The sequence below is a fragment of the Anthonomus grandis genome, chromosome 12, assembly GCF_022605725.1.
Source record: "Anthonomus grandis grandis chromosome 12, icAntGran1.3, whole genome shotgun sequence".
Lineage (NCBI taxonomy): Eukaryota > Metazoa > Arthropoda > Insecta > Coleoptera > Curculionidae > Anthonomus > Anthonomus grandis.
The window spans coordinates 28,702,563-28,846,741 of NC_065557.1; the positions used below are offsets into that span (position 1 = coordinate 28,702,563).

Below are 144,179 nucleotides of genomic sequence, written 5' to 3' on the forward strand. Positions count from 1 at the left end.
ACATAATATAAATTTTTAATTAGAATAATAATAAACAAAGGAGGGAGAAAGTAAACTCAAAGTCTAAGTCTCATAAATCAAGCGTCCATTTTAGGTTACGCGTTTCGCCGTATTCGGGCATCATCAGACCTAAATCAAATTATCAAAATTAAATGATACAGGACAGAACGCCAATTAACAGAAAAGACATACCTATCTAAATACAAAAGCCACACACTGACTCACACTAACATCAATAAAAAATATAAAATAAAATGAGTTTACACCATCGTGTATCGTTATTGACTAAACTATGGACTTAAAAACGCCAAATATCACATCCAGTACATATTATACGTAATATTATCTTAAAACAAATGAAAACAAATACAATTATGAAAGGACAAAAAATATAAAAAAGCTTTTTCAAAAAAATGATTTAATTTAATAGGGATCGAACCAGAGACCACTGGGATCCGAAGTCCGAAGCATATACCTTGTCGCCAAATCGGGGTAATGATTTAGTATGCGAATAATTATATTATATGCGATAAGATTAAAATCTTATTGGAGATTATTGAAAATGAGTTTAGGTTCGAAATTAAAGATATCATTGACACAATTTAATACTGGGCTTCTCTTAGCTCTTGTAATCTCCAGCTTTTCAAGGAGATCTAGTTTTTTACCTTTTCCACACTCATGTAATATAGTTACATCATCCGACACCGAAAAGTTATGACCAGTCGATAAAAGATGATTTGCAAAGGCTGACTTTGTTTCTTTAATATCGGTGTCCTTATAATTGTTGAAAAGACTCATATGTTCCTTCACCCTAGTGGAAATTCTTCTACCAGACTGACCAACATACACAGCGGAACATTCACCAAAATTCAAAAAATACACCCCAGATTTTAAAGTTTGTTCCATTTTATACTTTGTGTATCAAGTGTTTTTTCAAAGTGTTTGCAGTTTTAAAAGTTATTGAAAGATTTAGATTTTTAAAAAGTTTTGCGAGTTGGAGAGATATTGAATCAAAAAATGTTAATGATCTGAATTTGTTAAGATTTAAAGAATTGGAGTGTAAGATGTGGTAGGAGAATTTACATTTATTCATGTATGAGAAACAAAGTTTATTTATGGTAGAAAGTGGAAATCCATTATTAACTGCAAGCTGCTTTATTATGTTAAATTCTTTATAAAAAGATTCCTTGGGTAGAGGAAGGGTGAACATCCTATATAACAAAGAGTTAAATGAAGCAAACTTGTGGGTATGTGGTGACTTAGAAGTGAATTGTATGATGTTGTCAGTTGTGGATGGTTTCCTGTATATATCGAATTCGATTTTATTATTATTCCTGATTAACAAAAGATCTAAGAAAGGCAAACTTTTGATGTGCTTCTTTTCTAAGGTAAATGAAGTTCTACTATGTAGACTGTTTGTTAAATTTAAGAAGGTGGATAATTGATCGTCATTGCCTCCCCAAACAATACAAATTTCATCCACATATCGTTTATACGCTATTATATGATCGGCGAAAGAACTGTTCATAATTTTGCACTCCAAGTTGTGCATAAAAACTTCACTTAAGAAAGGGGAAAGGCATGATCTCATGGCTAAGCCAGCCTTCTGTGTATACATTTTGCCATTATATTTAAAAAAGTTTTGATCTAAAAGTTGTTAGTAGCCAAATTAAGTCTGAAGAAATCAGCCTGGGTAGATTAGAATTTGCTAGTAAAGATTCCAATAGTTCAATGCAGTCAGTGGGTGGTATACCGGGAAAAAGATTTTTCACATCTAAGGAAATTAACATTGCATTATCTGATATATATACGCCTTTTAAAAAATTAGCAAATTCGACGGAATTCTTAGTGGAACACAACAAAAGTTTGCCTTTCTTAAACCTTTTGTTAATCAGGAATAATAATAAAATCGAATTCGATATATACAGGAAACCATCCACAACTGACAACATCATACAATTCACTTCTAACTCACCACATACCCACAAGTTTGCTTCATTTATCTCCTTGTTATATAGGATGTTCACCCTTCCTCTACCCAAGGAATCTTTTTATAAAGAATTTAACATCATAAAGCAGCTTGCAGTTAATAACGGATTGCCACTTTCTACCATAAATAAACTTTTTTTCGATACATAAATAAATATAAATTTTCCTACCACATCTTACACTCCAATTCTTTAAATCTTAACAAAGTTGGAGAGATTTTGGTTCAATATCTCTCCAACTTGCAAAAATTTTTAAAAATAATCTAAATCTTTCAATAACTTTTAAAACTGCAAACACTTTGAAAAAACACTTGATAAACACAAAGGATAAAATGGAACAAACTTTAAAATCTGGGGTGTATTCTTTGAATTGGGGTGAATGTTCCGCTGTGTATGTTGGTCAGTCTGGTAGAAAAATTTTCACTAGGGTGAAGGAACATATGAGTCTTTTCAACAATTATAAGGACACCGATATTAAAGAAACAAAGTCAGCCTTTGTAAATCATCTTTTATCGACTGGTCATAACTTTTCGGTGTCGGATGATGTAACTATATTACATGAGTGTGGAAAAGGTAAAAAACTAGATCTCCTTAAAAAGCTGGAAACTACAAGAGCTAAGAGAAGCCCAGTATTAAATTGTGTCAATGATATCTTTAATTTCGAACCTAATCTCATTTTCAATAATCTCCAATAAGATTTTAATCTTGTCGCATATAATATAATTATTCGCATGCTAAATCATTACCCCGATTTGGCGACGAGGTATATGCTTCGGACTTCGGATTCAGTGATCTCTGGTTCGATCCCTATTAAATTAAATATTTTTTTTGAAAAAGCTTTTTTATATTTTTTTAATATTTTTTGTCCTTTCATAATTGTATTTGTTTTCATTCCTTTTAAGATAATATGTATAATATGTGCTGGATGAGATATTTGGCGTTTTAAAGTCCATATTTTAGTCCATAACGATACACGATGAGGTAAACTCATTTTATTTTATATTTTTTATTGATGTTAGTGTGAGTCGTGTGTGGCTTTTGTATTTAGATAGGTATGTCTTTTCTGTTAATTGGCGTTCTGTCCTGTATCATTTAGTTTTGATAATTTTATTTAGGTCTGATGATGCCCTAATACGGCGAAACGCGTAACCTAAAATAGACGCTTGATTTATGAGACTTAGACTTTGAGTTTACTTTCTCCCTCCTTTGTTCATATACTTAAATCTCTTTAACAGTAATGGATGATTATTTTGTAGAACGATAATAATTTAATATAAAAAACATTATGCAAAAGTACCTTGGAATACACCAACCGAGAATTTATGATTAACATTACTCCCATCCGAAAGGAATATGTTATGCTGTATTATGTAAGTATCTATTATGTGTGTATAATTAAATTTAAAAAATCCTAGAAGTGATAAATTATTATTTTAATTTAAACTTTTTACATAATTAAATATTTCCCAGAAGCTGCAAAATTTTAGGGCAGCATCAAATTTGCCTTCTAAAAGTATGCATAGTGAACTTTTATGAACTCTTGTTGATGTTTTAGTTTCCGTAAAGTGCTTTACTGCCGGTAAGCTGCAGAAAAACTTTTTAATTAAATGATTAAACGAATGAAATTTTAAGGCTTTAAAAGATATTTAATTTTTTTAAACTTAAGTCTTTTGCAGATATGTACCCACGTTTTTTTAAATGGTTTTAGTCCCTAATTTCAAGTCATTAAATATGCGTATAATTTCTTTGACTATACAAGTAGAAGTATTCAAATGCCTTATCGTCAAACGATAAAAGCGGGACCATTTTTGCAAAGCACCGTTTACTCCGATATATTCAAAGCGGTTTTTACGATTTTAACCGTCGCACGTAAGACTTTTTAACGAAGGAAATATATCTGGTTAGGGCAGTAATATTTAAAAAAAGTCATAATTGCGTCACATTTAGAAAAAAAAATTAAAAAAATTTGGAATTTTTAAAGATAAAATTAACTTAACCAAGGACTTCATAGATTTTTTGAATTTGAAGTCAAATGAGATTCCCACTTCAGAAAAAAAGTATAAGAGGTTCCTAAAAAAATCAAATTATGTACCGCGCTTTTTTGGAACACTGTTTTTCTGAACCTGTTTTTCTGACACAAATTTTTTAAAAATGCCCGTCTAACTCAAAAAACATTCCCTCGGTTAAAGGTTTTTTTCTATTTCAAGATTTAGCCACAATCGAGCACCGCGATATTAAATTGACACCCTGTATATATTATATGGTAACACTTTAACAGAATAGGCAGTATAATGATTTAATAAACTTTATTAAAATTAAATAACAAAATTCGTGGTAATATTTAAGAAAATTAAGCAGAGTAATCTTTCAAAGTGATTAACTGGACGCCATGCTTTGGTCGAAGAGGCTGCGCGCTGCGTTGCCAATTTTTTCTTAATTTCGTTATTGTTTTTTACTGTTCATACTTCCCCGCGCATTAGACATTCCCAAGTTGACATTTTCATTGTTTTTGTTACCTCGGCGTCTTCATCTGGTAATGGTAGATTGCAGACCTTGGAAACTCGCCTTTTTAAGTTTTGATGGCCACAACCCTCACGAACCTCACGCACCACAACAACACGTCGCACAATCCATTTTGCTGGTGTCAATTTTAAAGTTGGACCATGAATATTCCACTTCATTCTCCTTTAGATTTGTGATAAATAGAGCTTGGACCATTGATTCCAGATTCCCTGGTATATGTTCTGGATCAATTCAAATCGAATTAGTCCTCGAGAAAATGTGGCTCTAGCAAAATGACCAGAAAGTGAAATGGAATGAGAGATTCATTATCATTATTTACTATTTTTTGGGGTATTATGTCCTTATTTCTGTCAAAATCAATTTCAAAATTGTTAACTCATACGCTCAATTATTTAAAAGGAGATGAACTTTTTGTTCACTAATTTGATAACTCCTTTAGCGAGTTTAACAAAAAACTAAATACAACTTCAAACATCTTTAATTTTTTCTAATTAAGTAGTTCCATTATCGGAAAATGTGTAAGAAGGAACTTCCCTTCGTGAACAAAAACGTCTAAAAGTTACTATCTAAAACTATGAGTCTAAGCTAGTAACTAGTTCTTAATGCACTGCTTTGGTAGCAAAACGCCATAAATACGTCTTATATGTCTTGAACCCTCTACTTTTTTCTATCCTTTTATTAAAAAGTTGTGTCCACACTTATTATGGACACACATTATGGACTCGATACATTTATCCTAAAATAAAGTAAATCAGCCGTAACAGCGGCTGAAGGGTTAGAATTATACCGAAAATATTTAATATATCCTTACACAATAAATTTACCAACAACCATCTCTAATGTAACCCAGAACTTTTTTTAATCGATTTTCTAATCGATGCTAAAACTAATTGTAGTCCTGCGACAAAAAGTCTTAGATGCTACTTCTTAGATACTTCACTCTCGTTCCCAAGGGAGAATAGATCTACTTCAGGGTTTGGCATCCCTGCTCACGCGAAGCACTTGATGTTTTCCACCTTCCGACTTGGTCCTACCCATAATCCTTACCTACTATCCTTTCCTATCCCAACCATGAAGGAAGGCAAGGGGAAACCACCTTCATTATTTTTCCCAAGAGAACATCATGACTATGTTCAATACGAAAATTTCCGGAGGTTTAAATAGCTCCCCATTCGGATCTCCGAGGGGAGCGGTCTTGAACAACGTCATACGAGAAGGAATTAATACCCGCTACATTACACGAATCGGCTCATGGAACATCCAAGGGCTTCTTCAGGCAGGAAAACTGTACATCATCGAAAAAGAAGCCCGCGCAAACAAAATAGATCTGCTAGGCATGTCGGAAACACACTGGAAAGGATCCGAACATTACACCACAGACTCAGGAAACACAGTATACTTTTCAGGAAATGATACAGAAAGCCGCAATGGAGTTGCTTTCTTACTGCCCAGAGCAACCGCCAAACCTGTCTTAGATGTCTTAGATCATAACAATAAAGGTCAAATCGCAACCTTTCAACGTCAACGTCATACAAGCCTATGCCCCAACTAGTGACTCCTCGGACGAAGCTATTGAGGCGTTTTATGAGCAGCTGAATGCTACCATAAATGAACTTCCTAAAAATGAGATTCTCGTTGTTACTGGAGACATGAATGCTAAAATTGGCAAAACAAATGATATAGATGAACAACTCAAAGGAATAATTGGTTCGTTCGGCTTAGGGACAAGAAACGAACGAGGTGAACGAATGCTTCAATTCTGCCAAGAACAAAATATCTATTATTTGCACATCATAAAAGACGCCTATACACATGGACATTACCAGGAGATAGATACAGAAATCAAATTGACTACATTATGGTCAGATCTCGCTGGAAATCCTCCGTCGTTAACTGCAAGACGTACCCTGGAGCTGTCTGTGGTTCAGATCATAATTTATTACTAATGAATTTCAGGCTCCGTCTAAAAAGAATCTACCACCAACGCAACAGGATCAACATGACGGAAACAGCCAAACGGCAATTTCAAGAAGAAATACAAAACAAATTGGAGGCCGAAAAACATGACATAATGAATAAACGAGACCCAGACCAAGAATGGGAAGCATTAAGAAATGTTATTTAGACGACAGCAGATCACCTCCAACTAACACATAACCCCGTAAATCGGCCAAACAAACCCTGGATCACACAAGCGACCATAGAAACAATTAACAAACGAAAAGAAATGAAAAGGAAGGGCACCCTAACGAGAGAAGACTGCGACCTGTACAAGAGGTTAAATAAAAAGATACAGAGACAATGCAGACAGGATAAAAACAACTACATTAAAAAAATATGCAGGGATATAGAGGAACATCAACTCACCCATGACACCAGAGACTTGTATCAAAAAGTAAGGGAAATAACACGCAAATTCAAACCAAAGACTTTCACAATTGAAGACAAGGACGGAAAGATGGTATGGGAAGATGAAAAAGTGATCGAACGATGGAGACAATATTGTGAGGAATTATACACCGAAGAAACCAAAATACCGATCGAACAACAGAAAGAAAACACACAAATTGAAATGGAGCCCAATATTCATATGTCTGAAATTAAAGAAGCTATAAAAAACCTAAAGCTAAACAAATCCCCAAGAACAGACGGAGTTCGTGCTGAGCTCATAAAAATACTAGGAGACCCGGGAACCAAAATCCTACATGATATATGTAATAAGATCTGGCAAAGTGGTCAATGGCCTAAAGACTGGACAACGTCTGCATTTATACCTATTCATAAAAAGGGATCCACCAAAAAATGCGAAAATTATCTAACGATATCTCTAATCACACATACCAGCAAAATCCTGCTTAAAATAATAGATAGACGATTGCAAAACTACTTAGAGAGTCAAATCCCTCCAGAACAAGCAGGCTTCGTTAAGGGAAGAGGGACTAGGGACCAAATATTCAACATTCGCCAATTAATCGAGAAAGCCCGGGAGTTCAATACCCCCATGCTCTTGTACTTTATAGATTACAAAAAGGCTTTCGACTGTGTTCGATGGAGTAATCTCTGAAACGTATTGAAAGAAATGGGAGTCTCTCCGCATTTCATATATCTAATAACCAACCTATATGAAAATAACAATGCCATAGTTAGTCTCGACAATAAAACATCAAATGACTCTTCAATGCCTGCAATGAATTCATAATGAGACGAGCCCTGGAAAATTTTGAAGGAGGTCTGTCAATCAATGGTAAAAAGATATGTAGATATGCGGACGATACTACCCTAATAATAAGAGATGAAGATGAGATGGTTACACTTGTTGATCAGGTCGCTAATGAAAGCCGAGCTCTAGGCCTCAAAATAAATCTAGACAAGACCAAGTTAATGGTCATTGACAGGAGTAACACCATACAGTTAAGAAATCTGCAAAATAGAATTAAAGTAGTAGATGAATTCATCTACTTAGGGTCCCTAATAAACAGCAAGGGAGGGTGTGAAACAGAAATAATAAGGCGGATAGCATTAGCGAGGACAGCAATGTCAAACTTATCCAAGATATGGAAAGACAGATCCATAACCAGAAACACGAAAAGAGCCCTGGTAAACACCCTAGTGTTTTCGATATTTTCGTATGATTCCGAATCCTGGACAATAAAGTCGAGCGACAGGCACCGAATAGATGCTTTTGAAATGTGGTGCTGGCGGAGGATGCTTCGCATACCCTGGACTGCACACCGGACCAATGTGTCGATATTAAACGAATTAGGAATCACCGATCATTTGTCCTCCAGCTGCCGACGCCGCATTCTGGGTTACTTCGGACACATAACCAGGAGAGACCAAGACAATCTAGAAAAACTTATCGTGCAGGGCAAAGTAGAAGGTAAAAGATCAAGAGGAAGATCCCCATCACGGTGGATAGACCAAATTAAAGAAATTACAGGGCAACCTTGCAGACAAATATAAGAGTAGCAGAAGATCGACAACAGTGGAGACAATCGACCCATCAGTGTTTATAGACATGACGTGACAACTCTTCAGGAATGAAGATTTGACTAAGAAGAAGCTCTTTTTGAAAAATCATTTTACTTACCGTGTTTTGATCATCCAATAGTAATGAAAGGTTTTATGTCAAACTTTATGAGATCATGTTTTAAAGATTTTCCTACTCTAAGTTATTCTTTACTCTCTACAAGCGGTGTTAAACTTGGTAATTTATATTCCAATTTCAAACCTTTATTTCATTCTAAATTTTAATTTAATTTTTTTAACTTTTATACTGAAAGATATTTGCTTAACTCTTTAAACTAAGATCTAATGCACTTACTTTTAAAAGTCGAATATGTTTTATTTTGTTATGCAAATTGTAAGCAAAACAATGACAATATGCCCTTATGAGAACTAAATTATATAAACATGAGTATTTTTTAAATAAATTAAATTAAGTGCTAAACATTTTGCAACAATGCTGCAATCTTAACTCAGGAAATTGAAGTTTGACATTTTGAAGTTAATTAGCCAATATCTTTTACCATAAAGAAAAGAAGAACCATTTCACCACATCGAGTAGTTTAATAAGTCAGTTAACATAATGCCTAGAAGCAATGTCTGCTGAATTTGTTTTGGTATTAATGTGGCTCCATTGATTTACTTCTGTCAGACTTTAATTTTTAATTTCCAGCTAATATTTTTCAAAATCAAAAGGAGTTGATGTTTCCCAATCAGTTTTTAAAACCTACAACTTTTAAATGAAAATTTTAACTAGAAAATACATGGATTTACTAAACTAACTGGATCATAAAACTTGAAATTTTGGAATGAACTAGTCTTTTAGTGATTATAGTTATATTAAAAGTATCAATATTATTTTTTAGACTTATATAATGTTTTACACTTATAAAAATACCCTACATTTTAATTTGTTTAATTTTTCTTAATTTCAAGTGCAAAAAGATTTTCAATTATATAATTTAACTTTTTTCATCTATTTGTACTAAGACTATGTACTATACTTATATATTGTGAACACGTATAGCTTTCATATTTATGTTATTTACTGTTGTTTATTCTTTTCTGTGTTTTTTTTTATGTTTTTTTTATTATTGTAACTTTATCTGTAAAATTTGTGAAAAAAATTTCGACAATAAATTAGATGATTTCATTTATTTATTGCACTGTTTCTCACACAATGCCTAAATGTGGGTTCCAGGGTTATGATTATTAGCCTTTATTAGGGCACGCAAAGAAAACGCAGCTTTATATTGTTAAACCCAGCTTTAGTATTGAAAGATAAATCAATGTCATAATTAACAACTAATTTAATCTATAACCTCAATTCAAAAAAATAAATACAAAGACAGTAATGCTCTAATACTTAAGTTATAATTATGAACTTAAAATTATGAGAAAGAAAATAAAGTATAATTTAGCACTTAATACTTATTCAATTGTACATCTGATAATACCTCGCATATACGTATATACTCAGTTCCCAATTTCAAATCAAATCAGTGATGGTGGTTATATAAACAATTTTACTAAATTGAATTTAAAATCTGTGATTATTTCTACATATTAATTCAAAAAAAAAAATAATCTATAAATTGCAACGAGCCGATAAATCAATACTTGAAGAAACCAAGCCAAAAAAAGAAAAGGGGCTACCTGAAATTCTGAGTCTCTCCGACTGGTAGCAGGGCCCACCTGACTGAATGGGGCTCCTTTGTTGGCAGCTATACGTTTGGGTCAAAAGAGGCAGCAGCAGATCGACCAATTAGGATGCTTCTAGAATGTCTAGCAGGTAGTGGAAGGCAATCGGTATTAGGTGTAGCCGATTGGGAGGAATGCAGGTTCCGGAGGTGATGATCCAAGCGACTTGATGTGGTAACACGTGGAGTAGCAAGTGAGGTGGAAGCAGTAACAATAAAAATGCAGCAAAAGCAGAAGCAGAGGATAAGCAGAAGGTACAGGAAGGCCTAAAAATGGGGACCACACATGAGGTTCGACATGGCTGTCAATTTTATGGCATTTTTGTGTGGGTAAGTAAGTTAAATTTTATAAAATTGCTCTCTGAAAAGTTGGATGCATTGATGTTCTTTTGAGTTAAACCGAAAAGCATGCAAATAAGAAAATAATTAGATGAAAAAAATAGGAAAATGACTTAGGCATGTAACATGTGCTAACTTACCGAAGATGGAATGTGGCCTTTTCTGGGGTTTATTTAACACAACAAAAACAAGGAGCCCTATAAACTCTTAGGCCTACTTAGAAAATCAGCAATTAAGCTATCCTAGCACATACTAGTAACTACAAAAAAAATTAGGCTAAGATAGGGTCTACCTTTTCACATCCGCATTAAGCGAAACTATCTGTCATACTCTAGAACCAGATAAAGAATGAATCTATTAAAAATAGGATTGTCAGTTCCCTCCAAATTTTAAGGAATGCATTTATCTGTCAAGTACCTAGGTGTTGACATGCTGGGTTTAACTACTGGGTACTATCTGGTACCAACATTGGTTTAAGTAATTTGCAACTATGGAGCAATCTATAACTTGAGGCCATGGTTTAGCAACAATAATTTACAAAAAAAAAACTGACAGACCAGATTGACATTAACATTCTTATTACTATTTATTTATTGATCCTTATGATTTGAACAAAATAAACAAATAGTTAATATGTGCTCAGTATTCATTAAAATCTAAAATAGGCCAAATTGACCTGCAAGGTAAAATCAATGCAAAATCAATGGCAGTTCCTAATTCTATTCAATCAACAAAACAATGAAACAATATCCCATATTATTATTTACTTTCCTCATCCAATAATGGTTTTCCTTGCGTTTCAGATCGGGTATGTTAGGAGGGACCATCTTAACGGTGTATCATATCTGTGTAGTATATATATTTATGTATGATTTTTAAATAAATTATTTTATGAAACTATGGTTGCGATTTACTTTATCTTGGTAAAAAAAATTAATAAATCAATTAATATATCTGTTGGAGATTAAACCTGTAACACACCCCTCCTTCCTGAAAAGGAAGTTTACCTGAAACTTGCAATGGAAATTCAATCCCTAATAAAGAAAAACTAATCTAACTAAATAACTAATAAAAGAAATCCTAACTTGAAAATACTTAATATAATACAACATTATAAGAACCTTCAAAATAACTACAAAGAAACGAATCTATTATAATAATTAATTTACGCTGACTTATAACTTAGATACTAACATTAGATTTGATCTTGAACGTTATTATCAGGTGGATGTGCCTTTAAATCTTTAGCATGCCAAACTCCACGACAGCGGCCTGTCAAGTCCGAAACTTCGTAGGACCATGGAGAGAGAATTTTGCTGATCTTGTAGGGCCCAAGATATTTAGGCGCGAACTTTGAAGTAAAGTTTTTGGCAGCATTAGAGATAACATAATTTCTCTGCCATACCTCCTGACCAAGTTGAAAACGCTCATCGCGATGCCGTAAGTTATAACGCCTACTACGTTGCTCGCAAGCCCTCTTCAGTCTTTTCTGAACATCGACAAATACCTTTTCCAATGTTTTCGATCGCAAAGTTGGATCGGAATCATTAGGGTTAGATGGAGAAATTAAAGTCGGGGTGGGACACAGAAATCGAAGTTCTCTACCAAAAATTACAAAGTTTGGGGTTAGACCCGTAACTTCGTGTCTTGCTGATCGGATTGCACAACCTGCCTTAGCCAAAATTAGATCCCACGTCCTATGATCCTCATCAACATAGCTTGAGATTATGGTTTTTAGAACACGGTGGACACGCTCTACAGGGTTAGCCTGCGGGTGGTAATTAGCAGTATAACGTATTTGGATACCATACTCTTGCATTTTATTTTGGAAAGCCCCACTACGAAACTGAGGTCCATTGTCGGCAATGATTCTATCAGGGATTCCGTAAACCAAAAGTACATGGTCCTCGAGCCATTTTAATATACTGCTGGCGGTAGCCACTCGTAAAGGAAAGAAGAGAGGATACTTACTGAACAAATCATATACTGACAATACGAAGGAATATCCAGAACGAGAACGAGGCAAGGGACCCACAAGGTCTACACTGAGGATTTGCCAAGGTCTAGTCAGGGTTGGTTGTGGACTAAGAAGGTGGCCAGAAGAGACTTTTTGAAGAGGTTTAGTCCTTAAGCAAGTGTGACATCGGGCAATATACCTAGCTACGTCACACTTCATATTTGGCCAGTAATATTTCTGTGAAATACGGGAAAGAGTCTTAAACACTCCAAGATGACCACAGGTGGGAGGATCGTGATGTGCCTTTATGACATCAGATCGTTGATTTCGTGGTACAATCTGCAACCAAGCATCGTCAGGATTATCTAAAGCGGGGTATTTTGACTTAGTGCGCTTATAGAGCTTATTATTAGAAATCCACCATAGTGGGTACTTAGATGGTTGCTCTTTAACGCGTTTTAGCATGCGAGAATACCACTTGTCGATCAGGAAAGAAGAATCGTTCGTTGACATGTCATTCAGAGGTGCTACCTCATCTACCACTGGTACCAAACGAGATAATGCATCGGGGACGATGTTGTCTTTACCCTTACGATGAACTATGTCAAAATCGTACTGTTGTAGCCTTACAGCCCATCGAGCAATGCGACCAACAGGATCTTTGATTGAATTAAGCCACTTCAGACTATAGTGGTCAGTTACCACTGTAAAATGGCTACCTTCCACATATGGTCTGAGTTTTTCGATGGCGAAAATGACAGCCAAACATTCCTTTTCTGTTGTGCTATACCGACGCTCGTTTTTGGTAAGAGACCTACTTAGGAAACAAATAGCGTGCTCTTCGTCACCTTGAACCTGATAAAGGACAGCTCCAAGTCCAAAATCGGAAGCGTCACATTGGATAATAAAAGGAAGATCAAAATCTGGACATGATAAAACCGGTGCGCTGACCAGTTTCTCTTTAATAGTATTAAAAGCATTTTCACATTTAGGACTCCATACAAACTTTACGTTCTTCATGGTCAATGAGGTCAAGGGAGATACTATCGTGGAAAAATTAGGGACAAACCTCCGATACCAAGATGCGAGTCCAACAATTCTTCTAATATCAGTAACAGTCTTGGGGGTTGGTATACGCAGAATAGCCTCAATCTTATCGGGGTCCACTAGTAGACCGGAAGAATTAACAATGTACCCCAAATATTTTAACTCGGGTTTACAAAAGGTACACTTCTCTCTGTTAAGAGTTAGACCTGCCTTAACGATCCTCTGTATGACCTCACGTAAAACACGAATATGTTCCTCGAACGACGGGGTGGAAATGATTACGTCGTCAAGATAGACGAAGACGTATGGCTCCAAGTCAACACCAATAACAGAATCGATCAGTCTTTGCCACACTGCAGGGGCATTAGTCAACCCAAAGGGCATACGGGTAAATTGGAAAAGTCCTCTAGTAGGGATTGTAAATGCAGTAAGAGGGCGAGATTCTGGTGCAATAGGTATTTGCCAATACGCGGACTTAATATCCAACGTACTAAGGAACTTGGCATCTCTTAATTTATCTAAAGTGGCAGAAACAAAAGGTATGGGATAACTGTCTTTGATGGTCACACGATTTAAAGCGCGATAATCGACACAAAAACGCCATTCGCCAGTTTTTTTCTTAACCATTACTATTGGAGATGACCAGGGTGAAATAGATGGTTCTACAATACCATTGGCAATCATTTGTTCCAATTCAGTATTGACATCCTTTTGAAGGGCACGGGAAAGAGGATAATAGCGCTGTTTGATAGGTGCTGAATTTGTCCTGATTTCTAGCTTGACCAAATTAGTACAACCCAATGTTGAACTCATGTTGGAAAAGACATCCTCGATAAGTCGATCGAGAGTTTCTTTTTGTGTTGGAGTCAGAGTATCAACGGATTGAATTGCGGCAGTTTCGTGACAGTAGTATGGAGCAACATCTTTGAAATGCCATTCCCCAGTGTTAAGGTCAGGTATGATCCCCATACGAGTCCAAAAATCAATACCTAAGATCAAGGAATGGGGTAGGGAGGGAACAACCAAAACATCCATAAGGACTACGCGAGTGCGAAGCCTCATAGGTAAGGTCACAATTCCTTTTATTGAACATTGTTGTCCATTGGCTACAGTGCACTCAGTGGCCCCAGATTGTTTAATGTTGCAATAAGTAGACAAAACAGACCATCCGGCAGAACCAATAATAGTTCGAGATGCTCCACTATCAAGTAAACCTAATAGTGATTTTCCAAAAATGTCTATGTGCAGATAAGGACGCTCATCACCTTTGGCATGTGCCAAGACGAAATCAAGGACGGCAGAAGTACGAACATGTTTGGATAGACTAATAGCCGATTGCGATTCAAAAGATAGGCAAGAGGGACGGCCTATGCTCTTGCCGATGCCTCGTTTTTTGAGCATGTTGGACAAGTCTTTGCACTAACGTCTCTCTTTCCGCATCGGAAACAAAAGAACGTTTTGGGCTTAGAACATTTACGAAAACGATGTCCGCTGTCACCGCAATTCCAGCAGGTTACAACAGAAGAAACTGCATCTATAGAAGTTGAATAAGCCGAATGATTATTAGGAATAATCGGCTTAACATCACTAGGATCTGAATAAGACTCAATTGACGCTACGTGATGACTAGGTTTTCTGTAGGCAAGTTCAGGTTCTAATAGCTGTCTAATGTTTGTGGGGGGTGGGACAAATCTCTGCACTCTGGCTTCGGTCTCTTCAATTGCTCGACTTAACCTAGTCAACTCGTGAAGATCATGGATTTCATGGGTAGCAAGCCTACTTTGAATATAAGGAAGTAAATTTCGACGAATAAGGTTAAGTTTGACTGATTCGGAGGGACTTTCTGAAAGTTTTCGAAATAGACTCTCCATTGCGACAATAAACGTAAGGACGCGTTCTTGTGATCCTTGGGTGCGCCTACGTATTTCATCCCACAAACCATATTCATAGTCATAAGGCCGAAAGGAATCTTTCAATTTAGTTACTAAATCATCCCAACTGGCAAATTTATTGGTACGATACCAAAGAAGGGCATCGCCAGTAAACAACTCTGGTGCAGACCGGAGTAACTGCTCTTTAAGTACACCTCGAGATAAACGTATTTCCTCAACTCTCTCTAGAAAGTCGTTAACACTAGTCTGTCCATTAAACTTAATATTCCATCGAAACACATCATGTGTATGGTATGAGGGATGCGATAGTTGTCTCGGCTCACGCCCGTAAGTTCGATTCGATGTGTCCGTCGGAGAAAAATTGACTTCTTCCAAATGACGAACTAAGTCGTTGATTGGTATGGACTGGGACAAGTTGTCTCCATGAGCAGTGGAGTTTGCTGGAGGAGATGCATGAACCACGGGGGGTCCAAAACGAACCTGTGATTGACGACTCATTGATTGAGACTCATTTGCTGAACTCACTGGATAACAGTTAATTTGACTTACAGGAGGTTGTGATATAGGATTCGAAGATATTGAGGACTTTGCATTAAGTTCATTTCCGGAAGACTGAAAGACTCTGGATCCGTCGCGCTGCATGAAACGACCATAGGAAGGTCTTGACTCAGATGTACTTGACGTTCTCTGCTGAGGATTAAAATAAGGACAACTGCTTTGAGCAAGCTCCAATAAATCCTGGAGTGGAGGTCTAGACTGTTGTGTCAAAGACGGATTGGAAGTAGTCCCATAGGGTACTGCATCGCTATGAGATTCAATCTGAGGCAACTCCCTATTAATAGCTGAATGTGCAAAGGAGGTAGAAGTACTAGACTGGAAATTATTCAAATGGTTTGACTGCTCTGCAACCTCGCATTGTGAAGTCGATGCGGCAGCAACATTGGAATTAACACGTTCCGCTTCAAGTTCTTCAACAGGTGTAGATTCCTCATCACTCAAAACAATTAAGTCATTTGAAACTACTAAGTTGTCTCCTGTATTTAAGGATTCATGGGATTCGTGAGATGGAGTGGCTCCTGTTAGGATAATGGCTGGTGGTTTGTTGGCATAAGAGCAAGAAGGCATGATACCTTGAGAAGCAAGATTAAGATCACCAAAAAGTTTAGTGCATGAACTTACAATCTCATTTTTTAAAACCGACTCTACTTCTGACACAGCATGGACTCGATTGATACGCTGGTACAAATGCAACAAGAGGGTATTAATCCGTTTGGATTCTCCATCACAATAATCCTTTCCGAGAGTCTTAATATCCCGTTCAATAGATATTAATTTACTGCGACAAAGGCAAAGCTCACTATCTGTGTCGAAGGCAGTGGAATTAGGAGGATCAATGTGTTTCTCTCGTTCCAACCGCAAGGACTCACGAAGACTGGTCCGTTTTTGAGCGAAAGAACCGGTTAATGGGAGACCTCGAATGTGTAACTCATATTTAAGTTCCTCACCACCTAGATAATTAACATCCATTTCAAATGTCAAAATAGAGGGACAAAAAAATATATATATTTATAGATATATTATATATAATTTAATAACGTTAATTAAATAAATAAGCTAAAAAAAAAATTAAAAGGAAAATATGATTAAGTATCCAAAGGACACCCCCACCCTTTCCTAAGAAAAAAAAAATTAAAAAAAAAAGGAATCAAAGTCCAACAGCAAATACACTACGTATAAGAGCAGTTAAGACTATAGTTATATTTATCATTCAGACCTACTAATAAGAAGTAAGAATAGTCAGGTACTTCAAAAAAATAAATAAATAAATTTAAAAAAAAAAACAAAAGAAGTCTTAAAAATCAATCAAAGGTAATACCAGTAAATAAGCTTATTATACACACTTACTACAGTACTGCGCATGAACAGATTTCAAAAAAATCAAAGAAAAAAAATACAAAAAAAAAAAAAAAAACAAAATATTTAAAAACTTTTCGATTATGTTAATCACTCATAATTACTTCAACAAATAGATGTTCGCATTAAAAAAACTACATAATCAAAGTTCCAACAATTTATCTAAAGCAAATCAAACTATAATAAAAGAAAATGAAAAAGAAAACATATATCTCTATGATACTTTATAAAGTACTACTTCTTCTCGACAATACCTCTATTCAAGAATTTAAAAAAAAATGTTTTTCCTTTTCTTCCCTTTTCTTTCTTTTTCCTTTCCCTTTCTTTTTTCACCTTCACACCACCCTGTAATCCTATAACACTTGAATCATTTATCCTTCCCTACAACACCTGAAGATATTTCCTTGGTTTTTGGTAATTGGTCACCAACCCAAATAAAATTTGATAATTCTCTTTTTTTTTTAAAATGAGAAGAAACACTGAACTGATGAAAACATCAAAAAAAAATAAGAATGGTAAAGTCAACCTTCTAAAACAACTAATCAAAATTAACTGCTAATGTTTAATATAATCAAAAGTTACTAGAAAAAAAAAATTGGTAAAGCATGAACTGACACGTTGGGCGCCAAATTTATTGCACTGTTTCTCACACAATGCCTAAATGTGGGTTCCAGGGTTATGATTATTAGCCTTTATTAGGGCACGCAAAGAAAACGCAGCTTTATATTGTTAAACCCAGCTTTAGTATTGAAAGATAAATCAATGTCATAATTAACAACTAATTTAATCTATAACCTCAATTCAAAAAAATAAATACAAAGACAGTAATGCTCTAATACTTAAGTTATAATTATGAACTTAAAATTATGAGAAAGAAAATAAAGTATAATTTAGCACTTAATACTTATTCAATTGTACATCTGATAATACCTCGCATATACGTATATACTCAGTTCCCAATTTCAAATCAAATCAGTGATGGTGGTTATATAAACAATTTTACTAAATTGAATTTAAAATCTGTGATTATTTCTACATATTAATTCAAAAAAAAAAAATAATTTATAAATTGCAACGAGCCGATAAATCAATACTTGAAGAAACCAAGCCAAAAAAAGAAAAGGGGCTACCTGAAATTCTGAGTCTCTCCGACTGGTAGCAGGGCCCACCTGACTGAATGGGGCTCCTTTGTTGGCAGCTATACGTTTGGGTCAAAAGAGGCAGCAGCAGATCGACCAATTAGGATGCTTCTAGAATGTCTAGCAGGTAGTGGAAGGCAATCGGTATTAGGTGTAGCCGATTGGGAGGAATGCAGGTTCCGGAGGTGATGATCCAAGCGACTTGATGTGGTAACACGTGGAGTAGCAAGTGAGGTGGAAGCAGTAACAATAAAAATGCAGCAAAAGCAGAAGCAGAGGATAAGCAGAAGGTACAGGAAGGCCTAAAAATGGGGACCACACATGAGGTTCGACATGGCTGTCAATTTTATGGCATTTTTGTGTGGGTAAGTAAGTTAAATTTTATAAAATTGCTCTCTGAAAAGTTGGATGCATTGATGTTCTTTTGAGTTAAACCGAAAAGCATGCAAATAAGAAAATAATTAGATGAAAAAAATAGGAAAATGACTTAGGCATGTAACATGTGCTAACTTACCGAAGATGGAATGTGGCCTTTTCTGGGGTTTATTTAACACAACAAAAACAAGGAGCCCTATAAACTCTTAGGCCTACTTAGAAAATCAGCAATTAAGCTATCCTAGCACATACTAGTAACTACAAAAAAAATTAGGCTAAGATAGGGTCTACCTTTTCACATCCGCATTAAGCGAAACTATCTGTCATACTCTAGAACCAGATAAAGAATGAATCTATTAAAAATAGGATTGTCAGTTCCCTCCAAATTTTAAGGAATGCATTTATCTGTCAAGTACCTAGGTGTTGACATGCTGGGTTTAACTACTGGGTACTATCTGGTACCAACATTGGTTTAAGTAATTTGCAACTATGGAGCAATCTATAACTTGAGGCCATGGTTTAGCAACAATAATTTACAAAAAAAAAACTGACAGACCAGATTGACATTAACATTCTTATCACTATTTATTTATTGATCCTTATGATTTGAACAAAATAAACAAATAGTTAATATGTGCTCAGTATTCATTAAAATCTAAAATAGGCCAAATTGACCTGCAAGGTAAAATCAATGCAAAATCAATGGCAGTTCCTAATTCTATTCAATCAACAAAACAATGAAACAATATCCCATATTATTATTTACTTTCCTCATCCAATAATGGTTTTCCTTGCGTTTCAGATCGGGTATGTTAGGAGGGACCATCTTAACGGTGTATCATATCTGTGTAGTATATATATTTATGTATGATTTTTAAATAAATTATTTTATGAAACTATGGTTGCGATTTACTTTATCTTGGTAAAAAAAATTAATAAATCAATTAATATATCTGTTGGAGATTAAACCTGTAACATATTTTTATTACTTTCTAAACATTCATGTAAATTTTGGGTATTTACTAAATAAAATTTATTATTAATTGCGGAATGTATAATAAATCTCGACACAATGTACCCAAAAACTGTATTTTGTAAAACATACAACATTTACTATTTATACTTATTTACTAGCAAATCCCAAAAGAATTTCGCATTAACGAGCAAATCAATTTTCCTTGAAAAAGCGACAGATTTTCATTCTAAAGATCTGTTGCTTTTTCTAGCAGGTTTTCCAAGAATACGTCTAGCGCCTACGACAAAAGGTATTATTTTTGCAACAAGCCATCAGTTTATTAGACCTAATGTTTAGAAATCTCTTTTATTCTTTTTTATTCCTATCAATTTTTACTTTTATTCATAAAATTCCCAATACAATAGAAAAGTTAAAAGGTTTTACTTGATACTTTTTGAACATACTCGCTACTTTAGTAACATGATTGAAGCCTATCGATATATTTAGCGAATACATTTCATTAGGTGATATATGTGCCATATTTTATTATTTTATCATTATAAGTGGTAAATTCCCATAATAAAAAAGCTAGACTTTTATATGAAAATCCAAATAAAATGTTATTGGGCATAAAGAAAAGTTAATTAAAAAATTTAACGGTAATCCTGAAATATTTAAGTCGAATCAACAATGTTATATGAAGAAATGCCAACTAAAAAATTATCCGAAAAATAATAACTTTATATCTAGAATATTAAGTTTTACTATTTTTTTAAATCTTATAATAAATATGTTTATAATAATTTGATATGTAAGTAATCCTGGTAAAAGTACATACCTGTCTTTAATGTCAGCATATATTTTAATTAATTTTAGTTAGAGAGAAACTTCCCCAGGAATAATTTTCTTGCTTTCCTATTTAGTTGTCTTGGTACTGCAAGTTTTCGTTTTAGGATGGTTGGCGGACGAGATTAAAGTTCAGGTAAATTGCATAATTTAATAAGCATTTTGATAAAGTAGTGTACAGAATTTTGGTTTTGCGCGTATCTGTATCGTTTAATGCTTTTAAATTTTAATCTTGTGTAAATTACAGAAACTATTTTGTATTTTGGTATGTGTTGCATAACCAGCGCCTAGAAAATTTACAATTCTGTAAAAACTGCACAATAGCTAACAACCTGTCTACTTTCGTATATCAATCTATTGTAGGATTTTCAGTATTAGAATATTTCTCCGAGCAGCATCATCTTTAACCGACAAACATTTTAAAACAAATCTATTTAAATTTAACATTGCTTAAGTGATCTTCTGTTTCAGATTGAAAGAAATTAAAGGGAATTTGTACAATTAATAGATGCTTTAGTCGTATAAGTTAAAGCCAGAATACAAAAGATTAATATTTTTGAAATGCAGACTTAATGATCAAAAAAAATAATATTAGAAATTGTGACGGTCTTTCGCACGTACGTAATTTTACGTACAACACAACAAAGTTTGGCAAAATAGTGTATCTGTCGACTCCTCAATCTTTGCGCTACGATTATCTCCAGAAAAAAAAACGATAATTAGGTAACAGGATATAATATAATCACTTCAGTTTTTGTGTTACATTATATCCTCCAAAAAGACGGAGTAATATTTGCATTTCAGTAGTATATTTAGCGGCGGCTTTACCCTGTTTTTGCGTGCGGCGAGCAATTTCGGCTTCTAGTTCGGCTAGGTAGTTGACGGGCAATAAATGACTGCAGAAATCTTTCAGACTCTAAGTCTGCCAATATCTTTTATTATTCCTGCATCAGTTTTCATCTTCACCCTTCAGAAACTGATAAATCTGATTTACCAAATTAATTAAGACCTGAGTTGGACCGCAGGAAGAAGTGCTGTATATCTGCAACAGGTGGCCCGACATAACTAGAGGTAACAGGAATATTATACTGATTTATTTGTTGTTCTACGAGAACTGCATATGAGACAGAGCTGGTATGTACAATGGCTGCATTGATAAACAAACATATTGTCATGGTATCGACATGAGCGGCGGGCATGTTATATTATTAGTACATGCAGACTCATAAACTCTTAGCTAACTATTAAACTGATAATTAGATAATATACTAACGGATATACAGAAAGAAATAATGACTCTAGCCATATCAGTAAAGTTTAGGGTTGGGGCGGCGGTGACTAAGTTATCTGTCTAGGTGGTAGTGACCACGGTACAGATTGTAATGGGTGTAATGCTAGCGATTGCAGACAGAATGATTGATGCAGTGATTTCTTCAGTAAACAGTCTAACTCAATATTGGATTTCTTTAGTGAATATACTCAGGTACTTGAAAAATTAATGCTTATGCCGGTGCCAACACTATACACTATAACATGGTTTACTTACTTAAAATTTCTCGAAATTGATAGTGGTGGTGGATCGCCGCTGGTGGTAACTGGAAAGGAATGCAATGGTATTAGTAAGCAGTTCTTCTAACAGTAGAGTATCTTTGACTTTGATGTCGTCGATATGTTTAAGTTTATAGTTGTTTTAGTTCTTAAGATACCGGGAATTTTGAAAAAAATAGCATTTGGAACTACCCTTATCTAGATCATTTTTATTACATAATTACAATTTTTGTGTTATTAACCAAACTAATGTTTTTTTTATTTGAACACCCTATATACTTCTAGACTATAAAATGTTTTTTTTGCCGTTTTAAAAATACGTAATAGTAAGCACTTTTTTCATAAATTAATCAAAAACAAAATGACAGTTTTTTAAGATTAAACGAATAACGTAATAGTAGGTCATGAATAACAATAATAAACTGTAGTTAGTTACCTAATTACCTTAAAAATAAGTATTTTATTACAAAATGTTTTTTAATTTTTATTTTATAGCAGTAAGTTTTTAACAATAGTTTTGAAGCATGAAATAAAAACAAATCCAAAAAAATACTTTAAGTTGCAGATGATGAAAGCAAAAATAAAATGCCTTTTGAGGTCCCGCTCTGCTGCGTGTTTTATATACTTAATTTTGTATATAGCCCCATAAAAAAAACTAAAATTGAGAGATTTGGAGAACGTGGATATCATCTAACAGGCCCACAAGATATTATCAAGAATTGCTCCTAATAGCCTAGACTTATAACTTGGAACAGTTCTGGAATGACTTTCTGGAAGTATTTCTAGGTATCTACTAGGTGGAAATACCAGTGACAAAACAGCATGCAGCGGTCGAAATCACCAGGATGCAAAAGTTGCACTATACGAAATTTGTAAGGAAGAAGGTAATACTTCTATATATCCCAAAACATTATTTATTTTTCCCCGTTCTCTTTGTGACATGTTTTAGGACCCGGGTGAACAACGAATACGTACCCAAATAAATTTACTTTTAGCAAGAATATGGCAATAGATCAAATATTTTCAAAACGGCTACCTTCTTTTTGGATATCTAACAAGCATACATATTATTAATTTTAATCCCATTTTCCATGAAAATTTTTATAAATCGTAAAAGAACATACTTTCCCTAATATTAATATTAGCCTTGCTAAAATTATTAACCAGCAGATTGCCTCTACATTTCTATGCTACATTTTTTTTCGAGAGATTTTTATAGCCAAAATAACTCACCTTTGGATATAATGAATATAATTCCAAACCTTTTTTAGAATCTTTATTATTCTGTACAAAACATCATATTTTTCATTCATAATTATCATACGCTACCAATATTCGAACATACTAATAAATATCAATTAAATTATAATACCAAAAGGACAAAAATAAACTGGTAAAATAGACCAAAAGTTGTTGAATATACACAAATATTTGAAAACTAAATTACTTTTTATATACTAAGCACTCTATTTATACGAAATACCAATAATAATTAATATTTTTAATTTGGCTTCCTTAAATCGCTAAATTTTCACACAGAATGACAACGATGTGAATTTCGCTGGAAGATATGCCCTCGATAAAGGTATTTGGCAACTGCGCGCATTGCTTGCGTTTGGACGGTGTACCTTTCATATAGTATTCAGATTTGAAAGAATATTCTGAGTAATTTTAATGCGTTTTTATAATTAATAAAATTAAAAACTTAATTTTTGCTGAAAAGTGATAAAGAAGTCTGAAAAGGGTCATATACCGGGTGGCGCGTCGCCGAGCGAATATAGGAAAACCCATGTAAATTTTAAGGAGGTCAATTATTGGCTTCCCTGTACATTTTATAGAAAAAATGTAAAATAGCTTTTTGAAAAGACCAATCTGGCAAACCTTTGTGCAAAGTTTCAATAAATTTTAATAAGTGAATCTTAAATTATTTAATTAAATGTAATTACAAAATTACCAAATTTTCGGTTCAGGTAAAACCAAACGGGCACCAGTAAAATGAATATTGTCACTGACGTGAGGAAAAGTATCAATAAATCAATGACAATCGATATTTGAAAACAAGTATGAATTATTCAATTGACGAAAAAAGAGCCATAATTAAGTGCCATTATGCGGGAAGCAGTTTTAGAGCAGTATCTGAAATGTTTTCAGTTTATTTCCCCACCAAGCCCATTCCGTCCATTTTAACTATTAAACGTATTGTTAGTAAGTGCGAGTCCAAAGGTACCGTAATAAATAATTGTAAATGTTCAACTCAGAAATAAAAACACAAATATCATTCGTATAAATTTGAAAAACATCAAGACAAAAGAATGGCATTTTGTTTTGAAATGATGGAAAGAGCAAATAATGATAGGAATTTTTGAAGAAATATTTGTTTGATGTTGAAATCAAATTGGATCCGCCTTGGAAGAAGTTGTTCAGGAAGATCAAATGATATGGTACCAAATGGGTCACCTGATCTTTTACCGAATGACTCTTTTTTGTGGGGTCATTTAAAAACAGTTATTTTTAAAAGAATGAAATTTAATGAATTTTATGATCGGTTAGGATATTGTTTAGCTGTTAATGGGGGCTTGTTTGAACATTTGAATAATTGATGTTTTTATGCCATTCTCTTTTATTTTTTAAAAGTTATTGTATTTTATCTTATTTTATTTTATTTTTCTACACTTAGTAAAATATTAAGAGTTCTGTTCTAACTTTTTTCGGATCTATTTTCGATCGTCTAAGTTAAACATTTACAATTATTTATTGCAATAGATTCTCAAATCTTTGGACTCGAATTTACTAACAATCGGTTTAATGGTTGAAATGGACCAAAAAAGCTTGATGGGTAAATAAATTGAAAATATTTCAGATACTGCTATTGGTTTAATTAAATTCTAGGTATGATAAAATTATTTTTTTAAATATCGATAATAATAATTGTTATTGCTTTAACTTCATCGTTATATTAAATAAAAGTTTAGATAAAAAAGTAATGTTAACGTATCTTACATTAAATATATGGTTGTGAGATTGATAAAACGAAAAAAAAACATTTTTTATATTCGGCTGTACGTCAAATTTGGCAAAGCCTTATAACAAATTGTTTGCTGGTGGATGGTGTCTGGTTTTACCTGATCCGAAAAATTGGTAATTTTGCAATTACGTTTAATTGAATTATCCAAGATTCGCTTATTAAAATTTTTTGAAAATTTGCACGAGGATTTTCCAGATTAGTCCCTTCAAAAAGTTATTTTACATTTTTTCTGTATAATATACAGAGAAGCCAATAATTGACCCCCTAAAAATTTACATGGGATTTCCTATGTTCCGCTCGGCGACGCACCACCCGGTATATTGGGAAAAAGGAATTTCTTTCACAGGCGAGTTAGCTGCCATATTTATATTTATTTTTCATTTCATGGCCCCACGAGGGATAAGCACCTTGCTTTAGGCCAAAATAATCTGGTTGGTCATTAAGGAGCCAGCATAAAGTTTCCTTTAGTCAAGTTGGACGACTTTAATCGTTAAATATTTATTAATTTTTTACGCGTAACTTCACTAGGATAGTTTTTATACAGTTTTTAGCTTACTAGGTAATAATAATATTATATAAATATACAGCCGTTTGAGATTACTCTTTATATTGCCGTTCGAGATTACTGTTTACCATAATTTTAGTATAATTAACTCTTGTTCGTATTTAACCCCTTTGAGTAAAATAAATCTTTTTAAAAAAAGCTCTGCAGATCTTGCCATTTGACTAAAAAATATATAATTTTCATAAAAAACTGAATATAAAATTGTAATTTAATAATCAATTATATTTTGTTTAAAGAGGTTTCAGTTTCAAGAAATAAGCGTAAAAGGTTGTTTGTTCAAAGTCAATGTGACACAGTTGTTAATCAGCAAAAATATTCGGTGGCCGAAAATAACGTGACAATACAAGAATTTCTAGGAGTGACTTACTTAGTATAAATATAATACTACACCTGAAAAAAACATCTTTAAAGGCCAATCCTGTGAACACACACTATTTTGTAGAATCAAATTGGACCAGCATTGGTGGAAGTTGCACCTCAAAATGAGATTTGATTTTAAATGGATGGCTGCCCTACGTACAATTCACAGTGCATCAGGAAATATCTTGAAGACGTATTTAACGGACGCCTAATTGTGCTAAACTATACTATTAATTAACCAGGCAGGTCTCCGATTCAAGCTTGATGTTTATAAGTAGTTGCAGTTGTTTATCAAATCGCTTAAAAAAAAGTAATGAAATTTGATATAGTGACTTATTTTACTGGCAGCTTTAAAAAACTTTAATACAGTTTTTTTTGTAAAATGTACAGGGAAACCAATACTTGAAAGTACCTTAATTTATATGACTTAATACTGTTTGTATTGTTATACATGAAAATTTAAATACGTGAATTATTCTCGTTTTGTACTTTCTTGCTCGTATTTTGAGGTTTAAGTTGATAAGTTAAGCTTACTTAGGGTTCTTCTTATATTTAGTTTATTATTTTCAGCATTAGTGTGTTACTTTTTAACTAGTTCATTTTCTTTAGGATCCTGAGCTATTCTATTCTAGGCATTGGACTCATTTCGGTTATTTAGGGTATATTATTGTAAATACTTGTCTTTTAAATGTTCTAGAATTTGAATACTTACTTGCTTTGATTATCAGTATTCTCTTGAAATTGTTGGTATTCTTTAAAAACTAAAATTCTACATTTAACATTTCTAAATTGTTTCTTGGGTCCTTAAAAGAGATCGCATTTTGTGACATTTTTATCAGTTTTTGTTGTTTTGTGTATTAAAAATAATTAAATGGTAGTCTCACATTGACTGTCGTCAACGAGGGTTCAGTTCAGGTTAGAGTATTTGGAGTTTATATCAATAAAAAGTGTATTTCTGATATAAACAAATATTCATCGAGTCAGCGTATTCCAAAAGGAGTGTGTTACTGGATTACGTTACAATTTATATCCGAAGTAAAAGGATATTTGAAAGCCCATTTTAGTCCATGCTTGTATGCAAGGATTGACCAAGATGGAAACCAAAAAACTATAAAAATTACTTTTAAAAAACATTGACAAGCAAAAAGTAGAACAAGAGAAATGAGATGATCAACAGTGAAGAGAAAAAAAACCAGACCGTAAACAAGAAGAACGAGATTATAAACAGAGGAAAGAACAAGTTAAACTAGATAAAAAATAGGAAGATTTACGAAAGGCAATTAAGTCCTGTAATATAAACAATGATGAAAGTAAAGCCACCAAAATTTAATGGCAAAGAATCATGGATTATTTACTTGAATTAGTATGTGGCCGCTGCTAGAATAATAACGAAGAAAAGCAATCAATCTTAAGCTATGCCTGAGAGAAAAAGCTACAGAAATTCTAAGAAACGTGTCATCTAGGAATCAGCTTTAAGAAACTGGGACGTACCTTAGAGATGGGATAGGCAAAGCTCATGTATAATAAGTGTACCAGGCTGTAAATCTGGCTTATCCTTCCATCCAAATGGAGTTCCAAGAACAAATTTTTAAAAATTGTTTTATTAACGGTGCACGTATCCAGATACTAACCATGCCATAAAGATGGCTCACCATAAAAGTTTTTCGAAAACTTTGGCTCATAGACTGAGGTAGATAGATAGTAGTAGTAGGTAGATAGTAGATAAATAGAGTAGAACGTTGGAAAGTGACCTTAAAGACCTGAATACGGTTGAGTCATGGTAGTTATAAAACTCAAAAGATCATTCCAGCGTTGAAATTGTAATGACTAGAGGTAGCGTAAACCTTATTGCCCCAAGTCTTTCGCAGACTTAAGGAACTCGAAAATTTTATGAGGTGTTAGCTAGCTGGATGCTATCTAGATCGACATATGATGTAACCATAAGTTACATCATATGTACAATAATAGTATAAATACTCAACTTCGCTAAGGCCTGCTGGCTATCTTGTACGGGTTGGCTTGGGAGGTTTATAGTTGGTCTCCTATATGCCAAGGTGGCGTTGGTAGGGTGTGAGTCTTAAAGGGTGGTTAAAAAAATCATCTAATAAGCACACGATTTAATAGATGAACCCACTAATCCACCAACATACGCCCGTGTGTAGGAACAAACGGAATAAATAAGTTGCTCAAAATAAAATGATATTATAGTTTATTCGCTACCTTTTTTTTGATGTCTGGAACCTACTTGGTTTCATTCTATTGCCCCCTTTGTACCTTCTAAGTAACTCAGTGTAAGCTGAGCTTAGTATATTTTAATAAGAAGCATCTGACAAATGGCTGATTGAATCGAGCTTGAGTAGAGCAGATTAAATGCTGCTGATTTAATACTGCAGATTTATATACTCCATAATTGGGTACTGCATGAATATAGGTACTGCAGAATATATAGCAGCCGATGAGCTGAAACAAAATGCAAATTATCTCATGATTCAGAACCAATAAGTGTCTGGCATTACAGATACGAAACTAAAAAGAAATTAAATGAAATTAAAAAAATAATGACGGGATTAAAATTTAAAGTGATATCCATGGTACTCAGCCTGTGGTTGACCCCTACTTATTTTAAAAAGGAGCTCAAAAATATGGGCCGGCACAAATTATGGCTTAAGGCAAAGTTAAACGTGGTCTCTTTAACAAAGGACTCACATTTAAATTCACCGGCGAGTAAACTAAACTCATAAAATGACAGTATATATAAATAAAAATAAATTTAAATTAAAAAAAATAGGATTGCTCAGAAGCCCTTACCTAAGCGTGACATTTTCAGACAATCAAATGACTGTCTTTTTCATAAATGATACTATAATTACTAAAATTAGGGAGAAATATTGATACTGAAAAATAACAACATAATTAAATAATTCCGACGATCTACATTGGTGTGAAAACAAGCTTATTAAAAATATAGAAAGTCATCTGATCTGACTACCTGCTCGCAATCCATCAATGTCATGTCGGCCGATAAGGTCACCATATTAAGGTCACAGGGAATGAGCACTACTGACATGAAATATAAACGTAAAGTGAAATGTTCGGACAGACATTCCGAAGCATGAGCAACCTCGTTATCGAAAATTATAAAATAACGGTGAATGCCATAAGATTCCAAAAAAGTAAGTTCCTGTAAATAGAGGATAACAAAATATCTACAAAATTACGTTACCGTAAGGTCATACAATTCAGGAGATATATATTACAAAATTAATATAAATGATAAATCAAATCTTATCTAAATAACAAAATACATAGTTTTCTTAACAATAGAAGGAGTAAAATAGATGTAAAGACCTTAAACACTATGCGTAGATGGTCTTCTAAAACCATTGTTAAATAGCCAGTACTCAATACCATCTATGCACACTCAGAGCAAGGGAATGGTACTATCGATTTATAAGTTTCGCCATTTTATAAGTGAAATAGAATATTGAGAGTGTTATATATTTAAATTATTTTAACATGATATTGACATGTTACACACCTATAAGAATAAACCAGCCGTCACGTCTTGGAAAGAGCTTGGTAATACCGGGAAAAATATCACGGTTGTGAGTGTTAGGTGGTGGTGGATACAGAATCCAGTTATACCATCGTGAAATCGGACATCGTAAATCGCTTCAAAATTTCACCACCAAATTTAATACTTCAGTCAGCGAATAGAAAAAGAATTTCGATCATTGGATTCCACCATTGGCTTTACAACAATTAAGCAGCAAGTATTATTAGCAAAAATTATACATTTTAAAATGGATGTATCTAACCGCTTGTTGATCACGAAACCCGAATAGATCCTTCGAATAGAGTCGTTAAGTTATTTTAGAACATTACCACTCCACCCAACTCAAAGATGCTGATTAGTGCCAAAACTGGAAAAAGAAAACGAAACAGAAATTGTTTTGATTGAACCCATGGAAAAATATAAAGTATATAGTCAAGCAATTATTCCCGCAAAGACGTGATGTACCCAGAAGAAATCTACTGTTTTGGTTAGAATGGTAAAATTGAAAGAATATGATCACCTGAATCTAGGAAAGAACATTGGTGTATACTCTATGAGTCTAAAGGAACGACAGTCATAAAAAATGCTAATACAATTCGTCATTCAAGAAGACCTTTTCCTGTATATTTACTTTTTTTTTTGAATTTTTTTTTCCAATTTAACTATCGCCCAAAGCAAAAAATTGGGCTTTTTCAAAGAAAATCAAGATGTGTTTTTCTTGAACGTAGATGACCCGGAAATTATTCATTTGGTGCAGCATTGCATTAACACTGAAGACAATGCTCTGATAAACTAAGCACCTTGAAGGATTCTGGGAGCTAAACAAATACAACTTAATACTTTAAGAAATGAAGACTAAGAATTGATGACACCTTGGATACGCTATCAGGTTCACAATGGTTTTCAACGCACGATCTGAAAAGTGGAAAAGTGTGTCTGTGTCTAAAAAGAGCACTGTGTACATCACTATTTTTAAAATATCCGATTGCTGGCCAAACATTTATTTTGGATGAAGACAAAAAAATGTACCCATACTTTTAGAAAAAGATGATTATGCTACAAGAGTATCACTTTATAATAAAACATGGGAAAGGCGAATATAATCAAATTACCGATGCTTTATCCAGACAACCTTCTATGGAAACATGTCAACATTGTCTTAAAAATGAATTGAAACAGAAGCCTGAGATAGTTACTTGTCATTGTATTGGCATTATCAATCCTCATCCTCTGCATCTAGCATGATCCAGTGTAATGAATAGAAGTTCTTGAAGCTGTCCATGGCGCTGTTGGCGGAGGATATTTTTGAAGTTATTAAGGTAATAAAAAACTTGTCTCTCACCTTAGCAAGGACCCAAGGACCGGAACCACAAGGAAAATGATGCAGAGTTTTTTTGGTGTACCCTTTGGACGAACTACTGTAGATGTAGCAGAATCTTTTCCTACTAGCAGTTTCGAAAATTGCGATGCTTTTGTCGCTATGGGCTACTTTACCGAGGCGTCCACAGTAGCTGAAGTGCTATTCCAGAACTGGATATTCCTATTTGGTATCTCCAGAAATATAAATTCAGACCAAGGAGGCAACTTTGAGTCATAAGAATTCCACCAAGTAGGCCAGTTCCTGGAAATCAATAAGATCTGCACAACCCTCCTACAATCTCAGTCTGATAGAATACTTAAAAGATTTATACGCTTAATTGAGAATAAACTCTAAGTAAACCAACTGGGATACCTGTATGCAAACATCTTATTGGCATATCATTCTTCCATCCACGAGTTTACTGGAAAAAGCCCGGCAAAAGTTGTCTTTAGTGATGAACTTCCTTTTCCTTTGGACATTATGACTGAATGACTCGACAAGGCTGAAAGCCTTAAGGAGTACGTCGACCATTTACAACAGTAGTTTCAAATGGTTCATGAAGAGGCACGGGATAAACTTAGAAAGAAACAGAATCAAATCAAGTTATGACATAAAAACGTATTCTACCGGTTTTAATCCTGGAGACAAATTCTGGCTAAGTAATCCACGGAGGACAAAGGAAGAGCGCGCTAAACCACCAACGCTCCAGAGGGAGTGATAAGACCTGTTTTGTGTGGTCACCAGAATCAACGACGTGGTGTACCAGATCCAGAGACGTCCGACGACGAACATCAAAATTGTAAACATCGTCTGGCTAGTACCTTATTATGACTCGGGTAGCCCTGGAGTATTGAGTGATCAGGACGATCAAACTTGAGAGGGGAGGAGTGTTATCATAATGTCTAAGCGTTAATAAAATTATTCTTATAGTTTTTGTACTGTTTTTCTCATGTTTTGTAGTTTAATTTGATTAGCTACGTTTATTTAGAGTTCTACTTACATTTAGTTTATTATTTTTAACTATAGTGTCTAGTTTTTGAATAGTTCACCTTATTTGAGGTCCTGAATTTAGATTATTTATGTTTTATTGTAAATCCTTGTATTTAAAATCCTCTAGAATGTGTATACTTACTTGCCGAGTATTCTCTTAAAATTATTGCTCTCCATTGGCAAAAACAATGTAAAAAATCTAAATTGTGGCATGGGTCTTTAAAAGGGATCGCATTTCATAACATTTTATTCGGTTTGGTAACAAGTAAAATATAAAATTATAACTAAATTAAAGTTAGTAATATTATATATCTAACTATATTGCAGCGTTTTATTTTTCTACTCTTATTTTCACTAACGCTCCATTGATATTTCATTAATTTCAATAATTATATTAATAATTTCAGTCAACTTCTTTTATCGATATTTCTTTAAATTCACACTGTCAATGACACATTACTACTGTAACGCATCACTCTCCTGGTTTAATTATTCATGCTTTCTGTTGACGGTCCGTCACTCTTCTGGTTGGTCTTGATTGATGTTTTCTCTGATTGGATTGACATTGACAGCTCAGGCGAGAGGTGGGGTCGTAACTTATTTAGTCGGTACTGCATCCATTTTTCGAGCACTTGTTCCCGTGTCGCAGGTAGAAGCGCACGTAAAAGGCCAGTTTTTTATTTCCTTCTGTGAAGCAGGTGTGGCCAAGTGGCCAATATGGTTTGTAATTTATAATCCTTAATCTTGTTCCTTTAGGGAACTGTTTATTTCATAATACTGGTGCAGGATGCCCGAGATTTTGATGGATAGATAATGAAACTTAGCAAGGGTTTTACTTGTCCGTTTTCCTCTTCATTCTTATATATATATATATATATATATATATATATATATATATATATATATATATATGCACACTAATACTTTGTGGCATAACCGTTATTTTTCACAACTTCACTTCACCGTCTTGGCATAGACTCAAGAAGATTGTGTATGTTATCTCCGGAAATTTCACTCCATGCTTCTTTTAGGACTTAGAATAATTCGTCTTTATTTTGGAACTTATTCGGATTTTTTTGTCGAACTTTTTTGTCTAGGTGCTCCCACAAGTTCTCGATGGGATTTAAATCTGGACTTTGAGCTGGTCACTTCAGAACTTGAATTTGTTGAGAGGTTGGGAAATTTTTAACAATTTTAGAAGTGTGCTTGGGTCGTTATCATAATGGAATTTCCAAATTAACGGCAAATTATCCTCGGCATAGGGAAGCGTATTATTCCTTAAGATGTTTAGATAATATTGGCTATTCTTGATCCCATCTATTCTCACCAGTGGACCAACGCCATGCCCGGAAAAACATCTCCACACCAACACATTACCGCCTCCATGTTTGATTGTGGGAATAGTGTACTTTGGGTTGAATTTTTCATTCTCGGGACGTCTAACCCATCTCATACCATCTGACCCAAATAAATTGAACTTACTTTCATCTGACCATAAAACGTTTTTCCATTGATTATAGGTCCAATGTAAGTGTTCTTTTGCGAATCTTAAACGAATTTGTCTATTTTTCGTTGAAATGAAAGGGTTTTTTACCGGTCTCCTGGCGTTTAAGTTGGCGTCACATAAACGTCTTCGAATAGATCAAACTGAAAGGGAAATGCTGGGATATGCCTTTTTTATATCTTCGGCGGAGAAAAATGGATTTCTTATAGAACATCGTCTAATTAGCTTGTAAGTTGCAGATGTTGTTTTTTTGGGTTTAGAGATGTTGTGCTTCTCAATTATACATTTTTTTATTTGTTCAGATAAATTTATACCTCGAGACATTTTAATACTAAATAGGCTTCTTCACAATCGAAAACGAACTGCCTCAAACGAGACCTATTTAATTTAAAATATTTAATACAAAAAGTTTCTCTATTTAGGTCCTCAAGTAAAGGAAATATTGTTTACTATTTACATTCCTGTGATAAATATTCAAACTGTTTTGGTATGAATTTATGGCTTAGGCTAAGATAAATATTTTTAATACACGGTGTCACAAAAATTTTTAATAGATTATTAAATAAGAAAAGAAACTTCAAGTTTCTCTACTTTTGACCGGCACTGTATATATACTTACTACCATATATTTAATTATGAAAGTCTATGAGGCCACATCCTTGTACAAGAATAAAATTTTTTATTTTTTTGTTATACATATATATCTATATACAGTATTGCATAATATTTTAAAATTAAAAACTAAATACTTCCTTTGGGAGTTTTTGTAACTTCTGCAGATTTTTAAACATGTTATGTAGATATCAATTAGACGAAAAAAATCGTAATTTTTTGGATAACCACCCCTAACTACCGCACACCACGATTTTCTGATTACCAAGCAATTTTGCTTTTTCAAGTTGTAAGGAATGATGTAAAATAGGTGTTACATTTTAGAAATAAAATGCAAATGAAAATTTTTGTTAGTATCTTGTCTATTTTATTTTTGTTTTTTCTCTTTGATAATGCAATGAAAATATAATAGTTAAACGCTAATAATTCATTCTTGAGGAAAAAAAAATTTCTAGCTTTTTTAAATTTCAAGTATAAACTTATATGGGTTTTACTATTTACTGTATTATTGTAAATGTCTATTTTTGTGAATACAAAATTCCTAAGGAAAGTTAATTATGGGCACCATTAATGGCAAGTATAGCACAACTATAGCAATTAAAGTAGTGTGTTGGAAACATCTTCCTATATGCTGGATAGTCTCAGATTATTGAAGATATTTAAACATTTTCAACATTTTTCTGCGGTTGGGTTTGGGCCTTACTAAACATACTTCTTATAATAATTAAAAATGTTATTTACTTAATCTTGCATAGCGAGTATAAAATATTCTTTCTACAGAAATAATTCTCTCTTGACCAACCACTTAATTTAAGTAAATTTTTCAATAAGTTTGTAGTGTGTTTTTCACAAGTTGAGTATAAATCAATTAATTAAAATTCAAATTCAAAACGTTTATTTGCCAGTATCAAAAATCACAAAACAAATGTACGTATGATGTAAATGAAATCAGCAATTAGGAATGCATCTCGATTGTAAGAACCGTTTCTCCAGAGTACCTTGACAAGAGGCACTTTTAAGAGATACATCGTTAAAAAAAGCAACAAAAAAGCAAGCAAAAAAAATCTTACGTAAAAATATTTCGTTTAATTCATTTTGATTCATGAAATCTTGAGATTAAAAAAAAACTATTTATTTACATTTATGTACAGAGGGGAGGGACAGGCGACGACTAAATCAGGGAAGCATAGGAGAGGAAACACGTTCAATATATATAAATATATTTATAAATATAAATAAAAAATATTTACTTATTAGGCATCATACTGTGCCTGCATAAGCATACTTTTTATATATTTCTAATACTTAAAAAAATACTTTTTAACAAGATGAGACAAATTTTTCCACAAATAAACTGCAACTTAACTAAATGATGTAGGGTAATATGACTTCTATAGCAAATATTAAAGGAAAAACGCATACAGAAATTATGCACTTTTTAAATAGAAGATGAAATTGCAGATGTTATTACATTATTACATCAACATAATCAACACAAAATGATAATATTAGAGTTGCACAAAAATTACTTGGTTTCACTCGGTAAGTGACGCTTTAGATTATTTAAATGTTTTAATCGCATAAAGCAGTGGCAATTTTTTTGTTCATGTAGTTAAAATATTAAGAATTTTTAAAAATAACACCCAAATTCTTTGCTTCATTAACCGCAGGTATTATCTATTATTGTATTTTCTATTTTAACCACAAAGTTTTAAGAAACATGTTCTTTGTGCTTTCTACTGAATCATAGAAAAAAGAGACATGATTTTGAAGGGTTTAGTTTCAAATTATGAACCTTGGTATATAAATGTAAATTATTTAAGTCGGAATTAAATTGTGTTACATATAATAAATTATGTAATATACGTAATAAGTAGGTATTAGAATTTAAGAATATATTTTCTTAACATTCTTATCATCGAGTTATAGATATTTATTAAAGTTACGAAAACTATATTTGTCATACCTTTTTTTTGTATAAATTCTTGCAACATTGCATTTTGTTGCAAAAAAGTCCTTTAAGATATTCATGCAGTAAATAGAATATCTTTAAGATATTTTAAATGTATTTCTAAGCTATCTGAGAGACGTCCAACAATTTTTTTCTTTCATAATTATTTGGATATGCAAAATACATTTTTCAAACACTTGTATTAGTATTATGTCCTATGTCCGTCTACTTTTATGACATTTGCATCATCCTATACATTATTTTTAAGGAATTAATTTTAAAAAGACATTTATATTTTCAAAAAGAGGAACCCTTTGTCCATAGGAGACATTTGTGCCGTCTGATCACTAAAAATTTAGTCGATATATATATTTATCGTTAGTGAAAAAATTGTGTTCTTGACGTAGTTCGGATAGCTATGAACAACCCCCTTGCACTGGTCCGATATATCTTTCCTTAATGCACTCGTTCCGCGTTCCATTCTAAATCCGTTATGACGTAAGTTTCTTGAAAATTTACCTATCTAATTAATAGATGAGAAGCTAACATGTTTATTAAACGGTTAACGATTTATTTACATTAAACAGTCCAGGGTGAACAAGTTGACAGTTTCCACTTCATCTTTGGATTTGTCAATAATGTGATAGGTGACAAGGTGGTTACGACGCTATCTAGTATTAAATATTTTCCACTTTATCGATTTCAATTCTATATAAACTCTAATAAAAATAGAATGTAAATATTATTAAAAAAAAACAGAAAATTATAAATTTTAAAAATAATTCTTTAAATAAAAGACTCAAAAAGACCTCTTTCTTATTTAAACAAAAGGTTAGCCTCTCGTAAATGCTGTTTCTTACTTCCAAAAGAATTTGAGGTAAAATTGAATTTGCAGATTCAACAATTTTGTTGCTCAACTCCTCTAAATTTGTTGGCTTACTATTATGCTGTTTATAAATAGTCTTCTTAAGATAACCCTAAAAATAAAAGTCATTGGGTGACAAAGCAGAAGATCTTGGAGGCCATTTAACTTTCGCAGTCCTACTAATAAGGTGGTTAGGAAAAGTATTTGTTAAAAATTCTTTTACTCTAACCGCATTATGAGCAGGATAGCCATCTTGTTTAAAATAGACTGATCCCAGGTGTTTATTAATGACATTAGCATTACTTGCATTAATTGTTTAAATACTCATAGTAATCTCACTTCTCTAAGTAAATTTTGAATGGCCCCTTGTGAGTGTAGTAAGGAGTTTAATGAGAATGATGTATAAATCTGAGAATCAACTGCGTATTGTTGTAGTTTTTTATAAGATATAGTATTTTTTATATCAGCTGCGTATATCGAGAATAATAAGGGTCCTAATAGAGATCCCTGAGGAATCCCAGTAGTAACAGAAATAAATTTAGATTTTGAGTATAAGAGGTTAAAATCAATCTCCATGCATTGAAATCTGGTGGACAGTATATTAAAGGAATATGTGATAACCGGTATAGGAAAGGTTATCAGTGATGTGACAATTATTTGAGTTAAGTTGTGCGCTTCTAAAAATATTTATCTTTTCGTTTTTCTTTAACTTGTTCGTTTTGTAGTTATCGGTATTGCTTAATGAATTATGGGTTATTTAAATTAACCTGTCAAGCTACTGCTTGGATTTCGGCTTAAACTTTAATAGAATATACGAGACATATGTATAAAATATTTCTATTTCCGTTCAATTAAAAGCCGTGCTTCGAATTAAAAAAGAATGTTGGATAGATGATTCAGACCTACACAAAACCAAAGAGGGTTTAAGATGCTAACCTAAAATATGCCTCTTTTATAGAGGTATAACTGATCATCGTTTTGTATATGTAGCTTTATACGCCATAGATAGATTAGATTCATTTTATGGGTAGGCAAAATATCTATAAGCCCTGAACACTATTAAATGCCTTTTTTACGGCCAATAGCAATGTAGATTTCAGGTTGGTTATTTTAAGCTAATCGAAGGATGCCTGTTGTTTTCCTTTAAAGCACTTTGTTTTTCTATCAATATGTTATTAGTACCTACATGTAATTATCTACAAAGAGAAATAATTGGTCTTAGTTTATTGGAATTTTCTGAATCTGTTTTATTAGGTAACAGATAAGTAGCATCAAGCATGAGACCAAAAAGATGCTTAAATTATTTTACGAAGAACTTAGAACCTCTTGAGCCAGAAGTTCTGCTTAAGGTCGATGCCAGGAGTCTTCAATTATTGGTATGTTTACAAATAATTGTTATATTATTCATTCTGCATTTCCTTCATATAGTGTCGGTTTGTTACAGATACTTGACCAATTATTAATTAATTGAGTATTATTAGGGTCTCACAAATAATGTTCGGTTTTCTGTACAAATATTTTTGACTAGTAATAAAAAGTTTAATTTTTTTTGGTAGCATTTTTTGTAGTACGTAGTTTGTACTTTTGCAAAATAGCTTTTTGATTTTCTCTTTTAATTAAATTGGGGGCTTGGCTCTAAACTGCTTTCTTCTTATAATATCATTGGACATATTTTGGCTTGGTATTTTAGCAATTTGGATTTGTGCATAGGAACAATACCAATATATTCTGTTGGTTTAATTGAGCATTTTAATATTGCTGTTACAGAAATCCAATATAAACATATTAGTAGCCATTAATAAGAATATCCAAATTCATTTCATGGGCTACCAGTTTTGGTTGTTTGCAGCAGATTGATTTGCGTCGCTTCAAAATTTCCTTATTGCAGAACTCATAATCGGTATTATGCTTTGTCCTTTGCTAGCTAGGGGAACCTGTAACTTAATACACAGGACCCTCTACCTAAAAACTTAGTACTGCAAGTTTTGGTCTTAAAATGCTGACTCACCCGTATCGTTCTTAAAAATTTACTTTTCATAGAGGGGATGGAGTGCATTTTATCTATAACCAGATCATATATTTTTCCACCATAGAAGTTTATACTCTTTTATAGTTACTATTCTACGTAGGCCGTTATGCATTGAATTTAAAATACCTAAAAAAATTACTTAAAGGCTAGTAACTAAATATGGTTAGTAAAATGTTTACTTCTAAATTTTTAATGTAAAATATTATATTTGTTATGTCGAATTAATGGAAGTCCATGTAGGTACCACCATATGCTATATAAATTATTGAATTTTAATTTACTGGGTATAATACCACTGGGATAGCAAATGAGATTTGATATAAGTCATCCAAATTTCATGCCAAACAGCATCATATTCCCACTTAGATATAGGGAAACAATAACTTGTTGAAAATATCACCAGCATTTAGCTGAGGAAGCCTTTCCTTACAATAAGGTACATATACCTTAATAACGAACTTAATGTTAAATAGGTTATATTTGACATTGTAGCTGTTTTAATTGATTTGTAAATATTTTAGTTTAATTGCAGTGCTTAATGTTTTCGATTAAAAGTTCTCCGATTTATGGCTTTTTTTAATATAATGATTGGAACATTCTGCACTTTTCTTCTTATATTAATTTATTTCCCATCACTTTGTTCTTTATATTCTGTGGTGCAAACATCTAACAACCTCCTGTGATATTATATATTCTTCAATTTTTCACATGAAATTTGTTAAATTCACTAAAAATATCTGGTGTCAGGAAAAGTTACGTCAGGTCAACCAGTAGTTCGAAGGTGCGGTGTCGAAGTACTTCTAGCGAATCTCATTGACGTGTCTTTCATGTAATGGTTTTTCTTTTTTATTAATCCAATTTTTGTTTACTTGTGTTTGGCACTATGATGGATTTGAATCCGGAGAACTAAAGCTTGATACTGGTCAATGTATTTCAGGTGATAATGTTTTTTAGCCTTTGCTAATAGCTTCCCTTTAGAAGTCATCGATTTTACTCTTAGTCCAGCCTACCAAATCATAAAAATAGGTTAGTCCATTATAACCATGCGTGTTTATTGCAAAGTTCCTACTACTAAGATTTATTTTTAAAAGTGGTTTTGAATGAACTTGATGAGAATAACATCATCTCTGACAGTTTATTTCATACATGATAGGTTAGTAAATTATCAAGTTTACTATAATTATAGTATTATATATGTTATAAAGCCTCATTGTGATAAAAAGACTTTGGAGGTTCCAAAGGATCACTTAGTTTAATAAAGATTATAAATTTTACGTACGCCTATGAATGATGAATTACTTAGCTAAATTCGAATTCTCGATTTTATTACTCTATATATTTCTAATCTACAGTATAATTATGCTATTAACAAGTCAAGAAGTACTAAAATTTAAAATGCCAACTACTTATATTTTATTTATAATTTTATTGTATAGGTTTATAGTAATTCTTCGGTTGCTTAGGACAATATTTTACCTTGACCTTGCTTTATGGTATATAAACATACAGAGTGACTGCAAAAATATAAAAGCATGTAAAACAATATGTCAACTTTAAAATGTATACAATATATTAACATAATATGTTTTTTGGAGAAATCTTGGTACAGAGATCATAAAATATAATAATAATAATAATAATAATAATAATAATAATAATACTGAAAGTAATTATATTTTCTTTTTATCTGAAAATCAAGTAATACAATATTTTAATGAACTGCGTCAGTATGACGCAGTTCTAAAAGTAACCCATACTATATGGAAAACTATGGAAATATTTTTTACACCAAACTATTAATTAATCTATTAATTAATTAGAACCATGATTCATTAACTTGAAATAGTAATCTGAAAATTTTTATAGAAAAATATAATAAATTGATCAGAAAAGATAAAGCTTAAATAACTCTGGTTAAAATTGACCTTCTTGTACTTACAGTAAAAAAAATAGCCTTGCTACCATAGTTAACAATAACTAAATTAAAAATTATAAAGATTAGAAATATGGAGTTTATTTTATAATAAATTATTATTTGTGTGCTTTAATTTATAATAACTTACATGCCATTTGTTTAAAAATTATTGAATTATTTTGAATTATTCACAAAAATTTCTAGTCAATTATTTTTTTATAATGTAGAAAATTGACATAGCCCTGAATTGTTAATATTATAGTAAAATACTCGTAATATTAATCATGTTAAAATATGTTAATAAATATAAAGTTTATTGTGAGTCCCTGAGTTAAGAAACAAGACGAAAACTAAAATATTTTAAGTGTTAAAATTTAATTTTATATAAGTTTAAAACTAAAATCAGCTAAGCAGATCCAGAATATATAAGCCAAACGTCATACTACTACAGAAAGTTGTATGCCAGAATTTTTTATCATTTTAATTGAAGGTATGAATTTAATAAAAGATATTGAGTTCGGCAATTATATTTTAAAGCAGGTGAGTTTGTTTCTATATTACTATTTAATCAACAGTTACTAAATTGGGAGTGTCTTACTGGATAGATATAAATTAGGTCATGTCCACTATGATTTATTATTGAAAACAAAAATATCTAATACTTCTATGACTGTCAAAGAGAAAAGTTGTGAAATAAAATGATTGACGATAAAGAACTAATAAACCCAGTGAAGTATTTTATGATTTTGGCGGGTATGTGGGTTTTTCCCCGTAAAAAATCAAGTATCCCATTAAATATCTTTTATTATTGGTATTCTCTGATACTTCAAGGTATTTTTGTAATTTTTATAGTTCTTCTATTTGGTAAACTTTTCCAGCTAATATCTATTCAATCAGATGTACAAGTAATTTGGTCAGTTATATCTATAATAGAAATAAGTGTTGGAATCTTTAGCAAAATAATTATATACCAATGGAATAAGGTGCCTAATATGTTTGATACAGTTATTCAAAAGGAAAAAGAAATTTTGTTGTACGAGGATGACAATATAAAAAATATACATCAACAAAGTATACAAATTTGTCAAAGAATTTCATATGGATTATTTCTCAATGTCTTTTTTGCTATGGTGTCAATCTTCATAGCTGGTTTCATAAATTGGCCAAATGAGAATAATGCTAAGAGTAAATCAGTCAAAGAGCAACTTGAGACATCATTCGTTTATCCAATATGGTTACCATTTTTTGAAAATGACCATAAATTATTTACTGCTCTGTTAAATATAATATTTGCAACTATAGGAATTATATTTTATAGCGTCAGTCACATGATTTTTATTGTTTTATTATTTTTTGTCATATTACAATTTAAATCTATTACAATTAAAATTGGAAAGTTAAAAGAAAACCCTATATCCACCACCGAGTTTCGAACTGAACTAAGAAATCTAATTTATAGTCATATATCATTATTAGCGTAAGTATACATTTTATATAGTAAAAACAATATACTCAGAATTTGGTATTTTATTTTAGGTTTGTAGAAGATTTAAATGGATCAATAAGATACGTTGTTTTTATGGATTTTTTGCTTAATTCTTTGAATGTTGCGTCAGTTGCAATTCAACTAATAAGTGTAAGTATTTCATGAATTAAATTTCTTAAATTAAATATTTTGTCATACCATAAAAACCAGTAATGTTAATGATAAACAAATAAAAATATTTTCACTATAAGGCAATATAAATTTCCTTGATTTAAAAATTCAGAAACAAATTTCTCCTATACCTATAATCGGCTACCTTCAAATTGAATTCTTCTTAACATGTTTTTATTCATAAAAAATACCTGATAATTTATTCTTTGTATGATTTACCTACACGAAGAATTTATCTAAATTATTACGAAACCGCAAATGATTTATGTATATATCATGTAATTTACCAAAACAAATAATTTTTTGCCCTCTAGTAAAGCAAACTTTTTTCAAACCATAACAATGTAGACGTATCTCCTAAACATCATGTTTATTTTTGCTGATACACAAATAGATCCTGGTTTATAAGGTTCTTATAAAATTCACATCTTACTGCTGTCTTACTAAAAGCAGGACAATTTAAATACATTGAAACTTTTATTTATTAATCCCAAATTAATATTAGTTGCCAAATAGTATAGGTTTTCAAAAATAGCTGCTTCAGTAAAAGAGTTATTTGAGTTCTCAGTATTTTAAGATAGGTCTATAGAACTCAAGAAATGTATTTTGAATGTCTTTTATAGACTAATAAAAAAATTTAAAAACAAGCAGTCCTAACATCGTTCTTATCTATAATAAGTAGATGGTGTTAAAATTCTAAGAAAAATATATTTTTCATCCAACATTGTTACCATAAAATAGAATAAAATAATTAACATTGAGTTTGTGCGCATGGGTGAACACTGTCTCGGTCTCGTACATTCCCCCGCATTATCAGATATATAGTGTATCCCAGGATGAGCGAATTTATACGTAAAAATGACAAAAAGTTTTGGGGTTAAAATTTGACCGTTTGGCATTTAGCCCGGCTTGATTAAAAAATAAAATTTAGCATATTTTATTTTTTTATAAATCAAGCCCATGATACGTACATGATACCATAATTTTAGTTTTATATGTATGTAAAGTAATATTTCTAGGCAAGATTTAAAAAAAGTTTATGATAAAATGTGTTTAGAATGCAATAAAATTTGGAGCAGAAAATTTTCATTGTGCAATCGTATGGTAGTGGAAATAATATGTCGTTAAAGTCCGTTTTGAATCTTTTAAGTGAAAAATATCCACAAGTCGAAGTAACAATATCTTTGCCGAGACGACTAATTAAACTTTTTGAGGCCAGTGGTAGTATTTAGAAGAAAAAAAAGCAGAAAAAGAGATACGATGACCACGATGCTGCTATAATCTTTACTTAGGAGTTAATTGCTTAGAACCCTCGGATGTCATTGAGAGCTAGGTCGGCGGTGCTAAACATAAGCAAATCTGAATTACAAAGAATTTATCATGCCAACCATATTAAAGCATTCAAACCAAGGCACTTGCATACTTTAGAAGAGGGGGATGAATCGCGCCGTTTATTATTTTCTGCTTGGTTAGGCGATAAAATTTTAGAGCATAGGGATTTTCATAAAAACTTAATATTCTTGGACGAATCTACTTTAACGAATTTCATCCCACATCTACATGTAATTCCACATGTAATTTCATCCCAAAATTGTCGGTTTTGGTCCAATGAAACGCCAAACTTTGTAATCCATGGCAAGAGGCAATATTTTTAAAATGTCAACGTTAGGTGCGCCTTATCTTACCATTTAGGTATTATTGAACCAAACTTTATTGAAGGATCTCTTAATCAAGAAACGTAGCTTCAAATTTTTGAAAAATTTTTTGAAGAATGCTTAGAACCTTTACCAGTTGATCAAAGAATAAAACTTTATTTTCAACACGACGGCTGTCCAGCGCACTTTACTATTCGAGTAGCAGAATGGTTGAATAGAACTTTTCCAAACCAATGGATTAAAACACGCGGCCCAATTGAGTGGCCGCCAAAGTCACGTGATTTAACTATTTCTCATTCATATTTATGATGCCGGCTCAATCAAATTGTTTATTCCGAGCCATTACCAAATGCAGGGAATTACTAAAACAAAGAATTAGAGATGCTTGTAATTCAATTTCCATTGAAGAAATTAGTAATCTGTAAAATGCTTCTTTAAACTTTAAAAATGCTTAGGAAAGATATTGAAAAATGTTTCGATAATGGAAGTAGCTCCATTGAATAAATTTAAAAAAATTAATAAAATAACATTTTTTGTTAGTAGACAGTAAGTAGTTATAAGAAGACGTACTATGTACATTTTATTACAAACATATTTTTGAGGATGCTTTGTAACTCTTAGATCAGTGATTTAACTATTAGATTCGTTATGAAATCGATATTCGGGCATAATTTTGCATTCTAAATAACTTTTTTTTATAAATTTTTTTTATATTTTCTCTAGAAATACTACTTTACCTACTCATAAAATTTAAAAAATCCTCGTATCAAAGTATGCTTGATTTAAAAAAAATAAAATTATGCTAAATTTAATTTTTTAGTCAAGCAGGGCTGAATGCCAAATGATCAAATTTCAACCCCAAAACTTTTTGTAATTAATTTTTACGTATAAATTCGCTCATCCTGGGACACACTGTATAATTTATCTAAAAGTGTTTCTAGTTAGTGTTGGCCATGAGTAGAAGAAATAAACAAAGTAATTCCTCTCTAAAACCCGAAAGCATCAGTACTTTTATTAAGTCCCTTAGTGCGAGCATCGAAGACATGGAAAAATCTTTCTACGCTTAAAACTAAACTGAATGATAAGTATCAAATAATAAGACCTCTAAAAAATTGTCTGAGTTTACTAAGTTAGAACATAAACTTTGTGCTTTAAAAACGTCTCTTAAACAATATTAGCAAATTCTTAATAGGGAAGTGGATCAACAAGGATTGACTCATCAAGGTAACAGACATCCGCACATCATAATTTCATACTTTTTCGCCGAAAATACGCAAGATATTTCCGACTTCATACTGCAAATATTGTCAACTTAGTCCGGCGTTCAAATAAACAAATCGGATGTAAATTACTGCCAGCGGCTGGTACGAAAATCTCTTCCGTAGTAAAATCTATACCACTGGTATTGTCATTTGTACATCGTTAGCTTTGTGAAAAAGTATCTAAAAAACGACTTAAGGGATCATGTCAGTAAACAGCCGAACTTCTTACTGCTGACAACCTCAACTTATTTTAAAAAAACTCGTATTCACTTTAAAAGTGCATGTGAGTCCATAGAGAATCGTGTGTTCGTTTTTAGTAATGGGGCGAAAGTTTAAGAGGACTCTCTTTCAAAGTAACTGTAATATATAAATAAGAATATTTGGTAATTAATGTATTGGTTAATGTGGAAATTAGTATTTTAGCTGTAGTCAGTAATAATTAGTAGTTCATTGGTTTCTAGGCGAGTTTTGCTAACGTAGGTACTATTTAACTTGGGTAATTGTGTTATAGAAATATGGTGGTATCAATATAATAATTCCTTTTAATAAATCAGTTCAGCTTTTCACATTACACAAAGACATGGTTGTTTTATTGGTCCTTTAAGGACGATCCCCTTGACATATTACATAACGCAAGAATTTCCCAAATTCCTTTATGAAATATCTATTAGTGATTCAGAGGATAATGTTTCTGATGTGCATTTTTGAGCTACTTTTAAAATTTATTTGTGACTAGTATTTACATTGGAATTATTTTTTGTTTATCTTATTTAATAGTTTTATTCGCAAATATCTAGTTTTCTTATGTTTGAACTTAATATAACTGGCAATATCTATTTACTGTTTACCATTACCACATTTTTATTTTTACTTTTTTGATTGGCAATAAATTAGTATAATTTCTTTTCATACTTTATAATAATTATTTTTGGACATATTGATATTTTATTGCAGGCAGGATATTACGAGTGTATTGTTGGTATTTTGCTTTTTTGCATTTACTTATTATGTTACAAAACACATCAGATAGAATAATCATATGTATAATCAATCACATGTGTATGATAACCATCATGTATAAAATATCATATAGTATAATTATCATGAGATGCGAATTATCCATTTTTACCACTACAATCTTTTCTTTAATTTAATGCATTCTTTTGTTTTTGTTTGTATAGTTTTATTTTTAAGAAGTATGTGGGATTTTGGGCATTGGCTTTAGCGCTTTTAAGCGACTGGGGTAGGAACGCGTGGATTCCTTTTCTTTTTAACTATGGCTCACTTTAATGATGCTTCAGGCACCGACGATCATTTATTATCGTAGCACATCTTAATATTCGATCCCTAAATACAGGGTTTGACGAATCAATGAACTATATTTACGGTTTCAAATTTCATATAGCGTCATTGGAAAAATGGCTCTCTTCTAAGCATTGTTGAAGTACGTATAGAATAAATGGCTATAATTTTCTTAGAAGGCATCGACAAGAAGGTAGGGGAGGCGGTCTTGCCATTTTTGTAAAATCTGACCTTGTCCAAATAGTGGACATTGGCATTTTTACTAAGACATACGAATTCATTTATGTCAAGTACCTAAGAATTCATAAGCAGAGCATTTTATTGGTACATCTGTATTGTCTTCCCTCCACTCATTTTATTTTTGAATTTATTTTACGATTTTTTTGAACAATTTTTAACTATGAGTGTGCCTTGCTATAATAAGGTTGTTCTTGTTGGTGATTGCAACATTGAATTTTTAAGTAGCTCCACACACATATAACACAAATTTTGAGGATTCTTCATATATTTAGTATGTTCTAATATGTGAATAAACTAACTAGATTTGGTACCTATCAAATGTGCTTTTATAATAGGATCCAAAAAAATTCGAGGCGAAATATCAAAGAATAACTATACTCTTAGATCCAAAATACTAATATACCAGTAGTGAATGAAGCTTAAAATTTAGAATTAATTATTGATAGTAGCTTAAGCTTTTTAGCCCATACAAATAAAAATTGAGCATGGCTTCTATGTGTCTAAAGTGTCTACATAATATAAAACGTCACATTCCCGCCAAAACTAAATACTTCTTATGTAATACTTTAGTACTATCTTTGATTAACTATTGCGATGTAGCTTATAATATATTAATGAAAAATTATAATATTATAATGAAATTACTATATTATAATTATAAATTCGAGTTTTTCAGTTTTATATTCTATTCAAAAACTGCAAAATTCCTGAATAAGGTGTTATTCATATGGAATCTCATACAGAAATCGCATAACCCTTTTTTTAACTTCACTCTGATCTAAATATGGAAAATAGGCGAAAATATCATTTATACTGTTTCATTCATTGCATAATCAATATTGGGAAATCACCTAAAAGGGCTATTTAATATATGTGATCACTCCCACAATACTAGATATTTTAATTGCGATAAAGTGGATCAACATCATACAGCTGCTTATCAGCCATTTTTCAGCTTTGTTGCTATTTAAATATGGAATCATTTATTTGCTTATGCAAAAAATTACATTTTTTTTTAATTCAAAAAATATTGTTACGAAATTCGGGAATACTCTTTTATTAGCAACGTCAAAAACCTTAACCTAACTCGCCTTGACTATCGTTTAATTGTTTCAAAACAATTAAAACTGAATCAAATGTCACGAAGCGCGTCCTTTTTAAAGCTCGATACAGTTTCGAGAAACCATAATTATCCTTACACTTATACGTCACACTACTACGATAAATACTTTTATAAAATAATGTTTGCGAATAAGTTATTTACAATGTGTGAGTATATGTCAACATATAATATTACTATACTAATTCTGTTTAATTTGTCGCGACATTAGATTTATATACATACATAATACGTCAATTTTCACTAGCACAGTATTTGTGTACTCTGTTTTTATGCACAGTAATTACTTTCCCTTTTTCACTTTTCACTGTACAATTTACCCCACTTGTACTTATAACTACAAAAGGGCCGTTAAACCAAGGATCAAACTTCGTCCGATTTTCTTTTTTAATGACTACAAAGTCACCTGGGTGTAGACTAAGGCTTTGAGAAGTTCTATCGTACTCTAACTTGCGCTTATCTTTCGCTCTGATTACAAAATCTCTCGCTCGCTGTAAAGAAATTTGAAGTTTATGACGAACTTCTTGATAAAAGGCATCAATATTGTAAATTGGGTCAATATTGTTTGTCAAGTCAGAAGTAAACTCAGGATTTCTTCCAAAAACTAGCTCAAAAGGCGTATAATCACGCAAAACTCCTGGGGTTGTATTAAAGCAAAATGAAAAATATTTAATATACTTGTCCCAATCTGTCCAAGTCCAATCATTAATGTACGACCTTAAATAGTCATTTAAAATTCTATGATTTCGCTCACAACCTCCGATGCTTTGGTGGTGGTAGGCTGTCGAAAATTTGTGATTTATTTGTAGTAGATTGGTATCTTTTTCTAAAACCTCATTCTTAAATTCAGTCCCTAGGTCAATACGAATCTCTTTCATCGGTCCATATACCAAAATAAAGTTATCTACTATTGCCTTGGCTACTGTTAATGCTTCTTTATTTTGTATAGGCGCGATGATAAGATATTTCGTTAATTCGCATTGCATGGTTACGGCATAAACATTATTGTTATCGCTTTTTGTAAACGGGCCAATAGTGTCTATGCATACAATATCGAAAGCTCGTTGCGGTGTTGGCGTAATGACCATGGGTTCCTGATGATTAATTTTGCTTTTGTTTACCTGGCATTTTTTACAAGTTTTTACATAGTTTGCAACATCACGTGACATCTTTTTCCAACGAAATTTGGTTCTTAGTTTTTTCAAAAGTCTCTTTTGACCGCAGTGACCGCCGCAAATTGGGTCATCATGATACTTCTGAATAAGTTTTTGTTTTTCATCCTTGTCTATTATAAGTTTTGGGTCGTGGTATAAAAATATTTTTAAATTGTGTAAATAGTCTTGTCCTAGTAATTTAAAATCTTCAAACGTGCACGTACTAAATATTTCATCATTTAATCTTAATTTTAATTTTTGCAAATTGTTTTCACTAGCCATTATACGAAGCTGAGACAATATTTTCCCTAAAGAAAAATTGCCATTGGTGAAATTCATTTTGCTTTCAGCGCTGATTTTATTTTTACCGTGATTTTCCAAAATTATTCGTAAATAATCTGGCTTAATAATAAATTTTATACTAGGAATTTTAATTAAATCGTAGTTATCATTTGTTTGTATTATATTTAAGTCTTTACCTGATTCGAGAGAACGCGTTTTTAAATTATTTTGGGACACGAATGTTCCCTGTTGTTTTCTAGACATAGACCTAGTTATTGCCAAAATTTGCTTAGACTCTGACGTCATATTCTTAAGATCTTGCATATTAATTCTAGATAACGCGTCAGCTACGACGTTATCCTTACCTTTTATGTATTCGATTTCAAAATCATATTCCTCTAAATCTAATCTCATGCGCATTAGCTTTGAAGAAGGATTTTTCATTGCAAAGAGATAAACTAGGGGTCTATGATCTGATTTAACTAAAAAATGTGTGCCATATAAATAAGGTCTAAAGTGATTAATGCCCCAATGTATGGCTGCTAATTCCTTTTCTATGACAGATTTATTAGTTTCTTCTTTTGTGAAACTTCTTGACGCATATGCTATAGGCAGATCTTGACCATTTGATTTTTGAGATAGAACTGCACCGCAAGCCTCTTTTGACGCGTCGGTTGTCAAGATAAAAGGCTTTGAAAAATCTGGGTGTTGTAATATTTGCGGATCAATAAGCATATGCTTCAGCCTGTTAAACGAATCTTGGCATTCTTTGGTCCATACAAATGGTGCATTTTTTTTTGTTAGCTTAGTTAGTGGTTTAGCAATTTCTGCGAAATTTCGTATAAACCTTCTATAATAATTACAGAAACTAGTAAACCGCCTAACGTCATCGCCGTTTGTTGGAATTGGATATTTACGAATTGCCTCATATTTCGATTCGTCAGGTAAAATACCATCCGCGCGTATTTGATGACCAACGTAACAACAATTGTTTAGGAAAAATGCACATTTGTTTGGGTTTAATTTTAGATTAAATTTACGACAGGTACTAAACACACTTTTTAGATTTTCAAGGTGGTGACCTACTGAGCATCCAATAACAATTAGGTCATCCATATATAAAAATGCCTTTTCGGGGGTTATTCCCGCAAAAGCGATACTCATCATTCGCTGAAAACTATTTCGACTAACTTTCAAACCGAATGGCAGCCTAGTAAATCTATAAGAACCTTGATTTGTGCTAAAAGTTGTTATATCTCTGGAATTTTCTTCCAAGGGTATTTGATGAAATCCCGATTTAAGATCTAATGTAGAAAAATATTTGGCTCTTCCCAATTGATCTAAAATTTCAGAAATTGACTTAATCGGAAATTTATCAGCACAAAGTTTTCTGTTAATCTGGCGAAAATCGACTACCAGACGCCATTTTTTCTCACCGTCTTTGGATTTTTTAGGAACCAATAATATTGGGCTATTATATTCAGCATACGATGGCTCAATAATATTGTCTTTAAGCATTTTATTTACCTGCGCCTTAACTTCGTCTGTCTGTGAGTACGGTGTCCTGTAATTTTTTATGTAAACTGGGGAGTCATCAGTAAGTCTTAGTTTTTGTTCGTAAAAATTATTAGTTGTCAGTAAATTTGATTCTAGTGCAAAAATATCACAGTACTCTTGGCATAAATTAATCACATCATTTTGTAAATATTCCGCTATACCTTGTGTATTTAATTCTCTTAATAATAGATCGTTTCTGTTTTGCTGAGTTGTAATATTTTTGTTTTGAACACAAAGAATGTTGTAGTTGGTTAAATCTGAATGACTTATTTTGGGGTTTTTTAAGGTTACACTATCAAAATTTGTATTTAAAATCCTTATAAATGGGCTCTGACTGGACACTATAGATCCGGCGACAAAAACTCCTGAAGCGATCTCTTTATTTACAATGACTGCGTCGGTTTTAAGATTTTTTAGCGAGTTTAGTTTTCTTGCCACTTTGCACCTAGGTAGTATTATTAAAACATCTTCCTCCGGACTATTTAAAATTGGTATAAAAATATCGCCTCTTCTGCTTTTTACCATCATGGTCCAATTACTATAGTCCAGTAGACATTGGTATTTTGTGATAAAATCTCGCCCTAAAATTCCATCGGCTGGAATTGGAAAATCGTGGCTTACAATATGAAACATGCTGGTAAAAGTACAGTCTTGTATAAAAATATTTGTTTTTGTAGTTCCAATAGAGTTTGTGTAGCCTTCAGTCACGCCTTTTATTTTGCAAATGTTAGACCTATCAACGATTTGTTCAGGGTCTATTTTCGTTCTTTTGAAAATAGAAACGTCCGCTCCAGTATCAACCAGCAAGGTAACTGTTTGATATCCTGTCATTGCTGTTTGGACTGCTACAAAATTTGATAGTGCTAGGTCCATACTATAAATTTTTAGGAGTGCCCCAAAGGACCTTGTTGGGGTTCCTGTGAGTTTTCCTGATGGTCACTCCCCGTATCCATCGCTCTAATATACCTATTTGGCCGTCTAAAGTAGCTGGGTCGACTATTGTAGCCGCTATTACCCCTTCGTTGGTTGTAATGTCTCTCATACTGACTGTGTTGGTATGTATTGGGGTCGTTTCGCATGGTATTCGGCCTGTGTGGGGGTCTTTGATCGTAGTGGCCTCTTCTAGGAAAATTATTCCTTGATCTACCCCTAAAGTTTTGTCTGTTTGTGTAAAATACTGATGCGCCGGGGGATGCCGGGTTATCAGCGCTGCAATTCACAAATTTCGCCAGAGCTTCTTGCGTGGTTTGGAAGTTTCCGGCTTCCATGATAATTTTTACTTTTTCCGACGCTGCATTGGTGCTTAGAGCTTTGACCGTTGTATTGGTTGTATAAGTCTCTGCGACTTGCTCCGGAACTCCTTCGCCTATATACGCCCTTTTAAGCTTTTAAGCCAGTCCCTCTATTTCAGAGAGGTATTTCTCATCGTTATGGCGTTGCTTTAACCCTAAAAGTTTTGATGACACGGACTGCGAACTTTCCAGTTTTATAGAATTTTTTATTTTCGCATGAATTAGATCCAATGTGTCGCTGTCCCCTACCAAATCTCTTGCCTTACCAATCAGTTTGGTTTTGACATAAGCCACAGCATTTACCTCATGCGTTTCAACATTTGCTTTAAGCAGTGTTAACGCATCAAGAAATGAGGTTAGCTTATCTCCCGAACCGTCAAATTCGCCAGGCAAGATTTTGCTAGCGAGATTAAAAAACTCCATCGTGTTCATAGGCATTTTAGTGATCAAATTTTGTGTCTTGTTCGTCACTGTATCTGTTTGTTGATTGTTAATGTCAGTAATTTCGTCTGTTAGATCTATTTCAACTAGCTCGTCCTTTATTTGGGGGTCTATTACCTTTACTATCGATATAGGGACCTTGTAATCAACAGCGAGAACTTGGTACGATCTAACAACTCTATCTCGGGAAGTGTTAAAAATAGGTTTAATAGAGTTATATTGATTTTCGTTTAAATTTGGATAAATTCCTGCTACTGTTTGTACAAATTCGTTATATAATGTTAATAAACTATCCCTGACCTGGTTTCTGACACTTTCTGATTTGGGCACCTGTGACTTTAATACTCTTTTTGATTCCTTTATAATATCATCTTTCAAGTTTGATAGCTTGGCATAAACGTCCTCAAAACTTAATTTTACGGTTGACATAGACAAAATTTAATCTTAAATAATTCTGCTCTGTCTTATATTAAAAATTCATTCATTCGAATTAACCCATATGTTTAATTTAAATTAAATAAATAACTATATTGTTTCGTTAACATTAGCCTAAAATATGTTAATTTAATTAGTTACTCTATACGAAAATAAATAGCTACCTATTATTTACCATATCACTAACACTACTCGGTAGTAATAAGATCCTATCCCATAAAATAAATAGTATATTATCTCTTTGATGTTAATTAAAAAAAATGCATATAAAATATGGTCGTTTGACGCCTGTAACGAAATACTACTCTAATCTAATATGTGCCTGTCTAAGAAAAAAAAAAACTGACCTCTGCTAAACTAAATAGTATACTTTAAAATGCTTTGCAATGTCATTTAAGTGAATGTCCTCATAGAATCTAACGTTTACACCTTTTTTGAAACTATTAAATTGTCCTTGTGTCAGCGACTTGGTAAAATACTACCGTTTATTATTCCTCGGAAGTAAATGGGAAACTGCGTGGAAACTGCCATAACAGTTTGTGCCCAGAAACCGAGATCCAAAAGGTTGACAAAACAAATATTGGTACATACCAGATATCGCCTGCTTATATATTTTTAAATTCTCGTTCTTACACATCTGGCTGTAAGCTTTAGGCCTCCTCCGTAGACGTCCTTTGTCCCTGTGGTGCCCTCAGATATATGCTTCTGCCTATATCTCGTTTCAGACTCCTTCGGTACATTTTTCGCACATTGAGGACAGTCAGTATTATTACGCATACGGCTATGATGTACAGTACGATGCGGATGTCGTTAGGGACGCTCATTTTATCTTCCTCAACGATAAAGTTCGAGTTAACCACTCCCGTACTTGTAACGTCACTTTCCTTCGAAACGGATTTTCCCATATTTACGAAGTTTAAAAAATAGGGATTCTCACTTTTCTACCGAAATAGCGCGTTACTTTTAGGTAAAGAAAAAAAAATTAAATTTTTTCATTTTACGGGACTGGCAGGATCGCCATGTAAGAAAGTAGACTCGTCTCAGGTTTAGAATCGACTATATTGATCAGATAGAAAATACATATACATTTCGTTAACAATAATATTAATTGGTCTTGATCTATTAACCTACATCAGTGTTGCGACCTAGATTTGACGTTGGGTTATATTTGTTGATACTAAATAGTTTACATAAAGGTAGCACCACAATACTTAGAATTTCTTCATTGTTTTTGCCAAAAGAGATCAATAATTTTAGAAGAATACTGACAGTCAAAGCAAGCAAGTATACAAATTCTAGAAATTTTAAAATACAAGGATTTACAATAATATAACCTTAATAACGGGCTTACGTGTCGCTTATTTATGTGCACTTATTATTTGCATAGGGCAAAAAAAGGAAAAACAGTAATGTATTTAATCAATACAATTTTTGGACAACATCTTAAGCTAAAAAGATTTCGTTATTCATTACTTACAATACGAGTTCAAAATTATTAACTAAAAAACCTAAACTAAGATTTAAGAAATAACTAGAAAGTATTCTTTAAAATAATTATACTTACATTACCTAATAAAACAATTTATTAAACTAAACTGTTATTTTATTTAATCTTGTACGGAGAGCATTAGGTAAAACACATTTCAAATATCAATTACAGGCAAATATGAAAACTTACCGATTATAGGATCATGCTCTGCTAATTATAAATTCAAACCTTCAAACGATTTTTAACATTTTCCAAATATAGACTTCTTTGTTTGACACAAAGCTTATTGTAAAGTTGAATTTTTAAAAATTCAGAACCATCCTTACATCTTTTGAGCTTCTAGCTCCTTGGTACAAGGTTTGGGTAATATGGCCATGCTATAAAATATAAATGGCATATCGGGCAATAAACAATTTTTTATTTTCTAATTCTGCCAGAACAATTATGTTTATTCAAAAAGTCAGTAGTGTTTATTCAAAAAAGGACATGTCCACTTTTTATAATTTTGAGAAAAATGAAAAAAACGTTTCAGAATGAGACCTTTAGAGCTAAAATATTAAATTTAATAAATTATAATTCTTTGACTCCCTAAAAGCATATTTCCAAAATATGTTTTGAATACTTCTTTTTTTTTTAAGAGAAAAATCAAAAATAATTTTGGAAATGTCTTGTTTTGAATGAACTAAATGTTTATGTCCCATTTTGTTTGAACTTTAAATTATTAATTTAATTGTTTACAAAGTATAAATAAATTTTAGGCACTTTTATTCATAAACTTTTATTTAAATGAAAAATACAACATATTTCTTCAAATATGTATGTCATTGTCAGGTTCTAAGCAGTCGTACTCTTCTGCTTCATTTTCACCTTCTTCAGCTGCTGCGTCCTCGGTTGAACATTCTTCAAGAATTAAATAAAAAAAAAATTTACTAAGGTATAGTTTACCACTTCACTTCTTCATTATTAAATTGTTTTTGAATAAGCGTCTTCACATTAATTTTTTTTTCGTTTGAAACTGAATTTTCTAATTTTTTTTCTTTTAGTTTTGTGTTTCTTCCCGTCTGTGTTTTTTTCAATAAGGTCTCGTGAGAATTCGACATGTCCTCGTATCTAAAAAATGAAGATCCTTAGTATTTTATTGTAAATTGGTTGTTTCTTAATGGAAACTTCTTGATTGAAATCTTTTTAAAATCTTTTATCCCCGGCACTATGTTGTATGACCCCTGAGGTTCCTTGATATCATACAACTTCCCGTCAACTCCTATTTTTTTCACTTCACCCACCTCGAAATATACTGATATGTATTCATCGGGATTGGCAATGATGGTAAGTTTTTAAAATTTTCTTGTAACGCGACCAAACACTCGGTCCGCCGGCAGGTAAGAATGGCCTCTCACGGGGAAATGCATAATCAATTCCTTCACTTCATTAGGAGACTCATTCTGAAGCCAATAGGCCAAAATATGAACAACATGGGCATTTTTCTTTTGGCCCCCGCAACCATCACAAAGCAGCCTCACGACTTCCACGTCTTCCAGATTCATGGACCTTAGATGATTAAGTAAAGCTGAACCAATTTCCACTGACCCGCGTGCTGCTTGATTCTCTGTCCAGGTATAGAATTTAGGGTGATTTTATACATCAACGCAACAAAAGGCGTAGAAACTTATTTGCCTTAAGTAGAACGCATCCTGGATTGGGGTCTTTGGAAGGGGATGTAGAATTTTGGAAGGGCTTGTAGAAAACAGTTTGTAGAATTCATTAGCTCTCATTTTATGGATTCTAAGATCTGTCATTAACTTTACTTTGTTTTCAGGTTTTTGTTTTATGGCATTTTTCAAATTTAGGCAAGTCCCACAGATGTCGGATGCCGGCGACGAAAACCCAATATTAAATTCAAAATAGAAAATTCTTTTAAACATTGATTTTGTCACATGGAAATTGGTATGTTTATCGCTGAATATTTTCCATAGCTTGTTCAAGTTTAGTTCACAAGAGAGGTAAACATGACAGGACTTACTGCGGTTGTAATGGCTTTCAGTGGCTGGCAAATTATTTAAAAAATCACGAATTTTTTGCTTCTTGTCCAAATTTTTGTGGCCATAACGGTCACCATTCCGATTCTCTTTAGGAACGTTTCCGTCTTGTACGGTTTTTATTAAAGTCTGTATTCGGTTCTTTGAAACACTAAAGGCTAAAGCAAAAAACTGCCTACAAACGGGCACCATCAAAAATTGCTCTCCTTGTCGAATTGGAAAGAAATAAGAAACAATCATACTTTTGGCCTTTCTTTTTTCTTCGTTTACACCATCCCTAGGTCTCTTCCTTTTCGGCGGACAAACAGACAGAAGATGACATAATTTCTGATTTTGTAATATTTTATTTGGTGTCTGGAAAAACTTTTGTCTTGCTCTTAAAATATCAGATTTTTTCACTAAGGTACATTTCAAGGAATTGGTGTTATGTTCACATGGATCAGAATACCTAGAACAAAAAAAAAAGATAGGTACAATAAATCTTATCAGGTTGCGGTAGCACAATCTACGTTATAATGCACGTACGAGTAAGAAACAAAAATTTACCTCTGTCGTTTTAAAATATTCACTTTTGTAACTTTAGGCTTCCTTTTTGTACAGCCAACAATAATATTTCCCACTCTGACATCCATACTAACTACCGAAACTTTTCAAAACGCCCACAACAAACTTAAATTATTTTTAAAACGCCGATAAACTAACGCCACACTGCTAAAAACTACAGCGAAACACAGTAATCAAACGATAATAATACCTCTTCTCTTATCCAGACTCGTCGATCGTAATTACGTAACTAAAACCAAAGAAAACTAAAAAACCCGAAAAACCGCCAGCGAGATGTGCATACAACGATTACGCGAAATACGAACGTTGAACGACACGGAGACTTTTTAAAAACAATTTATTTCTAAAAGTACAAACTGACAGTATAACATGCAGCAACAGAAACAATGAGATGAAGCAACTTAAAATCTAAGGTTTATATAATGCAAAAAGTACTGATGTAGCCAACCACGCAAGTGGGTAGATTTACACTGGAGAGTCAGCTCTTCTTAGGCATATAACTCCTCCCTCCTTAAGAGGCAAACATAATGGAGTGTGTTTGCTCTCCTGGCTCTTCAGGGTTGGAAGTGGCAGGTCCAGGTTTTGGCTTCTGGCATCTTGGAAGCAGCTTCTTCTGGGCAACCACTAGTAAAGTTATGATTATAATAATGACAATAATCAGGGTACTGTTGATTATTGTTGAAGTCTGGATCGGTGAAACGTCGTCAATGGGATGTAGCTGGTTCGCTAGGCTCCTAAGTTCATATAAGTCTTGTATGTTGACTTGACTTATATTGGGTAACTTGTAAGGTCTGGATACTTGGGGTTTGTAATCCTGGATTTCTGGTAGTACCAAAGGTTTCCCTTTTACTAGTTTGATATCGTTGGAATATGTTTTTCCATCAAGCTTTATTCCGCAGTTTGCAGGAACTTGGATAAGGGTAGGTTCTTCCAGAGTTACATATTGGTCCGTCGTATATTTGGTAAGGACTTGTGTGTTTTTGGTTGGGATGATTAAGAATTGTCCTTGAGTAACTTGTTTAGCTAGGGGTTGAACAAGATGGGTTTGCAGGGGTGTGCAACTTGTTGGTGGACGTTTTTCCAACAACTCAATAGTGCAACTATCCTGAGGGTAAAAGTTCTCTAGGCAGTAGAATGTTTTCTCGATTTCTGGGCATAAGCTGTCTTCGAATTGGATGTCGACTTCTTCTTGTGCCAGGTAGGCGTATTTTGGAATAATGACGGAATTGTTTTGTATGATAGGAAGTAGGTGGTGGAAAGTGGCTTGTTTAAGTTTTAATATAGGGACATGAATTGCGAAAATTATTTTATTACTTGAAAAACTTACTTGTGTTTCAAGGAATTGATAGTACGAAAGAATGTTCTTAAAATTTGGCAAAGCTCTAGGATCGTAAATAGTTTCCAAGCATTCCATCATTTCTCTGATTTCGTTTACCGAAATTACAGAATTGTGTACAGCATTAAGCTTTGCGAAGGTGATGGCGTTTTCTAGGTTATCCAAAAAGTTTATTAAGTTTTGGCAATCTAAATTGATTTGAGAAATTACACCTTCGAAAGAAATATAAAGATACGTATTATTTATTTCATTTTCTATATACATTTGTAGCATGTTGATCCCTTTTTCTAACTTAATTTGGTTATTTATAAGACTAGATATTGTGGAGTTATAGTTATCAATAAGTTTCTTTGACAATGACATTTGCGAGTTTACCGTCTTGACTAAATTGTCTTTATCTTTTTGCAAACTTATTATCGCGTCAGTATAGTATTTTTCATCGTCGGCATCAAGGGTGCCAAATAACCATTTGTTTATTTTCCCTACTATGTTGAGCAGACCTCTTTTAGTCCTGCCTGTGGGTTCAAGATTTAGCAATTTACTTTGAGTAATATTAATTAAATACTCGGTTCTGAGTATCAAGCCATGGGTTAGGCCAATAAAATTTAAGGGATGATTTAATTTTTCCTTTAGAGGTTTGAGCCTTTAATTTGTTAAAATATACTTGTATATTATTTAGTTGTTGTTTTAGCAAGTGTGTGTCAATAAAATGGAGAAAGGTGTGTTTAGTGTAAATTATCTTAGATGGTCCTAATGAAATAGGAAGTATGGGGTTTTTGATAGGGGTTAATTTAACGTCGTCGCTGTGTGTCAGTTGAAGTACCTGCGTTATCAGTAGTGTCAGTATTGGAAAGATCTTCAGGTCCATTTCTGTCCTGTAAAGATTGATTTTGTTTAATTTTTGGTCTTCGTGCGAAGTTTTTAATGATAAGTTCCCGAGTTAGTTTTTAACTTTATCGAGGACTGATCTTTTATTATAGTTTTCCTGAATTTAGGAAGGGCTTTACTTCGTAACTTAGTTCTAATGTAAGCGGGCTTAGACACGTCGAATTTAGGGGGTTCTTCACGACTTTCATTTCTTTTAGGTATGATCCTTTCTTTAATAGCTTGGTTGTTTTCTGCTATTTTATCGTAAATCTTTTGACATTTTTCTTTATGATTTTGAACATAGTCGGAGACAATTATGTGGTCGTTAAGATCGAAAGGATTAGTATCATTTATGTGACCTTTGATGATTTCGAAAGGAGTAAATTTGGTTACGCTATGAATGGAATTATTGTAACCTAGGATAGCACGTTTCATAAGTTGCTCAGTTGTGAGGCGATTTTGTTCCTCTTTAAGACAACGACAACCTTCGATTATGGAAGAATGGAATCGTTCCACAGGAGAGTTAGAGTTGCTATTTTTAGCAGTAGTGTAATGCAATTCTATTTTATATAATTGACAAAAGTCTTCGAAATCCTTGTTTTTGAATTCGGTTCCACGATCACATGTGATTTTAAGAGGTAAACCATGATGGGAGATGAAGTTTAGGAAACACTCTATGATGCTTGGGCCTGTTAAGCTTTTAAGATGATAAGCTTGTCCATATCTAGAAAAAGCGTCGATTATTGTCAAGAATGATTCATTATTGATTTTGAACGAGTCGATATGAATTTGTTGGAACGGTTTCGAGGTAGAAGGGGTCAGATTGAATTTTATGGCGGGTGGATTCCTGTCATATTTATTCTTTTGACATATCTCGCAAAGATTAACATATTGTTCGATATCTTCAACCATTTTGGGCCAATAAAATCTAGCAGTTAGAGCACATTTCATTTCTGAAATTCCTCTATGGCAAGTCTTAGTAGTGTGATAGAGTCTAAGTTTGTCTTGCTGATCGTCCTGAGTTTCGATATCTTCTAGGAATATCGTACTTTGAACAAACTTAAAGGAGGAGTTTACAAAGAGTTCTTGTATGGTTCTTGTAAAGGTTTGAGCTAGAGTTTCCGTTCGAAAATAAAATGCGTATAAACGTTTTGGCTCGATAAATTCTTTCAAGAATCGAATTATATTAGGAATTAGGTTATTTCTAGGGATGACTACTAGAATCCTGGTATTTTGAAATACCTGTGAGATTTGGCATTTGAGTGATTCTATATCACCTTCGGTAAGGAGAACTTGGTTTTTATACCCGTTGAGTATTCTTTCGGTAAGTGGAAAATTAAAAATTGGGTTTTCAAGAGATGTATGTACAGTCTCTAAGTCTGAATTGTCTAATTCGGGATTTGGGGAGAATTGTCGTGATTGGGTCAAATCTTCAATAGTTCCTCTTGGTGAAACTCGAATGTCTTGTAATATTTTTATTTTACTCGACTTTTTAGTGCCAAGGATGGATGCTAGTTCATCGTCGTCAAGTACAGGTAGATCGTTTGATGCTCGTAAAAATCGGTTTATTGTTTCGTCTATATCGCCATGTTCGTTTGCAATAGAGGAGGTATCTAGGGCATTTAAATCTATGGGTTTTTTAGTTTCTGGATTCCTTGAAAGAGCGTCGGCAGCTTGGTTTTGTTTGCCTTTTTGATATTTAATGAAATAATCAAACTCTTCGAGTTTGAGTCGCCATCGAACTAATCGACTATTTGGTTCTTTAAGGGAGTAAACCCACACTAGGGGCTTATGATCACATAGTATGGTGAATTTATGACCGAATAAATATGGTCGAAAGTATTTACAACCAAAGACTATGGCTAAAAGCTCTTTCTCGATGGTGGAATAATTTGTTTCCGCTGGGTTTAAAGTGCGGGAAGCATAACTAATTGGGTGTCCATTTTGAGACAATATGGCACCAATGGCGTAATTCGAAGCATCTGTTGTAAGTTCGAATGGTTTTGTAAAGTCAGGGTAGGCTAATACCGGCTCTGAAATTAAAAGGGATTTGCAAAGTTTGAAACAATCAATAAATTCTTTATTGTGGATTACTTTTTCGTTTTTCTTCAAGCATTGGGTAAGGGGTTTTGTAATTTTTGCAAAGTTTTTAATAAACTTGCGGTAATACCCAAGTAGGCCTAGAAATTGTTTAATTTCTCTTGGAGTTCGAGGGATTGGAAAGTTTTGGATTGCTGAAATCTTTCTGGGGTTAGGTTTAATTCCTTGAGGTGTCACAACATGACCTAGGAATTCAACTTCTTTTTTGAGGAACTCACATTTATCGATTTGGATTTTTAATTTGGCTTCTCTTAATTTAGAAAACACAAGTTTGAGGTTTTGAAGATGCTCTTGGAGGCTTGTACTGAAAATGATGATGTCGTCCATGTATACCATGCATACTTTATTTTGAAGATCTTTTAGAACTTCGTCCATTACACGTCGGAAAGTACTAGGGGCATTTTTAAGGCCGAAGGGCATCCTAAGATATTCATAGTGCCCGTTATCTACAGAAAAAGCGGTTTTTTGGATTGAATTCTGTGCCATTTCAATCTGATGAAACCCGCTGGCTAAATCAAGGGTGGAAAAGAATTGTGAACGTCCTAGTTTGTCAAGTATGTCAGTGATATTAGGGATTGGATAACGGTCGTCTATTGTCTTTTCATTGATTTTACGGTAATCAGTGACAACACGCCATTTTTGTTGATTGGATGCCTCTAATTTCTTAGGCACGATCCATATAGGGGAACTCCATGGACTAGTAGAAGGTCGAATTATTCCTTTCTCGAGCATATCATTTATTTGGGATTTTATTTCATCCTTGTGGACATAGGGTTATCTGTATGACTTAGTGTGTACAGGGACCTCATCGCTAGTTTTTATTTCATGCTTTACTTTGGACGTAAAGGAAAGTTCGTCTCCTGGTTTATAAAATATATCTTTGAATTCGGTGCATAAATTAATTATAGCAAGCGATTCTTCAGAGTTCATATGCTTTGAACGAATAAGATTTTTTATATCGTTATTACATGGTGAATTTTGAAAATATTTGTTTTTTGAAATTTGCTTAATACATTCGTATGAGAAAAATTCAAAAGTGTCTGATTCAAAAGGTTCGACATTAATTGGTCTGTTTAAAGTTGCATTAATAATCTTATCAGTATTGTTTATTATTTCAAGGGTTGCGTGACCATTTTTTGCACAGCTAAGTGTCTGTGGGATAAAGAGCTGATCAAAGTACATCGAAGGTACTAATATTTCGCCTTCGTATACAGAAACAGGTAGACTTTTTAATGTGCGTTCGTGAGGGTTCAAAGATAAGGTGATGTTAACGTCCTCGGGTCGTCGAAACTTAAATGGTATTGTTGTTTCGCTGTTACAAAGTATTTGATTATTAAAGTCAATGTTTAGGTTTGTTTTTAGTAAATCGGTGAGCCCGATTACTCCGTCAAAATAATCATGGAAATCAAAAAGTATAAAATTTATTTTATGGTCGATTCCATATTCTGACAGTAAAGGGATTGTAGCTTGATACTGAGTATTTTTGCTACCTACAGCTGTCTTTATTATGTTTTTAGAGTTATATATACAATTCGGGAAATATTTTTCTGCAATATATGGTTTTAGTATTGATCTACTACTACCAGTGTCGATCAACAATTTTGTTTTGGGGGAACTAACTACAAGATAGGGTAGCGAGTTATAAGAAGAAATATTTATTTCTACTATGTTATTGGGTCTGTTATGGATAGGTTTTGAAAATTTAGAGAGTCAGTATTATAAATTTCATTTGAATGTTGGAGATTTTTCTCTTGTTTGTTTAATTCGAAATTTTGATCAATTTCATCAAAATAGTCTTGAGCATATTCTGTTTCCCAATTATCAGCATAATTGGTGCAGTATGCGCCTTCATAATTATCAGAATAGTCTCCAGAGGATTCATCAGGATATTCCTGGTGATTTAATTCCTGGAATGTGAAGTTGGGCTTTACATTTGGATTTGTTTGGAAATAGTTGCGATTTCTATACTGTGGGGGTGGTCTGAAACTTCTCATAGAAGGATTTCTAGAAGTGGTGGACATTGGTTCTGGTTTTGGTAAGTCCCGCGGATTTATTTGACCGGGTTTGAAAACATTCTTTGGTTTTCCAAAAACTTGACTGTTTGTGAAGTATTTTTGGGGTGGTAACTGTGTTGGGGGTGGCATGTTAACAGGGCCAGTTGGAAATTGGGACGTTTGCATTTGTGGAGTGAAAGAATTATGTTGATTAGCGAACTGTGGTGTTTGATTGATTAGTGCAACTGAGTTGATTAGCGAACTACTGTTGATTGGGTTGTGAATTAAAGGAGTTATTGTAATTTTGCCTATTATATGACTGAGGGTTACTCGGGGGATTACTATTCCTAAAGTTATTATATGCATTTTTGTTAGCATTGTGACTAGATTTTTGAAACTTATTTGTTTCGAAACTGCCATAAAGGCTTTCGAAATTTTCGAACTCTTTAATATAGGCCATTGCATCTTCAAGACTAGCGGGTCTTTTTAGATGCATATTATTTTTTTGAATGCCTGTACAGCCTGCAATAAAAGTGTTTAGGGCAGTTTTTTCATATTGTTTAATGTGGCAAAGTTTTTCATTAGTACTATAGCTAGAATCATTACCTATTTTTTGAGCAATATCGCTTCTTAAAAGTTGAAGCCTATTACCAAAACTTAATAAATGTTCATTTTTGTAAGGTCTGGTTCTAACTAACTCTTGAGTTAGACAATCCAGATCTCTACGGTCTGAAAAGCATTGTATTAAAGCATCACGTAAAGTAAACCAATCAGTTATTTCGGCGCGGTTACCGACTAAACTTTCAGCTTTATTATTAATTTTTCTCGGATACATTCGAATATATGTTTATTTAATTCCTCGTCGTTGAGGTTCCTATAACTATCAATAAAGCTTTCGCACCTACTAATAAATTTATTAAGCTTATTGCAATCACCATCGTAAGGCTTAATATTGCTTAATTTAGATCTGAAAAGATCCCAATTTACTTTGGGGGTAGTGGATGGTGGAATCATTTCTATAAGTTTTTCTATTAAAGATAAATCACTGAGTGAAGTACTTAGTTCTTCTATATCGTTCATAAAAATGATAAAATGTTCTAAAAACTAAATGCGATCCATGCGCTTGAGATTAAAATTAAATACGATCAATTCGTTGAAACTATCGACTAAAATTGCATTCAATATGCTGGAAATAAAATCCATATGCGTTTAATTCGCGAAAATCCCTAAATATCCCTATAAATTCCTTAAACAGAGGGTTTATAGAGGTGAAAGGAAAAGGCACTTACTGCGTGACTTCTTCTTCCCGTGATCTCTTGAATCTGCCTACAGAGGTGTCAGGTGTCGCTGGTTCTTCTGGATTGCAATATTAGTGTTGGAAAACACTCCTAGAAGTCTTTGTTTTCCGGCACGATTTCCGTACGGTACGAAAATTTTGTAGACCGACTTTCCGACTTTGACGACTAGGGCACAATCCTACCGACTGCGCCAAATACGAACGTTGAACGACACGGAGACTTTTTAAAAACAATTTATTTCTAAAAGTACAAACTGACAGTATAACATGCAGCAACAGAGACAATGAGATGAAGCGACTTAAAATCTAAGGTTTATATAATGCAAAAAGTACTGATGTAGCCAACCACGCAAGTGGGTAGATTTACACTGGAGAGTCAGCTCTTCTTAGGCATATAACTCGCGGTTCTCCCACTCCCTACTCTTAAACCGAGATGCGTTTAAAATCGGTGTTTGCCCATAAGAAATAATAGTGGACTTGTCCGATTTTGAATAAAACAGATTTAACTTTCATGTGAGGCGGACATGTCTAGTTTTGATCGAACACAACATCTTCATATGGGAATTTAACGGGGACAAGTATTTTTTTGAAACGATTTGAAGGCGTTAGTCGATAGGAATGATAGAAAAATCAGTATAAAACGTCTTTTGAACTTTTGTGGACATGTCCCTTTTTGAAATAACACTCTTCAATTGAAATGTATATACAACTAGTGAGTTGACAATGACAATATTTGTAACAATGTTGCCTTTTGCATTTTATTGATTCAGATGACCATTTTCAAGAAAATCGGTAGTAAAGGAAAGAGAAGCATTACATAAGTATTAAACCAATAACCATAATATTCTATTTGGAAAAATCCTAAACGTTTTCTTTTGTTAAAAACATATTCTCAGTTAGTCTCATAAATTTTTAGCTTGAAGCAACACTTATAAATAATTATTTTATTTCCTAATAAAGTGCAAATAATATCTAAAGAGTTTTACGGATCTATCCTTCACCATTTAAAATCAAATGCTATGACTTTTTGGCCTAAAAAAGCTTTTCCCTTAAAATTAATTTAAATTAGGTTGGGTATTATGTCTCTTTATAAAATGTAAGTTATTTAGATATTATAAGGAAAATTTAGGTATTGTTTTAAATACTAACTTAAAATTTTGAGAATATTCCTTAAATTAAAAATATAATAACATTAAATTAATGTCCTTTTAAACATTAAATAAGTTATTTACCAACCGGCCTACTCTGAATTTTTATTTATGTACAATATATGTTTTTACAGACAGTGAGATGGGTCGAGTTTCAGACTTGGCATGGTCATTTTTAGGTATCCGATTTATTTTCTACAAAATTATAGATGCTATTTCGGTTAAAAATTTTGGAAAAAACATTTTTAAAAATAGTTTTACTATATATGTTTTATCAACTTTCCTTTAACGTATACTGATAATATTAATTTTGTTCTTCCATAATATAAGCCATTTATTATTATTATTACTATTTTTGTTATTATTATTATTATTTGCATAATTTTATCTACCAATATATAGCTCTATATGTAGAAGCTACTATTTTCATTTTTTAATGCTAATATGAATATCAATAATTTGAAATCATAAAGTGTAATTATCCTCTTTTAGTACAAATAATACCAGAAACAGTACATATTTCTTTTAACAGTTATCATTTTTTTAAATTAATTTTAGTTAAAGATTTCCTCAGACATTATTTTCCTGCTTGCCTATTTAATTGCTTTGGTATTGCAAGTCTTCATTTTTGGATGGTTAGCAGACGAGATTAAAGTTCAGGTAAATTGCATAATTTAGTAAGCATTATGTTAAAGTAGTATGCAGAATTTCGATTTAGCATGCGCCTATGTTAATGTTCTTAAATTTTATTCTTGTGTAAATTGCAGAAACTCTATTTGTGTTTAAAGTGCTGAAAATAATTTTAATAAAACAGTATTAAATACATATATTTATCTCTACCTTACAATTCTATATAATTTTTACTATGACTACTTTTTTTCAATGTAATGTCGGAAATACCAAAATGAATTTTCAGCACTTGAGTTAAGTTAAAGGGATTTATACAATTGATGCTTCAGGTATATTACCAAAAACTTATACAAGAAGCTGCTTTTTAAACTTCAAAATAAAATATTGAAAAAAAAAATTAAAATATAAATCATAATTACTTTGACGTTTTTAATGCATCTGCAAACTTCAAGCTCATTAGTAGTAAGAGATGAATTGGTGATGACATTTAACCTATACTAGTTCTAAAAGTACTAATTGGTGATAACATTTATCCTAGAGGAAGTTCAAAACAAAATTGCAACATTTCACGTCAACACTATCGATGAGCTGCCATATAGACCATCAGCAGTGGATCATAAGAGCGAAGTTTGTGCCAATATGAATTCTGTTGGACCAATGCGCCTTAATACATCTCAATTTGATAGTACTAAATCATGGAATATTTGTCACTATTAGTTTGATGCGGCTACAGAAGCAATTGGTTGGTTATCCAGAGGCCACTGCCCTTTCATTGGCCTTGAAAGTAGATTCTGCTGCAGTTAAGGTCCTCAGAAAAACAGAAATTTTATTAAGGATGTAAAAGACAATTTACCTGATATTTTTCCTGTATGGACCATTATTTACTGTTGTTAACTATAGTAAGCAGAGCATATTAGGAAAAAAGACCAAGAAATAGAAAAACTTAATGTTACAATATGAAGGAATAAATAAAAACAGAAGTTTGGCAAGATATATACATGCAAGGGAACCCCGAAAACTATTTTGACATACTTATCTCTAAAATCTCTAGTCATATTCTGGCATATACAGAAGTTAAAAAAGTACAGTATCAAAGACAAAGAATTGGATGATAGCAGGGCTAACGGAATCAATTCTGAAATGAGACTTACTTTACCAAGATTTGCTGAAAGACAAAACAAATCAAGAATTACGACAAAACTATAATTGACAAATGTTGATAAACACTTAATCAACTTAGAAAAATAAAAAGAATTACTTTAATAAGATAATACAACTTAATAATAAAAATTCGAAAGGACTTTAACAACTAAGGAATGAAATTGCAAATAAAAAAGTAAACTAAAAATACTTACGGATGAGATTGTTGATAGACCATATAACAAGCTACAGGCTTCGCTAATGCCTTTAATGAGTTTTTTGTTATAATTAGAAAGACTTTAATAAATAGTAATAAAAAAGTAATACTTGAATATAATAAATAATTTTGGAAACAGAAGATATTTCTAAAGAGCTATTCTCTAAAGAGCTACCAGCCTGGTTTCGAATTTTATAAAAATATTTGAGATAATAGTTAATCACCGGATTTTCTCGTCTCTCGAAAAACATAATATTTTAACAAACGTGCAATATGCGTTTGTAAAAGATTTAATTATGGAGGATGCTATATCGTAACCGCAACGGTATATGACCATCTCGAGCTCAAAACACTGTCTGTATTTATAGATTTAGCCAAAGCGCTCGATACAGTCAACAATCAAGTTTTATTGCGAAAGTTACATAATATTGTCAAACGGGGTACACTAAACATTTTTTTAAAATTATTTAGCTGGGAGAGAACAATACGTAAAAATAAATGAAACTTTTAGTGGTAATTAATATAAACACTTATAGGATACCTCAAAGGGCTATATTGAGGCTCTTATTTTTTTCTCCATATGTAAATGACCTGTTAAATTAGCCTAGCTTAGGGAGAATAATCATTGCTTTTGCTGATGAGACCGTTGTTCTCTAATTCTTTAAACGCTTTAAATCAAAGATCCTAAAAATATATTTGGCTTGTTCACTAGTAATTTGAGTGTCAGTTATCATAAAACTAAATATATGCCCTTTTCATTCTATACTCAATATTTACCAGACTATAGTATAATAATAATATTATATGACAAAAAAATATATATTTTCCACAGATCATTTCAAATAAATAGAAATAACTTTAGATAACCACTTAAGGTGGATCTATCATACTTAATGCTTAATACAAAAGATAAAAGGGTTAACATTTAAATTAAAAAGCTTAAAGAAGCATTTTGGCATTCGAAAAATATTCTACCCTCTATTATATTGAGAATCGTATATCTCTGATTCGCGAACACTTAATCAGTTAATTCCCTCTTTTACTTTAGAAATTAAATTCAATAATAAAAAAAACACTAGGTTAATTACCCTTGTATGCCAGGAAGAGAATAAAGGAAGAATGGCAAGATTATGGTGGCCCCTATAGCCGGATAGGGTGAGTTACTCATAATTAGAGAGAGGACATCACGTAATTAAACACCATAATGCCAACAGAAAGATGTCAATACTATTCCCTTATTTCCCTGTGGAATATATAGTATGAAATATAAATTAAAAGAAATCAGCAATAATAGAAAAAGAAAAGAATGTAATGATACCAGTAAATCCGTGTCATCAGCCTCGCCAGTAGGGTCAAGTCACCCTACATTCTCCCTTTATGAGTACGCTTCAAACCACCGCGAGGCAGCCGCGTTGAATGTTATAGCCACAGTGAAGCAGAACTCTCCAAATAGTGGTCACCGCATTGATTGTTAAAGTCGTACAGCCACAGTACTCACAGTAAGTCGATGAACCGACCCACGAGGCAGGGACAAGACTATTAATAGTAGTAAACCCCAAAGTTAAAGTTTTAATTAAAAAGAAAACCCTAGAATACAACTATCGTAAGTATTCCAGATCCATCCTTGTAAGAACCAAACAAATTAAATATAATGACTCACCTCCACCGAGAGTTTTTCTTCCTCTAGTACAACAAATCTAGCCCTAGACAGATCACTCTGTATGGCCAAATAATTCCAGAAATAGCAAAACCTCTAAAGTAACAGCAATTATTCTGCCCCCGATAGCTGCGGATGAAGTTGGTAGCCCTCTTCCAAATAATCTGAGCCCAGTGAGCCGATGTTAAGGCTGGCAAATGAGATGAGTAGTGGGCCCGTGCATCGAATCCTCAAATTCGTATGGATTTCCCCTCAACCATATCAAACATTAAATCAAATGGGAAATACTACTAATGGTAGCACCGGTTTGATTCCCCTTAACTGGCAGCCACAGCAACAACGAACCTGAAGTAACTGGCAAAAATTACCGCAAGCTACTCAAGCACTTTCTGGCACCACTAACTCGACTGAACTAAGATGGCCGAATCATAGCTCCCTATTTATAGAGACGACGAAACTACCGAAAATCCAGTACTATTCCTCTTCCGAGCATAATTTCGGGGTAATGTTTTACATTGCCACTATAATGGCTCCTCAAAGGGAATTTATTAATAAGGTGTTCTTATTATAGTCAATAAATATTTAATTACTATTACAACAGTGTGTCTTTGAGGTCTCAACCTAGCAGATATAACTTATTTGACAACTTGAATCCTTTATAACAAGAAAGGTGGAGGCACTTAGTAATCCTCGATTTCTGAGGTCCCTAAATAGAATTGACCTATTACAATTCAAAATAGTCGACCATGCACATCATGCAAGAGGTAGACACAACTTAATTAAAATAAATCAAGCATATAAGGCTATAGGACAAAAACGTTTTAGATATAGCGGATCTAGGCTTTTTAATATTCTGTCAACACATATCAGAGAAAGTGAGAGCCTAAATATTTTTAAAAAGCTCTTAATAAATTGATTTTAAAGAACAAAGAGATAATTCATCTAGAAATAGACTGATCTATCAAAAAAAATATTTAAAAAACAAGAAAAATTATTTTTTGGCATTTTAATTCGCTTTATAAGTTTTTTTTGTATTTTTAATAGATTTTGATTTAATCTAATTTAAAAGAGGTTTAAAGTTTTAATTGCAACTAGTTTTCAAATTGTGATTTTTGAATAATGTATGTACGTTTCCAAACTATGCCTCTAACTTTGTAGGTATTTAATAATTCATTATTGTTTTTCTTAAGTAAAATAGGTAAACAAAGAATTTTACTGAAGATGACCGGACAGTCAGAACATCTTTTACAACTAATGTTTAGAATAAATGCATATATATGAGTATTAAATTAAGTAAAACCGAATTAGATTATATAGAATACGAAACCCTACAGTATTATTTATAACGTAATTTATTATTATCAGATTTCATGCCAAACGGGAATCCGCCATGGTCAGGGAGGAAACCTTTACTTATCCCAGATATCAGAAGGATGAAGCTCTGATGGAGTCCTTTCCATGTTATCGGACTCTATTATTTTTTCCTTTATTTACAAATAATATACTTAAACTAAAATTACATATGTTCCTTAAACTGGTTATTATCTGCTTTTCCAATGAACTTTCTAATAATAGCGTCGACTTCTGCATTAGCTTATAGATGGTTTCCTTAAGGCTGAGCAGTTTTATGGTTTCGATTAGGTTCTTTGGTATTACTCCTGTTGTTGACACAATAATTGGGACTGTTCGCACTTATCTCATTTCCCATTGTCTTCGTATCTGGTGCTCTAGATCCGTGTACTTAATAATCTTCTCATTATATTTCGCTCATAGGTTGTTATTGGCAATAGCTAGGTCAGTAAGGGTCGTCTTTTTAAAAATTTTATTGATTAGTATTAGGTCAGGCCATTGTTACTTACTCGTTGGTCCATAAGTACAGTGCGATCCTCTACCATTTGTGTTCCTCATTTTGAAGAACTGGTTGCGGTTTATAGTAATAATATGATACCTTGGCTCCTGATAAGAGGTTTAGTTTTTCTGGGAGCTCTTGCTGCAGTATCTTTGCAACTAAATCATGCCTTTTTTTATAATCTATTGGTGCAAAAGTTTGACATCCACCGGCGACATGAATGATTATTAATATTATTATTATTAATAATATTATATCTCTATATTCGCGAGTAATTCAATTATTTAAATTTTTAAATATTTTAGCTGCGGTTTTATAAACTTTGCTTTTTAAATACCGTTGAAAGAAAAAAACTAACATAGTTAAATCTGGCAACCGTGGGGGGTATTCAATTGCACCACGCCTGCCAATCTACATTTCTGAAAACTGTTCATTAAGCCACTTTCGAACAACAAAGCGTAGTGCTCCACCTCGTTGATAAATACAAAGAATTTTCGTTTAGTATCCAAACACCATTTCGATCCACTTAGGGTATTTCAAAGATTCGATGATTGAAGAATATAGGTCGTCAATTGGCTGGCACATCAGTTCGCAAAATTTAATTAAAATTTAAAATTTAATTAAAATTTACCAATTCTAGTACATATGGCCTACGTTCTTCTCTGGATGTCTGTCATTGTTAGGGCCAAATTTGAACAGCGGCATCACCGCTCGTAGTCAGTTTAATGAGAGTCTTCAATAAGCTCACACCACGACGCCGTTCCTATGTACCAGTCGTTACTTTTACGGTTGTATTTAATATAAATATTAAAGTTATTACAAATAAATTATACAGTCCATATCGAACCCTTCATTTTGGTCCAGACGAACCGGATTTGAGGTAGAAATTACATTTATTGTGGCAAATTTGGTGCCTGTTGTCGCGGCCATTTTTGCAACGCCTTCACGAGGCTATTTTTGGAGCCTACTACTGCTAATTCCCAGGCCGGAATTTGCAAGTTTGTTAATGGTTTGATTGCTAAAGTGGTAATCAGGAAGACATGTAAGTCCGTTGACATTTATTACTTTGGTCAGTCTATTTGGGTTATTTTATTGTTCAGTTCTGGTAGGTTTGTTTAGTGAAATACGTACAATTACATTTTATTTATATCTTAATAGTTAAAATGTCAAATTTAAACAAACTTAGATTAAAAAGAGGTGGTATTAAAGGTCAGTTGACAAGACTTAAACACCATTTTGGTGCCCTTGACCTAAATAATATTTCTGAATTGGAGGTTACTCAACTTCATAGTCGCCTAGACAGAGCCGAACCTCTCTTGAGCCAGTTTGAAGACATTCAAAATGACATTGAGGTAGAGTTGAGTGCCGCTGATCAGGAAAATGTAAATATTGATGAAATTATTGAAAAGGAATCTTCAGAGAGACTTAGTTTTGAGGAGGAGTTTTACTCTATTATTAGTAAAATTAAGATTGTTGTTAATAAATTTAAGTCATGCAATATGTCACATACTAGTAGTTCAGGTAAAAGTGCAAAGGCGACTTCCAGCATTGTTGCAAGGTCTATTCACGATATACCTGATGTACCGGTGACAGTGCAGAGCACTGCAAATACTCAAACTTTCTCTCAATTGGAGCCATCAGCTCAACCTCAAACTTTCTCTCAGTTGGAGCCATCAGCTCAACCTCAAACTTTCTCTCAGTTGGAGCCATCAGCTCAAACTCAAACATTTTCTCATACTCCTATGTTTGTTAAGCTGCCTGATCTAAAGCTTCCTATGTTTAACGGAGCCTATGAAAAATGGCTGGAGTTTAGAGACTCTTTTGTTGCAATGATTCATAATAATTATAATCTAAGCGATGTACAGCGTTTTTATTATTTAAAATCATATTTAGAAGCCGAGCCTCTGCAGGCTATTGCTAATTTATCGGTAACAAATGACAACTACTCTGTTGCCTGGTCTCTATTGGTTGACAGGTATGAGAATAAACGATTAATTATCTTTAATTACATAAAGGCTTTGTTTGAGTACCCTGCATTAACTAAAGAATCGCATAATGATTTGAGAAAGTTATATGACTTGTTTAACAAGAATTTGCGCTCGCTTAAAAGTTTGGGACAAAATATAGACAATTGGGACACTTTGATTGTCTATTTACTTACTAGTAAATTCGATTCAATTTCACGGAGAGAATGGGAGTCTTATCAAATTTCAGGTGAATTGCCCCAGTTTAAAGATGTAAATACATTTTTAAAGGCAAGATGTGAAATTTTAGAAAAATTGGAATCTGTTAAACAGCCAAGGACGTTGCCGCGTACCGAAAATAAAGTTCGTTGTCACCATTCTACCACGAACTCCCAAAAGCAAGCCAAATTTGTTTGTTATTTCTGTAAGAAAAATCATTCCGTCTATCGGTGTTTTGCCTTGAAAAAATTGGATGTTAAAGCTAGAAGTTCAGCAGTAAATAAATTGAATTTATGTGTTAATTGTCTTAATCCCTCTCACACCATAGAAAATTGCTGTAGTAATTCAACTTGTCGCCAATGTGGACTCAAGCACAATACACTTCTTCATTCATCAAGTAGCCATACTCCGGACGATCAACAGCATAATAGGCGTGATGCCCCAGACGCAGGTGAAGCAGTCGCGGAGCCGATGACGACACTTGTTGGTCATACGAGTGGACAGGGGACGACGTTGTCAGTTTTATCGACGGCGAAAATAAGAGTTTGTGATTCTAACGGAGCGATGTATGTTGTGCGTGCATTATTAGATGCTGGATCTCAGAGTAATTTCATTACGGATAGTTTGGTAAATAAATTGGGTTTAGAGAGGCATAAGATTAATTTTGATGTTATGGGTGTCGGTGAGGCTCTGACGACCACCGTCAACTCCAGGATAAATTTAAATATTTCTTCAATTAATGGACATTTTAGCGATTTTATTTCTTGTCTTGTTATTTCCAAAATAACTCAATTTTTACCCACGACGTCATTTGATGTTTCGCAGTGGAATTTGCCTGCTGATTTGGAATTAGCCGATGATTCCTTTAACATACCAGGGCCAGTTGATATCTTATTAGGAGTAGACATCTTCTACCGTATTTTATTAAATGAACAAATAAACTCACCTGGTTTGCCGGTTGTACAAAAAACGAAATTAGGATGGATCTTTGGCGGTCATTTTAATAAGAATTTTAACAAAGTTGGTTTTTCAGAAAACACTGTTATTTCTTGTTTTTCTAGAGATATTTCAAATGAGGTTATTGATATGCAGTTGACAAAATTTTGGGAGTTAGAACATTGTCCAGAGACATTAAATCAGCTATACTCGGATTCTGAACAGTTTTGTGAGGATCATTTTATGCAAAATTATAGTCGTGATCATAAAGGTCATTTTATCGTCAAGTTTCCTTTTAGGGATAATGTTAGCAAATTAGGAATGTCTAAGGAAATGGCTGCTAAGCGTTTAACATTTTTGGTGCAGCGTTTAAACAAAAATAAGTCTTTAGAAAGAGAGTATATTGATTTTCTGAATGAATACCGGGACTTAGGGCATATGGTTAAAGTCAAAAACTTCTCTATCAGCGACGTCGATTCCAGGTTATGCTATTATTTACCGCATCATGCAGTTCTTAAAGAATCAAGTTTGACGACAAAGCTTAGGGTAGTTTTTGATGCGTCAGCCAAGACAGATACTGGATTATCTTTAAACGACATTCAGTATGTGGGCCCAACTATTCAAAGAGATCTCTTGTCTATACTCTTACAGTTTAGAATTTACCCGTTTGTCATTAATGCAGATATATCCAAGATGTATCGTCAGATACTTATTCATCCCGATGAACGACGATTTCAAAGAATTTTATGGAAGGATCCGCAGTCCTCGGATGCTTCTATTGAATGTTACGAGCTACAGACTGTTACTTACGGTTGCGCCTCGTCGCCATTTTTGGCAGTCAGATGCCTAAAGCAGTTGGCATTAGATTTTAAACATGAATTTCCGCAGGCTTGTGAAATTATTTTAAACTGCTTTTATTTTGATGATCTTTTGGCCAGAACCTTTTCAAGTGCTGAACTATTGCAGCTTCAACGAGATATATCATTTATTTTGGAGTCTGGAGGTTTTAAATTAAGAAAATGGCTTTCTAATAGGCCTGAATTGCTGCCTAAGTTTCATGTAGATAATGAAATATCTTCGGGTATTTTGCAAATTGGCCAAACTGAACAAAATAAAACTTTGGGTATCATTTGGAATGCTTATAGTGATACTATTCATTATTCGATAAAATCATTTTCTGGTAGGGGCATTCTGACCAAAAGGGTAATTTTGTCAGTAACAAGCCAAATATTTGACCCTTTGGGACTGCTAGGGCCAATAGTTGTCGTTGCAAAACTTATTTTGCAATCTTTATGGCAAAGCCAGCTCTCTTGGGATGAGCCAGTACCGGCAGTTCTTACTGAAAAATGGACACATTTTTGTGAAGACCTTCAAACTCTAAATGAGTTAAAAATTCCAAGGTTTGTTTTATGCAATGGTTTCCTAAAGGTTTGTTTATATGGATTTGCAGACGCCTCCGAAAGGGCCTATGGAGGCTGCGTTTATATAGTAAGCTCTACAGAGGATGGGGTTGTGTCTTCTAATCTATTGTTATCAAAGTCTCGCATTGCCCCAATTAAGACTATAAGTTTACCTCGCCTTGAGCTGTGTGCTGCGTTGCTTACTGCAAAGTTGGTGGATAAGGTAAAGGAATCCATCAAGTTAAACATTGATAAATGTTATTATTTAACTGACTCCACTATTGCTCTTTGTTGGATAAAGGGCTGCCCAAGTCGTTGGAAAACATTCGTGGCAAACAGAGTCACTAAAATTCAAGCCTTAACCAGTTCGATTGATTGGTTTCATGTAAGGTCAGAGGCAAATCCTGCCGACTGTCTATCCAGAGGCATTTCAGCCCAACAACTTTTAAATTTTGAGCTATGGTGGAAGGGACCCGTGTCTTATTTTTTATGCTCAGATAATTTGCAAGAGTTCCCAGTTGTACCACAAGAAATACCGGAGGAAAAAGTTGTTTCCCATTCGTCTATTGTCTTCGAGGCACCTGATTTTAATTTAGATAAATTTTCACAATTAATTAAATTACAAAGGGTGTTTGCATATGTCTTAAGATTTATTAAAAATTTGAAAGATAAAGGGAAATTCTGTGGGCCTCTGTCTTGTAGTGAGCTTAATTTCTCGTTACAGAATTTGTTAAAAATTGCTCAAAAACAATCGTTTCCCAGTGAATATCATTCCTTTTTAAGTCAGAAGAAAATAAAAATGTCTAGTAAACTCTTGAGCCTTAATCCATATATTGACAGTGATGGTTTAATAAGAGTAGGTGGTAGGATTCAAAAGGCGAAGGTTTCTGAGGAACAAAGGCATCCTGTAATTTTACATAATAAACATTTTTTAACTACTTTGATTATGCGTCATACCCATGAACGCCTTTTGCACTGCGGTCCACAGCAGTTGTTATATACTGTAAGACAACAATATTGGCCAATTTCTGGTCGTGGCCTAGCTAGGTCTGTTGTTAGACGGTGCGTTATTTGTTTTAAGGCTAAACCAGTAACTGCTGATTATATTATGGGAAATTTACCCGAATGTAGAGTATCAGCGTACCAACCAGTGTTTACATATACTGGTATTGACTACGCAGGCCCAATTGAAATTCGGGACAGAAAAACTAGAAATCCCAAACTTTTAAAGGCGTACATATGTATTTTTATTTGTATGAGTACAAAATGTATTCATCTAGAGTGCGTGACAGATCTCACAAGTCAATCGTTTATTTTGGTCTTGCGGCGATTTGTTGCGAGAAGAGGTAAACCTTTGCACCTTTATTCTGATAATGGCACTAATTTTGTCGGGGCCAATTCAATTTTACGTCAATTTTTTGAGTCCAATTCTGATAGGATTGATTCTGCTTTGTCTAGTGAAGGTATTAACTGGCACTTTATACCTCCCAGGGCTCCTAATTTTGGCGGGTTATGGGAATCGGGCATTAAATGTGTTAAGTATCATTTAAAACGCGTAATTGGTGAAGCTAAACTTACCTACGAAGAGCTTAGCACGATTTTAACGCAAATAGAGGGAGTGTTAAACTCCAGACCTTTATCGCCATTGTCAACGGACCCTGAGGATGTGACACCTCTGACCCCAGCTCATTTTCTGCTGGGAAGACCGATGACAGCCCTTCCCGATGATGACTACAAGCAAGTGCCTGAAAATCGTCTTGCCAAGTTTCAGCGACTTCAATCAATCGTGCAACACTTTTGGGAGCGTTGGAACAAAGAATATATTTCGGAGTTGCAAAGCCGGGTCAAGTGGAAGAAAAATCATCCTTCTTTGTTGAAGCTTGGATCGATTGTGCTGATTAAGGAGGACAATTTGCCGATTTCAGCATGGAAGCTAGGTCGAGTCACAGAATTACACTACGGTGAAGACAAGGTCGTACGAATCGCCACAGTTATGTGCAAGGACAGGACCTGTTGTAAACGGGCTGTTACAAAACTTTGTGTGCTGCCTATCAGTGAAAATAATTTAATAGAATAGAATTAATTTTAAAATATGTTCTGTTAATGCCTGATTGGTATTGTATTTTATTTAAGTTAGTTTAATATTTTTTCTTAAGGCTAAGGCACTTGTAACAATTTAAATTTATTTAGTTTGCTTGTTTTTTATATTACTAATGTTGAAATTGATATTTCAAGGCGGGCGGCATGTTAGGGCCAAATTTGAACAGCGGCATCACCGCTCGTAGTCAGTTTAATGAGAGTCTTCAATAAGCTCACACCACGACGCCGTTCCTATGTACCAGTCGTTACTTTTACGGTTGTATTTAATATAAATATTAAAGTTATTACAAATAAATTATACAGTCCATATCGAACCCTTCAGTCATTAAATGCCCTGTCGGTTCTACGAGCGCAGTGATTTTCAGCGCCATAAAGAAAAATAATTTCTATTCTTTTGGCTAGCGTATAGACTATTTTAAATTACTTTCCCTTCTCATCATAATCAACGGCTTTTTAAATGTACTAAAAATGCTAGAGGCTGAAGTATCATTTTTTTACCTATCAGATACTGGAAAAATACGACTAAAATAAATGCACCAAATATTATGCTGCAACAATTTCGGAAAAAAATTCAAAATAGCACTAGCTATTTTTTCGGAAATAATAGATGCATATTTGAAAAAAGAATAAGGGGACTCAATAAACTATTTAATACCATACAATTTTACAGGGAAATCGCTTCAACTTTCATAATTTTTTTTTTAGAGAAGCAGCATGGAAAATTGTTTGCAATTTAAAATAATGTGTGATACTATGAGAAAACCATTTGACGTATCATATAAGTTTCGTGACGTGACATATAAGTTTAAGTATATAAAATATACTTACTATACGTCAACGGATTTTGTTTTTTTTGGTACTGTTAAATAGACATTTTAATGCTGTTTACAATGATGTATGTATCACACGATGGGGGTTTGACATATCAAAGTGAGGTTAGATGGAGGTGATTGACATAACTTTGTCAAACATAAAATTTAACGTCGCTTTGGATATTAATTTATTTAGATAAAAAGATACGGTTAAAAACATCTTTTAATCCGTGTAATTGCTTAAGAACATTAAGTATGTTGCAAAGAGTAGACATTGGTCAAAAACGCATTGGCCAATTAAATTTCATTGCAATGCACTTATTGTTCAGGATTCGTATCAAGTCCCTATGACCGAGCGCGTGGCAACACCGCTAACCACAAGCAGCAAGCAGTGAATCAGCCGAGGAAAAGCGGAGTCTCTCTCTCTCAACGTGTGTCCGTGTAGCGACACGTATCTATTTATTCTGATTTAAATTATATATATATTCCTTGTATTTTACGGAATTAAATATCATACAATCAAGAAAAATTTTTGCAAGACGAGCCCGGCTTCCATATTGGTTTGCGACGCGGAGTGAAGCATCGACTATAGTTAGACTATTAAATGGGTAGAGACAGCAATCCTATACAGGTTAGTGCAATCCTTAATTCCTTTGACCTTTTTTATATATTTTCCTTTTATCTACCCATTGAATAAAAACAGAATTCAAAATATTTTATTTTTATTTAATTTGAGAATTTTGTATTTTATTGTCGACTTTTTGTAGCTTATTGATAAAATGGCCGAAGAACAAGCTGACGCAGCAATAAATACTCTTAAAAATGCCAAGCGTAATGCTAAAGGTCAGTTAACACGGTTAAAAAATTATATTGATGCTACCATTTCATCTCAAAATGTCCAGGTTAAAGAATTAGAACTCAGACTAAAAAATGCAGAACCGCTTTTAAATTCTTTTTATAAGATTTGCAATGATTTAGAATCTTTAGATAAGACGAATCTAGAGAATGAAATTAGCGAATTTGAAAAAATTTTTTTTAGTGTAATGTCAAAAGCTGCCACCTTTTTAGAGGAAAAATCAGCCGCTCAAGCTCAGAACAATGATAACTTTAATAACTTTGACAATCAGTTAGGCGAGGCTATGACAGGTACAAATTTTAACATTAAGCTACCACCCATACCTTTGCCTACCTTTGATGGTTCTTACGATCAGTGGTTGTTCTTTAAGGACACATTTTCCTCCCTCATTCATGAAAACTCTACAATACCTAAAGTACAAAAATTTCACTACCTTAGGTTGTCTATTAAAGGTGCTGCTTCTGATTTATTAAAATCTTTAGAGAGTTCTGCTGACAATTACGAAGTCGCTTGGAACCTGTTAATTAAAAGATACGAAAACACTCAAATTTTAATAAGAAATCATATTAAAGCCCTCTTTGATCTTGAGTCAGTTCAATCAGAGTGCTACAAAGGTTTACGAGCTTTATTAGATGGCTTAAATAAGCATCTAAGAGCTCTCGAGGTATTAAAACAACCAGTAAACACCTGGGATTCTTTGTTAATTCACATGATTTCTTTAAAACTCGACCAGGTAACTCGAAGAGAGTGGGAATCTGAGTATTCTAAACAGCAAGAAATATCGCTTGATATATTTAATAATTTCTTAAATGAGAAATGTAGACTTTTAGAAAGTTTACAAATAAACACTAAACAAAATATGCAGAAATTTAAAAGAAATCAATCATTTGCTAGTACTATTTCTAATGCGGGATCAGGTCCAGTTTGTTCATTTTGTGACAAAAATCATACTGTGTATAATTGTAGAGCATTTCTCAATTTTAACATAAATAAAAGAATAGAAGAGGCTAAAAAACGTAAGTGGTGTTTAAACTGCTTAAGAACTAATCACTCTATTTCGCAGTGTCGATCCCCCCCTTGTAGAAAATGTGCAATGAGACATAATACATTGCTACATATTAATAACACCAATCAAAATACCAACGAAAATCATCCCATTGCTTCTCTAGGTGATCAGGTAACATCTAACGTTTCAAATTCAAACTATGATCGTTGATTGAATATTTGGGAAGATACGCAACCTTATAGGCTAAAACGTGACCGCAAATATGCGTGAAAAATAGATGGCGATTCTCTCCAGTATGCGCGAAAATAATTTCGTCCGTCGCTTCTCATTAGTAATCGGCCGATCATCCGAGTCGTGTGGGAGAGTTTTTGCACAGGTTCGTGTTTGCCGTATTGCAATTTGGTAGTTGTTAAAAATTTTTCTTGGATATCATAATCACAAATAGATAGATATATGTAAATGTGTTTAGTTTGTGAGACGATGGCTTCTTTAGGCAAAATTAATCAGTGTGCGTATATTAATTAAGACTTTGATTTATAACAACCTAATATGGGAATCTCAAAATCTTATTAGAAAATCTTTAAAAAAATCTAATTATAAACCTCACAGAAAATTATCTATTTTATCTACAAAAATCAATCCGAACTCTTAAAAATACTGTCTCTTCATGTCTATGAGAGCCATTTTCTCTTTTTCTTTTTTTTACTTTAAGAAAATTTTAAATCAATATATTATGTTTATGGTCTTTAGTGTTTTAAGTATTTTCAATAATTGTTTTCATGATGAAATTCATTCATGAAAAAGATAAAAATAAAGCCTAAAAAGCCTTTAAAGTTATTGAGAAACTGGTTATAGTACGAATGGTAGCTTTCCTAATTAAAAAAAATAACATATTAAATGAATGTCGAGTAATGTTTTCATTCCTGGAGAGATTATATTTGAGCTTGAAGAAGGTCACTTTGCTGCAGCGGTATTCTGCGACTTCTCTAAACACTTTGACTGTGTCAACCATGGAATATTGCTCGGTAAGCTTTCTAGATATGGGTTTAGGGGAGTTGCTCTAGAATGGTTAAAATTTTGTTTTGTTAGACAGAAAAAAGTTTGTTTGGCCAAATGGCAGTTTGTCTGAACTTTGTGTAGTAAGCAGGGTTCGTTTCTCGGTCCTATTTTATTTCTATTGTATATAAATGACCTGGGGTCGCTCCAGATAAGAGGATTCTTCACTATTTTTGCAGATGACACCACTATCTTATGGACAATAATAAAAGCACATTAACCTAGAACAATTTCTAATGATTTATTAATGATTAAACAGTGGTTTGATGCTAACTTGATGTCTTTAAACATAGATAAGACTAAATTGTTAAGTTTTTATGCTCAGAGCAGTTCATGATTCACAACAAAGAATTGGAAGTGAATAATTTTAACAGATTTCTTGGAATTGTTATCGATCATAAACCTAAGTTTTATGGAGATATGTCAGGAGGCAAAAACTGGCTAGACGATGTTATGCTGTTAGAATGGTTTTAAATGAACTGAGATTGATATTTTTTTTGTCGAAAGTTGGAACTTACTTTCATACAAAAATACCTACAGTATGGAATAACATTTTGGAGTTGCATTAGTAAACGGCTTTTTGACTCGATGTTTGTTTTTAAAAAACAAGCCATTAAATATATGTGTTACCAACCGGATATATATATATTTAAAGATACTTTCCTTGTGTTGCTTGTTTATTGTTGAGTCTGCTTGATTAATATACAAAAAATATAAATTGTATCTTCAAAATAATGGCTCCTTAAAACATTATAATATCAGAAAAAAATACAATATTCCAATGCCCATCCCGAAAAGTGAACTAAGAATTCTCTTATTTACTTGAGCATAAAAATTTTTAATCATTTTCCAAATGTCATAAAAGTCTCCTCGCTTTAAAAAGTCCTTAACGAAACTTCTTAAAAGCAAATATTTTTATAGCATTAGAATTTTTTGAAGATAGTTAGGAATAGGCCAATAGTATATAATTAGTTTTTAGTAAAGATGTAAAGGTTAGAATTTGTGATGTTACTCTAAAAAAATTTTAAGTCGTCTTGCTTTGAAATTGAAAATACATTTTGTGTTTATACTAGTATGTTGAACCCACTATTGTGTATTGTTTTTAAATTATGTGTTTAAAAAAAAAGTAATATGTCGATTAATGTGCCTATTTTATATCATAAAAGTACCATGTCAACAAGTAGGTACCATGTATTTATGAATAAAGTATGTTTTGAATTTTTTGAAATTCGAAATTGTATTTAAAAGAGAGAGAGGTATATAATATTTAATAGGGATGATTCCAACTACTAGCTAGAAATTACCTCGTTGATAAAGTAATTAAAAGGGTTATTCAAAACTGCAAGTGGCCAACATGGCGTCGACAAGAAGAAACAAAGTTGATTATGACTCTCTAAAGAAGGTACGTCGTATTTAAAAGTTAAAGATGTTAACTTGTAAATGAGAGAAAGTGTTTACAACAATGTATAAATGATTTTATTTTATATTTTCAAATAACGCCAAAAAAAAATAAAAAAACCATTTTGCCAAATTTCACCTTTTTCCTGAATATTAGGAAGTATTTGGCATTTTTCCAATTTTTAGATTGCATTTATTCAATCATTGCATTTATATTGCGCAACTTTCGCCTAATTAAACCATTTACTGCTCATCCTTATTTTGGACATCCTGTATAATCGCGATGAGACCCTTCATACTGTTAAAAAAAATATTTGTTTTTTTTCTTATTAACTTTTTCTAGTTTTAAGAATTAGTAATTAAGTGTTTGCCTGTATTGCAAATTAAAATGTGGCCTATTTTCTATATTTTATAGTGTTGTTACACCCTTATTCAAAACCTTTTAAATTTTGCGATTTTATTTTTATATTAATTTCAGTTAAAGGTATCTATTTTTCAATATTTTTGTCCAAAAAAAGTGTACTTCACAGATCTCACTACCCTACACAGTTTTTGAGATATTGGCTGGTTTCACAAACCCGTATTGTCAAAAATCACATTACGGGCTACTTTTTGCAATAAATTATTCACTCTAAAAAACTATAGTATCGTATATAGATATTAAATCTTTAATTATTTAATTTACTCTTTATATTTACATGAAACCTACCTATATCACCACCTTTATTTAATATTTTTGTTAATTTTCTAATTAATAAATAAAAGCTTATTGAATTTTTCTTTTGTTTTTATTTATTTATTTTTGTCTCAAAAAAGGATTTTGGTAAGTAATTTATTATTTGTTAATAAAATTTAAGTTGTAAGAGATAGCACCTTCCAATACATTACTTGACCACCACATTTATCTAGTTATTTATGCGAGATCACAGCGCATTTAAATATCGGCAATAACAAAATAAATAAAAGCGCTGTTATCATCATCGCCCTTGTCTTAAAAAAATAACAAAACGGCCGGGCGCCCAAAGATTCCCGCGTCGTTAAACTGCAAATGGTCAATATAGCGCCGACAAAGAAAAACAAAGTTGATGATGGCTCTTTAAAGACAGAACGTCGTATTTTAAATTTAAAGGTGTCATCGTATAGGCGAGAAAAAGTGGTCGCAATAATTTATTCATTTAATAAATACTTTTGTCATATATTTTGAAATAACGCCAGAAAAAAAATAAAATGATTTTGCCAAATTTCAGTTTTTTGCAAAATTTAGGAAGTATTTAGATTTTATTATAAAAGGACACTATATTGCTCAACTTTCCTCTAATTGACCACCTCTATTGACGTCCTGTATAACCGTGATGCGGGGTCTTTAAACAGAATGTTTTTTTTTGTTACTAGGTATCTTTTTATAGTTTTAAGTATAGTTGTAACAACTGGTAATTGAGAATTTTCCTGTGTCGCTTAAAACTTAAAATGTGGCCTATTTTCTATTTCTATTAACATCCTCACTCACAACCCCTTACTTTACAGATCTCACTAGGCTGCACAATTTTTCAGATATTGAATCACATGACAAAATGGGTTACTTTTTACAAAAAATTATTGATCAAGAAGTTATATTACCATCGGTATTAAGTCTTATGAATTATTTAAATTATTCTTTATAATATTTACGTGAAACCTACTTATATCTTAAAATTTGTTCCACATATTTTTTGTATATTAGTTTTTAGTTAATTAAGTGCAACGGGCTTTTTATTTAAAAACTTGACCCTCTTGAACACAAAATTAAGGAAACATAATGTTTGTTGGAATTATAACTTGTATTAAACTTTTTTGGTAATTTTGTAAAAATAGCTTTTTATATATATTTTTGTATTAATTTTTGTCTCAAAAACATATTTTGGTAAGTAATTATTTGTTTATAAAATTTAACTTTTAAGAAATTTCAATATGCCTCCACCCTTAAGTATATCACTTATCACTTGACCACTACATAAATGACACGGTGTTGTATGTAATAATAATAAAATAAATAATAAAAAAAATAATAAAAACATAGTTGGCAGCATCATCCCATATCTTAAAAAAATATCCAACACGGCCGCGTAACCGGAGATTCCATCGTCGTTGAAAACCTGACTCAAAGAAGCCAAAAGCCAGGTCCACGCAGCTAAAATAAATCGTTCCTAGATGTGACGCTTTGCGGCAGCACCACACGGTGCACGAAACTGAACGGCAATCCGATAGTCGACCGGGTACACTTTTTAACACAGGATTGCGTATCTTCCCAAATATTCAATCAACGCTATGATGGTGGCCATAAGCTCGACGTAGGCTCTGCTGCTGCACATTTTTTCCCGTCTCGCGTTTCCGCTGGTGATACCGGCATGCACCTTTCGCGAGCGTCCGCGGTGTTGCCTGCGCAACAAAATACTCCTAGCGCGGAACATTCTTTTGTCGTGCAAAATAATTCTTTTACTTATTATGATGATAATGCCTTACGTAAAATATTATTATCGACTGCCGTAGTAAATATGTTTGATAAAGATGGTAATATTCATTTCTTTTTATTGAGTTTTATTAGACAGTGGCAGCGAATCGTCGTTTATTACCGAACAAATGTGTAAGAAATTGGGTTTGAATATTAAAAACACGAATATTTCTGTGTCTGGAATTGGACAAATGTATTCAAAGGTATTAAAACAGACACAAATAAAGATACAGGCGCGACATAATTCTTATGAAACCAATTTAAATTGTTTGATTTTGCCTAAAATTACAAATAAAATACCGGCTTTACCCATTGACACTCTCAATCTAAAAATTCCCACTAATCTTGTTTTGGCGGATCCAGGGTTTGGTGAACCTGGGCCAATTGATATTTTAGTGGGATGTGAAAGGTTTTGGGACTTATTGGCTATTGGTCAAATTAAGTTGGGAAATAATTTACCTATTATTCAAAAAACCCACTTGGGCTGGGTTATTTCAGGGACTATAAATGAGCAGAGTAAATCTAATATTTTTTGTCATTTTTGTGCTATTGACCCTCTTGATCAGTCTTTAAAAAACTTTTGGGAGATTGAAGAGAAGCCCTACGATAAAATATTATCTATTGAAGATCAACAGTGTGAGGATCTTTTCCAGGCTACAACTACGCGAAATACCGATGGTCGGTTTGTGGTTAATTTGCCCCTAAAATATTCCTCTGACGTTCTGGGTGATTCTCTAGAAAGTGCCAAAAAACGCTTTTTTAGTTTGGAACGAAAACTTAACAAAAATCCTCATTTAAAGCAGGATTATACTAATTTCTTAGAAGAGTATGAATCTCTCGGACATATGTCTAAAACCAATTTTGACCAATTAACAAAAAGGTCTTACTTCCTACCTCACCATTGCGTAATTAATAATTTAAGCACCACCACAAAATTGCGTGTGGTCTTTGATGGCTCTGCGAAGACATCTAGCGGCTATTCTCTTAACGACATTCTTTTGGTTGGACCAACCGTTCAGGACAGTTTATTTTCTATTTTGTTGCGATCAAGGCAACACAAAGTTCTTCTTACAGGTGACATTACTAAAATGTATCGCCAAGTCCTGGTAAAAAATGATCAACGTGACTTGCAATTAATTCTTTGGCGTTCTGATCCATCTAATGAGATTGCCCCTTACAGGTTGAATACCCTTACATATGGCACTGGTCCGGCAGCTTATCTTGCTACAAGATGCCTAAAAGAGCTCTCCCTTAATTGCGCGCATTCAAATCCCAGATTAAGTAAAATAATAGCCCACGACTTTTACGTTGATGACCTCTGCACTGGAAGTAGTAGCATCGAAGAAGTAAAAGTTATAAAAGAGAAAATTGTAAACCTCTTAGCCTCGGTTGGTTTTGAACTTAGAAAATTTAATTCAAATAAGCCAGAGGTATTAAATAAGATCACTAATACTTCCAATAGCGATGTTCACTTTGGTAATTCTTCTGAGACAAAAACGTTAGGGTTATATTGGGATTCTCAAAGAGATATTCTTAAAAATTCAATTAAAATTCAAAACATAAATAATAACTATACGAAACGAAAAATATTATCTTGCATTGCGCAATTATTTGATCCTCTAGGACTCATTGCTCCTATTGTCATAATTGCTAAAATAATGATTCAAAAATTATGGCAGTGCAAGATATCATGGGATGAATCTGTACCTCCAGAAATGTACCTTAAATGGCATGACTTTCAAGAGCAATTAAATGACCTAAATGATTTGACTATTACTAGAGACATTTTAATTCAAAATCCTATTCGCATAGAACTACATGGATTTTCTGATGCGAGTGAGCAGGCTTATGGCGCATGTATCTACGTCTTATCCTCTGATAATATAGGTAATACTCAAAGTATGCTTCTTTGTGCAAAGACGAGAGTTGCACCTATTAAAACAATAACAATAACACGTTTAGAGCTATGCGCTGCTCTTTTACTCGCAGAACTCACCTCTACAGTGAAAAATTCTCTTAATCTTATATTTGATCAAATCCATTTTTGGTGTGATAGCACTATCGTGTTGTCATGGATAAGATCAGAAGCACAAAACTTTAAAATTTTTGTGGCTAATAGAATTTCACAAATCCAAAATTTAACTGATATAAAATGCTGGAATTATATAAAGACTGATGAAAATCCAGCGGATATTCTTTCAAGGGGAGTCAGTCCTGGTCTTTTAATATCCAATGAATTGTGGTGGAAAGGCCCGTCTTGGCTGGTTTTACATAAAGAGTATTGGCCTTAATCATCCTTTAATATAGTTAATTCTGACTTAACAAAAGTAAAACCAAAGCGCATAACTTCTTTAGTATCTAGTAGTATTGTCACACCGGGGGTTGGCCCGGTCTAGGACAAGGCCGTGTGACGGTTACATACATTGTATGTAACTGGGACCTTAAGGTACGCTTTAGCATTGAAACAAAATATAGTTTACTAAATACCTTGTATTGACAGCAAAATATAATTATAACGATTTAAGTAGAGTTACCCAAATAAAAGAGCTAATTTGACAAGAGATAAACTAAGATCGACATAACAGGATTAATAATTTAAGTACATGGGAATATGTAGCGAATTCTATAATTAAAGTGAAAGTAATGTTACGTAACTTAATAAAGTGACAATAATTGTGATCTTCTTCGATATGATAAAATGTTGTACTTACATTATTATTATTCTTGGAGCAAACATTTCACAAAGCTTTTCCGCACTGCTTTCGGTTACCTCTTCTTGCCCGAGACCCGGTCGTAACTCTGCCAAATTTCGTTCGTCGTACCCTGGTATTAATTTTCCTTGTCAGCAGAATTTCCGGTTTTTTCCAAACCATCGTTCTGTCGACAAAGTACTTTTGCAATCTTTTTACGATGGAAATGACTTGGTTATTTCATCATGCAATCAGGAAATTGTTACTTACACAATTTGTGGGTAAATGACCTGGTATACCGAACGAATATTTTTAAGTGATTTTTATATTAATAAAATAAAATTTAAAATGTTTTTTAATGAATTATCTTCGTTTGACATATCCCCCGGGCATAGAAAAGCTGGCCTCCAGCTTTATTGTTAACAATCGAAATCATGATCGAAGAAGACCCAGAAGAAAAAAAAAATTTACAATTAGTAAGATCAGAACAACGATGTACCTAAATAACGTATAATTAGTTAGAGCTGAACCCTTATTATTCATTAAATTTTAACTACAATTAAAGTAACTATCGCTTTTGATGTCCACATTTTTTAATACTACGTAGTCTCTGAACACAAAATGTCTTCAGCATCCGGGTCCGGTCGCCGGGTAAGGTGGCGACGCGGCGACGTTCATAGCGTTGTCGCCTGCCCCTCGTCTGGAACGCCTACAGGTTTGACGCCTTCATGTGTCGTCCTAGGACACCTTCACCCATGTATGTCTGACTCTTCGTCTGGGACGCCTACGGGTTTGACGCCTCCATTCGTCCGTTGGCAACCCTTGCGACATCACATGACACCCCCTTGTATGCCTGACTTCTCCCTTGTTTTGTACCAGTCCTTCAACGCCGTCAGTTTCCTGGAACCTGTAGACAGAGACTCCTTCATTGCAACTGCTGTGGCGTGACAAAACTTTTGGTTTTTGTTTTGTCCCTTCTTGACCATTTCCAGTGAGCTATCCCATAAGCTTACTGTGTTTTATGGATGGCCCCTGCCGTATCTTCAGCTGAATCCATGATTCGTAATGTTGGCATCCCCTACTGGAGATCATAGGTTGAACACTTCAACCCGCTGCTGGTAGCGTCGTGAGTTCGGGCAAGTTTGGACTTTGACTATTGGCGCAGTGGTAACTTAGCTTGTCCTGGGATGGCCATGGCTCTGGCATCACCCTGTCTGCGATTGGGATGATCAGGACTGACAACAAGGCAGTGCGCGGATGTGAGGTGTTCCTGTTTGGCTCTGGTTCTGGTTCCATCGGCTACTTTCTGTGGTTCTGGTAGGAGCGTACCCTTATTTTCTGTTCAGGTCGAATTTGTACGTGTGGCATCTCATGATATGTTTACATGTAAAGAAAGAACAAAGTGTAAGTATGTGCTATTATATGGTGCTTAATGGTTTTATATTTAATCATTTTGATATCATGTTAAATCTTTATATTATATCTTGAGAAATTGTTGACTTCCTCGCAATTTTTGTATTATATATTTTAGGATAATTTGACTCATAATCAAATTTTATTAATTTTCCTTTGTCTCAGATCTTTTGAAGTTTCTTGTATTTCGAGTTTAGATAACAAAGTGTTTTATTTATAGAAAACCCAAAAAATATATATTTTTTATTCATTAATTGTTTCTCCCCTCTCTTCTAAATAACTTTTATTTATGTATGTCTTTTTAACTTTTATAGATTATTAATTAGACCCTTTCTTTTACATTATTTTTAATAATATGTTTTCTTTTTAGCTTCTACTTAAATATTTATGTGCCTTAGGCTCGCTGTCCCTCGCCTACCGGCGATATATTTATAATATTTCCCCATTATCATCTCATTTTAATATATTATTATTTCAATAAATTTCATTTCGAATATGTATATACGCGCGTAAATCAAAATTATTTATACGTTTTCTGATGTGATTTGCAAATTACTATGATATTTATCCTTAAATTGTTTAGATTGTCATGACTACAATTAAGGCTTAAATAACATGGTGAAATGTATCATCTTCAGAGGGGCCCCAGTATATACTAACTATATGCAAGCTTGCGTAAAATAATAAGTAATTATTCTATTTCGATGCGTTCTATACTAGCATCTACTTTTTTACCAGGGGACAGTGATAAAAGGCTAGCACTATTTTTTATATCTAGCCGGAACCTTGACATGGCGTTTGGTTCGACGCTCGGTTCGGGGTCATTGCCTGGGTCGGGGATTGGGTATAATATTGTTTCGTCAAATGTTTTTGCATTTCTAATGGACATGGGATTTTGGGTTGTAGTTGAATTTTTTGGTTTGTTTTTGAAGTATCTGAGCGTTATATATAAAATATAAGTAAATAAGAATAGAAGGAAAAGTAAACATGAAGTGGAAATTATTATATAGAGAGCCTCGTGATTAACACTTGTTGAGGAGCTTTTTTCATGACAGTCTATTTCTCCACGTATTTGTGGAACTGCCGCTACTATTGCTATTCTATTTTGTTTAATTAGGATGTATGCTACCAAGATTGAAATGGTTATGTTCCAAATTAGAAAAAATGAGTCCCCGTGAAAGCTATGTGTATCACCATAAGTGATTACATTTGGATAGTTTTTCTCTACTGATTTTAGAATGTTTTTTAAGGTGTTATCGCTGGATGTGAGGTTAAGATGGGGTATCTCTAGTGTCCAATTTGTATTTAGGCATTCGGAAATGTTTTTGTAGAGTGGTGGGGTACTAATAATGTTGGGATTGAGGATATAGGAATTTAGATTTGACCAGGTTGCAGGTATTATGTGGGTTACTATTGCATTGGTAGTGATGTTTTCTGGACAAGGGAAATTTTCAGGTATAATAACTGCATTGCCTACGCTGAGGTGGCATTTGCATGGGAGGAAAATTTTGATAGAGCCTTGACGTGCTAATGTCGTGTCTAATTTCTGAGGCTTACTTTTATCACAAGTGATGGTCATGTCCTGTTTCGGGTGGGTAATGACATAAGTTTCGTCTTTAATTTCGGATATTGTCATCGATGTTGCTGAGTGGCAGTCCATTGGGCAGTATTGGCTTAGTTCTTTTACTGTTGCCCCTTGATATAGGATTTTCGCACATTCAGGCCCTTGTAGGATGTCTGCTGAGAATCTAGGTAAATAGCATAATTTATTTTGGTATGGCTTACATTCATGTAGGCCTGTCCCCGATATTTGTCTTAAGTCGCCCTCGTTATTTCCGTTTTTGGACACTGCAATGTATAGCGGTTGGTGGCGTATAATACAGGTCTGGTTATACCAAGCAAAGGGTGTGGTTATTAACTCTAGTAGTTGCCAATTTCTGTTTTTCTTAATTATTGGAATTTTTATGTGAACATATATACTTGATTTTGTAAAGGAACAGTCACATATGGGCATTTCGAAGTATGCTGCTAGTTCAGATGTAGGGATGGCCAGTCCTTGTTCTGAATTTGCGATTTTTGACTCGAAATCCTCCAGATCCTTTTTTAGGACTTGCGGGTTGACAATTTCCGCCGGTATTTTATGGTGTCTACATGAATTTACGATAGCCTGTCTCCTGAGAGTCCTTACTAGTAATACCATCCTTTTTAGGTTTAGATATCCGTTATAGAGGTTTGTCATTATTAGTAATTCCTGTTCGTTTGTCATATTTGCCACCTTATTTTCCAGTTGTTTAGTGAACCTCTCTATGCTCTTTATCCTTAGCTCCGTGTCCGAGAACGTTGCTGCGACTAATTTCTCATAGTCTTGAAAGTGTTTGGAGTTTTCGCTCATTTGTTTTACGGTATCGGACAGTCCTTGTGACATTGTGTCTAGCCTTTTCCTGATCTCGTCATCTGAGTTTTCGACCATATTTAGTTTTTGCAATGTTGCCACTCCGCAACACCATGATAATCCTGAGCCTATAAAGTCTAGAGACCTCTTCTCTCTCTTAGATGGTTCGTTGTTTCTTAGTGGTGCTATGCCCCAGTGTTCGTTAAGTAAAGTTAATTCTTTGAAGAATGCTTTATTTAGTCCATTTATACTATTTATTACGAAGCATTCGTTCGTTTGCAATTGGCTGCATTTGAGATTTCCTACATCCATCGTGTGGTCATCGGTATCCTCGGTCCATTCCGTTTCATATGTCAATGGTACTGTAGCTTCATAGATTCTTGTCGCTGGGAGTGGTTTCCAATAAGCTCCCGCGCTTACCTCAACTCTGTAATCTTGTTCTTCCTTCATGTTCTGCGCCTGATTTAGCACCATAGTGATTAACCTAATAATAGCATTAAAATATATATATATATTTTTTTTAAATAGTGTTCTTTATATATCCTACCATTCTAAAGGATTTATAAAGTAATTTATTATAGCCTATGTCGTCTGTATTATCTCAAATTAACTTGTAAGGTATTTTGCGTTATATTACATTTTGTACTCTATGTATATTTGTTTCTTTACGTATCTAAACTAATCATTTATCTACTTATTTAAAGTTAATTTAATATACCTATTGATTACTTTGAGTTTATTATACTTAGTATATATTTAACGTTTATATATATACGTATATAATTTCTTTATTTATTTATTTCATTTAAAATATGAATGTTATTCCCTTTGTCTATGAATTAACCTATATATTAGTTATATGTAATAAACTTTAAGGAGTGAGTCAATATAGACCAGGTGTCCCACTCACATCAAACCTAATCTAACCGTATGTAACAATACTATAATATTCATGCATATAATGAAATAATATTTCCCAAGCTATGAGCTTATCGTATTACATGAAAATGAACCTTTCATCTATTTATATCTATATATCCGTTATATATACCCCTTATACTTATTATAATAAACATCTAGCCTTTTTTGCTTTTTTAACTATATATTGCTACGAATTAAAAATAAGCTATGCCGTCAGGAATTTAAGTGTGTAGGGTTTCGCTTTGTACACCTTAAGTTACTAATTAACCGACTATAGTCTTAGGTTCTTTAATTTGTAGTGATATGTTATTTTTGATTATTTTGCATATTGTAATGCGGTCATGATATTTATGATTAGCATGATATTTATCTTAGATGCTAAAAATAATGTAATAAATAAGTTGAGTTGTATCTCCTGTTTACAGAATCCATTAAGAAAAGAAAAAAAAAAATGTTCGTATATATTTTGTAATATAGAACATGTACCGTAAAAAAAAGAATCTATAAGAGGTACTATATATATAAATTTATATATGTTACGTATTTACATTACAGAGTTTTTCGATTTTTATGGCGATTATTGTACATTTGGGGTCGCGTCTGGGATCCAGGGGTCGTTATAAGGGAGTATTCTACTGACATGAACTATATCTCTTTTCGCGTTTTTATTTGAACCCTTTTGAATTTCGTAATCTACGTCTGAAGTCTTCTTAGTTATATAGTATGGACCGAACCACTTTAAAAGTAGTTTTTCGCTTCTCCCCACTTTTCTTATAGGGGTGAATACTTTCACCTGGTCTCCTACGGCGTACTCTATATGTCTATGTTTGGTGTCGTAGCGTAGTTTATCGATACCCTGCCTCCTCTGGATATTCTGCACTGCCAAATTCCTTAATAGTAGTGCTTTATCTCTTATTTCACTACTGTCCTGGGGGTTGGGAGGCGGCATTAGGGTTGCTTCGATCGGTAGGATGGGTTCTCTGCCGTATACCAGCATAAAAGGCGAAAACCTTGTAGTGTTTTGTTTCGATGTATTGTAAGCAAATGTCACATGGGGTAAATACTGGTCCCAATTTGTTTGGTTGGTATTGGTATACATAGCAATCATATCCGCTAGAGTTTTATTGAGCCGTTCTGTTAGACCATTAGTCGAAGGGTGGTAAGCGGTCGTGAACTGACTAGCTGTGCCCATTCTTTTTAAAAGTTCTCGTACTATTTCTGACTGGAAAACTTTACCCCTGTCGCTTAATAAATGCTTTGGTGCACCGTGTCGTGTTATTATTTTTTCTAGTATAAATCTGGCTACGGGCCCTGCTTTTCCGCTAGGTAGGGCCTCGGTTTCTGCCCAGCGTGTGCAGTTGTGTCCGTGGATCGAACTTCTTCTGAAGTCGTGTTTAGTGTTGATGTGTCTTGGACTAGTGTATCTTCTTGTGAGTCAAAATCTGGGTTTGGCTCTTGAAAATGTGTTATTTTGTTTGATTGTTTTAAATTTAAAATATCGTTTGATTTTGTAGGTGTAGGTCTGGGTGTCGAGGATCTCGGTGTTTGGTTTAGTGTAGAACTGCTTTTTGTGTTACCTGTTTTGTGTAATGGCAAATCAAATGTAAATTGGCTACCACAAACTTTCGCTAAATTTGGTGGTGTCCTTTTTAATGACACTGCCGGAGCAAATACATTAGCACTCGAGCTTTGGTGCTTGGGGTTAAATTCGGAAATATTTGAAAAATCTAAGGGACCTGGTTTTTCGACTTTATTCTTTGTTTTACTGCGGGTTACAATCCCGTCTTCGTTCATTAGCGTTAACAGTATAACGACATTTATTTATTATTTTTTTTTTTTTTTTAGGTTTTTTACTTGTGACAAGACATCGATATATTAATAAAATAATATAAGTATATATATATAATTTATGAATATATTATTTTCCCAGAATTAAGAGTTTTATACATGACGTATTAGTGACTTTGTTTGTAACATAAAACTTCCTCTTAGTTGGTACATGTTTCTCCAATTACTGTTAGTTTTGCGAATTTATCGAAAAGCGCTTATTAACTTGTGTTTAATTTATGGTTTTATAAGTTAGTTAAATAGTTACGGATTATGGGAGAATATCGTTGTGTCTGGAGGTGCGAATCCTGCCATAGAACGGAGACGCATTATTCTTCTAATGTATATTTAATGAATGTTTATATGTCTCGACGTGTCAAGAAGAGTTGTTTAATGTGTGGTAGTGTGTTGACATTCCTTGTGGGAGAGATTTTATTTCGTGATAAGTGGAAGCCGTTCGGTTTAGCTTGAAGATTAAACTGATAATTGGTAAGCGCAAAATTTTGTTTGCCGACGTTGTTAAATTTATACACTTTAATTTATAAATAAATTATGAAATAAATAATAAATGGAATGATAAAATTCGCTGAATTAAAAAAAACTTAAATTTAAAGTATCACCTATATTCATATATATTTGATATATCTACTGAAGTATGTCAAAAAAAAAATAAAATAAAATTGACCTTAATGTCGAAGACCGCAATTATTGTATATTATTGTATTAAATTTTATATCTTTAAATTATTTGTTAAAATTATTAATTCTGTCATTTCCTCTTTATGTCGCAAATCAAAAATAAAAATAAAAGATCTTAATTAAATTTTTAATCATACTGTATAGAAAAGAAAATAAACTGTGCCTCCACTTTATGTCTAAACTGCATAGTAAAAAAAAAAACTAACATGTCTCGCTAAAAAAAAGGAAAAAAGGGACGGCGCCTCCACCATATGTCACACCGGGGGTTGGCCCGGTCTAGGACAAGGCCGTGTGACGGTTACATACATTGTATGTAACTGGGACCTTAAGGTACGCTTTAGCATTGAAACAAAATATAGTTTACTAAATACCTTGTATTGACAGCAAAATATAATTATAACGATTTAAGTAGAGTTACCCAAATAAAAGAGCTAATTTGACAAGAGATAAACTAAGATCGACATAACAGGATTAATAATTTAAGTACATGGGAATATGTAGCGAATTCTATAATTAAAGTGAAAGTAATGTTACGTAACTTAATAAAGTGACAATAATTGTGATCTTCTTCGATATGATAAAATGTTGTACTTACATTATTATTATTCTTGGAGCAAACATTTCACAAAGCTTTTCCGCACTGCTTTCGGTTACCTCTTCTTGCCCGAGACCCGGTCGTAACTCTGCCAAATTTCGTTCGTCGTACCCTGGTATTAATTTTCCTTGTCAGCAGAATTTCCGGTTTTTTCCAAACCATCGTTCTGTCGACAAAGTACTTTTGCAATCTTTTTACGATGGAAATGACTTGGTTATTTCATCATGCAATCAGGAAATTGTTACTTACACAATTTGTGGGTAAATGACCTGGTATACCGAACGAATATTTTTAAGTGATTTTTATATTAATAAAATAAAATTTAAAATGTTTTTTAATGAATTATCTTCGTTTGACAGTATTGACTTTGAATTCGTTGAAAAATTTTCATCTTTAAATAAGTTAGTAAATGTTTGGGCTTATTGCCTGCGATTTGTAAATAAATGTACAAAATCAAGTTTTGCAAAAGAAAAAAATCTAACCTCACAAGAAATAAAGAATAGTTTAATGTCACTTGTAAAATTAATTCAAAATATTGAATTTAAACAAGAAATTGCTGATTTAGTGTCAAATAAATCTGTGTCGTCCAAAAGTAAATTGTTAAAGCTTAACCCCTTCATTGACGCTGATGGTATCTTAAGAGTTGGAGGCCGACTGAAGCATTCGGATTTTCCTTATGAAAAGAAGTACCCTGCAATATTGCCATCTAAGCATAACTTAAAGCGTTTAATATTTCAAAGGGAACATCTAAGATTGCTTCATGCCGGCCCTCAATCTCTATTAGCAGCATTGCGAGAAACATTTTGGCCACTCTCAGGAAGAAACTTAGTAAGAAAGGTTGTGCGATCGTGCGTCAGTTGTTTCCGTTTTGATGCATCTGGCACTCAACATATAATGGGTGACTTACCCAAACCTCGCGTACTTGTTAGCAGACCTTTTCTAAATGCAGGTGTAGATTATATGGGTCCTGTCATATTGAAGGACAGAACCACTAGGAGTTATAAGCCGATAAAGGCATGGGTGTGTCTTTTTGTTTGCCTGGCCACTCGAGCTATTCATTTGGAGCTTGTTGGCGATTTGACCACTAAATCGTTTTTGGCGGCTTTAAAAAGATTTTTTGCTAGAAGAGGTATGTGCGCTAATATCTATTCCGATCACGGAGCAAATTTTATTGGAGCAAAAAATGAAATTTATAAATTTTTATCTGAAAATAAGTCTGACATTTGCACGAGTCTAAGTTCTAACAATATAAACTGGCATTTCATTCCACCTAAATCTCCGCATTTTGGTGGAATATGGGAAGGTGGTGTAAAATCAACCAAATATCATATTAAAAGGGTTTTGGGTGATACACCGTTAAGCTATGAAGAGTACTCTACCTTGCTCTCTCAAATAGAATCTTGTTTGAATTCAAGACCTTTATCTCCTCTTAGCCCAGGTCCTTCCGATCCCCAACCTATTACCCCTGCACACTTCCTAATAGGAGAGCGCTTAACATCATTACCAGAAGAGGACTTTACCAATGTTTCTGAGAATCGCCTTACTAAATTCAAAAGGGTGCAGCAAATGGTGCAGCATTTTTGGACCAGATGGTCAAAGGAGTACCTTTCAGAGATGCAGCAACGGACTAAATGGAAGAAGAGCTTTCCAACGCGATTAAAGCCAGGTTCACTTGTTTTGGTTAAGGAAGATGGACTTCCTCCTCTAAAATGGATGATGGGTATTATGACAAAGGTGCATCCAGGTTCCGATGGTGTAATTCGAGCTGCAACAATCAAAACTGGGACCACTGAAATAAAACGTCCAGCAGTTAAACTGTGCATGTTTCCAGAGGAAGAGTAGACGTTGAAACCTGTTGGTTTTCAAGGCTGGCGGCATGTTCAGGATTTGTATCAAGTCCCTATGACCGAGCGCGTCGCAACACCGCTAACCACAAGCAGCAAGCAGTGAATCAGCCGAGGAAAAGCGGAGTCTCTCTCTCTCAACGTGTGTCCGTGTAGCGACACGTATCTATTTATTCTGATTTAAATTATATATATATTCCTTGTATTTTACGGAATTAAATATCATACAATCAAGAAAAATTTGTGTGACTTATTCACAATACTTAACACTTATTGATTTGTTAATCTCTATTATATTTGCGAGGGTAGCGTTACTTATTCTTTGAATCCCTTCTGGTAGATATTCGCTGGGTCCACAAAAATTTTAAAGGGTTATTCCAACACCCACTGAAAGACAAGGCCTTAGTGCTTGGCGCGTGACGTCATCGATGTGGGCCACCGATTTTTAAAAACCAAGGGATTTCATATGCTAATATCTCAATATTTGGCTTATTTTAAAAAATGCTAGGAATAGAATAGAGTTCAGGACACATTCAAAGGTATGTTTTAGTTCTGGTTGAATGTCAGGTTAAATATTATGATGTAATATTAAATGCAGACTCCCAACTCCCCTTCATCTGCGCCAAAATTCAACATATGTATTTAGGTATTTTTTTATACCATCAAGTAGTAGAAAATATTATTATATACACATAAATACATATATTGACTTTAAAAGCTTAAAAAGCTTAGGTTTACTCCAGTTCATGTAATTTTTTAAAAAGAAAAAGAAGCACATTTTTTCTTCGAGGTGTCAAAATCAGGAAAATAAAATTTTTGGTCTAGTTTAGAGTTAAGCCAATTATTAAATACACATTTAAGTAAGTGAACTGTGTCAAATAGGTAAAATAATGGTCTCTGATTATCTATGGGATGAGGATAAACAATGCTAAGTTGGTCTGCAGTTGAAAAATGACTAATGGCTTTCCCGTTAATGGCATTATTATCACACTATTAAAAAACTATGTACCCAATCTCCTCTAAATTTTCAATAATTGTCTTAATAAAATTATAAAGTATGTCTGATGTAATTTTGGAGATGGGAGCTATGTGAACTACTACTACAGTGATTTTACCGCCTTTATAGTCCATGTAAGGGTTAATATGAATTTCATCAAAAGTAGTGTCACAAATCTCTCATGATCCTTTAGTAAACTAAACACATTTCGGGCATAGGTTAAAAACATTTTTTTTTCATCTATGTGGGGATCGGTCATGTGTTTGTTACAAATACCCATTATAGTTTGAGGATGTGGTAAAATTAGAGATCCATAATCTCTTAAATACTTGTACGCATGAGGACTAATAGTATAGATTATAGAAGTCAAAATTATTGTACTCTTGAATATCTGTATATTTCCTTTGCAGTTGTAAGCAAAGCTAATTGTTCACAAATAAAATCTAAAGAATGCACTATTTTGTTGTCTTCAATGTTTTTAAAACTTTTTAGTATGTTTGACACAAAATCGAACACACCTTTCATTTTATTTATGTCATTTGATGGTTTGGCATGATCGAGAATAGTATTGCCAAGGGTATTGGTAGCAGTCTCGGTATAGCAGTATTTGGATTTAAGTCACAGTCGGGGTTGTCATTATTGGTAACATTTTCCTCCAAAGGCAGGGTAATAATAGTAAGGTCTATTGCTTCAAGTATTGCATATAAATCATCTAAACTATATAAAGGGAAGTATATGGAGTTTTAAATTTTGATGTTAAAACAAAAACTGGCTCGCTATATAAAAAAGTTTTAAAAGTTTCAGCTGTGGTTTTAGTAATTCTATTGTAAAAATTTTACCTGTGTTGGAATCTTGAACTTAATATGTATAATAAAATGTTTAATAAAGTACTCTTTATTATACTACCTTCAGGAAAATGAGCTTCGCATACTTTGGTGTTGTTTGTGGGCTCAAAGTCATCTCTGTGTATGGCTTTTACCCATTTTCCCCTTAGATTTAGGTATATCCTTAGGAAAATCGAAGACATGCACTTTAGGTCCGTTTTTATAGTTTCCGTTACAACCCGGAACATAACACTTTTGAGGCATATTTACACTCTGGTATTAACTGCAAGCCGAACTAGGAGAAAAACATTAAATTAAACACGAACTAAAGTATTAAAGTCTGATATAAACAAATAAAACCGTCACTGACAACCGGTTTTTCCGAGGCTATTTCTAGTCCGAAATTACGATTTTGCGATTTAAAAGTACGCGAAGAGTTTACATAAATATAACATACACGTTTCGCGGAAATAAACAGTTCCGATTTTAGGAAAAAACACAAAAATAAGCTATTGTTTACTGCGGATCTCGTCAGAAATACCGGCAACCACAGAACATAAATATAAACAACCTAACCTCTCGTTTCATCAGGTGGCACAACTAGTAGATGTGCCATTGTCAGATTTATATAGAAAGAACTCCTATTGGCAAGTAGCTATTTATATCTGTGGTATTAGATAAATGATAAAATTTGAAAAAATGGAAGTTTAAATTATAAAAAGAGAAATAAGGATGCACTCTTTTTTTTTAACTAAATTGTAAAGTATGAGCAGTTTTAAAGATATAGATTTAATTATTTTACGATAGTAATAGATCATCCTAACATTCACGGCAATCTGCAAAGTCTGGCAGCGTTGCAGGCAGCCTTCCGTGGACGAACAACGGCAGCGTCAACAGCTGAATTCACGCGAAAATCAACCCGAAGTGCATGGCCCTAACGTGTGACGTCACGAGCAAAATTTTTTGGAGCGCTTTGTCCTTTTGTAGAGGTGTTATTGGTTATTCGCACTGCTAGCATTCTGGAGTTTTGGCAGTATTATAACATTTTAAATGATTATTATACACTACAAATGGCATTGATGTATTTTCTTCTAAACTTTTCATTTTATTTAAGTTAAATTTTGATAATATTAAAATATTAAAGTCCATTTTTGATAAAATGCTCGGTTTCCTGCTGAAAATTACCGTTATTGTGTCTAGATAGCTTATCGTGTTATAAGAATTCAAAAGAATGTCATGAATGAAATTGAATGAACTTTTGCGACAGCCAGTAAATAATAAAGGGCTTATAAAACCTTTAACTGAACGTTACAGAGATCAAAGCCTTCTTATGTCTATCAAATATAAAAATTGTCTTACAATTTCACTTTATTTAATTTTCTGAAAAGAAACTATTATCAGCTTCTATGTGTAATGCATTTAATCTAAATAAAACTAACAATTTTAAAATTTGTAAACTTATTTGAAACTTTACTAAAATTAGTAAGCTTGTGCTAACCTTTCATTCTTTTTTGTTATTCTAGAGTTTAGCAATAGCAGACAGCTTTTACTTTTCTGAATGGTATGATCTAGATCCAAACTCAAAAAAGTTAATTCATATTGTAATGATTAGAGCCCAAAAGTCATCAAATATTCTTATTGGACCTTTTGGACCCCTGACGGTTGAAACAGCGTTAAAGGTAGTATGCTTTCAAAAACCTTACATACTTTATTGTGAGTTATTGATTATTATTTTAGACAATGCAAGCAGCATATTCCTACATAGTCATTATGCAAAGACTTAGTGAGTAACTATAAAAAGTTGAAAAATGATTATCTCTAATTATATTATTACTATTTATTCAATATCGATGTAGAATTATCTATAGAAAAGAATAAGTAATAGATTCTAGTTGTTCATGCATATAATAGTATATAAATATTAATATTGCATTTTATTAGTAAGATAGACTGTTAGCCAATCTATACCAAAAATACTTATAAAAGCTTATCTTGTAGCCTATTTTATCTAATTAAATATATTATGCGATCAAAATATTTCTCTCTTGACTATATTCTTGAACTAATACATCTTGAGACTCTTTTACTTTTCTTAAGTTTTGTAAAACAATATTATATGCCATCAGTTCTTAGAACAGTGAAGAATAGAATCAGTAAACAACAACTTTGTTTGAGTTCAATATGTGCCTAGGGGTAAGAAGTGTTTCATTTACAAATATATTTACCGATTCTGTGTTGTCACGTTTATACACATTTTCAAACTAGAAAATTCTCAGCTATATATTTATACATATAATAATTATTTGTATAATTATATGTATAATTATTATACATTATATTAACTTCTACATAAATATTTAGCATCATTGCATCAGAGCAGTTGTTCGTGTTGCAAGCAAACAAACTGCCCATAGTTCCACGGTAATTCTAACTCTAACCTTTCAACGTTCTAAGTATTAATTATAATATAAATCTAATAAGGAAAAATGAGAAGAAGAATAGACATTCATTGTTTTACCGATAAATGGCAGGTTTAAGAGGTTCTTTTCGAGAAGCAATAGATGATGTGGCGAATGAACTTGCAAAACATTTTTAAAATTGAGAGACCAAAAACGAATGCTGATTTGGACTGGAGTTTCGATAGCATTTTACAGTGATATTGTTTTTATTATAATATCCGATAGTCCGATATATAGATATATAGATAATCCAAATGAATATGGGAATAAGTTACAACCTATTGTCGTACCCAATTGAGGGAAATGTTTAATTTTATATACGTAACAGTAACATAAGAAGATAACAAAATCAAGAATATTATACTAGTTCCTTCAATTATTCTTTTTAGATATTTAATTATTATTTTATAAAGTGATTTGGGTATACTCACTCAGAGATCAAAAGCTAGCTTACGGTAATCGTGTAGGTAAACTTTACACAAATATGAACTACCGTCAAATGGGAAAACATTGACCTATTGGCCCAAATTAAAATATTAACTTTGGCCCAAATAAGGAAAAAACATTAATTTTAAAATAGCGTCAACAAAGTAAACAACAACTCTTTGATGTAAAATCCAGTTGATGGGGGATTTCTGTACTTCCATTAAAAGCCGTCCGACAATAACAGTCTGTTTTCAGTCGAGAGGTGAATTTGAAACCGACAGTTCGATTTTTAATCAATAAATTTCGCATTGAAACTTTGGCCGGCATAATTTTTAGGAAGGTTCTAGTAACTCGGTAAGTGTATGAGCGAATGTAAAAAAATAAATCACGATATTGGTATAATATTTTTCTAATGTAGGAATTACATGTGTAAAGCCCGAATAGATTGGTAATTTCAATTTTTTTATGTTATGATAAAATATAAACTCTAATAAAAATACAATATAAACATTATAGAAAAACAAAAAATTAAACTCTACATAATCAACATAAAAAAGACCTCGTTCTTTAGCTTAACAAAAGTTGAAGGAACGTAAAAGGTGTTTCGTACTTCCAAAAGAGTTTGAGGTAAAATAGGATTGGCAGATTCAGCAATTTTATTTCTCAATTCATCTAAATTCGTTGGCTTCCTATTATGATGTTCATAAAGAGTCTCCTTAAGTTAACCCTACAAATAAAAGTCATTTAGTGACAAATTGGGAGATCTTGGAGGCCATTTAATATTGCCAGTTTCACTAATAAGGGGGTTAGAAAAAGTATTTGTTAAAAATTCTTTTACTCTAACAGTATTATGAGCAGGATAGACATCTTGTTTAAAATAGACTGATCCCAAGTCCATATCAGGACGGAGTTGAACGGCAGCAAGAATTTGATTTTGTAGCAAAAAAAATGACTCAATAATATGGTCGCCCAAAATACCAGCCCAAACATTTTGCCCACAACTTTTGAGGGTATTGTGTACTAGAGACCCTCCGAGAACAAACATCACGAAAACTGTAAACGTGGGTCGCTCCAGAGTTCTTTTATAATATATTTAAGAAAGTATGTGTATAGACTTTGTTTTCTATGCATTGATTAAATGTAGTACCTGTAGTCTATACTCTGTACTCTCCATCATCGGTTATTAAACGACCATAGGTCACGTGGTGACCCGCAGGAACGATAGCGTGTCTTATCTCAGTATTGGTTTGACTAAATTGCCAGCAATAAATAAGCTTTAAGATGTCAGGATACCCAAGAGTGCAACTGTATTTAACGGGGCTTAGACCATGTACCTAAAGAAATCTATAAAAAATTTTGATAACATGTGAATGAATGAACATTTGTTAGGTTTTTCTTTAGAGAATGCTTTTTCTTAAAATCTTAAACTATATTTACGTTATATTTTGAAACTATATTCTTTCGATTTTGACAGTTCTTTCTTTTTTTTAATGGAATTTCTTGCTTGGCAAATTATATTGCACAATTTGCCTTTAGTAAAAATTTATCTTAATATTACCTTCGTCTTTCACGTACTGGATAAAATTATTTTGTGAGGCCTAAAAAACCCTCTCAACAGATTTGCTTTCAAATAATTAGCAATATGTTTCATAGAATATATATATTCTTGCATCAGAATTTAAAACATTTGGAAAAAACTAAGAAAAAGGAAGAAGGCTAATATTATTCCCTTTCCAAAAATTAAATATCCCACAGAAACAGTATTTGTTCTATTTCTATTCTTTTTGTTTCTTCCAAAATTAAAAAAAAAATGAAAAGCTTATTTCTGAATTATTTAAGTAAAAACTAATTTTACAATATCAATCTAGATTTCGTAAGGGCTATAGCTGTGTCACCGCATTATCTCAAGTTACAGATGATATATTTAGTGCCTTGGATTAAGATAAAGCAACCGTTTTAATTCACTGAGACTTAACCAAAGCATTTAATATGGTGAATTAAGAGATATATCTTTGTTACAAGTAAGGGAATTTTGTTAGTCGACTTTAACACTTGTATCATCTTTTGTTTTAAACCGCAAACTTATTCTATATTTGAGACACTTAATCTTATTTCCAATACACAACTTACATATCACAATTAACAAAATAAATAAATGTAAACACCATTGCTATGCAGACGATACCCAAATTTAAGTACCATTTAATCCTAGTCATGCCCCTAAAGCTATCAATATAGATCCTAATACTATCCCTTACGAAACCCAAAATGTACTTTTAAAAAGGAATGCATTAATTCAGTGAACTTAAAAGGTATTCTGTTTTGTAGTGACCCCTACCGGGCTCAGATTCTAAATAATTTTATACTTCAAATGAATAATGATATTATACAATTTCGTGTTTGTGACCTTTTGTGATCTTCAATATTGCGGAGGATTGTTGGGTGGGTCAGGACTTATAATTAAAACACATTTATAATAGGAGCGTAGAATTATTTTTAACATGGGTTAAATTGTAGGTGTTATTGTGGGCAAACTAGAATCAACAAGAAGCAAAGAAACAAATATTTTTATTCTTCCGAACGTTTAATAATTTAATTTGTATGATTCAATATTATGTTGATAAGCTAAAGATTACTAGATAAGGAAGATGTATGTACCTATATGTTCAAAACCAGAAATTTAATTATTTAATACACTGTAATATCTAAATTCGGGACATACACTGTTTGACAAAAATAAAATTTTGTGTGTTAGATTTATCTTTTTGGTAATAAATTAATTAAATCCATTTTAGTGTCCTGAGGATGACTTATTATAAGTCAAAACATTGACATTTTAGTAAACAGGTTTCTGTTTTATATCTGACCCACCCAACAACCCTCCGTAATATATTATACAAATTTAAAATTCTACAAATAAATCTGGTAATCTTAAAGGATCATAAGTTAAAATTTAGGAAGCGTGTTACACTTAAACATACAATTGTCGATTTAAAAGAGTCTGCTTTAAAAACTATTAGTTCCCAAAATAATTTCTTAAGTATTAATATTAAAAAAATGAAGAATTGGTTTCAATTTCTGCAATACTATCTATGGACCTTATCTTTAGAATTCGCATCTAAGACTTATATTCGGAGTAAGGAGCATATTTTTTAGAAACTGAAGAATGCAAGACGGTTAAATATATTTAATCGACGTTACATAAGTTAAATTCTTCGTCATATTTAAGCAGAAAGATTAAATTCCGAACCGATCTGCATAAAAGTATTAGACATAAAATAATATTTACTATTTCAGTTCACAATAAAGAATTGTTTAAAAACTAATTTTAATATTTAGTTGCACATTACATTAATGATTTATACATTACATTAACAACGAATGATGTTTATGGGGTTGGGGAGGTGGTCTGGGCTCTAATCGGCGTAAGGCTGAACGGTCCCTAGCACACCTCTTGGGTAGTTTGTTGGACCTGCACGGAGACCTTTTTTTTTGTTTTTCTCCTTAGCTAGCACCTCCATAGTCATCAAACTACCAAGACTACAGGATACTCCCGTCAATGATCGGGAGTATGCAGGCCTAGCCTGCATCCTACACGCGGTAACCCTGTTGAAACTAAATCCTGTAGATCTAGACTGGACGTCGATAAACTCCCCGGCAATAACACTTGGGATTGTTGGACTAGAGTCACACCTTTCTTCCGCTATTCTTGGGTGTGCCTCTGCTTTCTCTTCTTTCTGCTTACTATCTGCCGCCCTCGGCCTGCTGTTCTTCTTTCTTAGTGTTCGTCTTTTTTTTTTTTTTCCTTGCGTGTCTTCTTCTCTTCTTTAGTCCAATCCAAGGTGTGTAGGCAACGTGCCGAGGGATGAATGGCCGTGGGGCAAAACACGGTCGTAGACGTTCCCTCTGGAATACCGGGCGACCTTCCAGCGTATCCAGCCTTACCCAGGTAAACGGCTCTGCCTGGGTGGACCGCTATTCCGTTATACTCGTGGGACCAACATGTACCATCTAAAAACCAAAAAAACTCTCTCTCCCCTTCGTTCCCCCTCTACTATGGCGGGCTCTGATACATCAGAACCCACCTTTCCTTCAGCTCCTGTTGCGGGCCCTTCCTCTGATGGGCCCACACATTCTCCCACCCCCGAGGGCTCTGTCTCAGCAGGGAACCCGGTAATCCCCAACGTCAACATTGACGATCTAGCTGGAGCTCTCAACAGGGCACAGCTGAAAAGAAAGAACCTCTGCGGTTCTGAGAAAAGAAGGAGAAGGAAGGCTAGGGCTGCAGAAGAGGCCAAGGGCTCCCTGGGCTCGGCTTTCGCGGCGGCCCTGGCACCCACTCCCTCAGAGGCTTGCAAGCCTGGGGCTTCCACTAAAGAGGGACTAGGCACCAAAAGGCTCAGGACACCCGGGTCTACGCCTACCGAGCGCGCTGGCGGGGCTAAGAGACCGCGGACCGCTGAGTCCCGGCCTCAAGTCGGCTATGCGCGATCGGTCGGCAGCGCCAAGCTGCAGCTGGCAGTGTGCCGTACGGGACAACCCGAGGTCGGTTTCACTGGCGAACAGCTGCTACAATTCGTGGACTCGGTGACTGAGGCCATACTGCAGACTTCGTCCAGCAGTGAGGCACAGTCACTGCAATTCCATCCACCGCGGCTGATCAGGAACCACATCCTGTTAACGGCCGCGAACCAGGAAAGTCTGGAGTGGCTCCGTCGGGCACTTCCAAGTCTTTCCCCTTGGGAGGGGGTCACGCTGACAACAGTGGATCCCTCCACGCTTCGCTTACGCCGGGCCATCTTAAGGATCCCGTGTATTAGACATAAGTCTGACAAGGACACCCTGAGGCTTCTGGAGCTTTAAAATCCTGGCCTCCCGTGCTCCCAGTGGAGAGTGTGGGAGCGCAAGGAAGAGGCTAAGAACCTCAGGCTGGTGGTGGGGGTGGATGAGGGATCGGCCAAAACGATAAGGGAGAGACAGGGCTTGCTATTTTATAGCATCACCAGGTGCTCTATCTCCCTTATCGAGAGCAGGAAAGCGGCTGATGACACCAGGGTGGCTACTTCCACAGTGGCCCCTGGGCCCTCGGCCGCCGACTTGGAAAAGGCCACCACTGCTGACGCAGCTTCCGAGGGGCCAGGGCTATCCGTATACGATGACCCTTCCAGCTCCCAGGACTAAGCGTACTGGCAGTCACCTATCCCCATACCATACAGCATGCCTTTAAGATTTCTGCAGGCGAATCTACAGCATGGAAGAGCGTCCACCGCTGTTCTGTGCAAAAGGCTCACTGAGCTCCATATCGACGTCGCCTTGTTACAGGAGCCCTGGACTTACCAGGGCTCTGTTAAAGGCCTGGGTTTATAATATGCTCGGACAGCAGAGCTGCCATTAAGGCTATCACGGCCGCAAAGGTAAGCTCCAAGCTTGTACTAGAGTGCATAAAAGTCCTGAAAAAACTGGTACAGGTTGGATGCAGGGTCCAGCTCGTCTGGATACCTGGCCATGCAGGCCATGCAGGTAATGAACAAGCGGACTCTCTTGCCAGACTGGGATCCGCGAATGTGCCGATGGGGCCCGAACCCATAGTTGGTATCGCCAAATGCGTTGTGGTCGCATCAATGAAGGGTCTGCTGGACAAGTGGACCCACCGAAGATAGACTGAGTCCCCTGGTATGAGACAGGCCAAAGCGCACATAGGTGGGCCCTCTGCCTTTCTCACCAAAAATCTACTACGCCTAAAAAGACGCGAAATTCGGCTAGTGACAGATCTTTTAACCGGTCACTGGCACTTAAGAAGCCATCTCTATACTATCGGTATTGCGGACAACCCGGAATGCCGATGGTGCTGTGAGGAGGATGAAACCGTTGACCATGTAGTCGGGGAGTGCCCAGCACTCACGCGCGCCAGGTTCAAATACTTGGGTAACACTTTCAGTGTACCGAGCGACTTTAAGTCCTTCAGACCAGAGAGCCTTATAGGTTTCTCTAAGGCCGTTGGGCTCTGGTAACCCCCGGTGGGGCATGACGGGTCCATCAGGAGACCTATATGCACAACTGCCTTGGCAGCCCACTGTTTCGTCAATTCATTCAACAACGAATGATTTACCGTTGACAAAAAAACACTTTCAAAGTTAAGGTTAAGCTTCTTCTCCTTGGGAAACTATGTCTATTACTAAAAATTTTTTATGAAAATTACCATGACATGAATTTTCCACTCCTAAAAAATCATTTTACCGACTTGTTACCTAAAACTATTTTGTATTAGTAATACACGAAGTTTTTTTTAACCGTTTAATTTAACTTTCATCTACACATTTTTGTGGAACCATAAAACTTAGAAATATTATTTCAGGTTCTATTTTAACACTTCCTCTGGCTTAAGCTTCACTATTTCTTCTAATTTATTCCAAATTGCATTACAGAATTCTGCATTTTTGAGTTTCGTAGGATTTGGATAAATATTATTCATTCCAAATCCCCAATAAAATTGTCCACTTATATTTTTATATTGACTAGATGTTGCTAATTCTATTATTCCTTGAGCTCCGTCTTGAGTATTCTAAAACAAAAACATGAAATTAGATAATAAAGTATTGTAAGAACGTAGTAAAGTTATCCTGATATATTATTAATTCATTCTGGTAAATTTCTAATATAGGAAAGTAGGTGGTAATAGGAAAGTAAACTTTGTAAGACTTTAAGATAAATAGGCATTTTCTTCAAATACTGCAAAAGTGCATATAACAAGGTCTCCGAAGACTACGTCTCTGGTTTTTAATGATTTTAGTTCTTGTAATTCGTGTTACATTAATGCTGTCTAGGAGTGCAGTGCTATTTTCTCAATGGAAAAGTTTGAGTTACCCTTCAGGCTCAGACTGTGAAAATTTGATGGACTTTTTTTTTGTTCTCATGGCAGTATTATAAATTTAGCTGTTGATATGCAGTGCCTTCGTAACGACTAATAACAGCCGATCCAAACATTTTTTTTATGGTAAACACAAGCACAAGAGGAAAGTCCTATGTCACTCTTGGAGTGGTGCTTGCACGAAGATATTTGTGGGCGTTTATCTTGAATCGCTGTAGATTGTATGCGTCGGGAAATATGTGAGGTGGAAGCCCGTTCCACGAAGAAGATGTTCTCCAGATGAATGAGTCCCGATACAGCGACGTCCTTGGGGTAGGCAAGTGGATTCGATGTTGATGAGCCGCAACTGCTAGACGCGTCCTTCTTGCCGGAACAGCCCTGGGTGGAATCAGGCCTGCCAGCTCAGAGGAGCACTTACCGTGATAATAACGGTAGAATAAACAGAGATCAGCCACCTTTCTCCTGTGCTCCAGACTATCCAGACTCCTTGTCAGTTCTGGTTTGTCGATAAGATGAATAGCTCTCTTCTGTATAGAATTCAGCAGGTTTAAACTATGCTTGGGTGCAGAGTTCCAGACATGCGAGCAATACTCGAGGGAAGGGCGTATTTAAGCCTTATAAAGAGTCAGCAGCTATTCTGGTGTATACAGTTCTTTCGTTTTGAAAAGCACTCCGAGTTTTTTGGAAGCCAGGGCGGCTTGCCGGTGACCTCGGCAACGTGGTCAGGCCAGAACATACTGTTGGTGACCTCGACTCCTAGAAGATGTAAAGATGATTTCATTAGCAATGTTTTCCCTGCCATAACCAGCTCCGGGCCACCAAGGTTAGTCTTCATCGTAAATACTGCAGCCTGCGTTTTTTTAGCGTTAAAATTGACCAGATTGTTACCGCCTTACTCTAATATCGTTGTTGGTTGAAGCTACTTGTTGCTGCCTAAGATTCTGAGAACTTGGGGCTGTCGTTGGTTTGGCGGACTTAAATGTGGAAATAAGTGTGCTATCGTCCGTAAAGCTGTAGATTAGATTGAAAGTGGTTCCTAGCAAATCGTTGATATATATCAAGAAAAGGGTGGGGGATAGAATGCATCCTTGAGGGACTCCAGCGTTAATGTTGAATTTGTCGGAAAGGTATCCGTCGACGGCTACTTGGATTGTTCGTTGTTCAAGAAAACTTTTGATCCAATTCAATAATGAGTTTTGTATGCCGATTGAGGAGAGCTTGGTTAGTAGTCCCTCATGCCACACTCTGTCAAATGCCTTGGAAATGTCAAGAGCGACTGAGCGGGACTCGCCGTGCTTCTCCATGGCCTTCGTCTACAAGTGTGTGACGTAAGCCAGAAGATCGCCGGTGGATCTAAGCTTTTGGAAGCCGTATTGATGATCGCTGATTAGTCCAGATGATTCCAGATATCTTAACAGTTGTTGATTGACTGCTTTCAATCGGGCGGTAATTGGAGGGCATCGTCTTCTTACCTTTATAAGTATTACCTAGGCATTTAGTAGGAAAAGGGATATAAGCTTCCATTCCTGCCAAGATCGTCCCTGTAATTTGGTTTGCACATTCTGAGATGTTATTGGTTCTGAAGCAGACTTCTTTCCAAGGGCATAAGCGATAAAATTCCCGAAGATGGTTCCACTCTTCTGATTTATAGTGCCATACCTTCCGCGGCATCGGAGGATCCTGCGTTTTAACCTCCAACTGGCAAGAGATTGTTATCAATTTGTGGTCCGATGTTTCTAAGGGGGCATGTACTGATACAGTGTTTGAGTCAGGGTCTGAAGCCAAGACCAGACCTAGGAGACTCGCGAACTCGCTGTCTTTATCGGGGATTCTGGTAGGTTCCTTCATAAGCTGCGTAAGCCCGCATGGTGGCAAATAGCTCAGCTTCTCGTCCTTCATCGTCGTTCTTGTTGCAGAAGCGCAGCCAGTTGATATTGTTAACGTTAAAATCACCCATGACGATGATTTCTGCGCTTCGGTGGTCAATTTGCAGATGGTTAATGCAATTAACCAGGTTCAAAAAGAGCCGTCTATATTGGGTGTCGCTTGGTGTTTCCTCCCGCTGACAACTCAAATTGTTCTTGACAAATACTGCCAATCCAAAGTTTAGTCGAAATTGGGTGTGTAGATCGTATCCAGGATAAATGAGGTGAACATTTGTTGTTGAAGGTTTCACCTTTGTTTCTGCCAATTCCAGAATGTGAGGCTTATTTGATTGCAGGTGTTGGTGTACTGCATAAATATTGGTGTTTAGGCCTTTGATATTGCAGAAATTGATTTTTAGGCTTTTAGATCCGCCTGAAGGACCGCCCCGATCAGCCTCCGCCCAGAGATCCGAATGGGAGGCGAGTTTACCTCCGGAAAGTTTTGGTCGTGAGGGCGCCATCATGCATTTATTCTTCTTCTCCATTTTCCCTTTGGAAACCGGACACATCGACATGGCGGCGAAACGTGAGTTCCATGGAATCACTTCACGCCACCTAAGTCCTATGTGGTGGTATTCAACTGGGCGATGCAAGTGGATAACATTTACTTACCACCAAAGGGGTTGCTCTTTTAATCGCCTTTTACGACAGGCAGAGCGTACCGGAGGACTATTCTACCCTGGCCCTCCCCGGGGAAAAACATATTCTGGGCAGTGGCAGACATTGATATATTTGCATTGTTTTACCTCGTTTATTGATGCTGGCTTCTGGCTTTGCTTCTCAAACTTCATCCAGAACTGTATCCGCTGATACAGAGATTTAAAATTTTAGGGTGACAATTGAAACCTCGAAAACCGAAAGATAAATGACGGTTAAATTATAGCAAAATTTGATGCTTTCCCTGAAATTGCTATAAAAAACTGCATTTTATTTTTCTTTATGTCTTTAAATATTGCCAGAATTTATAATAATGAGTTTTTCGAATTTCTTGTTTTTGTCGGATTTCTTCGAAAATATTCATGTAATTACGCCATTCTGCTTTAAGTTGCTGTTTGAGTTTATGTCTTTTATTCAATGATCATACTTGAATTTAGGACACCGGGTGCTTAAACCGCATATCTCTGTCCCTTTAATTAGCATAGCGCGTTTTCTTCTACTATAAACTGTATTTGATCACAAATAATTAGTATCAGGAAACCCAAATACAACAACAAATACAACAACAACGTATTCAGCATAAGGCCGTAGGCTTTAAAAATTATTGAAAGTCAAATTATATCTTACTTCTTTACTTACAGAATACATAAGGTTTCACAAGTGTAAAAATAACAATACTAAACCAAATTAAAATTACTTACTCGTTAAAAGACCATTCTACTAGAACGAACATAGAGGAAAACCGAAAACAAATTCTAAATTCTATAAATGGCCATATTAAAAAACTGATACTCTAACTAGAACGTACTTCCCCAATGACTAATATAATGCGAATGTATAACTAACAACGTTTACATTCATTAGCCAAAAAATATTGAGTATATAGGAAGTAAATTACGATTAGCGCAGTCAATTTAAAAGTATTGACTGAATCGAAAGTGAATCTCGATCAGTGTAGTCAATTTAATTATACATTATGTCAATTTAATTAATCAATATTATATTTTGCATTTTGTTGCCCATAGGATTGGTAAAAGAAATTGAATTATCTTGGAAAGAACGCAAGAAAAAAACGCTGACTTAATTTGACGCTAAAAATAAAATCTTAATTTTTTAAAATAATTATTAATAGAAAACAATTGGCATGAATTTAGAGATAATTTTGAATTTAAAAAAAAAGTTGTATTTTTTAGGGGCAAATTCTAAATTCAGAAAAAGTAAAAATGCAATGATTTTACCATTCCTATAATGTATTCATTATCATAAATACTTATTGTAAAACAGCAAGGAAAGAAGATTATTTTATAAAATATAATATAATAAATATAATAAAAATACCTTACTAATAGTAGTTTCTTTGACATAATTAAATAAGTTTGGTATATTATATATTTAAAAGTAGGTACTTACTTTGGAATAAATCAGGAGCAGTACGTAAAAAATGTATTTCAAACAATACTCAAAAGCGGTAAGGCTAGGTTTAATTTCCAAACTTTTCCAGATATCAGTATTTATAAAGCCTGGATGTAAAGCATTTGATTTAATTCCATATTTTTGAAGTTTTTCCGAGAGCTTATTGGATATAATTATTTCTGCAAGTTTTGAGGTACCATATATAGTAAAAAAGTAAACCATGGATCCGGTATTTTTTGATGCAGGAATCATGAGATTTTCTGGTGTCAAATTTTCAAGAAATGCTAACACTGAAGATGAAAATACTATACGGGCATCGTCTGATTTCTTCAGGAGATCTAAAAATTGATATAATTTAATCTTTGAGAAGTTTCAAGATTTCAATGTAAGAAGTCAAAAATATTCTCATATACCTGATATATTATTCAAAATAAAATAAGGCTGATATTTCATAAACCGCTTGTTAAAAAAAAATCGCTCGGACACATCTTCTACTTAATTAAATGCAGTCATTTTTAAGAAACTATGAAAAAAAAATTAAAAAAACAATTTTTTTTTATTAAACGATTTATTACGCCTTGCAAAAAATTGTTAAAATTAATTTTTTTATCGGAGACGTCTTTTATGCTTTATTATTTGAACTTCGTCACTGATATGACGCAGCGGTGAACGTCTACCTTTAAATAAAAATAACTTGTGATATGTGTGATACCTCAAACATAGAAATAAATGTTTTTAGAGTTATCGTTTAAAAAACTGTTAATATAACTTCTAACTTTAAAATTTAAAGAAGAAATTAATAGGTTCTAGTTTTTTTCCGGCTGTAGAATTCTGTTTTCATTTACAAATTTAATTCTTCCTTGTGCTAATATTGCAGTTCAGATATTTAATAATTGAAGGGTTGGCAGAGTTTAGGAAAACAGGATGAAATTAGCTGTAAAAATTTCTGTTTTGGGTCACGTCGATATAAACCCCACATTAAACACCAGGAATTATTTAGTATGTGGCATATTTCGTACGAATATTCACAGGATTTTAAGGATATATAAATTTTACCCCTATAAAATTCATGTTGTAGCATAAGCTTGACAGACGTTTGGAATTTTGCGAGATTATGATTGAATCAATAATTAAGAATCCAAATTTTGGATTATATTTGTTTGTTTCGAACCACATTTAGCTCATGCAGATCATACTCAACATCTTGAGAAATTAAACGTCTGGATTGCAATTTATGGGTATTGATAATTGGTCCTTTTTTCATCCTGGAAAATATTAATGGAGAACTGTATCTAGCATTATTAGAAAATCACAGAAATATTAGAAACCAATAATTACATTACTGGAGAGTTAATATTTTGGCAAGATGGTGATTATACCCTTGCTATTTGAGATTTATTAAAATTATTTAAATCATACGTATTCTGGTAGAAAGATCGGCCGAAAAGAACCTTATATAAGAAAGAAGTCTTATAAATCATAGAGTAATAAGAAATCTTATATATTATAGCCCGTAAGATCACCTGCCTTGACGTTAGATTTTTTTATGGGGTTACTTAAAAGGCAAAATTTATAAAACTCAGCCAGAGTCAATAAATACGCCTGTGCATCATTGATAAATGTCGGACTGTTATACAAGAAATGCTTTATATATACTTATATGTCCGGAGCCGTTTTGAATAAAGTCTTTGTTATTGTAAGAATGCAGGAGGCCAACACTTTCAGTACTTATCGTAATAAACGATTAATTATAAACAACATTTATATTTGGTGTCCGTTTTTATATTTTTTTTCTATCTTCGGTAATAAATAAAATGAGAAACGTAGAAAATATTTCTTTATTTTGTTATTGGACCTGTAAATCATTAAACTAAGGTATCATACGAAGTCTAACCCTATTTTTATTAAAGAGAAAAAGCTGATCCTTGCGTGAGGTTGGTGACAAATTTATTTTAAAAATAAAGCTCACAAGACTTCTCCTCTCAAGAAGCAAGAAATAGCTTAATAAAAATGGCTGTATAACTTAAAAAAAGATACGTTAAAGGGAATTTAATTACCTCAAAATTAAGATGTCGCTTGACCCCGAATCTCATTTAAGATAAATTTGAAGTTGTTTTATCATTCATTTTCTTAACAAGCGGTATATATAATATCAGCCTTAAAGAAAATTTAATTAATCTTGAACATAAAGAAAAAAATAAAAATTGGAAAATATTATGTTAACCGCAACAAAAATTGCATAACTAATATATCTGTTAAGTTTTGTATTATTTTCCAAAAACGTAATTTAATTTATATTACGCTACTGCCTTTAGACAAGCTTATAGATAGTACATAGCATTATATTTTCTTATCGTCGCACCTAGTCAGCTCGTGCGTTGTGCGAGGGAGACAACGCATGACCTACCGTGATCTGGCCGGTTTTTCGATCCCAATCGTTCAGGATGCACGTGTAACTTGTAGATCTTTATAAAATTAGCGATAACTTCTTTCACTTGGATTTTATAGATTTAAGTTGTAAAATTGAAGTTTAGTTTTTCTCATTTCATAAGCCTCTAGTACCCCTAAATTCAGAAGAATTAGTAAATCTATTATTGACTTGCAATCTAGTACATAACCCTAATAAAAAAACTGCTGGATATAAGAACCTTATAGCTCGTGATAGTCTAACGATTCGGATAAACTGTTTCTAAATCTTTTTAAAAACCATAACATATCTACAGGGTGTTCATTTGAAAACTTCCCACCACGGATTTATCGAAAACCACTGTTTAAAAAAAACATCGAAATACGTCAAAAGGTTTGTCAAGGGGGACAACTTTCTAACCTAAAATTACTTTACCCCCTTTCACCCTCTCCCACCAGGGTCATCTTAAAAATTTTAAATGGCAAGGGGTATCGAGTAATAGCTTGTTTAAAAGATCTTTGGAAGTCTTTTATTTTGACGTTTGATTTTTTTTAAATTGGTCGATTCGTTTCCGAAAAAATTAGAAAAATCTTTGTTTATCTTAATTTGTTCAGATAGAAAACAAAAACATGAAAATATCATAGTATATAACATTTCACATGCTAATTCAATTCTGGAAGAAATTCATAATTTTAACACATAGGTCTTTAGCCGAGCAGCTTACTTAAAACATAGGTTCTCCCCCTGTGCTGCAAAATTTTGTCCATCAAACGACCAAATTGGTCCTACTTTACCCTCTCTACCTTTACTTAATTTTAGCGGTACTTATGAAACGTAGATTAATTTCAGAGATACTTTTGTCTCATTGATTGACAAAAATATACAAATAACTAAAATTGAAAAATTCTATTATTTGTAATGATCTTTACAGGGTGAAGCAGCTCAAATCATAAGCACATTATCCGCACAATGTCTAAAAGAGGGATAAAAAAACAAAATGTAATAATTCATTATCTCGTTCAATGTATCTTTGATTTATCAAAAATTCGTATTTTCAATTAAGAAAATGCTTAGACGCTTTTCAAAATCGCTTTAAATCATTTAAAAAACTTGATGAACCCATAGCCAATGGGGTACCCTTTAAATTTATAATTTAAATACACAACTGGACATTAAAACTCGAACAGAATAGGAAATCTTTTCAAAGGATATTGACACACCAAAAAGGCCTGATTTTTCAATATTCTTGTTGCTTTTTAGAATTTCTAGATTCCAAACTAACCTTTAAAAAACCTAATAACAAATTTAAAGTAAAGTTAGGTTTATTAGAAAGCTCTAATTTTCCAGAATTCTAGCTCACTTTGTCCTATAGGTAAGTATAACTATTTTTTATTTACTATTGTAAAAAGTGTCTAAATTTGTCTATCTCGGTTAAGTTCTTCAAAGAAAAAAACGCACTTCTGCAACAACTATCTGCCGTGAAGATATAGCAATACAGAATCTAAAATGCAATAAACCAAGCGCACACTTGTAATTAAAAAAAATTCCAACATAAACACATCTTTTTACACAATGAAGTCAATATTTGAATTCTGCTAAAGATCAGCATAAACCCGCTTCTCGGTTAATTAACTGGCAAAACAATAATTCAGAGTCCGCCTCGGTACCTAATTTTAATTCAAATAATGATTTCTATACTATACTAAACTTTTAACCCAGAGAGATAATTCTCCTTCTCAAATCAGACTTCCAACAATAAACCTTTAATCATACCCCCAAATGCACCCTTAAATTTAAATTTTACCCCCTCATATACTATACACTCATGCAAAGGCATAGAGGCAATCTTCGTCATTCATATAACATGTCACTGATAAAAATCATAACCCAATTCTTTGCAAAGTTGTTCTTGACTGTGGCAGTCAACCTAAATTTATTAGTAAAAGAATATTTATTTAGACACCTTTTTTTCCTTATCATTTTGTCAATCTGTCTAAATCTTAAGAAACGTAACCAATTCAATATAAAATTCACTTGAAGCGATTATGCTTCAAAAATGCCTGCTTTAATAATTCAGAAAATTACAGAGCTAGCCACTCGAGTAGCCATAGATCAATCTAAAATCACTCTTTCCAATGAATTACCCCTTGCTGATACCGAGTTTCACAAGCCCTCAAAAATTAATATCCTAGCTGCCGGAGGATTATTTTATGAACTCATCGGCCTTAACCAGATAAAATTTGGGAAAAAATTAATTCATCCTTCAAGACCTACGTCAAGTACTGTTAAACAACTGCTACGTTGATAACATATTGACAGTACCAAAACCGACTTAATTAATATAAAAATAAATCTCATAAAATTATTTAAGTCTTACGGGCTTAAATTGAAAAACTTCCTTCTAATTAACCTGATATTATATCTGATTCACCTGCTATAAATTTTATTATACCTAATGATTCCTAAACTAGAAAATCCTTAGAAATTTATTGTAATTCTAATCAAAAATTTTAATTACACCTCATCTTTGTAATCCATTATTAACCAGCTACTAAACGAATAATATAATTACTCATTTTTTAGAATTTCGATCCCTTAATCCTCCTTGGAGCCATGGTAATTCGGGTAAGAATTCTTCTTAAAAAATTATGGCTTCATCAAATTGACTGGGATGAACCTGTTGCTTTGGACTTTTTTTAGATCTGAAGGAATTTTACTTATAACTTATTAAACACTTGAAAATCCCGTAACAAGTAGCAATCAATAATTCTGTATTTATTGAACTTCATGGATTCAGTGATTCTTCTATAAATTCCTTTGCTGCGTGCATATACAGTGCGAGTCTATAACTTAGAATAAATTCGATAATAAATAAAGAGGGGCGTGTTCGGAAAAAACGCTTGGACACATCAATTGAGATTGTAAGTTGCGCATTTTTTACAATAAAAAATGTTTATACAGAGTGTGCCATGTAGGTGAGGCTAATACCAACTTTCTTATTTTAAATAGGACACCCTATATGTTATTATATTTTAATTATATAAATTCTCCACAAAATTCCAAACATTCTAATGTATCACATGCCATACCTTTATGCGACTGTTTTTAAGATACAGGGCATAATGAAAACGTATTTCATAAACCTAAAGAGGGTTCTTTTAAATCTTTTCCTTTAATAAGTGTTTAACCCTTTAAGTTCTACTGGGATAATATTTTTCCACCGTGCCTAACATAGGCGCCTAATGTTTTACTGGAAAAATATCTTCCGAAAGTAATACGGTACATTATAGTATATGTGTTGCCATCTGTATGTTAGTGGACAAAGTTTCCTCTTGACAGACGATCATTTGGTGGGAAATTATTATCCCAGTGGTTCCCCATATAGCACAAAAAGCATAAAATACTTGTTGCATATGTTTTGAATACTTTTGTTGATTTTTTTGTGAAAAAGAAAGTGAAATATTACAAAAAAAAATGTAAGTGTAGTATTACAGGTACTTATTAGCCTCAAATTATAGTGAATTCGTGTTAAATGGTTTTTGAATTTAGTCATACTGAAGATAAAAATTTTAAAAAAAGTTGAGGTTAGAATTTATGGAAAATTTGTTTAATTTTTTTTCTTATTGATCTTTGTTAAAAACAAATAATAACTGTTTTTCATACTTACCAATATCTAATCAATAAAGAAAAGATATTATTATTAGTGCCTGACAATTGGCCAGGCAGAAAATACGTATAATACGTTGAATTTTGTCTTTTTAGCAATCGCCAGTTGGTGATTTGTGTCCCATACATAATGTGGCGGCCCAAATACTTGTCCGATAAACAGTTAGAAGAGCTTCTTTATCAAGAAGATATCACCAAAACTATGGCTGTTGACTCAGAATGTGCAGGTGATTCAGATGTAGAAGACAATATGCCATTGTCAGTGACCAAATACTTTAAAGTATCCTTTAGGAACTCTATATTAGAATCAGACCAGCAACTTCCTAATGATTCTAAGCATAGCAGCTCAGATTTTAATGTGCCTTCTTCGGAAATACTAGATATGCCATCTACATCTTCGGAAAATTCTAGTTTTTCACGACCAAAACGTCTCCAAGGAAAGAAAATATTTACATTTAAAGATTCGGATGACTCCATTGCAGACAAAAAAACTTTTTACAGAAATTTTGGAGTCTGAGAGCAGCGAATCAGAAGAAGAAGTCACAAAAGATATTGAGCAAGAAATCAGACAAAGTTTTAAAACCAAGGACAAACCTGAAAGGAAATTTGATTGAAAATTGACCAAAAACACCGAAATTCCAGAGATGTATAGTAAAGTTCAGTTTACTGAAAATGTAAGACTAAACGGCGATGACATTGACAGTCCACTTTCAATCTTTTTGAAATTTCTTCCTGATACCTTTCTCACAAAAATAGTGGATGAAAGTAATCTATACGCTCAACAATTGCGCAAGAATGACGAGTTTACAAAAATTACACTAGCGGAGTTGAAAGCTTTTCTAGGAATTTTGGTATTTATGGGAATACACCCCCTACCCAGTATAAAATTATACTGGTCAGAAGATGAAAACTTTCATGTAGATCGAATCGCAAGAGTTATGACCTTGAAAAGGTTTTTATTTATTTTGAGATACCTATATCTCAATGACAATACAAAAATGCCTGCCAAAGGATCAGATCAGTTTGATAAACTCTACAAACTACGTCCTATGATTGACCATTTTAAAACTACGTTTCCGAAATGCTATAATCCTTCACGCAATATTTCTATCGATGAGTCTATGATAGGGTATAAAGAAAGGTCTAGAATGAAACAGTATATGCCAATAAAGCCCACCAAAAAGGGCTTTAAAGTTCGGGCCTGTTGCTGCTCTGAAAATGGGTATCTGTTAAATTTTGATATCTACACCGGAAAAAATGAAGATGGTATAGTAGCACAAAGCCTGGGAGAAAAGGTGGTTGCGGCTATCGGAACCTTATGCTGGAAAATATTACTCTTTCTATTTTGACAACTATTTTTGTAGTATTACTCTTCTTGATGTTCTCCTTAGTAAAGAGTTATTTGCGTGCGGCACCTTACGAGTAGATAGAAAATATTGCCCTAAAGATATTTTAAAACCTGATAAAGAGTTACAAAAATTAGAGTTTCATTTCGCCCAATCTCGCAATATCGGAGTAGTAAAACGAAAGGAGCGAAGCACAAAATCTGTATGTGTTGCATCCACAATTCATGATTCTAGTGAAAAAATCACAGTTTTGCGACGTAACCAAAAAGGCGAAAAAATTGCATTGAAAATATATGGGTGGAGTAGACTATTTTGACCAATACATGTCATTTTATAATATGAATCATAAATTTAGACGATGGTGGATGAAAATATTTTTATACTTACTAGAAGCATGTACTGTAAATTCTTACATACTTTATAGGTTGTCAGCAAAAATGCAAAAGAAAAAATCCCAGGGTCACTTGAAATTTAGGCTCTTGCCTGTAAACCAACTCAAAAATAATTTTTGCAGCAAAAAAAGACCAGAATTTTACCCCGCAAAAGGAAGCGCAAAAAAAAACAACCCTGATGGTACGAAGACCGTACAAAATACTGTCAGACTTACAAATGTAGGGGATCATATGCCCTCAACGATCAAAACTTACAGAAGATGCGCCCGCTGTAGTACAAAAGCCAAGGAGAAACGGAGCAATATAATTTGCTCAACTTGTAATGTCGGATTATGTAAAAATTGTTTTACCCCTTTTCATAAGTCTTAGATTTTGAGTTCGGTTCCTTATTTGAAAACCTTATTTTTGTAAAATTTTTCAAATATATAGCAATTGAAGTTTTAGTTTAGTATTTGCTTGTACGCACTTTGATAATTTTTTGATTACTTATTCGAATAAAAATCATTTTTTAGTATATTACATTGTTTTCTAAAAATTTCATGCACGTGGGAAATTATTTTTCCAGCAAATTCATAGAGATAGTCATTCGACTAAAATTTTTTTGGGATAATAATGTCCCACCTCAAAAAAAATAATATGAGAAGAAAAAAATATAAAAGAAATAAAATCTTGTCACTAGATGACCTTTCATCACAAATCATTAAGAAATTTTCAATTAAAAAGTTTCTCAGACTTCTGCAACTTAAAGGGTTAAAATGTAAATCATTTACTATTTGGCAATGCCCTAAACGTACTATAAATTAGTTTTGAACGTTTCTTATGTTTTCTGGAGAAATGTTTCGACACTCTTACCTTATTCTAGTTTTCAATTCCTAAATATTTGCCGGCTCAGTCACATAAATTTTGGATTTCAAATATCCCTATAGGAAAAAGTTAAGCGGAGTCAAATCAGGCGATCTTGGGGGCCATTCAAAAGGTTTTTTTCTGCCAATCCATCTGCCTGGAAAAATAGTATCCAGATAGTTTCGAACTGGTCTTGCAAAATGGGGAAGCATACCAAGATGCTGAAACCTTGCATCCAAGAACGCCAATTTTGACGATTTACTTCTCCGTTCAGCATAAATGTCGACTCATCGGAAAAAAGATTTTTTTTTGTAAAAAGATTATTAATCTGCATTAATTTCACTAATTGTTTACAAAATTCAATTCTTCTATCTGCATCTTCCTCATTGAGTTGCTGGAGAATTTTTAGTTTTTAGGGATAAAATTTTTCTGCCTCAAGAACCCTTACTACTGAAGACTGGCTCACTTCCAATTCGCACGATACCAGCCTAGTGGCAATATTAGAATTTTCTTCAATGACACATTAATTTTGCTGTTTTCATTAGGCGCAGATTGACGAGAACTAGTTATTGTTCTTACGTGACCATTTTCCGGAAACTGTTTTCCGATCTTGCTTATAGTACTTTGAGATATGGGTGGTAAATCAAGATACTTCTGTCTGAATAAATGCAAAACTTTATTTTGGGTTCTTGTTTTTTCTCCGTACTCAATCATCATTAAGAATTCAATCTTGTGCTTTTCACTTAAACAGCCCATTTTGTAAAAAGAATTAAAAGAAACTTAAATCTGATTATCCGATAGTAAAGGCATGTCTGGTAGCAATGTCAAAATGTATAAAATGTCAAAACTATAAAAATGCCACATTCTTAAAGGACATTCATAACATACATTACGAAAAAAAAAACACTTTGCCAAAGCGCATATTTTATGAATTTAAAACATTTTTAAAATAAAAAATCAAAACCTAAAAACGGGTGATTAAAGGTGTGGCATGATACATCAAAATGCTTGGAATTTTGTGCAGAATCCAAAAATATAATGAAATATAGAGTCCCATATTAGCCCCGCCTACATGGCACACCCTGTATAAAAAAAATTTATTGTAAAAAATACGTAACTTACAATCTCAATTGACGTATCTGAGCATTTTTCCGAACACGCCCCAATTTATTTAGTATCGAATTTATTCCAAGTTACTAGCTCGCACTGTATGTAAGATGAAGAGACTCATTTGGAAACATTGCTGCTAACCTTCTATGCGCTAAGAGCCGTGTAGGCCCCGTAAAGGCCGTTACTCTACCTCACAATGAACTTGCGGCTCCTTGGTCCTTTCTCTATAAATGAGGAAAATTTAACTGTACTACACAAAAAAATAAACTACTACACATACTGTTTTCTTTAGAGACACGCCGAGTAAAAACCTATGTATGACACCGAGTTTCTCAAATCCAAAACCTCGGCAATATAAATAATTTGCATCACGTTTTATTCGCTTAGAACAATTACAACCTTTAAAAATTTGGAACCTCTCGCATAACTTAAAGATTAATCCAATCTTTGAGAAATCCACAAATTACAATAAATTAATTAATGTAATTGCTTATTGCTTTAGATTATTTCAGAATTTAAAAATTCGTAATTCACAGCCTGGACTTTGGCCAATACATGGTACATACATATATACAAAGTCAGCAGTCAGAGTAATTTTTTTTTAAATGTCTGTCTTGCTATAAATTAAAACTCAATGCCTATCTACCCTCAAGAGTGACCTTTCTGCATCAAAAGTACATTCTTTCAGACCTTTCCAAATATCCGAACTTTAAATTCATAAATTTTATTTTAAAACAGCGCGGTCACCACATTTTGAAGGATTATGGGAAGGAGTTAACATTTTAAAGTTAAATTTTTCAGACATCATATAAGTCGTGTTATGTGTGAAAACAATCACTTATGTATATAAAGCGATATTAAATTCTCATCTTCTAATTCCTATCAGCAATGATTATGAAGATCTAAAAATCCTAACCCCTGGACATTTTCTTATTAGCCATCCACTAAGTATGGTCCTGGATTCAGACCTTCAATAAGTTCTAGCGAACAGACTAAGCAGATATCCGATGTTGCAGTCCATACTCCAAAACTTTTGAAATAGATGTTCTATGATCTTAGAATTAACAACTTGAATTATAAAACCACCTTTGTCCACACATATTCGACTGACTCCTCCTAACGACCCATACCTTAACTACCCACATTGTTTGTTTATCTTTAAATTCTAAATAGTATTAATGCGCGGACATATATTATATCATGATTTATAGCTTTTAGCTACATATAATATCTAATTTTTAACCAATTTTAATATTATTTAATTACTGAATATTTTAATCTCTTTATTAAAATGTGACTCGTCGTTTACTTTATTATAACAATTTCTAGGCATTCAAATTATTATTATTTATAAAGTAAATAATAATAAAGGAGAATTTACAAAAAAATTTTTAGCTTTTCACAATATACAGTATAGATTTTCTTTTTTAAGGTACTTCGCGAGTAGGGAAGGAAAAAAATAATAATGGTAGTTATTAACCTAGGTTTCTTCTTGCTGTTTCATAAAGACTTGCCTACTTAATTTCGTACTAAGAACTTACAGCTTCATATTTAACCAATCCATGTTATCGAATATACGGGACAACTGCAAAAAGTTGGAAAATGTCGAAACTAGAGATACTACAGACCAAAATACGAGGTAAAAATATGAAATAACCCATACCTTAGTCCAAAAGTTGATAGTTTGCGAGACACAGGGTGTCAAAGTTGCAAGTTTAATTTCTATTTTTCCTTATTGCTTAAGAAGCATTTCAGATTTTGGCAGTATAGGAAGGGTTTTTAGTATGAGAAACAAGAGTGATATTTTTCATATTACTTTCAGAGGACACCACTTACAGCACTACTTCGGTAATTAACTTTTTAGCTAAGACTAAGAAAAAAACTGACCTGACAAAAATCTAATTTTTTGTACTCCTGCAACAAAAAACGTCCAGTTGAAAGTGATTGAAGCTAATAGTTTTAGTGGTTTTTATCTTAAAATTTACAATGCATTATATACATGATGATAAAACATTTTTAGAACGTAATGATCAACTTGCTTTGGATAATATCTGGGCAGCGTTGCTACGGTTTCCAATGATAATTTATTGGATTTTAATGGATACTTTTTAATGGAAATGGATTACTTTGTTAATATTATTTTAGGACGAAGCATCATTTCAAAGGAATGGCCTTATTAAGTTCAGCAGATGAAAAAACTCATGCAATAAGACAAAGCCCGCCACCAAGTACAATTCAAAATCAATTGATGAGCAGGAATAATTGGATAATGTTTAATAGGACTCGTTGAGTTAGACCTAGACTAAATGAACAGGAAGCAATTTACAATTTCTTGAAGAACAATTTCTTTTAAAAGATTTTTTATAACAAACTCATATGAACATGTGGTTTATGAATGACGGAGCTCCACCTCATTTTAGTTTATTAGCTAGAGAGTATATAAATAGAGTTTATCCAGACCAGTGGATCAGGACTTATATTGTGGCCGGCTAGAACACCAGATTCAAATCCTATAGACTACTTCTTCTAGGGTAATTTAAAGCGGCGCATTTACTAAACGTCAGTAGGAACTGAATGTGATCTTCCACAAAGAATTTGCCGCTATAACCAGGAAATGAGAAATAATATGCAAATGCTCCGCAAAGTATATCAGGGATTAGTTCGTCGAGCTAAAGAAAGCTGCTCACTTTAAGCGATTTTTATAATTAGTATTTTTTTTATTAGATTAACTGCGATCCTCAACGACTCGTATACATCTCGTATGTATATGCAGTCAGTACCTTTGCATATGGTCGTTCTAGAAATCTTCCTGTAAAATTTTTCTATGGACGCTTAGATGGGTTTCTTCGTGCGGCCTCATATATTATGTTTTCTAGTACAAATCATGCATTGGAATTTTTATAAACAAATATCTCGAAAATTATTCACTTTATACACTTCTTATAAGTGGACATTTTTTGTTATAGAAATACGAAAATTTTTAATTTTCAGTAAGTTATTGTATACAGGGTCGCATGATGTGTTATTTATCGAAATAGTGCTGTAAGTGGCGCCCTCTAAAAGCCATTAAAAAATACAGAGCCTTATTGTTCGTGCTAGAAAACCATCCTATACCGAGATTTATGCCAAAGTTTTAAATGCTTCTTGTGCAATAAAGAAGAATAGAAAATATAATTGTTACTTTGACACCCTGGCGGGGGATAGTTTGGGAGATAAAACTCTGGATCATATTTTAGACTAAGCTATATTTGGGTTAATTCACATATTTTAGTCTATAGTATCCTCAGTTTTGAGATTTACCTTGCGCAGATACCTATATATTGGGCTGGCAAAATATTATTAAAAGACAAACTCAGGTGAGATAAACAAGAATGAATTATAGGTATACCAAGGTTGTATATAGAGAAGACACTATCGCTGATTCATTGACACATATTATGATAAACTTTTAGCTATAAAACAAAGTTTGGTTGTTAATTCAAAATTGAAAGCAGACTAATGCTTCCTTTTACTTTTATCCTGTCTTTTAGTTAGCTGGCCATAGCAAATCAAGAATAAGATCCTGCAGAAGTACATGATCTACATGATGCTTTGTGTCTTCCATGGATTTACTTATAGTTTATTGTATCGGTTTAGCTCGTAAACATGACTTATGCTTCTTATTACTTATCTACTTTTTAGTTATGGAATTTCTTTTAAATAGGATAACCTCGTCAGCTTCCATTCAATATGTCAAGACAGAATTTAAGAGATGTCAAATACGTTCAATGTCTGTAATACTTTTTTACTTTTTTTTAGCTTAATTAAATTGAAAGGAAAATGACGGTTAATAAAGTTTCATGAAAGTTGCAAACGCAAGCGTTAAGTAATTCAGCTAATATTAAAAAATTGGCTAAGCGAAAGAAAAATTTGAAATATCCCACAGAAAGGATATTGATAACATTTGTAATGCTTCAAAAACGCTTCATCCATCGACTTTCATCGAAACCTTTCGCATTTCATGATATGAAAGTCGTTTTTAATTGTCATACTAATATCTTTTCGTTATTAACCACACTTAAGACTTACATAGTATACTAGTGCTTTAACTAACTCTTTAGTTTTACCTCATTATGGGATTTTTTTAGTATACGTTAGCTTTTTTGCATACGCAATTGTCAAACAATAATTAATTAATGATTAAAACCTGATACTCTTCACAATAATCAAAACAGTTACTGAACTGTTTTACGGATGCGAATAGCGAACTATTTTAATAAGTAGTAAGATAACATGTAACTACTAATTATGAAAACTCAATACAACTTCTTGGCAACCCATAGATTAAATTTAAATTATGGAACACTATTCCAGATACTTATACCTTTAAAAACCTATTTTACCTATTTCTGATTCGCACTTATTTAGTATTAATATATTATATTGTTTTATCTATTTGCTTGATATTATATTTTAATTCATTATATTTTATTATAAGTTTTATATGCACTTTATTGATTATTGTATTTTGTTTGGCAGACATATTTTTCCTCCTTTTTGTATGAAGAAAAGTAAGATTCTGTAAAGCGATTAGAAAAACATTATATAAAATTATGAATAAATAATTTTGATAATGATCATAATTTTAATATTACAGGAATAAAACATACTAAAAGAAATCAAATTCAAGTTTTACATAAATCGGAATATTACTATTTAATAGCATTTAATCGCTACACATGTACACTAATATAGGTTTATATTCGGTTAGGGTACGATATTGCCGGCTTATATAAAGCTACGTACCTACGAGTAAATGTGTTAACAAGAACGGTGAAAATGTATTACACTGCAAAACGGGATGTAATCCATCCTCGGTTAATCCGAGTTCGGAACCTATTCCTGCATTGTTAATTAATATGTCTATTTTGTCGACCATTTTATGTACTTCTTTAGCAAAGTCTCTTACAGATTTAAAAGATTTCAGATCCACAGGTTGAACAAATATGTTTTCATTTCTTGTAATTTCTATGAGTTTTCTCCGTTCATTTTCCGCTTTGCTTCTGCATGCTATGATAACAGTACAGCCTCTAGAGGCGAGGCTCTTTGATACTTCAAAGCCTATACCTAAAAATTTATTTTAAAAATTAAAATTAAAAAATAAATATATATGTGTGCAAAAATAATAAACATTTATTTGTTTATTTTTAGGAACCTTTGTTATATTAATAACTTCAAAAAATAAGCGCAAAAAAAATATCATTATTCTCAGAATATTTTTTTTTTCAAAATACGTAATAATATACCAATTGGCCCATTTAAAATAAAAAAGTTAGTATCACTTCCTTTTAAACCGGAAGTAACAAGAAATAATAGAATATGTCAAAGGATGCTCTTATGACTATTCTATTGATATACCAAAAAAAAGTTATTGAGTGTTCCCTTTTTCCTGTGTCACCCAGTATAAGCTCCATCAGGATAGATTAACTTGCAACAGATTAAAAAGTATTTTATAGATTGTGAAATGGTGTCTCGCTAATGTCAATGCAATAGTCATATAAATATATATATATATATATATATATATATATATATATATAAATATATATATATCTATTAATGAGCCAGTAAGAGTTGAATTCTCATTCTCTCATTCTGGTTCTTTTTTAGATAACATCGTTACCAATTTTCCTTTGTGAATTAGATCTTCCGCACAAATTATATATAAATATAAAATTTATAAATTTATAACGTTTGATCAATCTTCACCTAAATGAAGATGCGAAGAATGTTATATGTATACAGGGTGTCCCGAAAGTAGTCGGACGTATAACAACAGTAGATTCCTTACGTCTTAAAGAAGACTTAAAACCCATGGATTTCTGTATTTTATTTGAGGATATTTCAAATTAATTGTTTATGATAGTCCTATAAATAATCTAAATGAGCTAAATGTAAAAATGGTAAATTTTGTGAATATGTTAAAAAATAATGAGGATCTTCTTTTTAAAATACGGCAGTAATTTCTTAAACGTATTTCAAAATACATTGAAGTTAATGGAGGGCATTTTGAACAGTAACTTTTGTTTTGAAAACCTAAAAGTGCGTTTTATTCGAAAATGGTTGCTTCTAGCGACTTTAATAAGGTATGAATTTTTTATGTATTATTAAAAAAGAAAATTATTTTGTTACTTTTCAAACCAATATATGGAGCTGCAAAAAAGTTAGGAGATTTAAAAAAGTAAAAACTAACATAACGAGCGCCCTCTACCGAATACACGAAAACTATATACGAAATTTTATTTTACAAGACACGTATGTTCAAAATTTCATGTCAGTATGTTATTTGGTTTAGGACCTATGAGAAAAAAACGATAAATCAAATAATACTTTAACACTCTGTATTTTAGTTACTATTAAAGTTAGGATAAAGTTAACCTCAATCACTTTATTAATAATTTAAATGCTTAAAACCTCTATTTTACTACTGTGGCGGCGAATATGTTAAAAAGCATCTCTAGGAAAAATCAGGTCAATTATAATAAAGCTTTCTCTCTGCTAATTTGGAAATCAATTTACAAAATTCTACAATTTTCCTTTTATTACAGAAGAGATGGCTGATATTAATTTAGTACTTAAAAATTCATAACCTAGTCCTTTTTTAGACCTATTTTTGGGCAGCCCTACTGCACAAGTTTAAGAGCGATTGTGTCTGGTATCATTGAAGACTTAAAAGAAGATAGCTCTATTTCAAAGACATTTGACTGCACGAGCCATGATATCGTTATACAAAGAAATAATGGACTTGGTTTCTCTACAAATGTTTTAGGCCTAGTTCGTTTCTATTTCTCTGATAGAAAGCAGAGAGGTTTCGTTAATAGTAATTTTCCAAATTCGTTAAGACAGTGGCAGACTTTTGATTATAAACATTAATTAACTTAAAAATTTCTTCTTTATAAACTATTTTTAGATTTTTCTCTTCTAAATATACCAGCATTAAAAGTAACACATGTTGGCCTTGTTCACGCAAGGTATGGTATTATATTCTGGGGTAGTTCTTTAGATGCACCGAGAATTTTTCATATATTAAAAAGCTGCACAAATTATGATATCCCTGGGAGCAATAGATGTCAAAGAATTTCAAAATATAGAATTTAATTATTTCAAATAATCCGATTCTTTTGAAAATTATGTTAAAATCAGCATTATTTTTTTAAAGATTATTGAACATTCATATAAATCCTTCTAATTTAATGACATGTTCCTTCATCTGGAATTTTTTCCAACCCATCTAACAATTTAAAGATTTCACGTTATAGGAAGACTTAAAATATTAAAAGTAGTTTAAGCTATAATAAATTTCCTTATCAAATTAGACTAACTAACTAATTTAAACTGATCTCATTTTATTTAAATAAAATATTATAATTTTGCTAAGGTTATCGTTATATTTATGTCACCTGTTTGTTGCATTATGTTTTTTTTGCAATTTTTTTTGTTAATAGTTACTGCTTCTTTCTTACTTTTCAATATTTTTTATATCTTTATTAAATAAATAAATCTAAACATTAAATACATCATATAACCTATCAATGAGTTGACCTACCTCTATTTCCCCCAGTTACTACAGCAATTTTCCCATTTAGGCATTCCGGTCCCAAATAAACTCTATTCGTTGACTGAAAAATAATTTTAACAATAGCAAAGATAAATAAAATACACAGTATAAAAAAAATCATTATTCAACTATACTTTAACGCCGTGCAAACGTAAATGTTCTTTTCGTTTTTTCTTGCAGTAAAATAACGTTTTTCATTTATCGATAATTAAAACTACATTGTCTACTTTGCTTAATGACAATTTTCTGTTATTATTTTAAACAAGTGGACAATTAATTTGTTTAACCTTGTTGACTCAAAAAATTGGTACCTATAATAGCTTGTTCCAAAAAAATACCGATGTACATATGCTATATTATAATTAGGATAATAATACTTAGTTTAGCTTTTAACGCAATTAGAAGTGTTTTTTTTTTTAATTTAATATTAATTGAACTAAAATCTTTAATACAAGCAATCCGGCATGTAAGCTTTTAAAAAAATCATGCAATCTCTCTTTTTGGCAAGTGGTTTTGGCTAGTAGTCTATACGAAAAACTTCATAAAAATATGTATACCACATATATATCTTTCATCACTCATATATATCTTTTTGTTGAACTCAGATAATAACATCAGAATAAGTTAAAATTGCACAATGCGGACTCTCGTTGCTATCCAAGCTTCTCTACCTTTCACCATAAATACAATAGCGCTAAAGTCCAGAATAGTTAGACTGATAAAATTTAAGGCTTTGGGCGACGACAATTTCTTTGTGCGGAAAACCCTGCAATTCATACTTGCTGCTATATGAAGAACGTCGTGATTTGTCAAGTTGATAGTATTCGTTTATAATTTTGATTAATGTTTAATTAGTGTTTTAAACCATTGCCCATATTTTTTTATACCTTCTATACCGAAAATTCTGCTCTTAATTTTAGGTAATTAGGTAACTTTTCTAAGAAAATATTTTCTTATAAATAGACATTCTGAAATACGAAACATAAAACAATTTATGAATTATCGCATTTTAATAATTCATCTTTTACTAGAAAAACAAAACATAACTTTGTTAAATATATTAAAAAACAAAACAATATGCATTCAGTGCTAACAGTGGTAAAATCTAGCTACTGTAATTACATACTCAGTCACTAAAGAACTAGTAGTAGTTTTAACATAACAACTTTGAAATAATTGTATAAATAGTCATACTAAGCTTACTTATTACATTATTTATAGAAAACTACAGTTTTAAACAAACAAATAAATTTGAATTATGGGAGTAAAGACGAGACGCTGCAATTTAAATATTTTGTTACCCTATAAAAGGAATTTTTAATTAAAATTCTTTTCAATGAAGCTTTGAAATTATTAACTTTCTTAATTTTTTTTATTTCAATGGGAAGATTATTGTATAATTTAAATGGTAAAACTACTGGGGTTTGTCACTTTGGTTAATTTATGTTTGCGTAAATCCAAATTTAAGTTAATACTGAGTTCATAGCGGGTACCCCTAGATAAAGAATAGTCAGGGGCCGTATTTTTGAAACCATTCGACTTTGATTCGCATACGAACTTAGAGGATTTCGCACGAAAAATCGATATTCGTATTTTCGACCGCTTCGTATGCGAACTTTTTCGCATGCGGTGTCTCGAATGGGTATATACCATTCGAATTTCAAAGTTCGTGTGCGATTCTGCCACTTGTCTTCTTTTGATTTTAAATTTGTGAGTTGGTTAAGTATTTTCGTTTTTGTTTTGTTGTTTATTGACAAAAAAAAATAACAATAATCAAATGGCTATTAGAATTAAACAATCTTGTGCAAAGGAACGTCGTCGATGCACTGAAACTCTAGCAGATAGAAGGAATATGATTTACTCTTCATTTCTTCGCCCATTTGAAATGTATTCAGATGGTCAATTTAATAAATAATATAGATTAAGCAAGCTTATTACAATGGAATTGATGTGCTCCAGAGACTGTGTAATCTATCCGCTACTTTTATCCACAAGGCTTGTGCAGTTTTAGCTAAAAAATCTTGGGTGAATTTGCCCGACTTCAATTCCGGGTGCTCTTCCATAAATGAAATTAGTTCTTTCTTTTGCTCACTCGACACAAAACCAAAATATTTTTTATTTTTTGAATCTATCTTAAAAAAAGTCAATTCGAAAAATCCAAGATACGCCATGAAATAAACCTCAAAATTCCCTGATGTTTTTAAACTTAAATTTAAGGTTAGGTTAAAAGATCTTTATCGTCTTCATCCCGTTTGACATGGCCTCCAATAGCACTCGACTTTGCTACGTTGCCACTACATTTCATGTTCGTATGCGAATGAAATTTCGAATGCTGTTCAAAAATGCACTTTTTAATTCGGGTGCGAATTTTGCCGCTCGACTTTGTTCGCATTCGAAGATTCTCGCATGGTTTCGAAAATACGGCCCCAGATAGGTTACGCTTCATATGCATGACCGAGTTGAAAATAAATATGCAAGGAAATGGCATAATTTTCATGTTTGGAAAGAGTGTTCTACAAGAAAATGTCTTAAATAAAATAGTTCTAATTATTTTTTTCTGAGCTGTAAGAACTTCACCATTTCTAGAACAGTTACCTCAACACATTATGCCATATGACAAACATGAATGGACATTAGCAAGTAATGTAGAAGTAGTAATATAGAAGTATCAGATCAATATCGATTTTATTACGCAACTGCCAGATCACATAGGAATAAATTGATAATTTCTTTAAAACCATAACTACCTGATAATACCAACTATAAACTTATATATATTACTATACAACTTATAAGATGTTCATCGATTAATATTTCAAAGTACTTGACAACCTTATTTTGTTTTATGGTTTTATTATGCATTTTAACAAGCCAGCTTTTATTCAAATCGGTAAGATTAAAAAATATCATTTCAGTTTTTGACTCATTAAGCACTAGGCTATTCCTGCTACTGATACTCATCATTCGGTCAACTATCCCGGCTGAACCTCTAGATAGTTCTTCTAAGTTAACACTCAACGTTGATGTAACAAAATCATATGCAAACGCCGCTATATGGTTGCCAGGAAATTTGTTCAACATCCTATTAAAAAACATAACAAGTAACAGTGGCTTCAAAATGCTACCATGTGGAATACCACTAATAACTGGTAGGGACTCAGACGCAACTGAGACATTTCCATTCTTTAATATCGTCTTTTAATATCTACCAGTTAGGTATAGTTTAATCAATTTATGGGCAAGACCACGCATACCACAGTCACTAAATACGGCCCCAGATAGGTTACGCTTCATATGCATGACCGAGTTGAAAATAAATATGCAAGGAAATGGCATAATTTTCATGTTTGGAAAGAGTGTTCTACAAGAAAATGTCTTAAATAAAATAGTTCTAATTATTTTTTTCTGAGCTGTAAGAACTTCACCATTTCTAGAACAGTTACCTCAACACATTATGCCATATGACAAACATGAATGGACATTAGCAAGTAATGTAGAAGTAGTAATAAAGAAGTATCAGATCAATATCGATTTTATTACGCAACTGCCAGATCACATAGGAATAAATTGATAATTTCTTTAAAACCATAACTACCTGATAATACCAACTATAAACTTATATATATTACTATACAACTTATAAGATGTTCATCGATTAATATTTCAAAGTACTTGACAACCTTATTTTGTTTTATGGTTTTATTATGCATTTTAACAAGCCAGCTTTTATTCAAATCGGTAAGATTAAAAAATATCATTTCAGTTTTTGACTCATTAAGCACTAGGCTATTCCTGCTACTGATACTCATCATTCGGTCAACTATCCCGGCTGAACCTCTAGATAGTTCTTCTAAGTTAACACTCAACGTTGATGTAACAAAATCATATGCAAACGCCGCTATATGGTTGCCAGGAAATTTGTTCAAGATCCTATTAAAAAACATAACAAGTAACAGTGGCTTCAAAATGCTACCATGTGGAATACCACTAACAACTGGTAGGGACTCAGACGCAACTGAGACATTTCCATTCTTTAATATCGTCTTTTAATATCTACCAGTTAGGTATAATTTAATCAATTTATGGGCAAGACCACGCATACCACAGTCACTAAATCTATCCAAAATTAGGTTAATATTTATTACATCAAACGCCCTTTTTAAATAAAAAAATAGGCTTACACATTTATTGTTTAATTCCAAATTAGACAAAACATATGAATCTAGGGACAAAATTGCATCTTGTGTAGAGCGACCTGTCCTCAAACCCAACTGGTATTTACTAAAAAAAACGTTTAGAGAAACACTTTTCAAAAACTTTCGAAAACACCGAAAAGAGTAAAATTCCTCGATAATTGGATATCAGGTGGTTATCACCTCCTTTATGTATAGGGACAACAAGAGAGTTCTTCAGAGAAGATGGAAATGACTTCTCCTGAAATGACAGATTAACAAGATACAAGATATTTAATTGTTGTCACCAAAAATTTAAGGACGTGTTTAATAGGAGAGCAGGGAATTCCATCATCTCCAGCCGAAAGTTTGTCAGTGACAGATAAGATAATTTCACGTATTACTCACCACTAAAATTAGAACCGTTTTTGTTAATAAAATATTCCGGTTGTTTGGAATATTCCGAGTTGTTGGTATTATTTTTGATCACTTGCCATGCTGTCTTCGAGATATTATTAGACTTAGCAAAAAGTTCATTATAATAGGTACGTTTGGCTATTTTGGTTTTTAAAAATATTGTTTTTTTAATATATTATATTTTTTAAGAATGTTTTCATTATGTGTGTTATATTAAATAGCTCTTAAACAAATCTGTTAAAAATTGACCTTCAATAATCAAATCTTCTGTCATCCACGGCCTGCGGGTAGTTGGGCTTTTATGATATAATTTTTTCAGAGGAAAGGAATCATATACAGCAAACTGAAAAGTGTTAAAAAAACTGCCAAACTCAGAATCTAAGAAGGATCCATTACAAAAAATTGAATTCCAATTTATATTTGACACAATAGAATAAAACTTTTTAATATTATAATAAATACTCGTGTAAAGAATCTTTTTTCATAAAAAAATGACATATTATTAGGTAGTAAGGGCACTGATATACGCTGCATGAAGTGATCAGAAAGATCACAGCGCAAATGTCATCGTTATTGATAGAGGTAAATATATCGTCAATAGTAGATTTTAATTGATTCTCTATAATTCTTGTATGCTCAATAATAGTTTTATGCAACCCAAAATTCGAGAAGACATTTAAAATTTTTTTATGATGAATCTTCAAAATGTTCATTAAAGTCGCCATGAACAGTAGCTAGAGTGGAGGCTTAATAACTTTATTTAATAATTCCTTCAGCCTTTATTTTAATTCCCGAAGTACTTCACTACTAGAAAAAGTTGATGGTAATTTTTGAAAAACAATTAAGTGAATTATTTCATCTTTTTTTAACATTTTTAATTCCGCTGATACAACAACATCTGGTATGTGAGCCATCTTGTGTCAACTCGTCAACAATTTTTTTTTTAATATTTTGTAATGTATTTTTTAAATAAGTTACACAGAAATGAAGTTAGGAAATTTCTAACAACAATCAGTCGTTTATTTGAAAAAAAAGATGCATAGTTAATAATGTTTTTTTAATATTTTTAAAAGATTTTCGTCAAAGTTTTGGTATGTTTAGCAAGTCTTGCTACTCTTATTTAAGCTAAATAAGTTTGTTGTTCAAGATTCAAAATGAAAGAAGTGAGTAGTATGTTGCCCAAAATTATCATCCGGTATCAAATAGCACTATACACTGTATTTATACATGTTTTTAAAAACTAAAAGTTACACTGGGCGACCTCGACCTCGAAGTCTTTTGAATCGTCATTCTATAGCTATAAGAATCAGAAATTGCTTCATCCCCCGAAAACCAGTGTAAGCAAATGAACCGTCAGATAATAAACTTGTTAAACCCAATGTTGCTAGTCATAGACTCACGACAGATCCAGAACTTCTTAGACGTCATTATGTTACGCGACTTCAGTTGCCAGTAATCATGACCATTATGGTAAAAATGAATGGAAACGCCTTTTGTATACTGATGAGTCGAGATTTAATCTACGATCTCTGGATGATTGTGAAAGGGCATAGCGAAGAACACAGGAACGGTTTAAATGTAATTTTATTTATTTAATGCAGAATAATTAATTCGGCTGTGTGAACAGCCATCATCAGATACAGAACATAATAAAAAATATATACGTTCAACAAATAAAACTCAAAAAAAAACTACCCGTTATCGGTTACTTATAAGTGTCTCTCAGAGAAATGGCCTAGATGGCATATAATCGAACCTGGTAGGTTACAATTTCAGGGGATAATCCCCACTCATCATAAATAATGATGATTAACAACCAAAATAACACACTACCAAAGGATTTTATTCCCAGCAGAGCTGGGTCACTACAGACTCAGAAAAAAATATAAATGCAAAAAAGAAGATAGCCTGATCGTTTACTGTCTGAGATTATGCCTAAGTATTTAGTTATGATAAACTCGATCTAGAAATAAAAGTAAAATAGTGTAGAGCCTAAGTTAAGATTGAATATGAGGGAAAGGGAAGAGAAGGTAATAAAGTTAAAGAAAATTTTTGTATATAGGTTAATTCTCCTGTTCTCTGAACTGGAGAAATTGTGATTAGATGTTTTTAAATTTAGACCAAAAGCTGATTTATTGGTTTTAGAAATGTGTTCTTTAATTCTTGTCTCGAGTTTTCTAGTGGATTTATCGCATTAGCGATTTTTTGTTTATTATTAATTAAAGTCGACCCTTAAATATTGACTGATTTGAACGAATTTTTTTTGGGGCGTTGTTAGTGAATATTTTGGAAACCCGGTATAAAAGAGGGCCAAGGTAAGATGGTGGCAGATAAGTGTTTAGATGTTTTTTTGGTAGTGAATTTTCAATTTAAAGAGGGGCTCGAAGAGGGGTAAGCACTCAGTAAGTTGTTTTTGTTTTTGTGCTTATTTTTTTTTTAATGTTTGGACGTTATAACCATTTTTAATTGCTATTTGTTTAATGATATTAATTTCATCTTTGAAATCTATGGGGTTAAGTTTTTTAATTGTTTTTTTATTTAAATCGATTCAATATGTTTTACTTCTGGGTGAGTGAGTATGACTGAGTCAACTGACCATACAGAGAACTCACGAAGCCGGCCTGATAGGCTTTATCTTTTGTTTTATCAATTATTTTAACAGGGTTTCTGTAATCTATCAGATCTAGGGAGTTGTTCTTGTTGTTTTGTGACTTCCCAGTACTACCGTCCTACTACCGTACGTACTACCGTAAATTAACTACCGTCATCCTCACGCTAAGATTTTTCCATTGTTTACCCATAAATATTTGTAATTATTTTCTTGTTTGTAGTGTTTAGTTCTTTGAAATAACTCTACATTATACTTGGTCAAGTCGTAATCAATACATATTGTTCATCATCTTCTCCAGTACTAACTATTTTATTCTCGTTGCGTATTAAGTTATAAAATATTATCCAATACATCTTAATTATACTATTAGGATTTTATTGTGCATTAAGTGTAGTTTTATTAGTTGTTAGGGATTACGAATTTTATTGAATTTTATTTACGTAATATAGATGCAAGCTTAATAAAAAGTTGAAATATTTAATTTTTTATTTCTTTAAGTTTATAAGAAATGTATGCTTTAATACTATTTGGTCTTTTGCATCTACTACTTCTTCTAAATTTGCTTTTTTACCTCGAGAAAATGAACATTCAGGAGTTACATTTACTGTACAAATAATTGTAAGCGTTATCGTTTTCTTTTGCATTCACGGTATACAAAAAATATCTACTAGTACAGTGAATTATATTAAGCTGTTCATTGATTACTGTTAAAAAGCAATATACCCTACCTCTTTCTATTTATGTAAGTTCTAAAATCAGTATAAAAAAATGTAAATAATTTAAATATATTTACATAATATTTAAATATGATAACATATAAAAAAATTTATGGAAAAATATAAAATGGAGATGAAAAACGGGTTTAAGCATTCTCACTTCCTTAATGTTATATGAATTATAAAAACAAAAAGTAATAGAGACCAGAGACTACAACATTTTATTTAAGTACCAAATTATCCAACTTTGCCATGATTTAACCAAAATTGTATCCTTTATAGTTACCGAGATCCTTACGATAGTGTACGTACCTCATTCTTTTTAGTCATCTATGAATTTGAAACACCTTGTACATTTCACGCACTGTTAAAATTTATTAAAAAATTTACATTTACTAAAGAAACTGTAATCTCACATAAAAATCTACATTTTAAATTGTTTTAACTAGAATTGAATAAAACTTTAGTAAAGGGGATGTATAAAGTAAACATAATCCCATGGAAAAATATGCCCTAAAGGTTCGCATCGAAAATAAAAAACTGCATGAGGAAAACTGGTAATCAGTTTCAGATCGCAACCCCACACAAATTTAGAACTTCAGGCAATTTTAACCGAATTTAATAATAACAAGGGCGTTATTCACTGAAACGAGTACACGTTCGATTTATGTTATCTTTAGCATAAAATTATCAAAAAATAAATTTGACTTCCCAATTAATACGGTTATTACAATAATATTATATTATATTTTTTTTCTATATTTGGATTGTATTTTTTGAAAAGGTTTTTTTAATTCAGTAAATTATTAAGCCGTTTAATTATTTTCGAGGTAAAAACTGACTAAATAATTAAAACCGAATAAAATGTCACGAAGCGCGTCCTTTTTAAAGCCCGACGGAACAGTTTCGAAATATTTAGAATTTTCTTTATTGTTTTTGCCGAAAGAGACCAATAAGTTCAGGAGAATATTGACAGTCAAAGCAAGTATACATATCCTAGTAAATTTAAAACACGAGGAGATTCAATAGTATATCCTAAATAACGCAAATTGGGGCCAAAATAAGGCCCTCAAACAAGATGAACTATTCAAAAACAAAACACTATGATGAAAATAGTGTTAACCTTACAAACATAAATAGAACCCTTAATAAATATTACGAATCAACTTTAACTACAAAATACTAATGAAATAGTACAAAACTAGGAGAATATTTAACGTATTTACATTTTTATAATATTGCTTCCCTATGAATGACACTGGAGGTGTGCTGATTGATCGGGACGGTCATTAGGGTCAAGCATGGGACCATCTGAGTCATGATAGGGCGCTAACCGGACGATGTTTACAATTTTCATCTTCGTTGTCGGATGTCGCTGGATACAGTACACCACGTCGTTGATTCTGGTGACCACAAGGAATAGATTTTCCCAATCCTTCTGGCGCTTTGGTGACTTGCCTTTTGCCACTTCATTCTGTAATTTTCTAGGTCAATTTTATCCCGTGCTCGTTCGTGAATAATTTGCAAACGCTCTTGTAAATGGTCGACGTACTCCGCAAGGGTTTCAGTCTTATGGGGTCTCCCAGTAATAATGTACAAAGGTAAACAAAGTTCATCATTGAAGACAACTTTTGCTGGGCTTTTTCCAGTTGACTTATGGATAAAAGAACGATATGCCAATAGGAATATTTGTATACAGGTATCCCAGTCGATTTGCTTAGAGTTTAGTACCATCTTTAAATAGGTTTTAAATGTGTGGTTAAATCTTTCAACCATTCCATCAGACTGAGGGTGTAGGTGAGTTGTGTGGGTCTTATTGATTACAAGTAACTGGCGTTCTGGTTGGAATATTTGTGACTCAAAGTTCCTACGTTGGTCTAAATATATCTTTCTGAAGACACCAAATCGATAAATCCAGTTCTGGAACAGTACTTCAGCTACTGTCATTGTTTCTGGGTTTGAAATTGGATAAACCTCAAGTCACTTACAAAAGTAATTCATAGCAACAAGAGCATATTAGTTTCTGGAGTTACTAGTAGGAAAGAGTCCTTCTACATCTATAGTAATTCGTTCAAAGGGTGTACCAACAAAATATGCTTCATTTTTCTTCTTGTTCAGGTTCCTGGGCCTTTGCTTGACGAACACTGCTCACTCTGTCAGTACCAGCGTCATTCAGTTGCCGATAGTCTACACAAAATCTGGTATATCCGTCCTTTTTCTTTACTAGTACAACTAGAAATGTCCAGGGACTCTAGAAAGGTTTTTCCTCACTCCTTGTGTCCTCAATTCTTGAAGCATTGTGGAAACTTTAACCTTATTTAGCTATCGGAATCCTCGAGGTGCTTATTTTATCAGAGCATTGTCACCAGTGTGTAATGGGCCAATGTAGTTATTGCTCATAAATATTTTGTACAAGCCAAATCCTATAGACTAACCAGATTGCGCGCTAGTGAAGAGTTCCCAGAAATCCAAAAGTAGTCTGGTGACTCAACCAGCTAACGCGCGACGTTGATGAAACAGTGTGAGAGAGGAAAGAGGCACTCGAGCTCGAGTAATCGAGGGATGAAGGCCGGTTGATGTGATATTAAAGATTTTGAAGGCCGATTGGGTGATTATTCACCATCGGCGAATTATTTAAAGTGAATTAAGTCGACCTGTTGAATAAAGGGAAAAGCGTTATTGGAACATTATTAAAAGGGACGGTTTTGAATAGGTATCCTTTTTTGGTTCATGCAATACAAGAATCGGAATCCTTTTTCCATCCGCGGACTCTAGAATTAAATTTGGGGGTGCTGAAATCTTACAGTGAGCTACGATGTTGGGCTCCACAATTGTATGATTTAAGCTTGTATCCACCACCATTTCATATTTTCATATTTTTGTCGGTACTACCAAGCTCTCTCCAAGACGTGGCAGCCACTTGGTAGCACCCAGCCATTGCAATTTCAGCATTGGAATGGTCTTTTAGGTTTTTTTACTAAAAATTACTCAATCTTTTTTAGGCGGTCTTCGAAATCATTTTCTGAAGTTCTGATTTGCTAGATTCGTATCTTTTTTCTAGTTGCTTGAAAAGCTGCCCCATACCATTTTAGAATATTATTTTTTATTGAAATACGTAATAAGTGTTCCATTTAAGATAAAAAAGTTAGGGTCATTTTCTGTTAAACCGGAAAGGATGGAAAACAATAGATTATGTTAAAAGATGCTTTTAAAACTATTCTATCGATATACCAAATTTCATTTGTTTATCTTGAAAAGTAACAAATCCATGTAGTTTTCCTTTTTTTCTGTGTCACTCGGTATAGTAGTGTCGAACAAAACTGTATATGTGGAAGCCCAAGGGCATTGTATAGTGAAAACTTGATATTAACCCTTTATAGGGGATAAAAGTGGTTAAATTACATTTGAAATTTCGGTATAGTTCTACTCTTGATTGGAACGGTAATTTCGCCGGGAAGGGGATTTTATAACAACATCCAAAGGTTTATTTAAGATCAAACCCACAGCGTTGCATACCTTAGTATCAAGTATTTGGTAAACCTCATTGGTTTGCGAGATAAGACTTAAGATTACTCCTTGATCCGATTTTAAGAGAAATTATTTCTTTATTTCTTTTAGGGTTTCAGTTTTTGGTTTTCAGTTTGTTTTTTTTTTTTATTTTCTTTGACCTGATTGCTTGGTTTTATTGAATTGATGCTGGACTCCGGCTTACCCTTTGGGTAACACTTTTGTCTTTTTGGGTTCTCACCACTTTGTTAGCTAATATACCGATTTTGGTTCCTATGCCCCTGTAATGACTGGAACACACTACAACAGGAGCCGATACATAAGGTATATAATAAAGTAATTGATTTTGTCTGTCTTTCTTCTCTTTTTCTTATTTTTTCAACTTGTTCCAATCATATTGGATTCAGTAAGACTGTGATTTATTTAGTCATAGGGGTTAAATTTATTAAATCTTAAATAAATGTATTAAACTCCCTTTAGGAAATTATTAGGGTATATGCTATATGATATATCATATTAGGTTTTGACACCTTTGCATTTCCATACTTAAAAATATTCTTTTGCTCTTGAGCATGTAGATTTTATTTAGAATTTGTCCATTGATATTTGTATGTTATTTTAGCAGTGCAATGGGACAAGTTGTAAGAATATTTCTTACATAAACAGGGAAGAGCTTGAACTCAGAACTTGTTACAGAAAAATAAGAATACTGTTGTTTATTATTAATTAATTAAATTAAATTAAGGGTGGCTTATGGCAAGATAGGGGTATCCGGGTTTAAAAATGCCTCCAGCTAGCCCACGAGAGTGGTGTGGGTAAACTTTACTGAATATGTATCGCCACCTGTTTTGCTACCCTTGTGCAATGATACCCTCAAAATCTTGTCTTAATATGGCCCTGAATGCGGCCCCGAACCGAAAGCAGGAAATATCTCTAGATAATTAAACCACAACTAATTTAGCTCAGTAAAAGGAAGTATAAAAAAGTAATCTGCAAATTTGGCTTTAGCAGCAGCTATATTGACAAATAACCTAACCTCTAATTATCAAAGTTCAAATGTGAATGTGTCAAAGGCTAAATAAAGAAAAGAAAACACGAATTTAATAAATTTACCTGGACTGCTAATGCATATGGTCACGATACCCAAAAATGACCACTGCCTGGGAGCCGCCATTTTTATAGTGGTTGTGTCCTTTTGATGATGGTCACTCTGAATATTTTTAGTGTTGCCGACAAAAAATATATTAAATAACGGTAATGAAGTTGACCACACTGACGTTTGACGTGTGTGTATAGCGGATTGCCTAGTTTTTGGCGATTTGTAAACGACGCTTGGGTATATCGTTTGGAACAGGCGATGTATCTTCCTCCCAGTGGCGGCTTTTGGGGTAGAGCCACAGTGCCATGGCTCTACCTAATAAACGTTGAAAATAAAAAAAATAATTTATTTTTTAAATTTTACTTTAATCCAAAAAAATATCTGTATATTAATATTTAATACCAATTATAAAATTAAAATACTGGAACGCA

At 33.2% G+C, this 144,179-nt stretch overlaps 3 protein-coding genes and 4 long non-coding RNA genes across 8 annotated transcripts; 3 read left to right on the forward strand and 4 right to left on the reverse strand.

Annotated features, from left to right (window-relative positions):
- Positions 1 to 10,337: 10,337 nt before the first annotated feature.
- Positions 10,338 to 19,847, reverse strand: LOC126742985 (uncharacterized). Its single transcript, XR_007662749.1, has 3 exons — positions 19,428 to 19,847; positions 10,696 to 11,103; positions 10,338 to 10,483 (listed from the first exon to the last, which is right to left on the reverse strand). It is a non-coding gene; the product is annotated as an uncharacterized LOC126742985 (long non-coding RNA).
- LOC126742988 (uncharacterized) lies at positions 10,401 to 11,455 on the forward strand. The gene is made up of 2 exons (XR_007662753.1): positions 10,401 to 10,546; positions 11,359 to 11,455. It is a non-coding gene; the product is annotated as an uncharacterized LOC126742988 (long non-coding RNA).
- LOC126742987 (uncharacterized) lies at positions 18,724 to 19,775 on the forward strand. Its single transcript, XR_007662752.1, has 2 exons — positions 18,724 to 18,869; positions 19,682 to 19,775. It is a non-coding gene; the product is annotated as an uncharacterized LOC126742987 (long non-coding RNA).
- An 826-nt stretch (positions 19,848 to 20,673) lies between the features above and the next one.
- Positions 20,674 to 29,158, reverse strand: LOC126742986 (uncharacterized). 2 transcript variants are annotated; one of them, XR_007662751.1, is made up of 4 exons: positions 28,987 to 29,158; positions 28,399 to 28,638; positions 22,227 to 22,275; positions 20,674 to 22,166 (listed from the first exon to the last, which is right to left on the reverse strand). It is a non-coding gene; the product is annotated as an uncharacterized LOC126742986 (long non-coding RNA). The 2 variants fall into 2 exon arrangements; XR_007662750.1 differs by lacking the exon at positions 28,399 to 28,638.
- Positions 29,159 to 41,646: 12,488 nt separating this feature from the next.
- LOC126742637 (odorant receptor 49b-like) lies at positions 41,647 to 101,918 on the forward strand. The gene is made up of 5 exons (XM_050449370.1): positions 41,647 to 42,437; positions 42,497 to 42,596; positions 66,747 to 66,848; positions 101,641 to 101,796; positions 101,855 to 101,918. The coding sequence occupies exons 1-5, from the start codon at positions 41,659 to 41,661 to the stop codon at positions 101,906 to 101,908; spliced, it is 1,191 nt and encodes a 396-aa protein (XP_050305327.1). The 5' UTR covers positions 41,647 to 41,658; the 3' UTR covers positions 101,909 to 101,918.
- Positions 88,389 to 96,804, reverse strand: LOC126742636 (uncharacterized). The gene is made up of 2 exons (XM_050449369.1): positions 96,453 to 96,804; positions 88,389 to 92,895 (listed from the first exon to the last, which is right to left on the reverse strand). The coding sequence occupies exons 1-2, from the start codon at positions 96,476 to 96,478 to the stop codon at positions 90,711 to 90,713; spliced, it is 2,211 nt and encodes a 736-aa protein (XP_050305326.1). The 5' UTR covers positions 96,479 to 96,804; the 3' UTR covers positions 88,389 to 90,710.
- A 7,358-nt stretch (positions 101,919 to 109,276) lies between the features above and the next one.
- LOC126742638 (retinol dehydrogenase 12-like) lies at positions 109,277 to 131,450 on the reverse strand. The gene is made up of 4 exons (XM_050449371.1): positions 131,215 to 131,450; positions 128,415 to 128,735; positions 113,863 to 114,203; positions 109,277 to 109,564 (listed from the first exon to the last, which is right to left on the reverse strand). The coding sequence occupies exons 1-4, from the start codon at positions 131,345 to 131,347 to the stop codon at positions 109,361 to 109,363; spliced, it is 999 nt and encodes a 332-aa protein (XP_050305328.1). The 5' UTR covers positions 131,348 to 131,450; the 3' UTR covers positions 109,277 to 109,360.
- Positions 131,451 to 144,179: the final 12,729 nt, after the last annotated feature.

What these genes read in the sequence shown, in the direction of transcription:
- LOC126742636 (XM_050449369.1), bottom strand. Translation starts at nt 96,478, where the DNA reads ATGTTTGCTCCAAGAATAATAATAAT. An exon ending in GCTCCAAGAATAATAATAAT is followed by an intron (nt 92,896 to 96,452) that starts GTAAGTACAACA and finishes TGCTATTATTAG; the next exon opens with GTTAATCACTATGGTGCTAA.
- LOC126742637 (XM_050449370.1), top strand. Translation starts at nt 41,659, where the DNA reads ATGATTGACGATAAAGAACTAATAAACCCAGTGAAGTATTTTATGATT. An exon ending in AGTCATATATCATTATTAGC is followed by an intron (nt 42,438 to 42,496) that starts GTAAGTATACAT and finishes ATTTTATTTTAG; the next exon opens with GTTTGTAGAAGATTTAAATG. An exon ending in CAGACGAGATTAAAGTTCAG is followed by an intron (nt 66,849 to 101,640) that starts GTAAATTGCATA and finishes TTGTTATTCTAG; the next exon opens with AGTTTAGCAATAGCAGACAG.
- LOC126742638 (XM_050449371.1), bottom strand. Translation starts at nt 131,347, where the DNA reads ATGATTTTTTTTATACTGTGTATTTTATTTATCTTTGCTATTGTTAAA. An exon ending in GTTAACACATTTACTCGTAG is followed by an intron (nt 114,204 to 128,414) that starts GTACGTAGCTTT and finishes ATCAATTTTTAG; the next exon opens with ATCTCCTGAAGAAATCAGAC. An exon ending in TGCTCCTGATTTATTCCAAA is followed by an intron (nt 109,565 to 113,862) that starts GTAAGTACCTAC and finishes TTTTTGTTTTAG; the next exon opens with AATACTCAAGACGGAGCTCA.